This window comes from Cnephaeus nilssonii (genome assembly GCF_951640355.1).
Source record: "Cnephaeus nilssonii genome assembly, chromosome: 3".
In the NCBI taxonomy this organism is placed as follows: Eukaryota; Metazoa; Chordata; class Mammalia; order Chiroptera; family Vespertilionidae; genus Cnephaeus; species Cnephaeus nilssonii.
The window spans coordinates 57,524,929-57,630,213 of NC_137074.1; the positions used below are offsets into that span (position 1 = coordinate 57,524,929).

The window sequence follows — 105,285 nt, forward strand, 5'->3', positions numbered from 1 at the left end:
TTTAGCTTCACCTTACCCTAAATTATAATTAAATTTTGTCAAGGATTAATAGATTTTCAACAAAAATTTAAGGAATACGAGATAGAAAAGGCTTAGAGATATAATTAAAATCACAGAATTTATTATAAATCCATAGTTTTGACATTTCACAATTAGAGACAGCAATCTGGTAAAACAGAGCACTGAACTTGAACACTACAACACCTGATCTGCCACTTGTTAACTAATAATATGTGGGCAAGTTACTAACCTCTGAGTCTTTTTTTCTCATCTTTAAAACTTCAAAAAAGTGCCCAGCCGGGTGTGGCTCAGCGGTTGAGCATTGACCTAGGAACCAAGAGATCACCGGTTCGATTCCCGGTCAGGGCATATGCCTGGGTTGCAGGCTCAATCCCCAGTGTGGGTGTGCAGGAGGCAGCCAATCAATGATTCTCTCTCATCATTGATGTTTCTATCTCTCTCTCCCTCTCCCTTCCTCTCTGAAATCAATAAAAATATATTAAAAAAAAAAAGAACTGGACTTAAAAAGAAAATTCTTAAAAAAAAACTTCAAAAATGATGTTTTAAGATTAAATGAAAACACATGGAAATGCTGGTTCTCATATAAAAGGTTAAAAATGTAACATCAACTGAAAATTCTGAATCAAATTTAATTTCTTTTATCATTTAAAGTTAAAGTACATTTTCCTCAGTCTTAGGAATTTTTTTTCTTAGTATAAAATACATTATCACATGTCTTGTAAATTTTATATTTATAGCTGAATGTTTCTTCAGTCATCAGTATCACTTCCTGAATCACTCAGCTGCAAATCATTTCCTAAAATAAAAAAATAGCAAAACTGTAATAATGAAATATTTATATTTAAATATTTAATATACTTATTTTTATAACAAATATTATATAAAAAGTAATCCAAGTGGTCCTATTTAGGCAACGTTTTGTCATTAATAATCAGACTGTTGATCCTACAATTTATTCATATCATTAGTAATTTAAATAATTAATACTATCTGTAAAGAAAAAATACACCATCAATCTTTAGCATAGTTTTAGTATCGTCCGGTTTCTATATTAGTCTTCTTTCACATACCAACATCACACTTTTTTTATATCAGTGATTTAATTACATCAGGAAATTAGAGAAAATACAGTTTAGAAGATTGGACTATATCATTTGGAAGAGTGCAAAAATTATATAATTTTTTACCCAAAATGTCAAAATATTTACATAGTGTTTGTTAAGGGTAACTCATCATTGATTCCTTTTGTAATTCACCCATGTGATTACAGTCATGAAATGTACATTCCAGTGGAGGAAACAGTAAAAAAATAAATAAACAAATATCTATACTAATAAAAGAGAAAGATGCAAATTGACTGTACCTTCGTGATGCCCACCAGCCAATCAGGAGTGTGTATGCAAATTAACTCAACGAAGATGGTGGGTTAATTTGCATGCACAAGTGCCCAACGGCCAGGGGCGTTCCGCACCACTCCAGCAGCGTGGCCTTTGGGCAGCGTGGGAAGGCGGAAAGGTGGCTCTGGGCTGGAGCGAAGGCCCATTCTTGCACGAATCTTCATACATCGGGCCTCTAGTATAATATAATGCCAAGTAGGTATAAATACTATGAAAATATAAAGATGGGTATGGAGCCTGGCCAGCATGGCTCAGTGGTTGAATGTCGACTTCTGAACCAGGAGGTCACGGTTGGATTCCTGGTCAGGGCATATGCCTGGGTTGCTGGCTCTATCCCCAGTGTGGGGAATGCAAGAAGCAGCCAATCAATGATTCTCTCTCATCATTGGTATTTCTATCTCTCTCTCCCTCTCCCTTCCTCTCTGATATATATATGTACTAGAGGCCCAGGGTATGATTGAATCATGCACGTGTAGGGTCCCCTACACGCTTTCGCTTTCGATCACAGGGGAGCTGGGTGCCTGTCCGCTGGTGCACCAGGCCTTTCAGAAGCCTCCGGCGTGGCGGAGGCTTCTGAAAGGCCTGGTGCTTTTGCTTTCAATCGCAGGGGAGCTGGGTATCTGTCCGCTGGTGCACCAGGCTTTTCAGAAGCCTCCGGGGGTGAAGGCTTCTGAAAGGCCTGGTGCCTGAGCGGACAGGCACCCAGCTCCCACGCTTTTGCTTTTGATCGCTGGTGCACCAGGCCTTTCAGAAGCCTCCAGCGTGGCGGAGGCTTCTGAAAGGCCTGGTGCCTGAGTGGACAGGCACCCAGCTCCCACGCTTTTGCTTTCGATCGCGGGGGAGCTGGGTGCCTGTCCGCTGGTACACCAGGCCTTTCAGAAGCCTCCGCCCCGCCGGAGGCTTCTGAAAGGCCTGGTGCCTGAGCAGACAGGCACCCAGCTCCCCCGCTTTTGATGGTCCCCGGTGGGACGTGAGCTCGCTGCCCCAGAGGTCCCTTCTGTGCCGCAGCACAGCCATGGCGCAGATGCTGAGCTCGAGCCACCACTGGCGACGTGAGCTCAGCGTCCCGCCGGCCCAATCGACCACCCCGGCCACCCAGAGTCCCGCCCTCCCCCCCCGCGCCTCCTGGCCAATCACAGGCATAGCGAAGGTATGGTCAATTTGCATATTTGTCTATTATTAGGTAGGATATAATAAATAGAGTATGGAGAGAGAGAGATGAGAGGTGCTACTTTATATAGGGTAGTTGGGGAGACCTCCTTGAGAAGTGACATTTGACTAGAGATCAAAATTTAAAAATAAAGTCAGGAAAATATGGAGATGGGTAACTGCCCAGGCTCAGGGAACAGCACATACAAATGCCCCAAGGCAGAAGCATGTGTGTTGTGTTCTCTGACTATGAAAAGGTCACTGTGGCTGGAGTGAAATGAAAGAGGAGAATGATAAGAAATGAGGCCAAAAAGATGTCAGTTGTTTTTTAGGTCATGGTAAAAACTTTGAATTTTGTTTAAAATGGGAATTCATTGGAATAAAGATCTGGGAGTCACTGATTGCAGGGGTTTATCTGAAATTATGGGATTAGACAAAATCATTTAGGTAGTAAGTTAAAATGGTTAAAAATATTCTCATATTTTTAACTCCTCCACAATCAACAAAAGCTGGCATATTTTGAAGTTAATACACAGTTTAAGAGTAGATTTTATAAAGAGATTAAAAATGGCGGCAGAGTAGGAGGATGCTGCACAGACATGCTCCCAGGAGCAAGCTGGAATTACATCTGAAATATGGAAAGGCTTCCTGAATAATCAATGGAAAACTCACAGGAGAGAACCTGATACCCAAGGACCGAAGGTGGAGACGGCATAGAGACTGGGAGGAGAGGCGGAAGCGTGGAAGGGCTGACCGGGCACCCACAGATAGCAACTGAGTTCAGAGTAATGATGGTAATAATGTTCAACAGTATGAAAGAAAATATAGTAACTATGAAAAAAGAACAGTCTGAGATAAAGAATGACATAACACAAATAAAGAACACATTGGAAGGAATACATAGCAGATTAGGGGAAGCTGAGGATTGAATCAGTGAATTAGAAGACAGAGTTGAAAATACCATTCAATCAGGGAACCAAAAAGAAAAAACAATTAAAAAACAGGAGGACAGCTTAAGGGAGCTGTGAGACAATGTGAAAGGCAACAATATTAGAATAGCAGGTGTGCCAGAAGAGGCAGAAAGGGAGAAATATATAGAGAAGGTGTTTGAAGAAATAATGGTAGAAAACTTCCCTAATCTGGTAAAGGAAAAAGTCACACAAGTCCAGGAGGCACAGAGAACCCCAAACAAGAAGAACCCAAACAGACCCACGCCCAGACACTTCATAATGAATCTTAAAGGTAGCAAGAGAAAAGAAAACTGTTACCTACAAAGGAGTTCCCATAAGGCTGACCCCTGATTTCTCATCAGAAACTCTACAGGCCAGAAGGGAATGGCATGAAGTACTCAAGGTAATGGAAAGCAAGGATCTGAGGCCAAGATTACTATATCCAGCAAGGCTATCATTCAAAATAGACGGTCAAATAAAGAGCTTCCCAGACAAAAAAAAAAAAAGCCTAAAGGACTTCATCACCACCAAGCCAGCATTACAAGAAATGCTAAAGGGATAGCTGTAAGGGATTGCTGAGAAGAAGAAACAGAGAGAGAAACCTAGCCACAAAGAATTAAAATGGCTATAAATAAGTACCTCTCAATAATAACCCTAAATGTAAATGGATTAAATGTTCCAATAAAAAGGTGTAGGGTAGCTAAATGGATACAAAAACATGACCCAACTATATGCTGTCTACAAGAGACCCACCTCAAAACAAAAGACACACACAGGATGAAAGTTAAGGGATGGAAAAAAATTTCCCATGCAAATGGAAAAGAAAAAAAAAGCTGGAGTAGCAATACTCATATCCGACAAAACAGACTTTAAAAGCATCATGCTAAGCAAAATAAGCAAGTTGAAGAAAGATAAATATCATATGATCTCACTCATTTGTGTAATATAATGAACAACATCAACTGATGAACAAAAATAGAACCAGAGGGGGGAAATATTTTAGAATATAATAGAAGTAATCCTGTTATTTGAAGATTTTTAATATTTCCTACAACTTTTGTGATATCATACTATGTTAGTACTGTTTTGGTAATATTTTACTTAAAATCCTTTTATTCTTGAAATATTAATGTTTATTGCATGTAATATTATTATAGGTAAGATCATTTTCTTGAATAATTGGTGTTTATGGCATGTAACATTATCATATTTAAAATAGTTTTTCTTGAGATATTAATGTTTATTGCATGTAACATTATTAAAGATCAATTTTCTTGAAATATTAAGGTTTATTGCATGTAACGTTATTATATTTAAAATCATTTTTCTTGAAATAAAAAAAACTGAAAAAAAGTAGTTTTTATGCAATCTACAAGTTGTTGTAAGGCATCTCAGTCCATTATCTGAACTCCAGAACTGATTACATCATTTGATAAAGAAATCTGCTAAAGCTTTTTTGTGTATATGGTTCCCATGACCATTTTCTTATTTTCATTACTTAAACTTCCACTTATTGCCTTAGCTAGTTTGTCTCAGTGGATAGAGCATCAACCAATGGACCAAGGATCCTGGGTTTGATTCTGGTCAAGGGCATGTACCTCAGTTGCATGCTCAATCCCAAGCCCTGGTCAGAGCAAGTGGGGGAGGCAACCAATCAATGTCTCTCTCTCACCTCGATGTTTCTCTCTCTGTCTCTCCCTCTCCCTTCCACTCTGTCTAAAAAGCAGTGGAAAAATATCCTCGAGTGAGGATTAGCAGCAACAAAAAATTTTTCCACTAATTACACAACTATTGAATGGCATAAGAATGTTAAACTTGATGATACCTGTAACAGGAGTTTCTCAAGTGACACAAACCCAAACATCCTGAATTCTACTTTTCTTACTAGACTTCATGCTATAGAGGTTATGCTGTTAAAATGGTCAGTTTTGAAGATATAAGATTAGCCTTTGAATATGGGATATTTAGTACAGGCAATATTTTTAATCTAAATGGTAATTACGACTTGAGGAAAAAATAGTTTCCCATAGCAAATGCATTCAGACACCTAAACCAATGCTTTTTAATGAAACCAATACTGCCCCCTAGGAGATGTTACAGAAATTTGCATGAGGGGTTGCTTATGCAGGTGATTTGCAAATTGCTAGTGGCATTCAGTGGGAGAGTAATTTAGGGATGTTAAATGTTTTGCAATGCTGGGGCCAGTCTTGTACAATAAAGATCTCTTCCACATTCTGTAACACTTGAAAGTCCAGTGGGATATTCATGTACTAGAAAGAAATGTTTATCATTTTAAGGCCATAACCAAATTACATTTTTATAAACTAAAAGTATTCTTTTGCACAGATTTAAAATTCACTTATAAGGATGTAGCTCTCATGTAAAGTGAAAGAACACTTTATTTTTGTTTTTCTTAGAAGCATACAAAGATTTTTTTTTAATAAGTTGGGAAAACACATAAGTGATCTCAATGCTGCCCATTGTATTTGGGTGAGCAATACAGCACCTCAGTAGAAAAAATCTATAATAATAAAAGCGTAATATGCAAATCGACCAAACAACCAAACAGCAGGTGGGTGCGATGTGATTGGTCTGGGGGCCCCACCATTGCCCCGCAGGGGGAGGTCCAGGCCACCAGCTGGTGGGGTGATCAATTTGCGGGGGGGGGGGAGACTCTGCGATTGCCCCAAAGAGGGAGGCCCAGGCTACCCTCTGTGCAGGGATTGATTGCGGAGCCCCGGCCGGGTGGGCGGGGCCTCCCTCTGCTGGGCAATCGATCTGGGGGCCCCATGATATGGGGCCAACGACGCTGTGGCGGGTGTGCAGGGCCAGCCAGCGATCGTCCCACAGAGGGAGGCCCAGGCTAGACAAGCGATCTCACCCCACGCCTGTCGCCCGCAGAGGGAGGCGACCGGTTACATGGGGAGGGAGTGGGCAGAACCACACAGATGGCAAGCAGTGGCAGCAGTGGGGATGGGGCAAGCTGCCGGCAGCCGGGGGAGGAAAGCCCCGATATGTCCTGATCACCGGCCAGACCTAGGGACACTACTCAAGGGGTCCCGAATTGCAAGAGGGCGCAGACCGGGCTGAGGGACATTCCCTCCCCCCCTCCCCACTGCCATGTACAAATGTCATGCACTGGGCCTCTAGTTACATATATATATATATATATATATATATATATATATATATATATTTTTTTTTTTTTTTTGTAAATAATTCTTTATTGTTTAAAGTATTACATATGTCCATCCTATTTTTTCCCCCCAGTGACTCTCTCCAGCCTGCCCCTGCACCTCCCCAGGTTCTCACCACCCCACTGTCTGTGTCCATGGACCATGCATATATGCATACAAGGTCCTTGGTTGATTACCTCCCACCCACGCAGCCTCCCCCACCTTCCCTCCAAGATTCCGCACTCTGTTCCATGCTTCTGTGTCTCGGGACCCACTCCGTTCCTCAGTTTATTTTGTTACTTAGATTCCACATATGAGTGAGATCATATTTTACTTGTCTTTCTCTGATTGACTTATTTCACTTGGCATGATACTCTCCAGGTCCCTCCATGCTGTCTCAAAGGGTAAGAGATTCTTTTTTTTACTGCTACATAGTATTCCATAGTATAAATGTACCACAGCTTTTTTTGAGTGGATATATATTAATTTATATAAATTATTTTCATTTTGTCTTAATGTTATAATTAATTAATAATTTTAAGACAGTAAGGGGGATTAAAAAACATCTGTTATAAAAGAGGGTACTGGATTTGATAAGGTTGAAAAATGAGATGATTACAGTAAAAGTAGGGAGAGCTTATTTTCTCTTATTAGGAAACCTCCAGTTTGGATAAAATATATTGAGAAAAGAAATCCCAAGTGGTTACTACTGGTATAACAAATCACTACTGACTTTTGCATGTAATTTTTGTATTCACAATCTTTCCAATTCTTTTATTATTTCTATAGTTTGCTGATTCTCTTGGATTTTCTATGTAGATAATTATACTGTCTATAAATAAGGAGAATTTTATTTGTTTCCAATTATAACTTATTTCTTTTATTTTTTTATTGTATTTGCTAGAACTTTAAGTACAATGTTGAATAGAAATCATAATATTAGTCCTCCTTGTTTTCTCCTGACTTTAGTGAATGAGAATGCTTCTAGTTTTTATTACCATAACTAAAGGCCCAGCACATGAAAATTCGTGCATGGGGAAGGGGGGCGTCCCTCAGCCCGTTCTGCTCACTCTTACAGTCTGGCCTCCCTCTGCAGGAGGCAACTGGGCCAATCAGGGGAAGGCGGTGCCCCCATCACCATGCAGCTGCTGCTGCTGAAGGCCACAGTGGCTGCCTGCCCTCGGCCCTCACAGCTGTTGCGGCTTTGTCCGGAAGGATGTTCAGCTATCCGGTCTAATTAGCATACTATGCTCTTACTAGAGGCCCAGTGCATGAAATTCATGCACGGGAGGGGTCCCTCAGCCCAGCCTGCACCCTCTCCAATCCAGGACCCCTTGAGGGATGTCCGACTGCTGGCTCGGACATCCCTCTCGCAATCCGGGACCGCTGGCTCCTAACTGCTCACCTGCCTGCCTGCCTGATCGCCCCTAACCACTCTACCTGCCTACCTGATTGCTCCTAACCCCTCTGCCTGTCTGATCGCCCCTAACCACTCTCCCCTGCCAGCCTGATCGCTCCTAACCACTCTGCCTGCCTGCCTGATTGCCCCTAACCACCTCTGCCTCGGCCCCCGCCACTGTGGCTTTGTCCAGAAGGACATCTGGAAGACGTCCAGTCTATCCAGTCTAATTAGCATATTACCCTTTTATTAGTATTGAATATTATAGATGTTTAGTGGTTTTTTTTTTTAATAGTTCATTTTTATGAAATTAAAGAAATTCCTTTATATTCAACCTTTGGTAAAAGTTTTTAAATTTATAAATATTGAATTTTGTTAAATTCAAATTTGCTGAAATGATCATATGGCTTTACTCCTATAACCTGTTAATATGGTGAATTATATTGATACTATTTGATACTATTTCAGATACTGAATACTTCTTACATTTCTGTGATAACCTTCATTTGGTCATGATTTAGCTTTGCTTGTTTTAAGTAGTACATTGGTCATTCAGTTCGCTAATATCTTATTTAGTAATTTTGCATCCTTGTTAATAAGCGAAACTGATCCACATTTTTTGTCTGTACAGTTTTGATATTGAAATTATTCTAGAATTATAAAAAAATTGGATCACTTTTCCTACTTTTCCATACTCTGAAACAGTTTGTAAAAGAATTATTTGTGAAACTATCTTTAGTTTTCCAGTATCTTGAGAATTTGGAAATAGGGTGGAAGATAAAGACACATTAGTTTCTTCAGGCTTTCCATTTCTCTTTGAGTCAGATTTGGTAAATTATACTTTTTCTAGAAAACAATCTACTTCTATGCCAAATTTATTGGGACATATTTTTTATATAATTCTCATAACTCAGAAAATAAAAGCATAGTATAGCTATAATTTTAACCACTTTTTCATTACTAATATTGTTTATTTTGTGCCTTTTCTCTTTTTCTTCTTAAGCCCTTGTCAGAGGTTGGTCTTTTTTATTAGTTTTCAAATAAATTACTTCTGGTTTTGTTTATCCTCTGTTTCTTTTTTTTCCATTATACTACTTTAAAATCTAATCTACATTACTTTCTTCTGCTTTCTTTAAGATGTTATAATTTTCTAGTTCCTCAAAGTGAAACTTTTACTAATTTATTTCCAATTAAAAAAATTTTGTGAGGCTATACAACATTTCCTTATAAGTACCATGGCTGCATTCCAAAATTGCTGAGATATACTATTTTTGATTCTGCTTAATTACAAATATTTTATAATTTCATGTAGGTTCAATTTAACATGTAAGTTATTAGGCATGTGCTTTGAAGTTTCTAAGCATGTATTTAAAATGAATTTTTATTAATTATTTATGTTTTTATTGTAGTATAATCATACTACCTAATAAAGAGTAATATGCAAATTGACCACACCTTCGCTAGGCCCAAGCCACGCCCACCAGCCAATCAGGGCGAGTATGCAAATTAACCCAACCAAGATGGCGGTTAATTTGCATACCTAGGCGCCCTGAGCGGCGGATTGCAGGGTGCCGGAGCAGACCCCCTGTGATCAATTGCAGGGAGCTGGGTGTCCGCTTCGGCCTGGTGCCAGAGCAGACGCTCTGCAATCAATCACAGGGAGCTGGGGGTTGCTTCAGCCTGGTGCTTTAGACATTAGGCGTGAGAAGGGGCCAAGCCTACAATCAGAGGTGCCGGGGGAAACCCCTTCCCAAGCCTAAAGCCTGGGGCTGAGCCTGCAATAGGAGGTTCCGGGCGGGGGGTTGAGGTGACGACCCCTTCCCAAGCCTAAACCTGTGGCGGAGGCTTTAGGCTTGGGAAGGGGCCGAGCCTGCGATCAGAGATTCTGGGCGGGGGTTGAGGGGACGACCCCTTCCCAAGCCTAAACCTGGGGCGGAGGCTTTAGGCTTGGGAAGGGGCCGAGCCTGCGATCAGAGATTCTGGGCGGGGGTTGAGGGGACGACCCCTTCCCAAGCCTAAACCTGGGGCGGAGGCTTTAGGCTTAGGGAGGTGCTGGGGGAAACCCCTTCCCAAGCCTAAAGCCTGGGGCAGAGGCTTTAGGCTTAAGAAGGGGCCAAGCCTACGATCAGAGGTGCCGGGGGAAACCCCTTCCCAAACCTAAAGCCTGGGGCAGAGGCTTTAAGCTTGGGGAGGTGCTGAGCTTGTGAGAGGAGGTTCTGGGGGCGGGGGAGACCCCTTCCCAAGCCTAAAGCCTGGGACCGTGGCTTTAGGCTTAGGAAGGGGCCAAGCCTATGATCAGAGGTGCCAGGGGGGAACCCCTTCCCAAGCCTAAAGCCTGGGGTGGAGGCTTTTGGCTTGGGAAGGGGCTGAGCTTGGGATCAGAGGGAAGGGGGAAATATCAATGGAAACATATCCTTAGGTGAGGATAAAAAGAAAAAGAAAGAAAGAAATGTCATATCCTATGAAAGACAAATCTTGAAAATGCTTAAAGAAAGTTGTCATTTTTTCATGGTGAAGGGACTGGAGTCCGTGTTGATGAAAATACCTTGGCAGCTGTGGTGATTGGCAGTGGCTGCAGCAGTGGGGTGATGGGGCTGGCGCCTTCCCCTGATCAGCCCGGTTGCCTCAAGCAAAGGGAGGCCAGACTGAGGCTTAGGTCATCCATAGGACATCCCCTGAGGGCTCCCAGTATGTGAGAGGGGGCAGGCTGGGCTGAGGGACCCCTCCCCAGTGCACGAATTTCATGTACCGGGCCCCTAGTATAAAATAATCAATAAAATATGAATTCTTCAAAATGTGTTATTTCCCTAATCTAGTAGGAATTAGTTTCTATAAATGTTTTACATATATCTAAAACAAATCCCACTTCGCAGTTTTGGATTGTAGGATTCTATATTTACTATTAGAATAGGTATGGCAATTATGTTGTTGAAAGATTTTGTATGTCTTCACTAAATTTTGTCAGCTTGATTACAGATGCATTAATATTCTACTATGATAAAGACTTATCTATTTCTCCTACTTATGTCAATTTTTGTTATATATATATATATATATATATATATATATATATATATATACACACACACACACACACGTATATAACTACATATTTTAATATATATGAACATATGTGGTAAAGACATATTATTATGGTATACCAATTAATAATTGTTTATCCTCCTAGTGAATTAAACCCTTGTCATTATTTGACCATTCAAGAAATCAGATGCTCCAATTTTACCTCTCAAGTTAGAAGTAATAGCTTTAAAGACATAAATAACTAGAAGTTCGAAAGACCTTTCCTGGTCCCTAATTAACACATAGTCTTACTCTCTCCGCCACCCAATTTGGCTCTTTTCCTGTTTAATGCTGTTATTAGGCTAGAGCTAGTCAGTCTTTCCTAGATGCTTACTTTATCATTATTAATTTACACAGTGAGAGTAGTTTTAAAGAGAAGTCCCATTCTCCCCCAGAGAGTATCAACCTGCATGCCTTTCCCGGGCATCTACTATGTATCAGGTACTGTGCTAGGTGCTAGCATTCAATGATAAGCAAAAATAAAGAAGACTGATGTCCTCCTGGAGCTTATACTTTGGAATAGAGCAAATCACACAAATAAATATAAAATGATAAATGTGAAATCTGATATGAAAAAGCTATTACTCTGAAGGTCTATTAAAAGAGGGATCTGACCTTATCAGGAAGGTCAAGGAAGGCTTTCTTGATAAAGAAAACTTTGAATTTTAACCCAGAGGAGAAAAAGTTAACTACATGAAAAGCAAGAAGTATTTCTGGATGAATGGACAGCATTTAAAGGGTCCTGTTGTGGTCAAAGGGTTTAAGTATAATGACAAAAGAAGGCAAATGTTGCTATAACACAAAGAGAAAGATCATTATGTTAAAGTGTTTTGTTGCTATCCTAAAAGAATTACAAGCTATTAAAAAGTTTAAAGCAGAAGAGGTGATAAATCATTGTTTAATTATGAAAAGATCAATATAGCTGCAATGTACACAATAGATAAAAAATGGGTTTAAATAGATATGGGGTGAACCAATTAGAAAGTCATTGCATAGTTAAAGCAGGAAACAAAGGTGTATTTAACTAAAGTGATAGTGGCAGTGTAAGGACAAAAAGAGGTCGCTCCTTTTATTTGCTGCAGCCTTTCCTAATTTATGAGAAGCACCTAGTAATTAAACCCCAAGATTGGTGGCTCCTTTGATTCAAACAGCTCCTCTGTTCAAGCTGAGGGTCAAGATAAGCTACTCTCAAGGCTTCATTCTTGCACCCCCTCTCCTCCCTGCTGTTTTCATAACTCAGGGATAATTCGCATCAAGGAGTCTCTAGTTAGTAGAAAGTGCCTTTCCTCCTCCCTTTCAAACCCAAGCTTCCCCCTTTTGAACTTTTTGTAAATTTTGCTCTAAGCATGTTTTACAGGCTTGGTAAAAATATTGATAAGACACCTCCTTAGAACATTTGCCAGACTGTCTCCTGGAAAGCAAACAAACTACAACTTTTCAAGACAAACCCCCTGGTATCTGCTCAACTTCAACCCAAACCCTCTTCCTTCCTATGTTGGATCACTATGTTGGACACCATTTAAGATTAGCAACAGCCACTGCTTAAAAGAGCAAGCCACCCTTTCTTCCCTGCCTGTATTGACTAGCAATACTTGGCCTCTCTTGGAAAGTAAAATAAACTTCCTCTCTGCATCTCTTCTTTTAGGTGTGAATTTTTTCACAGCCCGTGTCACCAGCCAAACTCTAACAGGTAAAGATGCAGAGAAGTAAATGAATTTGAGAAATATTAAGGAGATAAAATAAACAGAACTTGATGAAGGACTGACTATACTGTAAAGAAAGAGAGGAATCAATTCCGGTCAAGGGCACATGCCCAGGTTGCAGGCTCGATCCCCAGTAGGGGATGTGCAGGAGGCAGCCAATCAATGATTCTCTCTACTCATTGATGTTTCTAGCTCTTTCTCCCTCTCCCTTCCTTTCTGAAATCAATAAAAATATATAGAAATAACAATAAAGTAAAATTGTTTTAAAAAAGAAAGAGAGGAAATCAAGCCTTGAATACAATCAGGCTTCTGGTACGCATAATTAGAGGAATCCTGTCTTTAATTTGGCTGAGCTTGTTTAGGAAACTAGCTCAGCTAAATATTATAAGTTGGTTTTGGACAAAGTGATGTTGGATTTAAGCATCTAGAGCTCAGAGGTCTGGGTCAGAGATGCAAATTTAGAAGTTATCCACTGACTGAAACACAAATATAGAGATTATGCAGGGAAAGAGTATAGAAGAAAAAGGAAGAAGGACCTAGGATTAAGTCTTGAAGAACTCCAGCTCTAATGACTGAGTAGAAAATTATAAACCAGCAAAGGAGAGAGAGAAAAGTATCTAGAAAGATAGGAGAAAAGCCAATAAGACATTATGTCACAGAGTCAAAAGAAAATGAGTAATTCAGTAAGAAGGTAATGATTAATAGCATCAACTGAATGAAATAGGAGTCTTTCTCCTTATACAAATTTTACATCATCATCGGTATGGCTTCACTGCGAATTTTTACTTTTCTAATTACTCATGCTTATGTATACTTACTTAAAGTGTTCATCAGAAGGCCACTGTTGTTATGATATCTATTATGACTGGCATCTACATCAGGAATCCTGCATTGTGGCATGGCAGACATGGTAGGATCTCCAGAGATATAATTCCCTGGATCAGACGGAGAGGATCTGTCCTCTTCATCTTCTGAGTCACTGGAACTACTCTCACTGCTTGAAGATGATGAACTTTTAGAATCTGATGAACTATCACAACTACTCATCTGGTCCATCAGACTAGCTTCTGCCTTCAGTTCTGAAAATGTAACAGAAGTAAATAGTTAGGTTAAGTAAATAATATTAAATATAAATATTAAATACATATAATAAATTTTGAATGAGTTAGTTTCTAAGAAAGTGTTAACAAGAAATAAGACTAAACATACATTTACAGCTTTTTACTTTAAAGGCTTCTTTACTAATACAAAATGAAAAGTAACATCCTTCTCCTAACCTTCTTTAAGTTCCTTTAAGGGTACCCCCCTACCAGGAAAAATCACTTTCTTGTGACCATATATGTTTTTAAATTCTGCTTGGAAACTGTTATTTTAGATTTTGACACCCAACTCACATATTGTTACAGCCTGAGTTTACTCTTTGTCACTACCCAACTAAGAGTTAAAGAAAAAGAAAGAAGCAATTCAAATTTTCCTGCAAAAGCTGCATCCATGGACCCAAACTTTTCCTTTCCGGCTCTTCTCTGTAGTACCTCTTTCTCTCATTTCTGGACAACATACATACAAAGTTCAAAAAATTCCCCAATTAAAAAAAAATCTTCTCTATCATCAAGCCAAGCCTTACTTCAATGTTGAAATTACAAAAATTAGAAGACATAGGCAGTGTCTAAATCTAAGAACTACACTTATTTATACTATTATACTGAAATATACATGTAATTCAAATAAAATATGTTAAAAATGTGAAAGATTAAAACTGTAAAAATTAAAACTTATTTAGGCAGAAACCATCCCCCAATTCTTTTTCTTATTTCCCTAGTACATATAATACAATGCAATACATACAGATGAATTCCTTTTTTTGTCAGCTCTATAGAGGTATAATTGACAAAATTAAAGTGTACAACCAGTTAGTTTCTGTCATGAAAGTATATTACATTTTTGTCAAATGCTTTTTTGTATCTATTGAGATGATCAAAAGTTTTAGTCTTCATTCTGTTAACGTGGTGTATTGTGTTTATTGATTTACATACATAAACATTCTTGCATCCCAGGCAAAAAAAAACCCACACACATTTTAATCATGGTATATAATTATTTTAATGGGCTAGGTTTTTTTTTTGTTGAGAATTTTTGCTATGTTCAATAGATATTGGCTTGTAATTTGCTTTTCTGATAGTGTCCTTGTCTGGCTCTGGTATGAGAGTATTGCTGGCCTCATAAAATGAATTTTAAAGTGTTCCCTTATCTTCAATTTTCTGAAATAGTTTGAGAATAATTGGCATTAATTCTTCTTTAAGAAGACATTTAATAGACTTCATCAGTAAGGCTGAAAAAAATTTTTTTAAATCAAGAATGATAGTTGAGCCCTAGCTGGTTTGGTTCGGTGGACAGAGTGTTGGCCTGCAGACGGAAGGGTCCCAGGTTTGATTCCGATCAAGGGCACATGCCCAGGTTTCCGGGCTCAATCCCAGTAGGGGGCATGCAGGAGGCAGCCGATCAATGATTTTCTCTCAACATTCTATTTCTATCTCCCTCTCCCTTCCTCTCTGAAAAAAATAAAAATATATTTTTTAAAAAAAGAATGATAGTTGAAGTCACAGGGATGTAAAGGACAGCACAGGGAATATAGTCAATAATATTGTAATAACTACATATGGTGTTAGATGATTACTAGACTCATCAGAATGATCATTTCAGAAGTTATATATAAACTAGGAGCCCGTTGCACGAAGTTTCGTGCAATGGACTTTTCCTTCACCTGGCTGCCGGCACCAGTTATCCGCCAGCAGCAGTTTTCCTCTGGCCACCCGCCGATCAGAGCGCCTCCCGCCAGCGCGATCGGCCACCCCGAGAGGAACTCCGATCGGGAGGCGCTCTGATAGGGCGGGTGGCCAGAGGAAAACTGCTGCTGGCGGAAAACTGCTGCCAGCAGCCACGCAATTGGCCACCCCGAGTTCCGCCACCAGCGTCTTCCGCCGCGCCGGCCGTTTAACCCGGTGGGAGGAGCGGGGGGGGTGGGGACTCGCGAGTCCCCGCCCCCCGCTCCTCCCGCCAGCCAATCGGCCACTCTGAGTCCCGCCCCCCGCGCCTCCAGCCGGCCCAATCGTGGGCGTAGCGGAGTGATGGTAATTTGCATATTACCATTTTATTAGGTATGATGCCTAAACACTATGTTGGAGACTGGAAACTAATATAATATTGCATGTTGACTGTAATTGAAAAAATATTAAAAAAAAAGAATGAACTGAAATGTGTCAAATGTTCTTTCTACTGTTTTTTTTTTTTCTTTCTTTTTTAAAATTTGTTTGTTATTGATTTCAGAGAGAGGAAGAGAGAGGGATAGAAACATCAATGATGAGAGAGAGAATCATTGATCAGCTGCCTCCTGCACACCCCACACTGGGGATTGATGTGCCCTGATTGGAATGGAACCATGATCTCCTAGTTCAGGGGTCGAAGCTCAATCACTGAGCCACACCCACTGGGCTTTTTCTACTGTTTGTTTTTGAGATGGCTTTTGTTTTTTATTTTTAAATCTGGTGAATATTGATTGACTTTCGAAAATGCATATTTCCGGGAAAACTCCACTTAGTCATGATGTACTGTCCTTTTAATATATTAGCATTTCTCCACCTCAGCAATATTGGCATTTGGGGTTATATAATTCTTTGTTGCTGTTCTGTGCACTGCAGCATGTTTAGCAGCATCCCTAGCTTCTATCCACTAGATGCCAGTAGCACTGCTGCTCACCAGCTGTGACAACCAAAAATGTCTGCAGACATTGCCAGATGTCCCCCTAGGGGACAAAAATCATACCTAGTTGAAAACCACTGTCATATAATTGTTAAATTCAATTTGCTAAAATTTTGTTTAAAAATTTTGCATCTATATTTATAAGATATCGGTTTGTAGTTTGTTTGTTTTTTCCTTGTACTGTCTTTGTTGGGTTTTGGCTATAATAATTCTGACCTCGAGGAATGAATTATAAAGTATTCCCTCCTTATTTAATGATTTATTTTAGATTTATTTATCTTTATTGTTGAGGGTATTACAAATGTCCCCCTTTTTTTTCCTATTGCTCCTCTTCACCCAATTCCTGCCCCACCCCAGGTCTTTACCACACTATTGTCTGTGTCCATGGATTATGCATATGTGCATGTAAGTTCTTTGATTATTCCTCGCTGGTCCCCATCTCCCCTTCCCTCTGAGATCCATCAGTCTGTGCCATGCTTCCATGCCTCTGGGCTTATTTAATTTGTTGGTTTATTTTGTTCATTAGATTCCACACATAAGTGAGATCATGCAATACTTGTTTTTCTCTGACTAGCTTATTTCACTTAGCATAATACAGAGTTTGTATCAAATTGCTATCATTTCTTCCTTAAATGACTAGTAAAATTCTCCAGTGAAGCCACCTGTGGCTGGAAATTTGTGTGTTTATGGGGGTAGGGTTTTATTTTATTTTATTTTATTTATTGTTTAAAGTATTACATGTAGTATTACATATGTTTCCTTTTCCCCCCATTAACCTACCCCCACCCCCCGGCATATGCCCTCACCCCCCTAGTGTCTGTGTCCATTGGTTATGCTTATAAATGCATGTATTTAAGTCCTTTGCTTGATCTCTTACTCCCCCAACCCTCAGGGGTAGGGCTTTAAATACAACTCAATATTTTTAGAGGATTTGGGAATATTCACGTTATCTGTTTCTTCTTGAGTCAATTTTGTACCCTTTAAGGAGCTGGTCCATTTCATCAAATTTATGGGTGCACACAGAGGGAATAAGAGTTTAAGTAACATTCCCTAGGCCACACAGCTGGTACATGATACAGCTGAGATTTCAGTGCAAGTAGTCTGACTCCAAAGATGACATTCTTAGTTACCACATATACTACGTCTAACAGAGACCAAAAGCTGGTTCTTTGAAAATTGAAATATATCAAATTCTAGCAATATTGATCAAGAAAATGAGAAAGACATGGCACAAATAATCAGTGTTAGGAATATAAAGGGCCGTAACTATGAATATTGTAGGGCTTTGTATGGATAAATTAAGCTGACCGTTTGAAAAATGTGAATTAAACTGACAAGTTTCAAGACAAAATTAAATAAAGAATAAAAAAAAAAAACCTGAGTAAACCTAAAGTCAGTAAAGAAATTTACCCACACTGTCAAGAATCAGAAAAACCTATTATATACAAACTGTTTCAATGAATAGAAAAGTATCTTGTATATAAATCCTTTAGAGTACATTCAGACATGTGCACAGATAGACAGGAAAAGGAGAAGAATGTGTTGGAAAGTAAAGACTCCTGTAATTGTTTTTAAAAAACCTAAAGCCAAAGTGGCAAAATGTTAAATCTAAGTTGTAGATGTATGATTTGTTATATTATTACCTGCATTTTCTGTATGTTTGAAATATTCACTAAGAAGTTTTAAAGGTTAGTTGAAATCATGTATGGGAAGACTTGGCACATAGTATTTACCTACAAAAATATAATGTAAAAATTTTACAGTATGGATAGAAATTGAAAGTTGCATTATGGTGGTGAGATTGAGTGATTTTATATTAACATTATTCTTCAACATTATATTATCTTCTAAATAAATAATAATTGTCTAAAAATTAACAAGTTCATTATAAAAATTCAAATAATTTGCACATAAAAAATGAAAGGTTCCTATAATCCAAACTCCTAAAGATAATGCTTACATTTTAGTATAATTCTTCCAAGTTCTTTCATGCATCTACAAACTTATACAAATTTTGTTTTAAAAAATTATTCATCCAACACATATATTACATGTAAAATTTTCTTTTTTCTTAATAAAATATCTGGATATCCTTCTTTGTTACTAAAAATGTGGTCTCTTTTTAAAAAATTGATGTGCAGTATTTGATGGGCACTTGGGATTTTTCCATTTTTTCCCTAATATGAAAAATGCTGCATGGAACATTCTTATGTGACTGATATAGATATATCTATGTGTATATCTAATATATCTATCTGCACAAGTTTTGCTTTAAGAGAAATTTCTAGGTAAGGGATATGCACTTTTTATCTTAATAGTTATTAGCAAATAAGGATGACGATAATAATAAATCCTCATATAGTACTTACTATGTACTAGACACTGTTCCAAGTGCTTTGCAGAAAAAAATTGCTCTATAAAAATTAATATGTGCCAATTTATAATTTCTTAAAAATGTATGAACTACTTGTTTCCCTTTATGTTCTTTCCACTACTGAATGTTGACAAATGTTTTAGCTACTTCCAATCTTATACATGAAAAATTATCTGTTAATCTTAAAATTTGCATTTTAAAAGCATTAGTGAGTTTCACCAATCTATCTATATAAAAGCCTTAGCAACCATTAGGACAGAATGACTGGAACGACTGGTCAACCAGTCGCTATGATGCGCACTGACCACCAGGGGGCAGGTGCTCAACACAGGAGCTGCCCCCTGGTGGTCAGTGTGCTCCCACAGAGGGAGCGCCACTCAGCCAGAAGCCGGGCTCACGGCTGGCGAGCGCAGCTGTGAGTCTCTCCCGATTCCACAGCAGCACTACTGAACGGTGAGCGACAGCAGCAGGCACAGTGGGCTGGGATGAGCGTGAGTGGCATGGTGCCGGTCCTGGTTCAGGCTCCTCCCTGGCCGCCTGCTGCTTGGTGCACTGCTACATCCCTCAGCAGTTGGACATCCCCCAAGGGGTCCTGGATTGCGAGTGACTATGTCATAGCTTATAAACTGCTATATCCCACACACAGTTTAACAAGGAAGGTGGCTTCTCTAGTATTTGAAAAAGAGATCTGCCGAAACCGGTTTGGCTTGGTGGATAGAGCGTCGGCCTGCGGACTCAAGGGTCCCGGGTTTGATTCCGGTCAAGGGCATGTACCTTGGTTGCGGGCACATCCCCAGTGGGGGGTGTGCAGGAGGCAACTGATCGATGTTTCTCTCTCATCGATGTTTCTGACTCTCTATCCCTCTCTCTTCCTCTCTGTAAAAAATCAATAAAATATAAAATAAAATAAAAGAAAAAAAAAGAAAAAGAGATCTGTGGCTGCTTAATCCTAATTCATCAGAAGACTCTCCAAACTGTCCACATCCTGTTTATTCTACATGGGGATGAACATGCATTCCTATATATTGGGAACAGTCTCTGAGATTTAAAAATTAAAACCTGGCAAGGCTACTCTAACACTGAAAAATCAGGATGATGCAGTGATGACATGCATGGACTCTGGCTTGCACATTTTGCAGTCAGCCCTGAGTCTGACACTTATAACTGTGTGACAAAGCCAATTACTTAACTTCTCTCTGCTTCAGTTTTTCCACCTGTACGATGGGGAAAATTGTACTACTGCCTCAGAAGGATCATGTTATGTACTACTTTTTATAATCAGGGCAAAAAAATGTAGCTGCCCATACACAGCAAAGTATGGTCACTGGTGCATGCAGCATCTTGGATTGCAAGAGGGATGTGTGACTAAGCCGGCCTAAGCTGGCAGGCGGACATCCCTTGAGGGGTTCCAGACTGCAAGAGGGCGCATGCCAGGCTGAAGGACCACCCCCCGCCCCAGGGATGTCGTGCACTGGGCCTCTAGTTAACAAATAATATTGACCACCACTAAACTCTGTTTTACATATAAATGTAAACCTACTTTTGCCCCACCCAGTATTTATTTAATAGCCAATGTATATTTTATGTTGTGAGACAGATTTAAGCCCATACAGAAATTTTGCATGTGATAAAAATGGCTCTACATATCAGCAAAAGAAATGATGGCTTATTCAATAAATGGATATTGATATATAATACTGTTTATCAATACAATATGTTGATTATCAATACTATTTATTGATACTGTTGGGGCAGAGGGAAATTTGGATTCTTATTTCTTAAACTAAAATTCCAGATAGCTCAAAGATGTCAATGTAAACATTAAACCATAGAAACACTAATACAAGTGCCAGGCATCTAGATATAAATCTGAAAACATGATTCAACTATCGCAGGAGGCACGGGCAGAGTAGGGTCAAGACAATATTTAAAAGAAGGCTGTCTGCCCTAGCTGGTCTGGCTCAGTGGATAGAGTGTCGGCCTGCGGACTGAAGGGTCCCGGGTTCAATTCGGGTCGAGGGCACATGCCCAGGTTGCGGGCTCAATCCCGGGAGGGGGTGTGCAGGAGGCAGCCAATCAATGATTCTCCTTCATCATTGATGTTTCTAGCTCTCTCTCCCTCTCCCTTCCTCTCTGAAATCAACAAAAATATGTTTAAAAAAAAAAAGACTTAGGAACAGGCTATACTAGTATATATATCTCAACATAAATTCTTATACAAAGTTAGATCTTATGCTTGGATCATGTTAACTTACTCTCTACTATACAAAGCTTCAATACAATGCTTTTATTAAGGTCTCTGCTACAAAAACTGACACACAGAGAGGAACTTCTTGTATTGTAAAATTATCATTGACGATACTATATCATTTAATACTCCCTAGAATGGGTTCCATATGATGAACTTCTTTTAGAATTTAGTAACAGGGAAGTCTAGTTCTTTAGAACCTGTCTCTTAGATAATCCAAAATATGCTATTGAGGTCTTTATTTTTGTTTTAGTGTCTAGGAAGCTCAGATCTAAATTTAATGTTTTATTTATTAACAAATTTGCTTCCTCTTCCCCTTTAATACCATGATTTTCTTTTCCAGTATTTTTCTGTATATATGTAGATTAATGACATCATGATTCGAATCCATTTTGGAAGCAGATATGATATAATAATAAAATTCAAAACCCCTTTTGCAAAAAAGGGCTCTGAGCTTATATCTTCTTTATTGTTAGTAAAGGGGCCACTAATATATTAGGGGACTAATACTATACTGGGCCTAGAAGAGGGCAAGTGGAATTGGATTGCTACATGTAAGTTACATAGGATAAGTGCAGAGGCAAATATACAGAAGCAAATATACTTTGGTGACCAGGGTCTTATTACTACCACAATTACTATAACACTAACACCAAAACTGCAGCTAGAAAAAGATGGAGATTTAAATGTTCTTACTTTCAAAAGGACTGTGCCTCCCTAGAAATTCTTTCTGCTCAGAAGTGAGCAGCAATTCAGAGGAACTTGCCTGCTGCTTCCGCTTACTATATCTCCTCACTTCACTACTGTTTTGGTGACATCTTAGACATCTATAGTCTGGCTATGCATAAAGAACTTCGACAGGAAGATGCTGTGAAGAACTGAATTTGAATCATCACAACTGTCAAAAAGAAGAAAACTCCAGTTACATATATCTAAACACTTTTTCCCCTGAATAATAAAAAAGATACATAATTACAGATACCCTAAATACCTTATATAGATACATAATTACAGAATACCTTAAATCTATACTCTTCCTCCCCCAAATCCATAATAATAAAATATATTATGCTCTCAATAAACCTTTACAGTTAATTCCCTTGTTAATTAAAAAGAAAAATTTCACTTATTCTTAATAATTGCTTGTAAAGGAACATTATATACGCTTAGATTTTACCTCTTTCAATATCATCCATTGGAGATGTTGGGGACATCTTGTCTTCGGATGGAAAATCTTTTATAAGATTGGGAGTCCTAGTTAAATTCCACATTTGTTGCTGCTGATGCTCTACACGAGACTGGATTTTACTGCTTCCTTCAACTCTGCAATTAAGAATATCTAAAGGTCAAAAAAGATATGATGGCAATATAACAACAATTTCAATTTACAAAGTTACTAACACTGACCAGTTATTCTTTTCCCTAGACATCTGTAAATGGTACTCAAGAATTAAAACATTAATTAAATTCATTATTTAACACATATTTCAGGATCCCTGATATATATGCAGGGCATATACACAGTTCCATTGAGGGATACAAGTGTGAATATAAACAAAACCACTGCTCAAAATTGAAGAGTTAAGATATACACAAATGCCTAAAATAAAATATACCTAAACTCTAAGAAGAGTTTATAACACAATTATATTTGACTTTTCTCTCCTTTTTCCAGTCACCAAATTCTGTCAGTTCTCCCTTGTATGCATTTTCCTGTTTCCCACATAGTTTCACTTTACTCAGTTTGTTTGGTGTATTAATGTTTCAAAACAAAACTATTTTTAATTAAAAAATTTAATCCTTAGTTTAAAAAATTTAATACATAATCACTGCCAATGGAGCCTTTAAGACGTCCTAATTTCATAGTTAATATTGAAGGTATTAACTTCAACCTACCTTTATGACCTTACTTTTAATACACTATCAACCTCACTCCTCACTTTCCAATACTTATTTATACGCAGGCACAGAGACAAATCTCTGCCTTATTCAAACAGGTCTTATTCATTGGCCCCAAATAAGTCAGATATATTCCTGCCTTCAAATATCCTCATGTTCTCTCTGATCAATTAAATCAGTCATTTTCAAACTTTCCTACCAATAAAAAATCACCTGGGAACTCATATATTTAATAAGCATGAAAGGTAATTCTTATCACCAAGTATGTTTAGGGTGGAAAAGCCCTAAATCTTAACCTCCTCTCAAATTATATCAATAAGGGCTCCCTGAATGCTCCAAGCAACCATAATCTTTCTCTTCCTTTAATTCCTAAAGCAATTTTTATCTATACTATTTGCATAGCTTTGAGAGCAAATCCCTTATATTATACTAGAGGCCCAGTGCACGAAATTCAAACACGGGGGGGGGGGGTCCCTCAGCCTGGCCAGCACCCTCTCACAATCTGGGACCCCCTCGGGGGATGTCTTACTGCAGGTTTAGGCCCTGTTCCCCTCAGGTCTAAACCTGCAGACGGACATCCCTTGGGCCTAAACCTGTAGTCGGACATCCCTCTCGCAATCCGGGACTGCTGGCTCTTAACCGCTTGCCTGCCTGCCTGCCTGATCGCCCCTAATCACTCTGCCTGCCTGCCTCATTGCCCCTAACCACTTGCCTACCTGCCTGATCGCTCCTAACCACTTGTCTGCTTGCCTCATTGCCCCTAACTGCTCACCTGCCTGCCTGATCGCCACTAACCTCCTCTGCCTGCCTGCCTAATTGCTCCTAACCACTCTGCCTGCCTGCCTGATGCCCCTAATTGCTCGCCTGCCTGCCTGATCACCTCTAACCCCTCTGCCTGCCTGATCGCCCCTAACCGCCTCTGCCTCCCTGCCTCCCTGCTTGATAGCCCCTAACCGCTCACCTGCTTGCCTAATCACCCCTAACTGCTCGCCTGCCTGCCTGATCACCCCTAACAACCTCTGCCTTCGCGGCTTCGTCCGGAAGGTCGTTTGGCTGTCCGGTCTAATTAGCATATTACGCTTTTATTATTATAGATAGCAATTAATGCACCTGCCTAATTCCAAAAAAAGATATGAGATGGCTATATTCTCTTATTGACTTTCCTAATAGAATTATATGTTAACCCAATTAAAATGCAGAAATTTCGAGGTTAGTACTTATATAGAAAACTTTCCTTCTCCAAGTGCCTTACATATTCTAGGTGTTCAAGACACTTTTACTAATGAAGATGAAATCATGTTGAAGAGTACATAATGGCTCCTTTCAGTCCAGTTCTATATAGAAGAAATTATATCTATACATGTAGAAAATATTCAGAAACAAAACAAGTTTTTATGTATCACAGAGAGAAATGGTACAAGCTTGTGGCTAAGGCTCTCCACCAAATTTAAACTTGAAAAAAGGTTAAAACATTTTTGTATCACATAGAAATAACCCTTATATAATAATGTGGCTTAATCAAATAGTTTTTTTCACTGACATTTCCTTAGCAATTATGTGCTGATAAAAGAATTTATTTTGTTAACCACATACCTTGTTTTTTTTACAGTGATGTTGCTGCTCAGTTTTTCTAGTCGACATTCTCCAGTATCATGGTTAATTATCAAAATGCACTCTTTTAAGTAAGGTTTCTTTGAACCTTTAAAAACAGTTACTGGTGAAGTTGATCCCTGTTTAAAAAGTTAATTATCAGTACTTGAAATTTATCATATAAATTCAGTTGGGAGGGACTTTGAGATCTTCTGTTTCTCAAGCTATACTTCAAGTCACCTACCTAAGTTTAGTAAAAGTCAAAGATGAAGAGAGGCTGAGATCTTAAAGTTGCTATCCTTGAGGAAAGGGAATAGAGAAAGTAATTTCCCTGAGTCAGTAAAGATTTGTTTCATTCGTCTACAACAGGTAATTGGGATTCAATTCTAATACAACCAATATATTTTACAGATAAGGGAACAGAAGCCCTGAATCATATTTTCTATCCCTTTTCTTCCTTTATAAGTTTAGTTTTAAAAATCTTGTATTTTCTTAAAATGGTGCTTTCCTATGCAGATTAAGGAAAATTAATGTATCAAGAAACACCTGTTAGAGTAAACCCACTGATTAAACTTAGCATTATGAAAGGTGGGACAACCAAACATTATATACTTCATGATGTGATATAAAAGAAAGTATGCAGCATCATCCAAAAACAAACAAAACAAAAACCCACAAATAATCTAACTCTCACCCAGTCTTTAAATACTATAATTACCAGTTTACAGGAAATATGAAGAATAAAGGAACAAGTTAATACCAGACAGAACTAATTTGAAACCCAGAACAAAGGTATATTCTCTACGACAAATAACCTGGTTTCTCTAACAAACTAATTGTACAAAAAGGGGAAGGGACATTTACAAAATAAAAGATACTTAAGAAACATAGTCAAAATATTATAGAAACTCTAATTTGGATTCCTAGGGGGAAAACTGTAAAAAGACATTTCTGAGAGCATCATGAAAATGTGACTATGGATCCAGTATTATAATTAATTCTGCTACATGTAACAACAGCATGTTACTTAGGTAAAAAAAGAAAAATCCTTGTCAGTTAGAGATGCATATATAAGCATTTATGAAATGGCATAATATCTGGGATTGCTTTAAAATATACCAGGAAAAAAAGTGGTAGAAGAATATATAAAAAATATTAGCGAAATGCTGATAATTATTGAAGCTCAGTGATGAGTACATGGGGGTTCATTATACTATACTATCTTCCATAATAAAAAGTTAAAGAAACCTAGATCAGTGGTCGGCAAACTCATTAGTCAACAGAGCCAAATATCAACAGTACAACGACTGAAATTTCTTTTTAGAGCCGAAAACCGACTTCTGCGCATGGGCCACGAAGTTTCAATTGCATTGTACGTGCGCGCCCGCACGTGGTATTTTGTGGAAGAGCCACACTAAAGGGGCCAAAGAGCCGCATGTGGCTTGCGAGCCACGGTTTGCTGACCACTGACCTAGATCATTGCTCACAACCAATGTGTTCTCACGACCTATGTGTTCCTCCTCCCTCCTTCATGTGCATCCCTCAGTCTTTAAGGAATTTTATGTTTATCATCTTTTAACTTTATTCCATACATATGTATCCTTAAACAATAAAGTGTTATATTTACTTGTTTTTTACTTTATAAAAATGCATTAAAATGTTAAAACATTCATTATAATAATTTTGTCAAACAAACAGTAATATTAGATCAGGTTAGAAAAGGGTGACTTCTGCCGAAACCGGTTTGGCTCAGTGGATAGAGCGTCGGCCTGCGGACTCAAGGGTCCCAGGTTCGATTCCGGTCAAGGGCATGTACCTTGGTTGCGGGCACATCCCCAGTAGGGGGTGTGCAAGAGGCAGCTGATCGATGTTTCTCTCTCATTGATGTTTCTAACTCTCTATCCCTCTCTCTTCCTCTTTGTAAAAAATCAATAAAATGTATTAAAAAAAAAGAATAAAAAAAGAAAAGGGTGACTTCTAAAAAGACTAAAGGGTATATCATATTTTAAAAGTTAACAATCATTAGAGATTTAACATGTAACACAAGAAGTAATATGAGATAAATTAGGTAAAGATACCATAAATGGGGGGTAGATTAGAGACTTCTGAAAGGCAGGGAGAGAAAATGATGAAACCAAAAGAAAAGAACAGGTTTTTCACCTCACATCTAAGACTTAAAAAAATCTATAGGAAATCAAGCATGCAAGGTACACAGACAAGAACGTCTGGAGTGGCCTTAGAAGAGTGAGATGTGGAGCACTGAGGTGAAGCACAGGTAATGTGACGAGCCAGAAACATGATCATGACAAAACAAATGGGGCTACTTGGCTGGTAAGTATATTTTTCAAATGTCCTGGCTGAAAACAAGTGACTATGATACCCCAAAATAGCAAGGACTCCAAATTACAGTTGATAGAGATTCATGCAATGTATTTTTATTAAAGATATTTGTATTATTACCTAGAATAGAATACATCTTAAAATTATAATACATTATTGTACTCTTGAGTTACTAAGGAATAAGGATTAGATCATAAATTTTTGAATTGCTCCTAGCAACTAAACTACGAAGCCCTTCACAGACACTCAATGAATGTTGAATACCAACAATATGAACATTTTTACTGTAATTAACAAGTTAAATAAGACTTTCATAGTCTCTATACCTGTCTTTCACACTTTGAACAAGTTTTAAAAAATTAAACTTTTTGTCCTCATGAAATTGAGCACCATTATTATTTTATTTATATTTTTGTAAGTCATTGATATATTTCATTATCTTGGGAAAATTAAAAAAGGGACTGAAATACAGTTGACTATATTTTGGTGGTAATAAAGATATAATTTTCATCTTACTATTTTATATGGAATTTATTGGTACAATATTGATTAATAAAATTATGTTTCAGGTATACAATTCTATAATACAACATCTGTATATTGTATTGTGCGTTTACCATCCCAAGTCAAGTCTCCTTCCAGCACCATTTATCCCTCCTTACCCTGTTCTATCTCTACCCATCCCCACTTCCCTCTGGTAATCACCATACTATTATCTGTGTCCATGAGTCTTTCTTTTTTTTTTCTCTCTCTTTGCTAATCCTTTCATACTTTTCACCTAGCCCTCAACCCTTCTCCTCTGACAGCTGTCAGCGTGTTCCCTGTATCCAAAGTCTATCTCTACTTTATTTTGTTCATTGATTCCATGCTGGAGGCTAATTCCAGCATGTCATAATAAATACAGTAAGTCCTCAAAAGGTTGATGGGCTTCTATATTCAGCAAGGCTGAATACATGTTATTGCCTACTGGAATGGCCAAAAGCATTTCCCCAAACCTGAAGATTGCATATATTATTGCCTGTTACCAGACAGCTGAGGGGATTTCAATTTACATGTTATTGCCTCCTGCTGGCCAAACAGCTGAACAGCCAAGGGCAGTGGTCAGCAAACTCATTAGTCAACAGAGCCAAATATCAACAGTACACCGATCGAAATTTCTTTTGAGAGCCAAATTTTTTAAACTTAAACTTCTTCTAACGCCACTTCTTCAAAATAGACTCACCCAGGCCGTAGTATTTTGTGGAAGAGCCACACTCAATGGGCCAAAGAGCCGCATGTGGCTCGCGAGCCACAGTTTGCCAACCACAGGCCAAGGGCATTTCCCCCAACCTGACAATGCCTACTGTATACTAAATCTTACCTTTGATATGTGTATCTGCTTTGCTATAGGGCAAAATCCTATCTAATAAAGAGGGAATATGCTAATTGACCATCACTCCATCACAAAGATGGCTGCACCCACAGCTGAAGCCAAGTTCCCATAAGGAGCCTTAACGAGCAATCAGCAGGGACCTGAGGCTACACCCTTCCCCGCCCCCGTAGGGCTTGACAGGGGACCTCAGGCCGCACCCCCCCCCAGGTGGGGCTTGACAGGAGATGTCAGGCCGCGCCCCCCACCTCGGCACCAGGCCGGGGAACCTCAGGCTGCCCCCCCGCCCCAGCGCCAGGCTGGGGGACCTCAGGCCGCACCCCCCACCAGATGGGGCTTGACACGGGACTTCAGGCCACGCCCCCAACCCCGGCACCAGACTGGGGAACCTCAGGCCGCACCCCCCGCCCCAGCACTGGGCCAGGGGACCTGAGGCTGCACCCCCCTGCCTGGCGGGGCTTGACAGGGGACCTCAGGCCGTGCTCACCACCCAGTGGGGCTTGATGGGGGACCTCAAGGTGCACCCCCAGTGCTGGGTCGAGGGAACTCAGGTCATGCCCCCCGCCCAGCAGGGCTTGACGGGGGACCTGAGACTACACCCCTCTGCCAGTGGGGCTTGATGGGGGACCTGAGGCTGTGCCCCCCTCCTGGTGCCGGGCCAGGCGACCTGAAGCTGCGACCCCCCGTCCCCCGCCTGGCGAGGCTTGACGGGGGACCTCAGGCCATGCCCCCCACCCAGCGGGGATTGACAGGGGATCTCAGGCCATGTTCCCCACCTGGCGGGGCTTAACGGGGGACCTCAAGGCATGCCCCCTGTCCCGGTCTGGGCTGGGGGACCTCAGGCCATGCCCCCTGTCCTGGCGCCGGGCCAGGGGACCTGAGGCTACGTCCCCTGCCCGGCAGGGCTTGACAAGGGTGGGACTGGCTGGGTCTGGATCTAGCCCAATGGGGGCGGGGGCCGGCCGGGTCTGGGTCTCACGTGATTTTGAGGCACATGTGGGTGGATGGGGACTTGACTCTGGGTCACGTGGTGTGCCCCAGACTCTGACAGGAGGAAGGTTTTCACATACATTTTACTAATTTTCTTTCATCTCTGACACTTCTATTATAGAGAAAGGGCAAATAGCAATATTAAATTATTTCCTCTAATTAATCCCCTTTTAATGTGCACGAATTTCGTGCACCGGGCCACTAGTGTGGGAATAAAAAGAGCCCTGGGTCCGGAGACTCAGAGAACTTAGCTACTACAGCTAAGCTTCCTCTGGCTCCCCCATGGATTACAAATTTATATTATATTTCTAGTCTCTTTATTAATTTACACGCAGCCTTTCTCCAGATTCCTGAACCCTTCTAGATGCTGGATATCACCCCAGCATTAATTCCACATATAAGTGAAATAGTATGGTACTTGGCTTATTTCACTTAGCATAACACTCTCCAGGTCCCTCCATGCTGTTGCAAAAGGTAAGATTTCCTTCTTTTTTATGACTCAGTAGTATTCCATTGCATAAATGTACCACAGCTTTTTTATCCACTCATCTACTGATGGGCACTTGGCCTACTTCCAAATGCTGGCTATTGTAAATAAAGCTACAATGAACCTAGAGGTATATATATTCTTTTGAATTAGTGTTTGGGATTTCTTTGGATATATTCCCAGAAGTGAAATTGCTGGGCCATAAGGTAGTTCCATTTCTAATTTTTTTGAGGTAATTCCATACTGCTTCCTGCATTCCCACAAACAGTGCACAAGGATTCTCTTTTCTCCACATCCTCGCCAAAACTTCCTGTTTGTCTATTTATAGATGATAGCCATTCTGACAGTTGTGAGGTGATATCTCATTGTGGTTTTAATTTGCTTTTCTCTGATGATTAGTGACATTAAGCATCCTTTCATATGTCTATTGGTATTTATTTATTTATTTATTTATTTATTTATTATTGAATTTACTGGGGTGACATAGGTTCACAAAACCATACAGGTTTCAAGTGTAACAACCCTTATTTTAAACTTTAATTATTCCCAGTATCTTATACCATACCCCAAGAAAGGGGTGTTAAAGTACCAAGAGACTCCTAAGTATATGAACCATCCTTGCCTCTAAATAATGTGTGTTTTTTAAATTGATCTGAGAGAGAAAAAGAGAGAGAAAGAGAAAGAAATCGGTTGCCTCCCAAACGTGTCTCGACTGGGGATGGAGCAGGCAACCTGGTTATGTGCCCTTACTGGGAATCAAACCTGCCACCTCTTGGTGTGTGGGATGATGCTCCAACCAAATAACCAACTGAGGCACACCAGCCAGGCAGGTCGCCTCTAAATAACTATTGAATACATCCTATCATCTCCTGCTGTTTACTGCTGTTACCCAACTCAGAACATTTTGGTGGTGTTTAAGATATAATTTTCATCGTACTATTTTTTATTTGATTTATTGGTACAATATTGATTAAAAAATTACTAAGTTTCAAGTATACAATCATCATCTCATCTAGATTACTGTTATTTTCCTCCATACTCTCCTTCCAGTTTTGTTTCTTATCTGCTGACAGGCAAATTGATCATGCCTGATTATAAATACCAGAAAAGGAAGTAATCAGTAATGAAATGGAAATGTACAATAGTATTCCTAAAGTAACATGAGGGGGGGAGGGAAGGGAGAAAAAGAAAGAAGAGATGCCTGAAACTAAATAAAGAACAAAAATGAAGAAATAAATCAAAATAACTAATAAACATACAAAATGATAATAAACATACAAAATGATAGAAGTAAAAATTAAGTATGTCAACTTTGAATTAAATGTGTATATAATTCTCTTAGTAAAAATAGAATGTGTCAAACTGGGTTTAAAAATGAAACAATATTCTGTTAACAAAAGATATACTTAAAACAAAATGTCAGCTAAATAAAAGGAAAAGAACTAAGATTCCATGAATATGCAAACAGAAAGCAAAGGTGGCAATATTAATATCAGATAAGGTAGCATTTAAGCTTAAAAATCACCAAAACAGGATAAAAAGGGTTGATTATGTAATGATAAAAGATATAATTAATTTAAAAATATAACTACAACAAGCTGTTAAAATAGGACTCTGGTATTAAATTAGGCTGAAATCTCCAGAATGTGGTGGGCTATTTTCCCATATGAGCTAAGTAAACTTAATGAAAGGAATCAGATTGGGTTCAATATATAGAATGGCATAATAGTCCACCAAACATACTAGTATAGAACTCTCATAAGTCCAAGGTTTGAGGGATAAAATCATAAGCAACCAGTAAAGATGCATTTCCTACATAATAGGAATTGTAGTTGGAAGTTTCCGGTGGGCTATTTCATTGAGGCCTACAAAAGTACCCCATAAGATAGTCAGCACTAAAAATATGCCAAACTTGGACTGCACCAATGACAAATTATAACAGTCTTTTCCTTTCAAAATTCAACATTTTGAAATTTTATAGCAGTCAACCATATAGAACTGTTTATAAAGAAAAGAGATTTGCAATGCCCAATATTAACCAACTATATTGTCTTTATTTTTTATTAGTTTCTTCTATTTAATATTATCAAAACAAACAAACACCTAGAGAAATGAGAATTAGAAAATCTACCCTACTGAAGAACCATCAGAACCTTCTTAAAAGTATCTATAATAATAAAAGCATAATATGGTAATTAGACCGGACATCCTTCCGGACGAAGCTGGGGCTGCAAGGGCTGAGCCCCTTGCACGAATTTCGTGCATCGGGCCTTTAGTAGTATAATAAAAGTTCTATTTTATGGGATGATTCCAAGCTTCTAAGTATTTTTACCAGAAATGAATTCATAAAGAAAATAGGAGAATCTAAATGCCTCAAACTAATAATCATTGCAGTTCCATAAAATACCTACAAAATTAAGAACTCTGAAGAGTAAACCTCCTACTTGTTTTTAAGAAGTTCTTTAATTAAAAAGGAAAAATTCACAAAGTTCAGTTGAAATTGTAATTTCTATTCTTATTCATAATTATTTAAGGACTGCAAGCAGAAAAATATTTGCTCTTCACAGGTGGTAATTTTAACAATTCTCTTTCATTCTAGCTGTCTAAAAGAGTTACAGGATAGGTTCAAACACTTATGCATTACACAAAGGTCCTTTACTACCTGATTATTAAATACCTTTCCAACTCTCAGTATGTCCCCAAATGCATCCCTTCTCACCTAGCCAAAGTAGCTTATATATAGTTCTTCAAATGTAACAGACTCTTCAGTTGCTTTGTCTTAGCCCATTATCTTTTTCTTTTCTTCACCTAGGCAACTTCAAAATAGTATATCCTCTTGTCTCATTTCCCTCTCCTGGCTGAGTTACCTCACTTTTGTACTCCCATAATACTCTGTATATAACCTTATGATAGTCCTTATGTTTCTATATTATAAACCATTATTTCCTGTCTTCCTCATTAAATAACATTTTTTTAGGACACTGACCGTGTCTAATATATCTCTGTATTCCCAATAGCTACCTAATGCATGAATTGTGTAATTATTTCATTTAAATTCAGTGGAAATCTTAAAAAATATCCCTTTAGTCTAAATATATAGAAATAGGTCAGCCGGTATGGCTCAGTGGATTGAGCGTCGTCCCCTGAATTACGAGGTTGCTGGTTGGATTCCCGATCAGGCATATGCCCGGGTTGTGGCCCCGATCCCCAGTAGGGGGCGTGCAGAAGGCAGCCCAATGATGTTTCTCTATCATGGATGTTTCTATTTTCTCTCCTTCTCCCTTCCCCTCTCTCTAAAAAATCAGTAAAAAAAAATAATAATAATAAGTAAAATAAATAAATATATAGAAACTAGAGGCCCGATGGACAAAATTCATGCAAGGCACTCAGCCCTCGCAGCTCCAGCAGCCCATACAGCCCCTCGCAGCTTCAGCTGGCCCTCGCACCACGGCTTCGTCCAGAAGGTTGTCCAGAAGGATGTCCAGAAGGTCTTTCAGCTGTTCTGTCTAATTAGCATATTAGCTCTTTATTACATAGGATACTGCCTGGCCAGCATGGCTCAGTGGTTGAGTGTCGATCTATGAACCAGGAGGTCACGGTTTGATTCCCAGTCAGGGCACATGGCAAATGCCTGGATTGTAGGCTCAATCCCCGGTGTGGGCCATGCAGGAGGCAGCTGATCAATGATTCTCTCACCATTGATGTTTCTGTCTCTCTCCCTCTCCCTTCCTCTCTGAAATCAATAAAAATATATTTTAAATAAATATATATATATACTCACTTCTATATTTGGCAGAGTTATTGTCACCTGTTCACCTTTGCCAACCTCAAGTTCTCCTTCACAAGAAGTGTCAACAGAAGCAGGTTTGAAGTCATCTAAAAATAGATACGGATACAGATTTTTATAAGATGAAACAATACCCTATTACTTAGATATGAGCATATGTCAGAGTGATAAAACATTTTTCAACAACCAGTAATTAAAATGGTTTAAAGGAGTCTTTATATTACAAATAAACAAACAAAATACAATCCAGTTTACTTCTGTATGTATAATAAGGAACCACAAAATTCAGCTAGAATAAAAAGATGAGAGGTTGGCCAACAACCTCTGACATTAGTTTCACTGATACCAACATCAATGGGGAAAGAAGACAACGGTATCTTCTTTTATAATATCTTTTGAGAGACATCTCCTTCCATTCTTGCCTCAAACTAGCTTCCAATCAACAAAAGGCTAAACTATCAAAGTACCTAGAGCTTGCCCTTCTTCTTTTCTCTGTGCTTTTGCTCTCTTAGAATTTGCATCCTATTTCAAAGTTCTCTCTTCTATGGAGGGGTCTCTGTGCTTAGCCCTTTCCTTACTCTCCAAAATCTCAACTCTTATCCATTTCTGTAGCATTTACCATCCTATATAATAAAGAGGTAATATGCAAATTGACCATCACTCCAACACACAAGAAGGCTGCCCCCATGTGTTCAAAGATGTCCACCACAAGATGGCCGGCAGGGGAGGGCAGTTGTGGGCAATCAGGCCAGCAGGGGAGGGCAATTGGGAAGGACCAGGCCTGCAAGGGAGGGCAGTTGGGGGTGATCAAGCCTGCAGGGGAGGGCAGTTAGGGGTGACCAAGCCAGCAGGGGAGGGCAGTTAGGGGCAATCAGGCAGGCAGGCAAGCAGTTGGGAGCCAGCAGTCCTGGATTGTGAGAGGGATCTCAGATTGGAGAGGGTGCAGGCTGGGCTGAGGGACACCCCCCCACCACCCGACCCCCATGCACAAATTTCGTGCACCGTGCCTCTAGTATCACTTGTGAAAATCTAACATATATTACCAGAAATTATTTAACTCTTTGTGTCCTATTGGACTGTAATATTTATTTAGTTATTTTTAATTTATTGGGTGACACTGTTAATAAAATTATACAGGTTTTAAGTGCACAATTCTATAACACATCATCTGTGCACTGTATTATGTGGTCACCACCTCAAATCAAGTCTCCGTAACATTTATTTATTTATTTATTTATTTATTTATTTATTTATATATTTTTTAATCCTCACCCGAGGATATTTTTCCTTGATTTTTAGAGAGGGAAAGAGAGAGGGAAAGACAGAGAGAAATTTCTATCGATGTAAGAGAAACACATCAATTGGTTGCCTCATGCTCTTGACTGGAATCCAAACTGTTTTTAAAAAATAATTCTTTACTGTTGAAAGTATTACATATGTCCCCTTTTTACCCCCACTGATCCCCCTCCAGCCTGCCCCTGTCCCCCAAGTCTCCATAACTTTTAAAGCACAATGCCTCATACTTGAATTCCTCCAGAACTGTGGCTCCTAGCACAATGTCTTTAATATAATGGGTTCCTAAGGGATATTCATAACTGACTCCGATTCATATTCCTTCTCTGAACCACCTCCAAACTTATTTTCAAAAAAATATTTTTATTGAATTTTAGAGAGAGAAGAAGAGAGAGGGGGGAATAGAAACATCAATGTGAGAGCAAAGCATCGATCAGCTGCCTCCTATATGCCCCCTATTGGGGGATCCAGCCCAGAACTCTTTTGATACATGAGTTGATGCCCAACCAACTGAACCACACCAAATATTTTATTGTGTTCATAGAGGAAGGGAGAGGGAGAAAGAGATAGAAACATCAATGGGCTGCCTCCTGCATACCCCCTACTGGGGATGGAGCCTGTAACCCATGTGCCCTTGACCAGATTTGAACCTGGGACCCTTCAGTCCTCAGGCCTACACCCTATCCACTGAGCCAAACCAGCTAGGGCACCAAATTTATTTTTAATTACCAGCTTATCTTAAAAAAAAAAATCAGAAGATAACCTGGCAATACCTAGCCCATATTCATTCCTTTTGGCAGTGGTTGGTTGGAGCCAAGTTGTAATTGTCCTCTTGAGATTGGGCTTAGTCATTCTCTGGGTCACTAGGGTTCCCACCGGTCAGGCAGGCAGAGGCAGTTAGGGGTGATCAGGCTAGCAGGGGAGACCAGTTAGGGGTGAGATCAGGCCGGCAGGGAACGGCAGTTAGGGGTGATCAGGCAGGCAGAGGCAGTTGGGGGCGAGATCAGGCCAGCAGGGGAGGGCAGTTAGGGGTGATCAGGCAGGCAGAGGCAGCTGGGGGCGAGATCAGGTCGGCAGGGGAGAGCAGTTGGGGGCGAGATCAGGCAAGCAGAGAAGGGCAGTTGGGGGCAAGATTAGGCCAGCAGGGGAGGGCAGTTAGGGGCAAGATCAGACCTGCAGGGGAGGGCCGTTGGGGGTGAGATCAGGCCAACAGGGGAGGGCAGTTAGGGGTGATCAGGCAGGCAGAGGCAGCTGGGGGGCGAGATCAGGTCGGCAGGGGAGAGCAGTTGGGGGCAACCAGGCCGGCAGGGGAAGGCAGTTGGGGATGAGATCAGGCCAGCAGGAAAGGGCAGTTAGGGGTGATCAGGCAGGCAGAGGCAGTTGGGGGCGTGATCAGGCAGGCAGGGGACGGCCATTGGGGGAGAGATCAGTCTGCAGGGGAGGGCAGTGGGGGCAACCAGGCTGGCAGGGGAGGGCAGTTAGGGGTGATCAGGCAGGCAGAGGCAGTTAGGGGTGATCAGGCCAGCAGGGGAAGGCCATTGGGGGCGAGATCAGGCCAGCAGGAGAGGGCAGTTGGGGGCGTGATCAGGCCGGCAGGGGAGGGCCATTGGGGGCGAGATCAGGCCAGCAGGGGAGGGCCGTTGGGGGCGAGATCAGGCCGGCAGGGGAGGGCCGTTGGGGGCGAGATCAGGCCGGCAGGGGAGGGCCGTTGGGGGCGAGATCAGGCCGGCAGGGGAGGGCCGTTGGGGGCGAGATCAGGCTGGCAGGGGAGGGCAGTTGGGGGCGAGATCAGGCCGGCAGGGGAGGGCCATTGGGGGCGAGATCAGGCCGGCAGGGGAGGGCCATTGGGGGCAAGATCAGGCCAGCAGGGGAGGGCAGTTAGTGGCGATCAAGCAGGCAGGCAGAGAGGTTAGGGGCGATCAGGCAGGCAGGCAGAGGGGTTAGGGGCAATCAGGCAGGCAGGCAGAGGCATTTAGGGGCAATCAGGCGGGCAGACAGGTGAGCGGTTAGGAGCCAGCGGTCCCAGGTTGCGAGAGAGATGTCCGACTACTGGTTTAGGCCCGATCCCACAGGGTGTCCCTCAGCCCAGCCCTCACCCTCTCCAATCTGGGACCGCTCTCACAATCAGGGACTGCTGGCTCCTAACCACTCGCCTGTCTGCCTGCCTGATTGCCCCTAACCACTCTGCCTGCCAGCCTGATAGCCCCCTAACTGCTCCCCTGGCGGCCTGATTGAAGTCTAACTGCTTCCCTGCTGGCATGATGATCTCCAACTGCCCTCCCCTGCCAGCCCGATCGCCCCCAACTGCCTTACCCTGCCAGCCTGATCGCCCCCAACTGCCTTCTCCTGCCGGCCTGATCACCCCCAATTGCCCTCCCCTGCTGGTCCAATTGCCCCCAACTGCCTTCTCCTGCTGACCTGATCACCCCCAACTGCCCTCCCCTGCTGGCCCGATCACCCCCAACTGCCTTCCCCTGCGGGGCTGAGGGAACTGGGGGACTCCGGCTGAATGAGGCAGGGCTAAGGGGACTGGGGGACTGAAGCTGGATGAGGCTGGATGCTGTGGCGACTGGGTGAGGCAGGGCTGAGGGGACTGGGGGACTCTGGCTGGATGAGGTGGGGCTGAGGCAACTGGGGTCTGGCCAATTGGGACTGAGCAAGACAGGTTGGACACGCCCTCCCATGTCCCTCCCTGGCCCCGATCGTGCACTGGTGTGGTCCCTCGGCCTGGCCTGAACCCTCTCACAATCCAGGATCCCACAGTGGATGTTGGAGAGCCGGTTTCAGCCTGATCCCACTCAACGCAGGAGCTGCCCCCTGGTGGTGAGTGCACTCCCAAAGGGGTAGCACCGGTCAGCCAGAAGCCAGGCTCACAGCTGGCAAGCGCAATGGCGGTGGCAGGAGCCTCTTCCGACTCCGTGGCAGCGTTAAGGATGTCCAACTAACGGCTAGGAGTGGGCCTAGGCCATCAGTCAGACATCCCTCAAGGGCTCCCGGACTGTGAGAGGGTGCAGGCCGGGCTGAGGCCCCCTGCCCCCCAGTGCACAAATTTTGTGCATTGGGCCTCTAGTTTACAAATAAAATAAAATAAGTAAGTCTATCAAAACTATTCTGAACCTATTTGCATTTCTATTATTCTATTAAGATAAATAAATTTCACTTTTTATGTTATTTAAGTAATGTCGTTTATTTACCTTCAAACAAAAAAGTGTTTTTTTTAAATGTTTGGGGTTTTTTTATCTTAGAGAGAGGGGGGGAAAAGAGAGAGAGGAAGGGAGAGGGAGAGAGAGAGAAAAGCATCCAAGAGAGAGAAAAATTGATCAGCTGCCTCCTCCTGCATGCCCCCTACTGGGGATGGAGTCAGCAACCAGGGTATAAGCCCTGACCAGGAAATCCAATCTGTGACCTTTTGGTGTATGGGACTAAGCTCAACCAACTGAGCCACACTGGCCAAGGCAAAACAAGTTTTTTTAAAAGTAGACAACTTTTCAGTTTCAAAGGGTTAAGTATATAGCTCTAGAATTTTAGAATTTGTTGAATAATCTAATCTTCATGCTTTCCATATGTTTCCAAATGTCAAATGCATTCTCTTGTAAATTGCTGATTCCAAACTAAATAGTTTATTTCTTTCGGTTCTCCTTGGTTTGGAAATTTCACCACCAATTTTACTGTTATTTCTTCCCTCTGGATTTCCTTCATCTATGTTATTTTCTTCAGCTTTACAATACAATTACTTATCCTATATAATAAAAGGCTAATATGTAAATCGACCAAACAGCGGAACGACTGGTCGCTATGATGTGCACTGACCACCAGGGGGCAGATGCTCAACGCAGGAGCTTCCCCTTGGTGGTCAGTGCGCTCCCACAGGAGGAGTGCCTCTCAGCCGGAAGCCAGGCTCATGCTGGCGAGCGCAGCAACACTGACAGGAGCCTCTCTTGCCTCCGCGGCAGCACTAAGGACCCCTCAGGGGATGTCCACCTGCTGGTTTAGGCCCGCTCCCCAAGAGGGCGCAGGCCGGCCTGAGGGACCCCACCCCCAGTGCACAAATGTTGTGCACCAGGCCTCTAATATTACATAAAGAATAGAAAAACATATCCTACTTTGTACTTAATACTTTTCTGTTAATGTTAATCACTTTTCTGACTATTTTGCCTGTAACATAATCTCAATATCTTCATAAAAGATTCCACAATTACTATTATAAATTTACTTCCTGGGATTTGAACTAATTCAACTAACTCCAAAACCCACACTCTTGCCAATATACCGCACTGATCAGAGAACATATCATTATAATTTTAATCTTCTTTTTCATTACTGTACTTTCTAATATTTTCTCACATAAAAGCTTAATAATTACTTCATTGGGAGTGGCTCCACTTGACACCTCAGACAATCTCCCTGTAGTCAATGCCCATGAGCTCTTCATTTTGTGACAACAAAAAAGTGATATCATTTACAAACTTAGAAATTTCAATGATTATTCCCTTATCTGAATATACATTGTAAAACTATTACTATCCCATATCCAAAATGTATTCTAGTGAGTCCTGTTAAACTCTTCTACCTAGTGAAACATCTGCTGCTAAGCATTTAGCTTATCATTTATAGAACATCCCATGTCTGCCCTACCACATGCCAGACTATCTTTTTGATAGTTTTATTGCCAAGCCCTGATAAATGCTTTTGAAAGTCTAAGTAAATTACATTCATTGGCATTCCTCATACACATAAATGTAACCCTTCAAGAAAAATGGTGACTACTATTTATTCTTTACTACGCACCAAATATTGTGCTAAGTTGTTTCTGCTATCTTATTATTCTTTAAAAATTCTACAATTTAGATATTATTACTGCCATTTTGCATAACATATATGTGCTGGAGGCCAAAATTCACATATAGATTTTCCAAAGCCTCAGCATATTGGACAGGCATAATTACTCCTTTACATAAAGAAAGTATGTTACTTTCTCCCAGACTATATTGACTTGAGTGTTTGTTATAAGTTAGGTTCACCTGCTCTGTATGAAAATCAGACCTATTCTGTAGTTTCCTTCCTTCACTATGAGTCCTTAGGAGTGAGGATCATAAGGAAAATGAATCTATCCTCAAGAATAATGACTGGTTTTCCTGTGGCTCAGTTGGTTGTCAGTTCAAACTATCAAAGCATAATATGCTAATGATATGCTAAGGCCACTCAACGGCTTGCTATGACATGCACTGACCACCAGGGGGCAGATGCTCAATGCAGGAGCTGCCCACTGGTGGTCAGTGCGCTCCCAGAGGGGGAGCACTGCTCAGCCAGAAGTGAGGCTCATGGTGACAAATTAGTGCTAAGGATGTCCGACTGACGGCTTAGACACCTCACACACACACAAACACACACACACACACACACACACACAAACACACACACACACACACACACACACACACACACACCTGCCAGTGCATGAATTTCATGCACCGGGCCTCAAGTATTTAAATAAATATAGAAATATTCTGCCTCCTTCAAAAACAAGAATAAAACCAAAGGGCTGAAAACCTTTCTAATGTCTTCCACAGGACTAAGAGTGTATTCACACATCTGGGTTTTTTGTGGTTGTTTTTTAGTTTATTTTCATTCTTGTAGGTGGATCATCTGACTCTCAGACTCTTATGACACAATTTCAGCATTTTGAGAACTTTTACAAATGAAAGGCTTTGAAATCCCTGCAAAGTGCTTTTCAAAGGCTATTTTTATTCACTTAATTTGGGGTTCACATCCTTAAAAAGAGAATATACACCCAAGTTATATGAAAATATATTCTTGAGCAAATTTTTATTATCGTAAATTCTGTAATTTGGAAAAATTAAACTGTATACCTGAGAAAGAAGAGGAAAGAAGAGAGGCAGTATTAGTTGAGAGAAAATCATGGGGAAACAAGGTAATAACTACAATACACTTTTGTAAAATGGGACTGAAGAAGGCAAGAAACTTGACAGCCAGCACTTACTGTCTCACTGTGGGGAGCTTAGGACAACAGAGTATGGAGAAGAACTCAAGGAACATTGTTTAAGAGCCTCTGTTTGCAAATATCTCCCCCATTTATTCCATCAATTGGATATTGATTTTCTTAACAAAACCCTTTATAAAATGTAAGTATATCCTTGGAAAATTAGAAGCCTATTGGTTCTTCATATCTTTACTATGAGTCAATATAATTAGATTGTCTAAAACTTACTAAACATTTGGGGAATGTAAGTTTTAATTCGGTGTTTCGGTTGAAGCATGGGTCACCTCAGAGTAAAAACCATAAAGATCTCTGGATGGTCTAGGAGCAGGAAGACTGAGAAAAATGTAAAACTGAGACGCTAGACACCAAGGAAGGGCAGAGCTGGGGAAAGGAAGTGAAAAAATACCTACTTTACAATTTTGGCACAGAAAAGTAAGAGGTTATGACTCAATGATCTCAGAGTTTCCTTTCCGCTCTATAATTTTATGAGGGCTATTATGCAAAGAATGAATGTTTTACATATCAAATCATAATATGCTATATTTTCCTTTCTGTAATCTGTATCATCCAACTATTAACGCAAAAGAGCTCCCTTTTCTACCTCCACATAAAAAATGATAATTTATTAAAACTAGTTCCAGAAGACAACCAAAAGGAAATCAAAAGGAGACATCACAGGGAGGTAAATATCTTTCCAATAAAGAATAACACACCCTCCAATACTTTTGATGATCAGTATTTGCTAATCAGGAATCCAAAAGAGATGCAGATTATTAGAATGGTGCAGAATCTCTCCCCAGGAACACACTAAATAAGAACTCTAATTAGCCAAACAGAAAAAGTGAAGGGGAAAAAAAAAAAGGATTATTTGTCCACCAGCCTCAAGGCATTCCCTTCCCTCTGTCTAAATTGGGTCCTTTGCTCCCTTCCATGGGTCACCTTACTGTTTTCCTTTCCACCTCTGTATCATCCAGCAGTCATGTCTGTCTCCAGTCACTGCTGCAGACCCTCTTCACCAAGTTTCCCTTGCGCCTGTTGGTTTTACTAAAATCTCTCTGTCCAGGGTTTATCCACACCTGCTGAACTCTGACTCCTTCCACCGACCCCCCACTAGGACTCCAAGCGGGGCGGGGGATCGCGCAGGGCACCCCGTTCTCCAGCAAAATAAGGGCGTCTGTGGGAACACAACTCGGAGACGTTTGCGCCTCCAAACCCCCGTCCCCAGAGCGCCCCCCTTTTCCCAGGACTGTCCTCACTCACAGCGCACAGTGTGAAAGGCGCATCGCGGCTGCTTCTCAAAACTATCGCCCAACTTGAGAATCCGCTCGCGACTGTCGATGTACCGGGGTCCATTCATTATTCTCCTTCGGCTCCGACTTCGCCTTCGCCGCGGGACGCGCCGCTAGACCGTCTGCCACCTCAGCCTGAGGAGCAGTATTCGCTGCCTCGGGAGCCGCCAGCCCAGACTCCGCCCCGCGCTCAACGCGCGCGCCTCCTGGGAGCATCTCGAGAGCTGATTGGCTGCCTGGCGAGAGGCACCCCGCCCCTTGGCTCCAGAATCCCGGTCCCGCCTCCAGGCCTTTTCCCGCGTTGCGACGCACGCCGCTCCGGGAACGCCGTGCCGCGGAGGTGCGCGGTCGGAGCGGGGTCCTTTGGTGGAGGGACGCGAAGCGGGATGAGGTAACGGGCCCGAGGTGGTGGCTGGGGAAGGGGAGGGCCCCGAGGTACCAGGAGGCCGGGGCTCCAGACTTCTGGAGCTAGTGACCCGGCATGTCGGAGCTCTTAACGGGAGAATGGGCCTGCTGCACGCCCTTTCTGTGGAGATGTAGCCTGGAAACTGAGGCCCGGGGAGGGGCGGACTCGGGGCCCAAGGCCTGGTGGCGCCCCAGTTGGATCTAGAATCAGGGGGAAAGGAGCCCGACGCCTCAGAGCCTCGGTCCTGGGACCTGACTGGGAGGCGACGCCGTTACCTAGGCAATCATTTTCTGACCTGTTCCAGAGGAAGTTCTCCGTGTGTACGATTAGGACTCACAGGATCAGGTCGCGTGAAGCTGGGGGGGGGGGGGGGGGGGGGGGGAGGAGATTCGGAGTTCGAAACTGCAGATGTTTAGGATCAATTGCAACTACATTGCACTGGGTTGTCTGATTTATTTCCTGAACAGGGATCCGTGGAGGCAGTAACCGCACAGCCAAGAAGACCAGATTCCTGAAAGATCAAGGCCAGAGCTTGTGCTCTGGCAACAGGGTAATAGCATTTATAATAGAAAACATTTTTTTTTTCTGTCAAAAAGTTCATGAGTTTAGTAGTGATAAAGATGAGAGGACAAATAGGTGATACCTTAGTCAATAAAGTAATTAAAAAATAATAATAAAATAAAATTTAAAAAAAGATGAGAGAAGTGTTGTATTAGAGGAGAAGCACTTGCAAAAAGGTTAATAATGTAATAAAACTCTACTCCCTTACCTAACTAATACCTTAGCCAGACTTGTCAATTTATTGTTCCAGACAGGTAGATGAATGCCTCCCATAATCTTACCTGCTTATCTAAATGCGACTCTTTTAAGGTGTACTGAGACTTTGTTGTGTGGTGAAGTCAAACCCAGAATCTTTGGGTTTGAACTTCATACTTGACAGTGTGACTTTGTCCAAAACAAAAAGTTAAGTGTGCTCATTGTAAAAATTGGGGGAAGAAATAATAGTTCTTACACCTTAGAGTTGTTGAGGGAATTAAATGAGTTAATGCATGAAAGCATTTAAAACTCAACATAATAAAAGCTCTCCAAGTGGTTATTATTATCGAGACTTTACTGTCATGCAACATTTTAGGGCCAACCTTGGTGACTGCCTTCTCTAATAAATCTTGAATTATTCTAGGAAGTAGGAGTTGCTGCTTTGGTTATTTTACAAATAAAAAAACTGGTTCAGGGAAGCCCAGTCCTTTGACTCTTATGATCTGTATTATCTTCTGTGTCATCTTTTTGGCACTTAACATTTTATATAATTATTTTATTTTACATATGTGAATTTGTGTGTGTGTGTGTGTGTGTGTGTGTATACTTTTCCTTCCCAATCAGCGCATTGGGAGGGAATATGTCCTAAATAAAATCTTTGTGACCCTTGCATCTAATAATAGTGTCCCCCTACGTGTTGGGTGATAATGATAATGTTTCAGTGATGTTTTATTATGTTAGCCAGAGAGCAAGAACAGTGTTATAAGCCTATTTTTACCTAAAAAGGCTTCCAACCAGAAATCTGAGGTTTCCATTTTGTAACAAGGAGAAAAGCATAGGGTCAAGAAATTGAGTTTTAGAATGCCCAAAGTTGGTGCCTTTATTTGTTCTCTCAAGATATATTCATTAAGTTTCTACCGTATGCCAAGCTCTAGTCTAGCCTCTTGGGAATATAGCAATGTACCAGAGAGAAGCAGGCAGCTATCAAGGGTGGTCTAAGTTTTGCCCTCATAAAGCTTACATTGTAGTGTGAATTTTCTCCAAATTATGTTGTACTAGCCTAGGAATGAGCAAATAGATTAATGAACTACATAGAATCCAAAAATACACTCAAGTGGAATTTCAGATCGCTTCTGTTATATCTGCCTATGACTAATTATCTCAGGAATTTGACAGCCATGTGCTTTTGTTCTTAGTTCACCAATCAGTAACCTCATCTAACTTTAAAAATGTAGTTAGATACCCATCTACACCATTCAGAAAAATAACTTACATATGTACTGGAGATATAAATAAATATTTAAGTTAAATGAAAATAAAATACAACAAAACCATAAAAACACTAGGGGAAAAAAAGGAGAATAGATATTTAGCTCTTAGGATAGGGAGCATGACACCAATGGCAGGAGCCATAGAGGGAAAGATTATTATACTTGACTACATAAAAATTGTAAAACTGATCAATCCAACTTCAAGGAAAATTCATCTTACAAAGTACCAGATGAGGGCATGAAGACATACATTGGTATTCATTACCGCATTACTTATTGTAGCATAACTCTGAATGACTTCCAATAGAGGAGACCTATAATAATAAAAGGGTAATATGCTAATTAGACCAGACATCTTCCGGGCGTCATTCCGGATGTCCTTCCTGACCTAGCTGGGGCCAGAGGGAAGCCAGCCAGGGTCCCGGGTGCTTGCGGGTGGAGGAAGCCAGTGCCGACAGCCAAGGGAAGGAAGGCCTACACTTACACAAATTTTCATGCATCGGGCCTCTAGTGTTTAAATACACAGCCCCCTTCTCACCCTCAATGAGGTGCACCTATAACCACAGGTGCACCAAACCATACATATACTATATTTTTTTCCTATGTACACATACTAATGATGAAGTTTATAAATTAGGCACAGTAAGAGATTACTAACAATAGCTAATCATAATATAGAGCAATTATAACATTAAACTAATAAAAGTTATGTGTATGTGGTCTCTCAAAATACTTTATTATATACTGTAATCACCTTTTTACTTAAAGGAAGAACTTTATAGCTCTCTTTGACATATCCAAATTGGCCAGCATTACTACTCTTGGCACTTTGGGGCCATTATTTAGTAAAATAAAGGTTACTTGAATACAAGCACTGCAATACCAGAACAGTCTTATGTCATCACCAAAAAGGCTGCTAAGTGACTAATTGGCAGAAAGAGTGCGGAGACACTGGACAAAGGGATGATTCACATCCAAGGCAGAAAGAAAAACCATGGATAAAGGGGGGACTGCTGTATTTTGATTCACTCTCATAGAGGAAGCATAGCTTAATGTTGCCATTGGAAAGAATGAGGTGTCTATACCCACATTCTTGGAAAGCTGTGTGCCTGCTATGTGCTGGAAGTTGTGCTGGACTTTCTTTAAAATAGTTCCTGAAAATTTGTTTGTTTTTTTTAAATGATTCATATTTTACCTAATAAGGAATGATTGGGATGCATGTATTATGGCCAACTCTTCAATATAAAGGATGGACAAGTATGGTGAAGAATAGTCAAAAAAGTGAGTTAGAATAGGTGATTTGGGTATGTTTTGTGTTTTTTACTGTTTTATATGGGAGGGAATATTATCCTATCTAATAAAGAAGGAATATGCTAATCAACCCTCATGCCGTTGCAAAGATGGCAGCACCCACAGCCAATAAGGAGGGAATATGCTAATTGACTGCCACGCCCTCAAAAATGGTGGCGCCCAGTCCCTTCAGCCCCGTGGGGCGGCAGGCGTGCAGCAAGGCCAGGCCTGCCTGCCTGCCTCCAGAGTCCCCTCAGCCCCTTAGTCCCCCAGGGCCAGCCCAAGGCACAGGAAAGCCTCAGATGTCGGCTGCCCAGCCACCCAGGGCCAGCCGAGGCTTGTAAACATTATAATTAAAACCATAGACTGGAGTCAGACTGATTTGGATTTGAATGCATGCTGGTGGAACCATGACAAGTTTCTTAAGTTCTTCAAGCTTTATTTTTCTTATCTGTAAAATGGAGATGATTATGGCTTATAGTCTTCTTATGAGGATTAAATAGGGTATGCATATAAAATATAGTACAAAGTACAAATTTCCAAAATTCCTCTCCCAGTAGAATAACATAGGACATTCTTAATTTCTCCCGCAATGAGTTGTGACAACATATTGAAGTGTTGTCTATCAGGGACGCTCACTAGAGATTCAGTGGCCAGAGTCTTTGTTGGAGGATGGTTGTGTAGACATTCTCTGTTACCATGTACCAGATTCCAAACTTCAGGAAAGAAAGTAGGCATTCAGCATAAATCACATGGTTTAGGCACAGTGAGCCATTCTTATTGGGGAATGGTAGAAACCTCCTGAAATCCAAGTTCCTAGACACCAGCCAAGGACTAGCCTTGTAAAGAGACCTTTGAAAAAATAGCTGTCTTGCCCTGGCCGGTTTGGCTCAGTGGATAGAGCGTTGGCCTGAGGACTGAAGGGTCCCGGGTTCGATTTCGGTCGGGGGCATGTACCTTGGTTGCGGGCACATCCCCAGTGGGAGGTGTGCAGGAGGCAGCTGATTGATGTTTCTCTCTCATCAATGTTTCTAACTCTCTATCCTTCTCCCTTCCTCTCTGTAAAAAATTAATAAAATGTATTTTTTAAAAAGTAAAAATAGCTATTTTAAGCCTATGTTAGCTCTTTTATGCATATGTGATTTTTCTTTTATGATAAAAGAAAATTCCTACCCTAGGATTGTTGTTCAGATTAGAAAAAGTGAATGTGAAGCCCCAGACACAGTTCCTGACTGTTAGTGAGTACACAATAAATACCTACTGTAGCTGTTACAGTAAAGTATAGGGGTCTCTAGCTCTTTTAGAGGTACACTAGTTAGAAAAAGCAGAGTTTTCTATAAGGGATAAATGAAAAACAAAACCTACCTTTTACTTCTTTAACAAAGCAGCAGCGTTAAGTTTTCATTTACATTGATACTATATTTTAAAATTTTAGGGAGTAAATATTTTAGAGTATTTGACCTTTCTTTTCCTGATTCTGTTAAAATACAGGTGATATGAGAAATGAAGCCAACAGGTACAGACCCAAGGATTTTATCTCTAGCTGCTGAAGTTGCAAAAAGTCCTGAGCAGAATGTCCCTGTTATACTGTTGAAGTTAAAAGGTAAGAAAATCTTTTTGTGATTGGCTAACACTGTTTAAGGAATAAAACAATTCCATCATGGGTACAATTTTAGCATTTGTTTCTACAGTAAAATCTCGCTATAATGGACTAATTCCAGCAAGGGGGTATCCGTTAAAGCCGAAAGTCTATTATATAGTAAAGTAGGTTTTCCGAATGCATATATTAAAAAATTGACAAATTAGTTTACCTGTTTAACTTATGTAGACACCTTTGTGTAATTGAGTATGTATGAAAAGTTTAATTTAATAGAAAAGTTTTCTGTATGTATTACTATAATTTTAAATTTATACTGAATAGGTCTAGTAAATGTTTGCATTCACCAGTCACCACGAGTAAACAAAATGCACACGACTGGGGTGTGGCTTAGCGCACATTGGAACATTGGCTGGCATCCCTTAAAACTGCTGCAGAAAGTCCATGCAACAACAGAACCAGTTACCACTAGCGATGGGGTGTGATCACATGCTAGTTATTCGAGGAACATTGTTTATGAGCGGTGGATCTTGGATTTAAATATGTAGACTATAGTTGTAATATTTATTTATGTCGGCAAAATTACTAGTATTTTTTCAATATATGGCCTATTTGTTAAAATTTATTAAAAATAACTGAGTTCATATCAAAAAATAACTTGTTAATTTAATTATAAGCAAATCTTGGTTAAAACCATTTTAAAATTAACAGGGTGTTAATTTTCACATATGACATAAGGACTGGAAATTTTGTCCATTAAATCCTAAGCCTGGCCCTACCCGGTCTGGCTCAGTGGATAGCATGTCAGCCTGCGGACTGAAGGGTCCCAGGTTTGATCCCAGTCAAGGGCATGGACCTCGATTGCAGGCTTGATCCCGGGCTGTGGTCGGGGCTCGTGTGGGAGGCAACCAGTTGATGTGTCTCTCTCACACTGATGTTTCTCTCACTGTGTCTCTCCCCCTCCCTTCTACTCTCTCTAAAAATCAGTGGAAAAATGTCCTCGGGTGAGGGTTAACAAAAAACAAACAAAAAATCCCAAGTCCGTTAAATCAAGATCCTCAAAATAAAGGGATCACTGTAATTTTTTTCAGAGAAACCTTAACATCAAGATAAAGCAGTGCTTTTTCTTTTTCTTTTCTTTTTTTAAATTTCTTTATTGATTAAGGTGTTACATATGTGTCCTTATTCCCCCATTACCCCCCTACCCCCCCCACTCATGCAGTGCTTTTTTTTAAAATTATTTTTAGTTACTAGTCAACCTATAAAAAATAGTTTTTGAATTTATTAAGTAAAAGTAAGTATATCTTATTTTCTTTTGCCTTAGAAATAATAAACAACACACCTTTAGGAAGCTCAGAGTTGAAGAAAATCAAACAGGATATATATTGTTATGACCTCATTCGATATTGCCTCTTGGTGCTCAGTCAAGATTGTTCTCGAATCCAGGGTGGTTGGACTACAATTTCCCAGCTTACACAGATATTAAGGTAAAATGAAGCAATAAGTCAGTGTGTTCTTGGGAGATATGTTGGTAGATTCTTATTTGCTCCTTTTTATTCATTTGCCTAACAAGCATTGACAACCTCCTGTCGTAGGTATGGTTGTACTTTTCTTTCTCACTATATGTTGTTTTTCATCATATATACATACGTGACTATTTCAGTGTCTACAATTTTGCTCTATAAGCTCTATGAAGATGGTGATCATGTCTTTTGCTCACCATTGAATTCCAAGTGCCAGTAGACTCTTTATTGACTAAGAATTATAGGAAGAAATGAAAATATTAAGGCACTGGCTCTATACTGGAAAAACTTACCATAGAGATGGGGTCACAGTCATGTGGATTTATTGTACAAGGCAGAATGAAACAGGTGCTGAAATGAAAGGAATAAGCAAAGGTAGTATAGGAGAACAGAAACTGTTCATTTCACTTTGTGTTGATGTAGCTATCTCAACTGTATATTGCATTAGGTAACTCCAATCCTGTCGATAAAATTTAGAAGCAGTATTTACTGATCTACTGCCATACTAGAAATTTAGAGAAAAGAGATCAAAATCTTTTATTTTGCAAGTTGATAAAATAAACCAGATGTTCTCGGTGTCTAAGCCACCTCCAAATTAACTAACAAAGTGTGCATTACTAAGTGGATTTAGCTTTTGAAACTGCTTACTCCTACTTTGTTATTAGGTGAAAGACAGATTCAAGGTATACTTTGAGAAAAAAAAACAGCAGTGTACTTAGTACTTTTTTTATACTATGATTTTCAAGATTATTTACTTAAGTAAATAAAGCTTTATGTCTTTGTTTTGAGTAGATGTGTAATCTCATGAAAATATTGGTTGATTTGGGCCAGTGGTCGGCAAACCGCGGCTCACGAGCCACAGGCGGCTCTTTGGCCCCTTGAGTGTGGCTCTTCCACAAAATACCACTGCCTGGGCGAGTCTATTTTGAAGAAGTGGCGTTAGAAGAAGTTTAAGTTTAAAAAATTTGGCTCTCAAAAGAAATTTCAATAGTTGTACTGTTGATATTTGGCTCTGTTGACTAATGGGTTTGCTGACCACTGATCTGGGCTCTCTTGAGTGGAATCCAATGTTAGTGAATATATAAAAAACATAATTTCATTTGTTAATGTTCTCAGTAAAAATAGGTACTCTTAAGTAATTTTAGGAGCCAAACAGAAACTGATACATATGAGCATTAGTCCATTAACTTTAGGACTTGATTTGCAAACCCAAAAACAAAACAAATACATTGAGCTAGCCAGTTACGTTTTTAGCATACTCTGCATATAGTCACTATTGCTCATCAGTGTCTGCACATTTTGTGGAAAAGCCTCAGATACCTGAGATGTATAGAGACCATGCTTGAGTTTTCCCTTCTGATGTAAGGAATATGCAGTCAGATATTTTGCAGCTTTTAGGAAATTAGATCTATTAGAAAGTTGAATTGGTATAAAATTAGAGTGTTTGATATTCTAATCTGTCCCTTGCAGACTAATCTCACCCTGGGTATTTTTTCAGCTCTTTGATGTCTAAAATGTATCCGTTAACACAAATGATATTAACGAATTAGACCAGGGGTCCTCAGACTTTTTAAACGGGGCCAGTTCACTGTCCCTCAGACCGTTGGAGGGCCGGACTATAGTTAAAAAAAAAACAACTATGAACAAATTCCTATGCACACTGCACATATCTTATTTTGAAGTAAAAAAACAAAATGGCAAAAACACCCACATGTGGCCCACGGGCCGTAGTTTGAGAACGCCTGAATTAGACTATCAAGGTATCCTATTACTTTTAGAGTGTTTGTAGTCCATTCCCTGAAAACTTACCTCATTTCTCTTTATTGTGAGTCAAGTGTATTTTGTTTCCTGAAGAGTTGACAAATAGGTTTTTAAGACACATGAGTCCTGGCTCTTAGTATAGGCAAAGTCCGCATGACTTTTCTAGAAAGTTGTTAAGTAATTTTCCAGAAAAAGTTCATTATTGGCTTGAGAAGTAAAGGAAGATACTAAAAATTCTTATTAAGGCACAGTGTCTATAGAAGCTTTAGCATTCATTTAAAATTTATAATTAACCCAACTTGAGTCACAAACTTGTGCTCTTATTTCAGCCATTGCTGTGTGGGCTTAGAGCCAGGAGAAGATGCAGAGGAATTTTACAATGAATTACTTCCATCAGCTGCAGAAAATTTTCTGATTTTGGGGAGGCAATTGCAAACATGTTTCATCAATGCAGCTAAGGTATATGTGTTTATTTAGTGCTTTGTGTTTTGTAGCCAAAACAGTTTAATTCTTGAGAAGATGTTCCACATTATTTTTCAAATGTATAATATTTGGCTGAAAGTACAATTAGAATAGTCAATTCAAATATTTTTAAAGTAACAACCAAAAAAATGTCTACATTAAAAATATTTTTAAGTGCTGGCTGAAGCATACTGTTTGACTTTTTGAAGGATCTGCCTTACTATGCAACTTTGAACAGCACCTGTAGACATTTATTTCCATAGCATTTTCCTAAAACATACCTTCTACTTAAATTAACAGTAGAGGAAAGTGTTCTTCTCTAGCCCCAAGGCTTTTCTCAATAACTCCAATGGTGAAGCAAAATAAAAGTGAACCTTCTATTAGATCTTTTAAATCTTCTCTAGTCAAAATATTTCAACCTCAACATAGGGTCATATCAATCCAACAAGTATTTCTTGGGTGAATTGTACTAGATACTATATGTACTTTTTTTCTGACTTATGGAATTAAGAATTTGGAATTAAGCCCTCGCTCATGTGGCCCAGTTGGTTGGAGCATTTTCCCGTACACCAAAAGGTCTTGGGTTCGATCCCCAGTCGGGGTACGTGCGGGAGGCAACTGTTAGATGATTCTCACATCAATGTTTCTGTCTCTCTCTAAAATCAATTTAAAAAAAGGATATCCTCGGGCAAGGATTAAAATAAAAATAATAAAAGAATTTAGAATTAATTTTAATAAATGTAGAAGTATATTGCTTAATTTCCAGATATTTGAGGATTTTCTTGATGTTTTATAACTGTTATCCATTTATTAATTCTGACATGGTCAAATAACACACTGTACATTTAAATCCTTTGAAATGTTTTCAGACGTATTTTATGGCCTCCATATGTTTTTATCTTGGTGAATATTCCTTTATAAGCAGTCCTTGCTTTGCACATTGCTATCTCAACTGAAACACACATATCAGAGCCATGTAAAAGTTTACAAGTTTCATTTAACATGATACCATGCAAAAGCAAGCACTCCCTGCATACTTGAATATGAATTCTGCAGTTGTTTGTGTAATGTTTCATTAATGTCAATTAGATCAATTTGGTTGTAGAATATATAAGGAATCATAGGTGTGTAACGCTGTAACTCCTTTATGTTGGAAGAGTTCTTCGTTATATGGACATTTGAGCCTACTGCTACATTAGAGATTGAGCAGATTCACAACTTTTGTGAATTATGAAGATAAGTCATCTTGAGATATTAAGTTTTATTTGAAATGCTTTGAGAATATAAGGAATAGATATAGTCTTGCACTTGAAAAAAACTCTCAGGCTAGTAAAATAGTCAAGCTTTTTAGATATTTCTTTTAGAAAACCTAAGACAAATATATTATTAATTTTAAAAACAAGAAATAAAAAGTTATATAAGTGAAATTGAATGATATGGACAACATATTGTGGTTTGAGTGTAAGACTCATTGTTGGATTAGAATTTAACTTAGTAGTGAAGTATATGCCTTCTATGTAATAGGTTACAAATTCCACTTGTAGAATTTCCACTGCCATTTTTGAGGGATGCTAGCACTAAATCAGAATTTGCAAATTTGCTAGATTTCATTTTATTCAGGTCAATTAAAGTGGCATGAACTGTGGAAATTTTGTTGGACTTGATTTCTTTTTCTGGCTATGCCACAGACTAATTCTGGGTTTTTATCACTTGATTTCACCGTACTGCAGTTTCTCCTTTGTAAAATGATTTCTATCTCATGAATAACTCGACTATTATGAAAACTTTGTCTTCTTCAATGCACTTTAATACTCACCCTTTAATAGTAATAATAATTATAGTCTTTTATATATATAGTCTATTAATACTTTTCATTATACTTTCATTTAATTTGTTATGGTATTTGTATAGAGATAAAAAAAATCCTAAACACTATTAGCTAAAGGACGTACAGATATTAATTAAAAACAAACAAACCTCCCTATCTGGTTTGGTTCAGTGGATAGAGCATCGGCCTTCGGACTAAAAGATCCTGGGTTCGATTCCAGTCAAGGGCACATGCCCAGGTTGCAGGCTCAATCTCCAATAGGGGGTGTTCAGGAAGCAGCCGATCAATGATTTTCTCTCATCTTTGATGTTTCTATCTCCCTCTCCCTTCCTCTCTGAAATCAGTGAAAATATATTTAAAAAAAAAACACACAAAACACTTACAAAACCACTAGAGTTCAAATAGAAAACATCAATGGGATGGATGATGTTTTGCCTGAACTAAATTGCTGATATTGGATTTAATAAATGTATTTGCATGTTTTATGCTAAAAATAAAGCCTAACATGTTGACATATGCAGTTTTTCAATGCATTCTATAAGCACACTTATAGATTTCAGAATAATTGTCTCAAGTGGTCCTATTATTAATGGTGGGAAAAGAATGGTGTATCTGAAGCTTATTTTAATACTAAAGTATTGGATTTTTTAAAAATAAAAAAACACATGATATTGTATGAGAGAAAAATTTATTTAGCACATATATCAAAGGGAGTAAACCAGCTATAACAAAAAAAGGATGATTTGACCACGGGGCAACATTAAGGAGGATTAAGCCCTAACTGGTTTGGCTCAGTGGATAGAGCGTTGGCCTGCAGACTCAAGGGTCCCAGGTTCGATTCCGGTCAAGGACATGTACCTTGGTTGAGGACCCTCCCCAATAGGGGTGTGCAGGAGGCAGCTGATTGATGTTTCTCTCTCATCGATGTTTCTAACTCTCTCTCCCTCTCCCTTCGTCTCTGTAAAAAATCAATAAAATATATATATATTTTTAAAAGGAGGATTCAAGGAAGTAATAAGAAAACAATTTTATTTATTAGTGCTATCTACCTAGGTTTTTCCTAATCAGACAGTAGATTACATGGCACGATATACACAGGATATTCTTTGTATATATAAGAATATAAATAATGTATATGATATATATGAATAGAAAAAACATATGGGAGAATTTTGAAGTGATTTAAGGGTAAATTGTGTTAACCAGTTTCAGAAGCCATAATTTTATGGGTGACATCTAATGGGTTTTTAAAGAAAGTAGGAAGTCTAGGAGCCCAGCACTATCATTTGTGATTGACAACAGTGAGGATTACCTGCTGTGTGTTTAGTGAAACTAACAAAGGCAGTTGATTAGACTAAAGAAATTTTTGATCTAATGTAGCATTTCTTTTTTAAATCTAATATTTAAGTTAGTGCATGTCTATTTAAGCACCTGTCTAACCCTGTGCTAGAATAATAGGAAGAAAATACGTAGTTTCATTATTATGAAGAATAAACATAGCAATCATAATGTTTTTGCTGTTGTCATCATTACATTAGTGCTGCAGTACAAGCATTCAGGACATGGCCAGTAAATGACAGAATTGTGAATGGAACTTATGTCTTATTTCCCATAGTGATACATAGTCTAATCTAAAATAATTTTCACCCTATATTCCAGAAAAGGAGAAGCTAGGAAAATTGTCATTTATCTATTGAGTAAATGTTGATTGAACATTTGCTAATTGTAAGAATTGTTTTTAGATATTGAGTGTATAGTTGAGAGCTAAATAACATGGTCTCTACCCTCATGGAGTCAAAGAATAGACGCTGCAACTGAAATACACTATTAACGCTTTACATGCTGACACCTACATTTGCATATTGTGATTTTCAGTGTTGGGTGTATAACCAAGTGATCCACCTAACTTTGTAAAAATATAATGTCCAGACTTTACCTTTGGAGATTCAGAATCACTATGTTTGCACCAATGCCTGTGCATGGTATATTTAAAAAGCTCCAGAGGTGTTGAGAAATTCTAGTGTGACCACTTCCAGTTTTTATACTACTTTCATTGTCTTATTTAATCTTGGGGTAACAACCATTTCTAGTAAGTAGAGTAGCCTATAAGCTACTCTTTTTTTATAAATTAAAAAAGTAAAGGCTTCAAGATCACATACTTCATAAATATCTATTAGATCCAGACACCAGGTCCCCTAACTCCTCAGAAGTCAATTCTCTCTCTCTCTCTCTCTCTAATAAAGCTATTACAGAAAAGTAACTTGGTTTTTTTGGTGTGTGTGTGTGTGTGTATTAAGGGTGAAGAAAAAGATGAATTACTACACTTTTTCCAAATTGTTACTGATTCTCTCTTCTGGCTTGTGGGAGGCCATGTTCAACTTATCCAAAATGGTAAGAGAAAAGATATTTAATGTAACTGATAGTCATTATAAAGTCATATGCTTACAGTTTGATCTTTTTTTTTCTAAAAATACATACTTCATTAACTATAAGCATAACCATGATTAAAGGAAACCATGTTGAAATAACCCCCCATACAAGAAAATAAAAGTCCATTTGAACATTCCAGCCTTAAAGAGCCAACATTGTCAATGTGAATATTATATTAAGGGAAAAATTGATAAAATATAACTTTCTCCTTAGCTTTTTCTATTTAGCAAATCCAAGATAAGAATTAATAATAATTTTAATAATTTAGTCTAGAGAGGAAACTTTTTTAAGTTTCAATGATTACAGCTGTATTTGAGATTTAGTATGAGAGAAATCCCTAGGTACATAAATAGACTATTTATGTAAGGGTAAGCTTTTCTATATAATGACATTTTATTGAACTTGGAAGTTATTTTATAGACTATTTCTACACTTACATTGAGAAATATAAATATATGTTAGTGTTATATTATGTTTTCTTCTGACTGAGAAAGTAATCCTTAATTATAATTATGGGAGCATTTCTATTTTGAAAGATAAATGGAACAATTTAAGAACATTGATTTATTTTAGAAATTAAAATTTGAAGTGAATTTTTATTTTTTCTCTTAGAATTATTAGGATATAATTTAAGGAGTCAAATAGTTCTATAAAGATTATTAAACAAAAAATACCTTCCCTGGTTCTCATGCTTCACTCCATGTCCCATTTTTCCAAGGCAACTACTGTCAGTTTATATAACTAACTAGAGGCCTGGTGCACGAAATTCATGCACAGAGTGGGGGTGGGGGTCCCTTAGCCCAGCCTGTGCCCTCTTGCAATCCGGGACCCATTCGGGTGGGGTCCCTATGGCCTATGGGGTCTTTCCTTCCCCTGGCTGTAGGCAGCTGGCCTCGCCCCCACCACTGCTTGCCATCTGTGCGGCGCTGCCCCCCACTCCCCTGCCACCGATCGCCTCCCTCTGCGGTTGACAGGCATGGGGTGTGATCACTTGGCTGGCCTGGGCCTCCCTCTGCAGGGCGATCGCTGGCCGGCCCCGCACACCCGCTGCAGTGCTGCCAGCTGGGTGGCCTAGTCTCCCTCTGCGGGGCGATCGTGGGGCAATGGCGGGGCCCCCAACCAATTAAATCACACCTGCCTTGGCTGGCAGCGTGGTCGTCCTGAAGATCATTTGGACGGTCGTTCTGCTGTTTGGTCATTCAGTTGATTTGCATATTATGCTTTTATTATTATAGATATTCTTGGTAGTTATATTTCTATAAAGCTAAGGAATATGCTGAGATACTTCCTTTTTTGAAAAAAAAAACACATTATTCATTTCCCATTATGGAACAAATACTATTATAAAGTTCCCAATTTAAAGAACTATTTTACAAAAAATATAAAGTACTTAGTTTCATTATAGTGGGATATAAAATACCTCATAAAAAGAGAGACAGCAAGAGAGAAAATACTTGCATAATTTAAAACATATGCCATATTTCCTTTAAAAATAATAACTATAACAAAAATGACAATATTCTTCAGATCATCTGTAAATTTAAAATAGCAATAGAGTAGATATTAAAACTAAATTAAGCAATTGTGAAATCTATATGTAAAAAATAAGTGGGTGCAAAATTGGAGTCTCCAATAACCTTTTCTCTCTAAAAAGAATCAGCTGCTTCGAGAAATGGCTGACTACAGGTCCAAAATAGAAAATATGCAAAGTAAACCTGAAATATCTGGAATACCAGATAGGAAAGATGCGATCAAAATGTATTTGGGATTCTGTGAAAAGGACTCAGAAGCCAACAATAAGGAGGCTTGTATTAGTCAAAAATAGTAAATTTGAATGGTAATCAGAATAACTACAGTAGATTGAAACAGCAAATACTATGAGACTGTTTTAAAAATTACCATTACAGTCCGCTAGGGAACCAGTTTGCTTTGGTAAATGGAGACTCCAGCATTTATCCTGCCTTTTCTTACATATTGATGATAAATTTTTCTCTGTAAAAGTATTCTCACCAATAAGTGAAAAAGAAATAATAGAATAGCGCTATTTTGCAACCGTTGGTGGATTAATAGATTTAGAAATTAATCATCCATCACTGTCAACATCTTAAAAGGAGAGATAATCATATACTGAGTGCCTCCTAATGGCTCATTATAACCTCCCATATGAAATATATATGCCAAAAATTCAAACCTGTATCATTTTGATCCTCTAGCTCCAACTGCTAATTTATAGAAGGTCAGAGAAACATTAAATTATACCCCAGGAATGCAGTTAGCAGAAATAGACTGTGGAAAGCTCATAGGACAATTGACAGTTTCATCAACAAATACATTTCAAGGGAAATAAAAAGGTAAAGGAGAAATCCATAGATTAAAAGAAATTGAAATATCAGTTATGGATCTTATTTAGATCTTAATTCAAACAAACTTAAAAATTCACAAAACAATTGTAAATTGGAGCTCTAAATGGATTTTGATGAAATTAAGAAATCATACCCTGGCCAGGTAGCTCAGTTGGTTAGAGAATCCTCCGGATACGCCAAGATTGCAGGTTTGATCCCCGGTCAGGGCAAATATAAGAATCAACAAATGAATGCATAACATAAATAAGAACAAGTTGAAGTTCCTCTTTCCCTCCCTCCCTATTTTCTTCCTTCCTTCCCTCTTTCCTTTCCTCCCCCTTCCCTCTCTTCTTCTCTCTCTCTAAAATCAATTTTTAAAAAGATCACTTAAAAATATCATGAATACTTAGGTTAGACAGTTGTGTTTTATTGTGTACTAATTCATATCTTTTGTGAATATATATTGAAATATTTGTAGATAAAATGAATCAATGTCTTGGATTTAATTCAAAATAAAATAGGATGTAGGAAGTGGATGGTAGGTGAAGCAAGTTTGGCCAATGAAACAAGATCATTGTTAAAATGGAATGACTGTAAATATAAGACCATTATACTGTTTTTTTCGACTCTTATGTATGTTTGAAACTTTTATTATAAAATTTTTAATTAAATAGCCCTGGCTCGTCTGGCTCAGTTTGTTGGAGCATCGTCCTGTGCATCAAAAGGTGACAGGTTCCATTCCCAGTCAGGGCACATACTCAGATTTCGGGTTCAATCCCCAGGTGAGGGGCAAAACCAATCAATGTTTTGTTCTCTCTCTCTCTCCCTCTCTCCTTTCATTAAAAAGAAAAAAGCAATATAATATTTTTTTAAGTTTAATTAAAATAAAGAAAAAGGCAAAAGTACTAGTTTTTGTTTGGGGGACTAAATAGTTACCATGAAAAATAGAATAGGGGCTTCATAATAATAGAAGATAAATAGTCTAAAAAATAAAATGGGCCCTGGCCAGGAGCGTCATCTGGACATCAGAAAGTTTCAGGTTCTATTCCTGGTCAGGACATATGCCTGGGTTGCAGGTTCAATTTCTGGTCAGTCTGGGCGCATGCTGCAGACTGATCTCTCTCTCTCTCCTCTCTCTGTGTCTCTCTCTCTCTCTGTTCCCCATCCCCCCTCTTCCTCCCTCCTTCCCTTTCTTCCTTTCTAAAATCAGTAAACATATCCTTGGGTGAGAATGAAAATAAATAAATAAATAAATAAATCCTATATAATAAAAGTGTAATACACAATTCAACTGAACAGCTGAACAGCAGAACGACCATCCAGACAACCACCCGGGACCACGCTATGACACCCACTGACACCAGGCCAGCCAAGATAGGTGTAATCAGGGGCCCAGCCATCACCCTATGATCACCCCTCAGAGGGAGGCCCAGGCCACCGACCAGGGGGATGCGGCAGGTGGGCAGGGCCTCCTTCTGTGAAGGAAGCCTGGGTCCTGAGTGCCAGCGGCCGGAGCCTGGGTGCCGGAGGGAAGCTGGTGCTGGCAGCCTGAGAAAGGAAGGCCTACTCTTGCACAAATTTCGTGCATCGGGCCTCTAGTAAGTAAGGAAGTAAGTAAATAAGTAAATAAATAAAATGGAATGACTAATTACTTTAGCATAATTTTTTCCAATATAGAAAAAAGATAAACTAATATACAAATATATACTACATGATTTTAGTGAATTCAAAGTTAATTAAAAAGTTAGTAGAACATCTTTACATAGGTAAAAATGGAATGTTATACTTATCCCAGCTACTTAGAAAAATATTTTTACTATGAAAGTAATGGAATATAAGAAGTCATAGAAATATTTTATAGTAGTGGACCTGTTTTTTGAAGTTGTTAAACATTTTAAAAATTGTTGTGTAGTGAAATACTGAAATATTAAACTATATAAATAGACATGAAGAATAGTAGTCAGCATGTGAAAGAAATCAAATATGTTCCTTCAGGAAATAGAGAAAAGGAGTAAGTTGTTTTGTAGAAACTAGGGGAGTGTTCACAGAACTTACTTGTCATATACCTGATCCCACTTTAGTTACAATTCTAATTAGTTAGCGGACAAGGTAATATAAATTAACGTTTACTCGGAAACCACCCTGTTCTCCAACATTCTACAGCAGCCTGTGAGACAGCTGTTAGAATTTCTAGTTTTATAGGTGAAGAAATGAATGTTCCAAGAGGTTAAACAATTTGCAGTAGGCATCCAATGCCAAGTCTTCATAACTGGCTGCTGAGAGCCTAAAAATTATCTACACTAATAAAAGGATAATATGCTAATTAGACCGGACATCTTCCAGACGTCCTTCCAGACAAAGCCACGGTGGCAGGGGCCAAGGCAGAGGCAGTTAGGGCCTATCAGACCGGCAGGGGAGGGCAGTTAGGGGCAATCAGGCCAGCAGGCAGGCGAGTGGTTTGGAGCCAGCGGTCCTGGATTGCAAGAGGGATGTCCGACTCGGGATTGGGCCTAAACCAGCAGTCGGACATCTCCCGAGGGGTCCCAGAATGGAGAGGGTGCAGGCCGGGCTGAGGGAAAACCCCCACCTGTGTACCAATATTGTGCACCAGGCCTCTAGTTAATCAATAAAAGCAAATATTGTTTTGTAGTTAATGATTTTTATTATTACTTAAAACAAAATGTTAGCAAACTTGAAACATTTTATAACAGAATTAAATTTTTTAAGGATGTGATTATAGTTGTCTGTGCCATTTCCATGTTCTCCCTTCATAAGAAATTTGATTTTATTTGCTGAAATTCACTATTAGAAAAGAGATTCAAATTTAGGATATATTTTATTTTTCATTTAAGGGGAGCTAAGAGATTCTTAGCTTGGTATTGATGGATGCTCTCTGACTATTTATAATTACTGTTCATAAAAATGGAATGACTTATTTATGGTTATTAAAGCTGCCTATGTTAAAATCTTCTTTATTTTTAGGTATAATAGACAGGAAGTTTGATTTGGTTTTGAAAGGACCAAATTGTATCATCATAGAATCTTTGTTTTAATTTTTCTTTTTCCCCTCTTACTTTAGTACTACAAAGTGAACATTTCTTGCACTTACTGCAAACTGATAATGTTCAAATAGGATCTACAGTCATGAATATGGTACAGAACATACTACAGATCAACAGGTGACTTGGTTTTACAAAATACTTATCATTTTTTATTTTTGATTAGCAGCATTACCAATTTTATTCCAATTTTACTGAAATCAATTGCAAATGGAGTGTACATGTCACTTATTACCATTGTCTTTCAGAAAAAAAAAGAATATAAAATACCTTAAGATACTGGATATTTATTATTGAATTGATATCTTATCTGAGAGCTTAAGATTTTATACTAAATCTCACACTTAGTGAAGAAGAATTACTGTCATTTCTGAAGAAAAGTTTTGGTATTATAATAAAAAATGCTTAATCATAGATTTGTTTAGCAAACTGCAAGCTCAGTATTGTGCCAGGTGCTATAGAAGGGCATAAAAGGAATAAGCCAGTCATAGAAAGACAAATACCATATGATGTCACTTATACAGAAGCTAATGAACCAAATAGAAACAGAGGCATGGATACATAGATCAGGCTAACAGCTGTCACAGGGAGAGGGGTTTGGGAGGTGATAGCCAGAAGGAAAGGGGAGGGGGCTGGGTGGAGGTGGACAAAGGTAGGGGGAAATGGTGATGGAAAAAGACTTTGCTTGGGACATTGGGCACAGGATGCATTGTGCAGATGATAATTTATTGAAACCTGTATTTAAAAAAAGAAGTAATAGACAATTTCTCCAAGTTAAAATGGTTAAAAGCAGAATATACATAGTTGAAATAATTTATTTTTTAAGTTCAATATGGATTTATTAAGCATCTACTATGTGCCCAGTATGTGTCTGTTGTTGGGTTTACAGAATTGATTAATATATAAACCTTGTCTTCAAATAGCTTACAATATAGTGGAAAAGAATGATACATGAACATAATTATATTATAGTATATTAAGTTGCTATGTTAAAGAGGAGATCCTAACCCAGATTGAGGGAGGATGCTTCCTGGAGAAGTTAACACCTGAGATGAAACATTAAGAAGGAGAAATTAGCCAGGGAGGAAGAAGAGAAAGCAGTATTTCTAGGCAGAGGTAACACCATAAGCAAATGCACAACATGCTGAGGGTGAAGATTAGGTACAGTTCATTGTTGCTGGCATTTAAAGTTTGGTATGTGGAGGCTAGTAAGTTCTGCAGAGACTTAAGTCATGAAGAGCTTATATGCTATGTTAAGGAAACTTAGTGTTATTCTATAGGAAATGGAACCATTGACTGATTTTTAAAGTGGATAAAATAATTGGATTACATTTCACTTATGTCACCCTGGTGGTCACTGGAGGAAAATTTTAAGGGGCGATAAAACTCTAGACAAAGACACAGTAAGAGGAAGAAACCATAGTAATCTAAGTGAAAGTAATAAAATTTTGGCTTTGGGCACTGGTACCATGGGAATGGAATTTAAAAACTAATGAATAAAAATCATGAGGACTTCACTTCCACTTGGGATCAAGATGGAATAATAGATATGGATTTACCCTACCACCTAAAAAAAAGCAAAAACAAAACACCAAGCAAAATAAGAAACAACTTCAGTCAATGAAAGGAAGTGAGCCCTGAGAAAAAGAAATGAACAAGGTGAACAATGTTCCTAACTTACAGCTGTGATGCACAGATGTATCCCAGTCAGGCTGAGTTGAAGAGATAGAGCTGAGAGTCTGGGGAAAACAAAACTGCTAGAGTTCATAAGAGAGCCACATAGAGACAATACTAGACTTCTGCAGAGAGTTCCCTTCAGATATTCAGTAGAGTACTGATCATATGTGCTAGGAAACTTCCTAATGTCAGGGAAAACAGTAATCCAAAAGGATTAAAAGGAAGGAGCATTATCAGAAGGTCACACAGAGCCAAAAATATTGCTTGATTCTAACAGCCAAACTGAAAAATGGAACATTGTGTAGAATACTCAGGAAGTTTTCACCTCATTAATGGGGGATAATTCATACTAGGTTGAGCACTATTCTGGATCATTCAAACAAAATAAAAGCAGGACCCAAAGGATCAAATTATTTTCAAGAAATTTAACTGCATCTGGTTATTGAAATTGCCTACTTCTTAAAAATCTTCATTGTAAAGTAAGTACACAAGGGCAGGAAATTTAGCAGAAATGGTTATGCTTTGATTTGACTTTGAAAAAATAAGAAAGTCCCACTGTGCCATCCTAGAATCTTTGCTTTGACCTTTTTTCTCTTTAGTAATACAAAGTGATCAATTCTTGCAGTCACTACAAACTGATGATGTATAAATAGAATCTGCAGTTATAACTATGCTATAAAAACAGTACAGATCAGCAAGTGACTTGGTCTTATAAAATGTTACTAATTTTTTTTTCATCAGAAGCATTAGCAATTTTGCTAAATGATTTGTTGCATATGATTTTTACATGGCTTTTGAAAATCTCTAACCAAAAGAAAACATGAAAATATTTTTAGGAAAACAAAAATATCTAGCACCCAACAAGGTAAAATTCATACAAGTACCAGGCATGCAAACAAACAGGAAAATAGAACCCATAATGAGGAGAATCAGTTGTTAGAATTAATAGACAAGGACACCAGACCATTTATATTATATTATAGCTATGTTCCTTATGTTCAAGATGTTAGAGATATATATGACCCAAACTTAACTTCTAGACATGAAAACTACAATGTCTGAGATGAAAATACACTGGATTGGATTAGTAGCAGATTAACATTGCAAACAGTTTTATATGGTACTAGAGGCACAGTGTACAAAATTCGTGAGCGGGGGCGGGGGCGGGGGCGGGGGGCCTCAGCCAAGCCTGCACCCTTTCATAGACCGGGAGCCCTCAGGGAATGTCCAACTACATTTTTAAAAAATCATCCTGTACTTAATTTTCTTACTACTCCTTTTAAACTCTGCTCACTCTCACATTCTGTTTCTTCTTTTTATTTAACTATTTTCCTGGCCACACCTCATTTTAGCATCCTTCTCTTTTCTGCTTTCTTTCCCTCCCTTCCTTTGAACCTCCCGTGGCCCCTCTCTCTACCTCTCTCCTCCCTTCTCTCCCTTCATTCCCCATGTCTATCTCCTTCTTACTCCTCTCCCCTACCCCCATTCACCTTTCCCTTGCGAGCCTGAACCCTGCCTCCCTCCTTCCTTCCCTATTATTACCGCCCCCCCACCCCCCATGTTCACTGGTTTCTCTTTTAAACCTTTCCCTTTCCTTTCTGGGACCTGTTTCCAGCCCTGCCTGAGCACACTTTGATATTAAAGCTTCCATTTGGGGGGCATTAAACCCCCAGCCCAGGGCCCAGCCCTGGCCAGGCCTTTGCCACCCCCCTTCCTTAGCCTCCCCACCGCCATCCTCCCATTCCCTGTCTAGGACGCCCCAACTTATAGTCAACAAAGTACACTTAACGCGCAACCAACCTAACCCTGGCCAGTGTCTTTGGGGTCCAGCCTTCGGGGACGAAAGCAGTACACTCCTTAGTGTCCGACTCCACCCCAGCTAAGCTGTGTCTCCCCTCCCAACGCAGGGCACCCTACCCAGCAAGGGTGGCCGAGGCCTGCGGCCCAGGCGCTGCTGCCGTGGAGCAGGAGCACTTCCGCCTGGAAGGCCTCTGACTGTCCACCCTCCGTCCCAATGGCCCACGCCAGGGACCACCGCCCTCTTCCCACGTCTGGGCGGGGCTCCCCACTCTGTGCCACCTGTGCCCCGCCCCTCACCAGGCGCAGCTGCTCCGCCTCCCCCACTGTCGCCACCTCCTCCCCTGTGCAGCTCCGCATTTCTTTCCCTTTTCCATTCCTGCGTCTTGTTCCCTTTCTGTATTTCTGTTTCTCCTCTTGACCTGTCTGCATGCAGGCCTGCCTTCCTCTCCCTCTCCTTTCTTATCCCCTCCTATCGTATCCTATCCTACCTACCCCGGGTCTCGCAGCTGCCTGAGCAGGGGGTGGGGACGCAGCCTGCTGAACAGTCGTTACGTGATGGTGTCCCAGACAATTTGCATATTCCTCTATTATTAGTATAGATAATTAGAGTACCTAAAGGAGGTAGTAGAATCAGAAGAAATAGTTGCTGAAATTTTTCCAAATTTGATGAAAACCATCCTCTTGCACACTGAAAAATCTCATCAAACCCCAAGGACAAATAATATAAGAAAAACACCAAGGCACATTGTAACCAAAGTGCTTAAACCAGTGATAAAGAGAAAATATTAAAAGTAGCCAGAGGGAATAAGTATCATATAGGAATGAAGATGAGGATGACAGCAACTTTCTTATCAGAAACAATGCAAGCAAAAAGATAGCAACATTTTCATCTTTTTAAAAAATTTTTTATTATGGTTGTGCAATCTCATTAATTTCAGGTGTACAACATACTGATTGGACACATGTACCTTACGATGTGGTCACCATGATCAGTCTAGTAATCATCTGTCATTGTGCAAAGTTAGTATATATTATCGACATATTCCCTGTATTGTACACTACATCCCTATGGCTTATTATACCTGAAAGTTTGTAGAACAACATTTTTAAAATACTGAAAGAAAACAGTGTTGCCCCAGCTGGTTTGGCTCAGTGGATAGAGTGCCGGCCTCCCAGGTTCGATTCCGATTATAGGCACATACCTCAGTTTCAGGTTCCATCCCAGGCCCTACTCAGGTCATGTGTGAGAGGCAACCAATCAATGTGTCTCTCTCACATCCATGTTTCTCTGTCTCTGACCCTCCCTTCTACTCTCTCTGAAAAAAAAAAAATTAATGGAAAAGTATCCTCAGGTGAGTATTAACAACAAAAAAGAAGACAGTTCAAACTAAAATTTTATACTCAGTGAAAATATGTTTTAAATAAAAGGCGAAATATTTCTTCAGAAATCGCCAGCAGATCCACACTCTGAGAAGTGTTTAGGAAGTCCTTCAGCCAGAAGGAAAACAGATTTATACAAAATGAAGAATATAAAAAAATGGTAATTATAGTAACTGGTTAAGAATATTTCTCTTTTATGATAACATAATATAACATTTTTGCTCATAAAAGATAACAGTATATTTGGGGAGTTATAACAATTATTAGTAAAATGTATACAACAATAGCATAAATGCTGGGAAGAGAGGAATAGAAGCATATAGTTGACTGTATACTTAAAAGTAAAAGGATGAAAAAAGATATACTATGCTAACATTAGTCAAAAGACAGCTGAATGCTTACATTAATATCAGAAAAGGTAAGTTTAAGAGTAAAGAATATAAGTGATAATGTTATTTCATAATAATAAGTCAATTTATAAAAAAAACATTGATCAATACACAGAAAAAATTGATAGAAATGCAAAGAGAAATAGACAAATATGCAATTAAAATGAAAGATGTCAGATACTCCTTTTGATAGTTAGTAGAATAAATAGATAAAAAATTACTATGACTACAGAAGATTTAAAGAATATTGATTAACTTGACCTGATTGACACTTTTTAATCCTCACCTGAGGATATGTTTTTATTGATTTTTACAGAGAAAGGAAGAAAGAGAGAGTTAGAAAGAGAGAGAGAAACATTGATGTGAGAAAGAAACATTGATTGCCTCTGGTATGCACTCTGACCAGAGATTGAACCTGCAAGCTAAGTATGTGTCCTGACCAGGAATCGAGCTCTCAACCTTTTAGAATATGGGAGGATGCTCCCAAGCCACCTGGCAAGGCTGATTGACATTTTTATAAACTACCAAAGAACAGCAAAATGCCCATACTTTTTAAATAGAAATAAACATTTACAAAGATAGACAATTTTGGAGGCCATGGAACAAGTCTCAATAAACATAAAAAGATTTACTAGTAATTCCTACAAAGTATGTCCTCTGCCCTAATTAGAATTAAATTGGAAATTAATATCAAGGATATCTTTGAAAAAAGTCCTGGAATAGTATGTGGGAAATAATGCAAATAACCCAAAGGACAAAGAAGGGAAAAAATTAAGTCAGAAATTATTTTTAAATGAAAACACAACATACCCAAATTTGGGGGATGCATCTAAATTAAAGCAGTACTTTATTCCAGGAATTTAATGCTACTGTGATTGTCTGAAGTCAGTGGAAAGATTTGAATCACTAAATGCCTCTGTTGGAAAAGAAGAAAGTCTCAAATCATTGACCTCAGCTTTTACTTTAGTAAACTAAGAAAAGAGGGAGTTAAACTCAAAGTAAGCAGAAGAAAGAAAATGATAAAAATAAAGGCAGAAACAAAATGGTAAACAAAAACAATGGAAAAAAATCAATGAAACCATAAGGTGGTTCTTTGAGAGGATCTATGAAATTAATAAACCTGTAACAGGACTGATCAGGGGGTAAAAAAGAATACAAATTGCCAATAGGAATTCGAGAGAAGACAAGACAATAGAGTCTATAGATATTAAAAGTATAAGGGAATAATGTGAATAACTTTATGGGTGTCTATTTAAAATGGACAAGTTATTTGAAAACATCAACTACCAAAACTTAAGAAGCAATAGATAACCTGAATGTCCCTATAACTGTAAAAAAAAAATTGAATTTGTACCTGAAACACTTCCAACAAAGAAAACTCCAGGACTAGACAGTTTCTTCATTGATAAATTCTACTAGACATTTAAGGAAGAAATAATCTTAAACAAAATCTTAGAGAAAATTGAAGAAGAGGAAATACTTCCCAACACATATATAAGGTCAGCATTCCCTTGATACCAAAACCAGGCAAAGAAATAAAACTACTCATCAATATATTCATGAACAGAGATGCAAAAAATTCTAAACAAAAATTTAGCAGGTTGAATCCAACAATATTTTTAAAAATTAGTACATCTTGAATAAGTTGCGTTCATCCCAGAAATTCAGGCTAGTGTAATATTCTAAAGTAAATCAATATAATTCATATTAACAAAAAAGACATATCATATTACTAGATGCAGGAAAAATTTGATAAAATGCAACATCTATTGATGATTTTTTTAAAAAAGAAAAGCTTTGTAGAACCAGCTCTTGGTTTCATTGATCTTTTGTATTGTTTTTTTTAGACTATTTTATTTATTTCTGCTCTTATTTTTATTTCCTTTTTTTCTACTAACTTGGGGATTTGTTTGTTGTTCTTTTTCCAGTTCCTTTGAGTGTAAAGTTAGATTATTTGAGATTTTTCTTTTTTCTTGGGATAGGCCTGTAATGCTATGAATTTCCCTCCTAGGACTGATTTCATTATGTCCTGTTGATTTTTGGTTGTTGTTTTCTCATTTTCATTGGTTTCAAGGTATCTTGATTGCTTCCTTAATCTCATTGTTAACTATACATTGTTTAGTAAGATGCTCTTTAGCCTCCACTTGTGCATTTCCCAGGCTTTTTTTAATGTGTGATTGATTTCTAGTTTCATACAATTATGATCAGAGAAGATGCTTATTATGATTTTAACCTTCTTCAATTTACTGAGACTTGTTTGGTTCTCTGATATGGTGCCTATCCTAGAAAATGTTCTATGTGCACTTGAAAAGAATGTACAGTATATTCTGCTGCTTTGGAGATACCAATTAAATCCATCTAATCTAGTGTGTCATTTAACGCCTCTGTTTCCATGTGATTTTCTGTTTGGAAGATTTATCCATTGAGGTCGGTGGAGTGTTAAAATTCCCTACTATAGCCCTGGCTGGTATTGTTCAGTATTTAGAAATCAGCCTGCTCACTGAAGGGTTGTGGGTTCAATTCCCCTGTCAAGGGCACATACCTGGGTTGCAGGTTCCATCCCTAGACCCATTTGGGACACGTACGGGAGAAAACCAATCCACGTGTCTTTCTCACATTGATGTTTCTCCCTCTTTCTCTCCCTCCCTCCTTTCTACTCTCTAAAAATCAGTGGGAAAAATATCCTTGGATGAGTATTAACAAAAATTCCATACTATGACTGTATTACTGTCAAAGATTGGCAAACCTCTCACCAGACTCATAAAAAAAAAAAAGGAAAGGAAAGGACCCAAATAAAAAAAATTAGCAATGAAAGAGCAGAAGTAATAACTGATATCCAAGAAATACAAAGGATTGTAAGAAAATATTATGAACAACTGTATGCCAACAAATTGGACAATCTGGACGAAATGGATACATTCTTAGAAACATACAATCTTCCAATCTTCCAAAACTGAATTAGGAGGAATTAGAAAATCTGAATTGACAGTTTACAACTAATGAAATTGAAGCAGTAGTAAAAAAAAAAAAAAAAAACTACCAACAAACAAAAGTCTTGGACCAGATGACTTCACAGGTGAATTTTGCCAAACATTTGAAGAACAACTAACACCTATGCTTCTCAAAATATTCCAAGCAATTCAAGAGGAGGGAAGACTCCCAAGCTCATTTTATAAGGTCAGCATTATCCTAATTCCAAAACCAGATAAAAGCACTACAAAGAAAGAAAACTGTAGGCTAATATCCCTCATAAATGCTAAAATCCTCAACAAAATATTAGGAACCTGGATCCATTAAAAAGATCATATACCATAATCAAGTGGGATTTATTCCAGAGATGCAAAATTGGTACAATATCCACAAATCAATCAATGTGATACACTGCATAAACAAAATGAAGGATAAAAAAAATACAAATATATCATTGGAACAGTAGAACCAAGAAATGGAATCATTTGATTTTCAAAGGAAGTATGTATAGAGGTCATTCAGTGGGGAAAGCACAGTCTTTTTAAGGGTGATGAGACAATTTGCTATCAATGTGTAAAGAAAAGAATGTTGATCTATACCTCTTGTCATATACAAAAATTAGTTCAAAATGGATAATAGGGATGTGAGGGCAATCTGGCTGCAACACTTATCACCCCATTGACCGAAGACCAGGGTTGATTCAGCTGATCTGGCTGGCTAGGCTGGTGTCCCCGCTTCCCTCACCAGTCCATCTGCGTCCCTCCCAAAGCTCGGTCAAAAACGATGACCTTCCCCACAGGGGAGAGGACTGGTCTTCGGTCAATGGTATGTGAATAGCTGCACTCGCCTGCTAGAACCTCCAAACAAGCTCTCAAAATAGGTAATAAACCTAAATATAAACCTTAAACTATAAAACTTAATGTGTAAAACTAGTAGAAAACTATTATGACCTTGGGTTACACAAAATTTCTTTTTATACCAAAAGTAGAATTTATAAAAGAAGAAATTGATAAATTAGACTTCAAAATTTTAAGTATGCTCTTCAACAGACGTTGCTTAACAAAATGAAAAAGACAAGAAGACTGGCAGAAAATAATTGCAAACCTTCTATCTTAAGTACTTGTATCCAGAATATATAAAGAATTCTCAAATTTAATTATAAAAATAGTTTGAAAATGGGCAAAAGATTGAACAGATACTTCATCAGAAAAGATATACCAGTATATGTATGACTATATATGGCGAATGAGCATGTGAAAAGATGGTTAGCAACATTAGTAATTAGGAAGATGCCACTACACACTTGTTAAGTGACTAAAATTTAAAACATTGACTTACCTAAGTGTTAAAGATATGGAAGAACTCATTCACTGTTGGTCAGAGTGGTAAAATATACATTCACTTTGGAAAATGGTATGGCAGTTCTTTTTAACAAACATATGCATCCATACTATCTATTCACTGCCTAAGAAAAATGAAGCATATGTCCATACAAAGATTTGTACACAAATATTCATAGCAGTTTTATCTGTAATAGCCAAAGACTAGAAACATCCGAAATGTCCACTACAGGTGAATAAACGTGTATCCATACAATTGATTACTATTCAGCAATAAACAAATGAACTTTTCATGCACATGGTAACACAGATGAATATCAAAATAATTGTGCTCAGCGATAAAAACCAGGCCAAAATACATTCTGTATGTTTTCAGTTGTATACAATTCTAGAAAATGTAAACTAAGTTTTAGTGACAAATTACATCAGTGATTGCACACCCCTAGAAAATCACATACTCCTGAATGAGGTGAGTATAAAGACACGCAGTAATCCCCTTTGTGACTATTTCTAAGTTTCAGATAATTTTCATGACATCTGTAAGATAAGGTTGTTAGTGTAATGAAGGAAATACCAAAGGATAGGTAAAGTTCCTTTTGTATTAAGTATGTGATAATTGAATTCCTATAGCATTTTTGTCTTCATGTCCAGGGAGGGTAAAGAGAAGGACTACAGTGGAACATAGGGAAACTTTGGGGGGAGAGTTGATATGTTCATTAGATAGATTGATAGATTGATTTTTTTTTTAATCCTTATTAGAGGATATTTTTCCATTGATTTTAGAAGGAGTGGAAGGAAGAGGGGAGGGTGAGAGAGGAGAGAGAGAGCCACATTGATTGGTTGCCTCTGGCATATGCCCCAACCAGGGTGGGGAACCTGCTACCCAGGTATGTGCCCTTGACCAAAATCGGACCCACGACCTTTCAATTCGCAGGCTGATGCTTTAACCACTGAGCCATGCCAGCCAGGGCCATGTTCATTATCTTTTATTATTATTATTGATTTTTTATAGAGAGGAAGGGTTAGGGATAGAGAGCTAGAAACATCGATGAGAGAGAAACATCGATCAGCTGCCTCCTGCACCCCTTCCACTGGGGATGTGCCCACAACCAAGGCACATGCCCTTGACCCGAATCGAACCTGGGACCCCTCAGTCCGCAGGCCGACACTCCATTAACTGAGCCAAACCGGTCAGGGCCCATGTTTATTATCTTGATTATTGTGGTGGTGAAACAAGTCAAAATTTATCAAATTATACACTTTAAATATTTGCAGTTTGTTTATATCAATTAAACTTTAGTGAAGCTGTAAAACCACCAGGATTAGTTGATGTTTTGATATGGGACACAATAAAAGATGCATTCAGGTATGACACCAAAGTTTTGGTGTCATATTGGGTAATTAGACAATGGAATAATCTAAACAAAGAATATAAGGAGTTGGTGTGGGGAGACTGATGACAGATTCAGTATGGGTTATGTTAAACACAAGATAGATGTATTCATCAGGCAGTGAAATGAGAGTCCATGTAAAGACTTGTACACAAAGTGTGTTTGTTTTTTTCAAGATGTTTATTTTCTGTTAATTTTTTATTTGAATAAAGAATTTTCATTTATTCCTCGAGTTTATAAAAGTCAGAGAAGAGTACTACATACTAATAAAACCATGTCTTTCTTTTAGCTATCATTGTATTTAAATATTGTATTCTAAGTACAAGATTCCAATATCATGTTATAATAACTAGCATAGACTCAATTATTCTTAACTTATTCAGATTTCTTTTCCATTTAGTGGCGTTTCATGTAATCAGGGTGGCAAACTTGTTTTTCAGGGTTGTTTTTTCAATTACAGTTTACATTCAATATTATTCTGTATTAGTTTCAGATGTATAGCATAGTGGTTAGATAATAATGTACTTTACAGAGTGGTTCGCCCAATATTTCAAATACCTACTGGGCCCCATAGTTATTATGATATTATTATTTTTTAATATATTTTATTGATTTTTTACAGAGAGGAAGAGAGAGGGATAGAGAGTTAGAAACATCGATGAGAGAGAAACATTGATCAGCTGCCTCTTGCACACCCCCTACTGGGGATGTGCCCGCAACCAAGGTACATGCACTTGACCGGAATCGAACCCAGGACCCTTGAGTCTGCAGGCGGACGCTCTATCCACTGAGCCAAACCAGTTAGGGCTATTATGATATTACTAGAGGCCCGGTGCACGAAATTCGTGCACAGAGGGGGGTTGTCCCTCAGCCCAGCCTGTACCCTCTCCAATCTGGGACCCCTTGAGGGATGTCCGACTGCCCGTTTAGGCCCGATCCCACAATCCAGGACTGCTGGCTCCCAACTGCTTGCCTGCCTGCCTTCCTGATTGCCCCTAACCGCTTCTGCCTGCCAGCCTGATCACCCCCTAATCACTCTGCTGCCAGCCTGTTTGCCCCCAACTTCCCTCCTCTGCCGGACTGGTCACCGCTAACTGCCCTCTCCTGCAGGGTTGATCGCCTCCAACTGCCCTCCCTTGCAGGCCTGGTCCTTCTCAACTGCCCTCCCTTGCAGGCCGGGTGCCTCCCAACTGCCCTCTCCTGCTGGCCATCTTGTGGTGGCCATCTTGTGTCCACATGGGGGCAGGATCTTTGACCACATGGGGGCAGCTATATTGTGTGTTGCAGTGATGATCAATCTGCATATTACTCTTTTATTAGATAGGATAGAGGCCTGGTACAGGGGTGGGGGCCAGCTGGTTTGCCCTGAAGGGTGTCCCTGATCAGGGTGGGGTTCCCTTGGGGTGTGGGGCGGCCTGAGCGAGGGGCCTGTGGTGGTTTGCAGGCTGGCCACGCCCCCTGGCAAACCAAGTGGAGGCCCTGGTATCTGGAATTTATTTTCCTTCTACAATTGAAACTTTGTAGCCTGGAGCGGAGCCAAGCCATTTGTGTTGGGGTTATAATTGAAACTTTCTTGCCTTACTCGGGTGGGCCCGGCCAGGGTGTGCGGAAAGCTTTGCTTCCCCTGTTGCCAGCGGCAACCCTGGCCTGCTCTCTCAAGCTCCATTCTGCTGCCATTTGTTTGAATTTGTTTACCTTCTATAATTGAAACTTTGTAGCTTGAGTGGAGGCTTAGGCCTGGCAAGGGCAGGCGGAAAGCTTGGCTTCCTCTGTTACCTAGGAAACCTTGCTCTCTGTGGCTGTAGCCATCTTGGTTTGGGTTAATTTGCATACTCGCTCTGATTGGATGGTGGGCATGGCTTGTGGGTGTGTCTGAGGTATGGTCAATTTGCATATTTGTCTATTATACAGGATTGACTATATTTCCTATGTTGTACTTTATATCTCTGTGACTGTTTTGTAACTGCCAATTTGTACTTCTTAATTCCTTCACCTTTTTCTCCCAGCCCCCCAGGCCTCCTCCCCTTTATCAACCATCAGTCTGTTCTCTGTGTCTATGAGTCTGTTTCAGTTTTCTTTATTATTTTGTTCTTTAGAGTCCACATATAAGCAAAAGCATATGATATTTGTCTTTATCTTGCTTGTTTCACTTAGTATAATACCTTCTAGTTTCATCCATGCTCTCGTAAAAGGTAGAATTTCATTCTTTTTTTGGGCCAAGTAGTATTCCATTGTGTACCCAAATGTTTATAGCAGCTTTATTTGTAATGGCCAAAAACAAGATGACTCAAATGTCCATTGACAGGTAAATAGATAAACTGTGACCTCTGGAAGAGATATGGTACATTTAGGAGTAATCAGCCTACAAATGACGTTAACAGCATGAGAAAAGATAAATAAGCTCAGTGGGAAATATGAATAGAGTGAGAAAGGAAATTGGCTGAAAAAAAAATCCTGGGGAATAACCTTTATACTGGGGAAGGAGGTCCAATAAAGAAGACAGAAAGAATGGTCAGAAATCTCTGGGTGGAGCATGGATGGGGAACCAGAAGAAAATTGTATCACAGAAGTTGAACCGGTAGAGAGTACCAGGTACAACCTTCACTTTTTCTACTGCACAGAAGTCATTAATGGTATTGTTGAATAAGAATCTTTTGCTCTCAGGTAAGCGTCATTGCCATTATTTTCTACAAAGCAACTTCTACTTTTAAGAATTACAAAGTATCCTAATCAATAGTGCATAGATAGAAAATAATATACTCCTTAGTGAGGTGAGTAAAAGGATCCCCAGTAATCCCTTTATACTATTTCTAAGTTTCAGATAATTTTTCATGACATCAGTACTGCAAGATTAGGTTGTTAGTGTAATGAAATACCAAAAGAACAATGAAGTTATTTCTATAGAAAGTGATAATTGAATTCATAAAGCATTTTTTTCTTCATGCAGCACTAAGCTGCTTTCTCTTATTGTAGCCTTGAAGTTTTTGAATCATCTGTTTAATATATTGTGCATTTATCTTTACTACACAAGTTGATTATATGTTTTTCTGAGGAGGGGTCTTTGGCTACTTTGTATTACCTATTTTTACATAGCATGGTGCCTTATACACAGTATGAATTCAATAAATATTAATTGATTTATTGTGCTGCATTCTTGGGACTAAGGTACACATTTTTTTAATATACTTTTTTGTTTAAATGGTTACCCTCTGCTCGGCCGGCATGGCTCAGTGGTTGAGCATCGACCTATGAACCAAGAGGTCACAGTTCGTTTCCCGGTCAGGGCACATGCCTGGATTGTAGGAGTCAGCAGATCAGTGATTCTCTCTCATCATTGATATTTCTGTCTCTCTCTCTCCCTCTCTCTTTTTCTCTGAAATCAATAAAAATATATATATTTTTTTAAATGGTTACTTTCTTGGATTAGGCCACAGCCAGGCATCAAGTTGCTGAATATTTTATGTTTAATTTGTTGTGATATCTATGTATCAATTAGTAATGGTACATTTTTATTTTTCATTTGTTCTATTAGTGGTGATTTACTCAGAATAGAAGCAAAAACCCTGCATTCAATTTTAGATGAAGTTATTTTCAAGCTTTTATCAACTCCTAGTCCAGTCCTAAGAAGTACTGCTACAAAGCTCCTACTGTTGATGGCAGAATCCCATCAGGAAATTTTGATTTTATTAAGACTAAGTGCCTGCTACAAAGGTAATATGTTCTTTCTTTTCTTGAGTTTTGAAAAAATAACATTGATGGTTTATGGAAAACAATTCCTGTGTTTTGAAAAAGTCTATAATTGAAATGTGCAGATAAAACACTATCACAACAGGTAACCAGTTCAGGAAAAAGTCTTTATATAATCAAGCTATCTTCATGTCTTAACAGACAGCATATGGTACATTGTTGATGAGTTTACAATGAATATTTACTCCCTTCTGACAAAAAGGTTGTATATACAATATACCATATAGTGATAAAAAATTATAACCAAAAAGATGGGTGACCTTTTACTAACTTTACTGGAGAAAGTAAATCTATGCCTGAGAGATTAACAGCCCTTTTGATATTTATGTCAATTAATAATTACACTTCAACTCCCTCACTGTCTTTCCTCAAAAACAAAACATCTCCCTCCCTTTTAATCAAATGTATATGTGAATAAAAAGTCAGAAAAATTAAGGCGGAAAGGGCTCAGTATATTACCCTTCCCGGATAGTAGCTTTCATTTAATTGAACATTTACTCTGTGTCAGATACTACTCTACATTATATGCTTTAAAATATTTAATTCTCATAACAGCCCTCTGAGATATTGACTCTTATCCTTATTTTATAGCAATGGGAATAGAGACATGGAAAAATTCGGTAATTTATTTAAGATCACACAGTGTTGTTTTTTTCAATTGCCAAATGAAATTATATGTTAGTTTTGTTTTATTTCTTTGCTAGCCAGAGCCATTAATTTATTACAATATATTTTTCTTATTTAACATGGTAAGGAAATGGGTTCTAGTTTATTAAATATACCTGTTTGTACAGGGTCATATTATGTGGAAATTTAAAAATGTTAGAATACAATGTGATGGATTTAATACCAAAACTATTACAATGGCCTTTTATAATTCTTGATGGCACTTTAGTAACTTGTCTTGCACCAGTCATTACTGTGAACATTGTAATTATTTTGTGTTAAAGGGACAGAGAGGGAAAGAAATTGCCAGTAATAAAACCTTCTAGTTGATATTATGCCAGGTGTGTGTACATTTTTAAAATCTGTAATTAGATTTCTTCTATAGAAATGTGACTGTTACAACAGTTCATTATAAAGGAATTTCACCTTTACAATCCTTCTCTCTTTCTTTTCTCAATAGTAGAACTTATCCAGTTTCTTCAAAATATTTTACAATTATTAATATTGCTGACAATATCACTCTTAAAGAGAATATAAATCATGAAAAGATCCATATAGTGGCTTCCCCAATTTTGCACTCTAAAGCCATTGTAGCTTAGTTATTTATTTTTAATACATACGTTATAATACATCATCTCAACATGCCTTGGAAATTATACTTCCTATGTACCTCATACTACTACTCTGTTTTATTTTGAATGAAAATGCAGTATTATACTGTTACAGTACTTCTATAATATTTTCTCAGGAAGCTATTGATTTTCCCCAAGTTATTTGTATTACTGTGTACTGTATTACTTAGTAATAACTTTAATAATGACAAATAGGTCAGCCAGCATGGCTCAGTGATTGAGTGTCGACCCATGAACCAGGAGGTCACGGTTCGATTCCTGGTCAGGGCACTTGCCCAGTTGCAGGCTCAATCCCCGGTAGGGCGCATGCAGGAGGCAGCCAATCAATGATTCTCTCTCATCATTGATGTTTCTATCTGTCTCTCCCTCTCCTTTCCTCTCTGAAATTAATAAAAATATATATACAGATATGTATTTTTAAATAGGTAAAAAATAATAATGAAAAATAGCCTGCTTAAGTGTTTCCACTGGGTAGGTATTACAAAGTATGTATTCATTATCTTTTTAAAAATGTTTTAGTCTAAGGCAGTGGTTGGCAAACTCATTAGTCAACAGAGCCAAATATCAACAGTACAACGATTGAAATTTCTTTTTTTTTAAAACATATTTTATTGATTTTTTACAGAGAGGAAGAGAGAGGGATAGAGAGTTAGAAACATCGATGAGAGAAACACACTGATCAGCTGCCTCTTGCACACCCCCTACTGGGGATGTGCCCGCAACCAAAATACATGCCCTTGACCGGAATCGAACCTGGGACCCTTGAGTCCGCAGGCCGACGCTCTATCCACTGAGCCAAACCGGTTCCGACTGAAATTTCTTTTGAGAGCAGAAAACTGACTTCTGCGCATGGGCCACGAAGTTTCAATTGCACTGTACGTTTCAATCGCACAGATATTTTGTGGAAGAGCTACACTCAAGGGGCCTACGAGCCGCAGGTGGCTCGCGAGCTGCAGTTTGCCGACCACTGGTCTAAGGTATTTATGTTAAAACAGAAAATAAATTGTGTATCATTACTCTTTGACTTACCACAATGATTCCAGTCCCCCTTTTTGATTAAAGAAATTGACTAGACAGATTTTGGATCAGGTCGGACAAGAACTCTTAGGACACAGAGCACATAACTCTTAGGACAGACAAAAATCCTAAATATCTCAATCTAGAAGTCTTTGAGAGAAGGAAAAAGAAAAATCATGTGATTAATCTTGTGTTCATTTGTTTATAAATTAGCCTTTTTAACCTTAAATTAATGCTGATTAGATAACAAAATCATATCTTATTATTAATAGTTGTATCTTTGTTATTCCATTTCAGGACTAAGAAGTCTACTAAATAAACAAAAGCCTGGGACAGAGTTTCGTCATGAATTTAGACAGCTCATTAGCCTTTTAAGCCCGAAGTTCTATCAGGAAGTAGAAGAGCAGGTATTAAATTATAAAAATAATGTGCAATTATAAAAATTATTTGCTAACATTTCAATAAACACTTTAGTTTCAAAATATTGGAGTGATAACCTTTTAAATCTTTGCTCTCTCTCTCTCCCCCATTTTAAAGTTATTTCCCTCTAAGATCCAGAGCAGCCATAGTTTGATGGGAAAAGGGGTTATTTATGGGTTGATTTTAGTACCTTGAATCTTTGAATAAGTTGTCAAGCAAAGAGGTTAAAGCAGTTAAATAAGCAGAACTATGAAATACTTGAAGTTCATCAGACTATATCTTGAATACATTCTAGATATTGCCTAAGTGAGCCTAACATACCTCCTTTGGGAGGTCAGGTTTAATATTCTTAGGTCTTCCCTGCCATGGGCCTATGAAAATGTTGTCTCCTGCCCAATTTATTAGAGATGGGATTAATACTTCCCCAGGCCTGATAATTCTCTAAAAAAGTCTTTTTTAGAGATGTCTCTAAATTAATTCTGGCATTTAATTTCAGAAACTACATCAAGCAGCATGCTTGATTCAAGCTTATTGGAAGGGTTTCCAAACTAGAAAGAGATTAAAGAAGCTTCCGTCTGCTGTGATTACTTTGCAGAGGAATTTCAGGTAAAAATTTTTGGTGAGAGGAATGGTGACCTGAGAAGGCTACATATATTAGAGAATAGCTAAGTGAAAACAGGAATTTTGGGTTTTGGGATTTCAATTTTCTAATCTGTTTCTTTTATTCTTACTTTTCATTATTCTGTAAATTTCTGACTTACAGCACTCCATTAACCAGATGTGCTTTCAAAGCAAAGGGCATAAAGTAAGACAAGAATATAATGTAAAAGATACACAGCCTTACTTACTTAAGAAGTGTTTTTGGGCCAAGTCTACAGAAGGAGCCAGTGATAGTCATTTACCTTTTCAAACCCTTAAAACCAAAAATTGCTGTAATTGTTTATATGTAATTATGATTAAAACATGTATGTGTATTTTAAGTGTGTTAACCTGATCTTCCTAAGTAAAGAGGGCATCGATAGACATGGTTATTGCTTATGACATAGTCTGTCATTTATCTTTATTTCAAGTGGACTAAAAATGAAATACTGAAGACATAGCCCAGTTTTTGATGTGACTAACCCATCCAGATTCTTAGAGGCAATGAAAAGAGCACAAACACACAAATTACTTAGCTCCCAGGTCATTTATGATACAGTCAAGCCTTCTCAGAGTGATTTCTCAGACAGCCTAACTTAAAGCTAAGTTTTAGTTTACTAAAGTGAAACTTGCATGTTCCAGAAGTCAATGTGTTTTTTAAAAAAAACACACAAAAAAAACCTGAAACTATTCTTTGAATAACTGCAGCTGCATTTCTCAGTTTTAAAAATATTTTAAAATAGTGATCTAAAATTTAGCTTTAAGTTAGACTGCATGACAAACACATTCTTTATCATAAATAACTTTTTCATAAGATGATCTAAGGCTAATGTGTGCACAAGTGTGCACACTTTTCATTTCCTGTAACAATCTGGATGACTTAGTGGCAGGTATTGAAGCTATTGTGGCTAACTGTATCTTTTAGTAGACATTCTTTTTATTGATGAAAGTTTCCTTCAAAGAAAAGTTGAAGATAGGATATTAATATTGGGCATGAGTTTTGTTGGTAGAAAAAAAAAGCATTAATTCTTTAAACATATTTAAATTGCCACATATATGCCAGAGGCTGTACTAGATATTGGAGAGCTAACCAGACTTGAGTTTGAATTTCACCTCAGCAACTTATGGGCTGAAGACCTTAGACAAATTGCCTCACTTCTCTCAGCCTGAAATTTCCCATCTATGAAATGGGGATAATTATCTGTGTACCTCACATGATTAATATAAAGTGTTGTGTTTTTTTTAGTATAGTACCTGACATTTAGAAAATGATAGGGATAATACATATGGCACATTTTTTTGCCCTTGAGGATTTGCAAATCTAGTTAATTAAATAGTCCTCATGAGAGGCAAGCATAATCCATTCGAGGATTGCTCAAAGTTTATTGTCTATCCTAAAAGTTCCTTTCGAATTTTTAAAAAGGATTTCTTTGGTCATATAAATTAGGGAAATGATGAATGTTTCGAGAGACACAGTATATATTCTTCTGTTCAGGAGCTGAGATGTCTTAGTATAGCCTTCCTCCTGTAGTATATTCATTACTTACGGATTCTACCTGCTATTAACCTCAGCTATTATCCCCTTATATTTAAAGGTGCTCTAGCACTGACTGGTTTGGCTCAGTGGATAAAGCGTCAGCCTGCGGACTGAAGGGTTGCAGGTTCAATTCCAGTCAAGGGCACATGCCCGGGTTGCGGGCTCAGTCCAACATGCAGGAAGCAGCCAATCAATGATTCCCTCTCATCATTGATATTTCTGTCTCTCTCTTCCTCTCCCTTCCTCTCTGAAATCAATAAAAATATATTAAAAATAAATAAATAAAGGTACTCTATACATGGATTCAGATATTTAATGTTTACTCTCACAGTAGTTGCCAAATATGCCAGATTACTTTCTCTTGCATTATTAAAGAACAGAAGTATGTCTATGGAATCTAATTCATAATACATTATTTTAAAATAGAAATTCTGTTGCTTTATGTAGCCAAACCAGATTGGTTATAAATATTTTCATTAAAAGAATTTAGTTTTTAAACCAAAATGATTTAAATCTCACATTATAATGAATTTGTTTCCAGTATTTTGGATTTGAAGTTTTAGGATGGACTGTGATATAGTTTTAGCCTTTAGGTTCTATTTAATTTTTTAATTTCAAGTTTGCTTCAGGCTTCAGCAGCTTTCCTCCTTTTTTAGTTGTAACAGTTTATGCAAACTTCTCTTGCTTCCTTTATATCTGGGCTTTCTGCAAAGGTTATTTCTGTCTCTTTGTGGTTAGGTCATTATCTCATATTCATTTCCCGCTTTCATGTTTTTTGGGGGAGGGATTGCCCACCACTCACAGTTATGGAATTATGGGCCCTGATGCATCAGATCTCTCTAGATTCAGCAAGAAGCACTTTTTGTTAGTCATCCTTGCTAAAGCACTTTCTTGGAGGATTTTTTGTTGTTGTTTTTATTTAATGATTTTTGAAAGAGAGAGAAACATTGATTTGTTGTTCCACTTATTTATGCATTCATTGGTTGATTCTTGTATGTGCTCTAACTGGGGATCAAATCCACAACCGTGGTGTATCAGGCAGATGCTCCAACCAACTGAACTGCCCAGCCAGGGCTGTTCGTTTTATTTAATCATTTTTCATGGTCAAAACTTTATTTTCTGTTAATTACTCTTTTCCTCAGCATTGTTTTCTATAGCAGCCAATAGCTGCTCCAGTTAACTTCATGAAACTTCACAATTTACCTACTTCTATTATGGAGTTGCTGATATTTATGTGTTTTAATTATGTATCTTTGCCTTTGTAGGAAAAGAAAATTTTTTCCTCTATCCATCTTAGGTTCATTGGCTGGGGCCCTGAAAATTAGACTAACAGAAAAAAAACAAAGCACATTATCAGGAGAAAAGAGTTTATTTACTGGGGCAGTGCATATCACACAGAAGAAACCTCACATGATAAATAACTCAAAGGGTTGGTTAGAAGTTGGGCTAATATACATTCTAACAAAGATTAGTAAATTTTGAGAAAAATGGTGGGTGCAAAGAAAGGAGATTTAGGCTTCTAAGGGCAGCAGACTGTTGGAAGGTAACCCTATTGGGGAACTGAATGGAAGATGGGGTTATTTGTGCAGGTCCATCTTATTCAGGGCCATAAAACTTCTTTGGGATAGAGGGATTTGTGGCACTCTTCATTTCTCAGACCTTTTTGCTTTTAGTTGGGTAAGGAAAGCTCTGGGAAGTCTTTTTTGCATTTGTTGATTCTCATTTGTTTCCAACTCAATCTTCATACCAAAGTGGCATATTCTGCTACCTTTTTTTTTTTTTATTGTTGACACTATTACAAATGTTCCCCATTTCCTCCCTTCTTTGTCCACCTCCACCCAGGTACCCCCTGTCCCCACCTCCTCTGGCCTTCATTACACTCGTGTCTATGTCCATGGGCTATGCATATATGTTCTTTGGCTAATCTCGTCACCTTCTTTTATCCAGCATCTCCCATTCCACTGCCCACTAACATATTCTGCTACCTTTTAACTAACCCTTGAAACTGAGCTCCTTAAGGGAATAATTGTTTCTCTTCTCTGTTAGGATAGTAGTACCAAGCAGATAGCAATTACTCAGAAAAAAATGTTTGTTGAGTAAAGGAAGAGGGCCCATCAACTGCTTTGCCCATTAATTCACATGGTACTCCTCAGGTTCATACTATTTCACAACAAAGGGATTCCTAGAGAATTTCTGATGTCTTGTCAGCTGGTAGTTTGGTTAATTCCCTTTTCAGGGTAAAGATTCATGTTCGTTAAATATACATCATGGAATGCATTTACATAAATTAATTAGAGAATATGATATCTAATCAGTCATTTCATTTTCAGAAGTGCTATCCAAATGCCAGATGGTCATATGCCTACTAAACCAGTTAATAATGTTTTAATATTTGAGTGATAAGTGATTATAGACACTCTTACCCACTAAAATGTTACTAAGGGGGGGAAACATTCAAAATCCTAATAAATATTTTTAACCCTTTGCACTCGCTTGTTTTTTTCTCGAGTCCTTTATTCTAATGCTAACCGTGTCAAGTCACACTCGACATCCGAGTGCAAAAGGTTAAATATGAAATTAAACGATATGAATCCAGAAACATATTTACAATCTGTACTCACTATTTCAATCACCAAACCTCACTTTTCTACTGTCTTTCTGGTTTATATTTTACTTTCACTTGCATGCTTCATAGTCTTCCAGGTTTGCCATATTTCGTAGCCTATATGCCTAAGCTGTATTTTTGACATATCAAATGTCCTGGTGATGCAGTTTTAATTATTACTATGTTTAGTATATTAAAGATAATAGTAATGCATACTATGTGTTTATAATCAGTTCAATTAGAAACAAGTGGTTTTTTGTTTTGTTCATCAATTTGAAAGGAGATGCTGTATAGAGCCTGTTCTCTTTTATCCTCTATAAGCAGGTAAGGCGGAAACACCCTTATCTACATGTTGTACAAGGCACACCTTTTGGAGGGGGGGGGTCCATAGGAGAGGCATGCTTCCATCAGCTAGTGGGAAGGAAAGGGAAAGGTTTTTACTTGATCTGAGTATCAGGAGGAGGAAAAGATATGTACTTAGAACTATTCAGTTCACCCTACAACCTCTCTAGAACACCTTCTCTCTTTTTTTTTTTTTAAATATATTTTATTGATTTTTTACAGAGAGGAAGGGAGAGGAATAGAGAGTTAAACATCGATGAGAGAGAAACACCGATCAGCTGCCTCCTGCACACCTCCCACTGGGGATGTGCCCGCAACCAAGGTACATGCCCTTGACCGGAATCAAACCTGGGACCTTTCAGTCCGCAGGCCAACGCTCTATCCACTGAGCCAAACCAGTCAGGCGACCACCTTCTCTTTTGGCACACATGTACTTGAGATCTTTTCTACCTTTGATAATAAGGATAAGAAAGACTTTATGGTTTGTTTCTTAATTTTTTAAAAAATTCTTTATTGTTGAAGTATTACATATGTCTCCTTTCTTCCCCATGTACCTCTCCCAGCCCTCTCCCACCTCCCAGCACAGTCCTCACCCCTCTATTGTCTGCGTCCATTGGTTATGCTTATATGCATGCATACAAGTCTTTTGGTTGATCTCTTACCCTCTCCCACCCTTCTTTGCCTTCCCTCATGAATTTATTGGGATGCCATTGGTTAATAAAATTATAGGTTTCAAGTGTACAATTCTATAATACATCATCTGTGTATTGTATTGTGTGTTCACCACCCAAACTCAAGTCTTCTTTTATCACCATTTATTCCCTCTTTACCCTCTTTTATCTCCCTTCACCCCCACCCACCCTTTCCCTCTGGTTACACAGTACTGTTGTCTGTGTCTGTGAGTTTTTGTTTCCTTTTATTTTGTTTATTTGTCTTAATTATTTCACCTTTTTCACCCAGCCCCCCAACCAGCTCCCCTCTGACAGCTGTTTGTTCTCTGTATCTATGAGTCTCTTTCTGTATTGTTAGTTTATTTTGCTCATTTGATTCCACATATAAGTGAAATCATATGGTACTTGTCTTTCTCTGACTGGCTTACTTCACCAAGCATATACTCTCCAGGTCCATCCATGCTGTAGCAAAAGGTAAAATTTTATTCTTTTTTTATAGCCTAGAAGTAGTCCATTGTGTAAGTGTACCACAGTTTTTTTATTCACTCATCTACTAATGGGGACTTCGGCTGCTTCCAAATCTTGGCTATTGTAAATGAACATAGAGGTGTATATATTCTTTCAAATCAGTGTTTTGTGTTTCTTTGGATATATTCCCAGAAATGGAATTGCTGACTCATTAAGTAGTTCTATTTTTAATTTTTTTAGTTACTGCCACAGTGCATTCCACAGTGGCTGCACCAATCTGCATTCCCACCAACAATTAAATCTATCTGGTCTAGTGTGTCACTTAAGCTACTGTTCTTGTTTTTTTGCCTGGAATTTCTATTAATTGATGTCAGTGGGGTGTTAAAATCTCCTACTATGACTGTGTTTTTGTCAGTCTCTTTATGTCCATCAAGATTTGCTTTATATATTTAGGCGCTTCTATATTTGGTGCATATATGTTTACAAGTGTTACATTCTCTTATTGAATGGATCTCTTTAGTATTATTTAATGTCCACTTTGTCTCTTGTTATACCCTTTGTTTTGAAGTCTGTTTTATCTGATATAAGTATTGCTACCCCAGCTTTTCTTTTGTTTCCATTTGCATGAAATATCTATTTCCATCTTTTTACTTTCATTCTGTGAGTTTGAGGTACCATACTCTTCAGGGGGGACTTTTGCAACTAAGATATTCTGAACCGCTGCACATGGGCATGGGGGCCAGCACTTTTCCATGCCTCTGCTCATCTTACTGGTTTCTACGTGGCTTCTGTAAATCCTTGGTTATAATACTTACGTTCAGCTAATCTTCAGTTGGATATTCAGATTGATTGTTCTATAATTTAGCTGTAAATCTGGTTTGGTGTAGGGAGGATGTGATTGTAGCTTCCAACTACTCTGCAGGAATCTTGGAATTATAAGAAAGACATTTTGAAACAAATTCTAAACTTTGGCCTAAGTGTAAAACCAAAGAGAACAAATTGTAATAAGTAGCAGTTAACCCTTTGTACGCCATAACAATCTATAGACGCAGTGGGGATGGTTTCCGTTTTAGACTTGTGGCAGTTAACTGGTTAAGAAGAAACTGATCAGTGATTCTCTCTCATCATTGATGTTTCTGTCTCTCTGTCCCTCTCCCTTCTTCTCTGAAATCAATAAAAATATATATTAAAAAAGAAATAAATGGAAAGAAAACAAAACAACATGCATGAAATGTTATCAAAATTATTTCCTGAGTTTTTCTTCTCTGGTTTAAAATACTTTCTTTTAAAGTTGTCTTACACTTTGTTTTTGCTTTTTCACAAGAAATTGAGTTAAAAATCGTAACTGTCTCTATAGCATTATGAATCTGCCTTTTTTTAAAAATATATATATTTTATTGATTTTTTACAGAGAGTAAGGGAGAGGGATAGAGAGTTAGAAATGTCGATGAGAGAGAGACACCAATCAGCTGCCTCCTGCACACCTCCCACCGGGGATGTGCCCTCAACCAAGGTACATGCCCTTGACCGGAATCAAACCTGGGACCTTTCAGTCCGCAGGCCAACGCTCTATCCACCGAGCAAAACCGATTTCGGCTGAATCTGCCTTTTAACCTTTTGCACTCAGATGTTGAGTGTGACTCGACACGGTTAGCATTAAATCCCGAGTAGAATAAAGGAATCGAGAAAAAAGCAAGCAAGTGCAAAGGGTTAATACTACTGAGCTATGGCCAAGTTAACTACATTTGTTGGCAATTTAATTGTAAGAATACTAGAGGTCTGGTGCATGAATTTGTGCACAGGTGGGGTACAGCCGGCCTGCCCCGATCAGGGCTGATAGAGCCAGATCAAGTCGGGCTGGCCAGGGGGAATGGGAAGAGGGGACGAGGAGGTTGACTAGCCAGCCCCATGGGCTATCGGCGGGCCAGCCCTGCCCCCTGGTTGAACTCCTGGTCAGTCGAATTATTGCATATTAGCCTTTTATTATATACGATAAGAGAAAGAAAATGCTCTTGAGTGAGATACATGCAAATTCAGTCTATAGAGATAAAATAATGAATTCTGCTTCTCTTTTTATCTTTGGTTTCTTTATCATTATCTGAAGGAATTTTGAGTATAGTATATTTACTAGAGACTGACACATGTGATCTCCTTACATAATAATTTAGGAAGCATTCAAAACTGGCTAGAAATGGCTAAGGAGAAATTTTGTTGAGTAAAAGCAGATAATACAAAAATCCTAATTAAATAAAATTTTGTGGCCATGTATTATAAAAATAATATTAATAATTGAGAAATATGTAAACATCTAAAGAAAATTAAAGTCATCCATAATCACACCATGAATGTGTTGAAAGTTTTGTTTTTAATCATTTGTTTTTCTATATAAGTAAATACACACACATCCTATCTAATAAAGAGGGAATATGCTAACTGACTGCCCCACCCTCAAAGATGGTGGCGCCCGCAGCCAATAAGGAGGGAATATGCTAATTGACTGTCCTGCCCTCAAAGATGGTGGCGCCCAGTCCCCTCAGCCCTGCTGGGGTGGCAGGTGGGCCTGGCTGCTCCGCGTGCCTGCCTCCAGAGTCCCCCAGTCCCCTCAGCCCCCCAGCTGCCCAGGGCCAGCCCAAGGCTCAGGTAGGTAACCAGGGCCGGCTGAGGCTTGCACTACTGGCAGTAGCAGCAGCAGAGGTGTGATGGTGGTGTCACCTTCCCCTGATCACCGGGTCGCCCCCCGCCCCTGAGGGCTCCCGGACTGTGAGAGGGGGGCAGGCCAGGCTGCGGGACCCCCTCCCCCTCCAGTGCATGAATTTTCATGCACTGGGTCTCTAGTATATATATTTAAACAACTTGGATCTCTTCTCTATCCTGATTTTATTTTCACTTGACTTAGATTGTTAGTGTCTTCCCATGTTACTTAATATTCTTTGAAAGAAAAATTTTTTATAATACCCATCCATTGAATGAACCAGTATTTATCCAACTCACTATTGTGAGCATATTTTTTGCTTAAACTTGTTACTATTGTAATGCTATGGAGAATAATATATAACACATTTTTCCTTAAGAAAATTATTAGAAATGTAATTAATTGGTTAACATTTTTTAAGGCTTTTGATATATATTTTTTCTTTTACTAATTTTAGAGAAAAGAAGGGGGAGAGAAAGACACACACATTGACTGTTGTTCCACTTACTTATTCATTTGTTGGCTGTTTCTTGTGTGTGCACTAACCAGAGACCTTGGCACATTGGGATGATGCTCCAAGCAACTGAGCTACCCAGCCAGGGCGATATGTATTTTAAATATTTTTCCAGAAGGTTGTATAGCAGCAGCACATGAAAATTTACTTCATCATTCTCTAATACTAGGAATTATGTTTTAAAATTTTTAACTATATGATTACTAATGAGTTTAAGCATTTTTTCATATACTTCTGAGTGGACATACGATTTATGAAAATTGTACATACGGTATTTAATGTTTCCATCACAGATCCAAAAGAGCAAAGATATTACTAAAACTAAAAAGGCAGAAGGAAGAAGAGGACAACAGATTACAACTGCAACTTGAAAGGCAGAGAGCTATGAGACTTTCCCGAGAAATACGGCTGAATATGCTTGAAATTGTTCATCCAGGTGGGTGGCAGTATCAATTTTATAAATGTAAGAATGTTTAGGATATCATTTAATAAACCAAATTTTCTAGCTGCTGATGATTTCTTTTTTTAAATTTGTACCTTTTCTTTGTTTCTCCATTTTCGGATAAATCTCATTAAATCTCTTGACTTGAAAGAAAAGTTACTATTTTTCTGATTAAGGCCTCTTAGTTAATGATGAGCTATCTCTCCACTAATTTTTTTTTATTCTTATTGTTCAGATAAATTAGTGAAATAGGTAAACATATTCTTAAAAATAGTTGTCAGTGAATTGAAGTAAGGAGTTAGAATATGACCATTCTACCACCAGAACTTTACTCATGCCTCAATACAAATTTTATGACACCTTGCCATCTTTGACACACTAACCTGAAATTTTTTTAATTTAATTTTTTCCATCACTATTTATCCCCTCTATGCCCTCTTCCACTCCCCTCCCTACTATCCCCCAAAAATCTACACACTGTTGTCCATGTCCATGAGTTCTCTCTCTCTTTTTTCTTTTTTGCTCAATCCTTCCACCCTTTAACAACCACCACACTCCTCCACCAGAGCTATCTGCCTGCTATCTATGAGTCTGTTTCTGTTTTGCTTGGAAGTTCAGTTTATTCATTAAAATCTACACTTGAGTGAAATCATATGGAATTTATCCTTTCCTGACTGGCTTATTTCACTTAGCATAATGTTCTCCAGGTCCATTCATGGTGTTGCAAAGGGTAAAATTTTCTTCCTTTTTACAGCAGAGTAGTATTCCATTGTGTAAAATGTATCACAGTTTTTTTTATCCCCTTCCCTGCTGATGGACACTCGGGCTGCTTCCAAATGTTGACTATCCTATATAATAAAAGCCTAATATGCTAAGTGTCCGGTCGTCCGTTCAACCAATCAAAGCGTAACATGCTACTGATATTGCTTAGGCTGCTCAACCACTCACTGTGACATGGGCAGACAGTCGACCGGTTGCTATGATGTGCACTGACCACCAGGGGGCAGACACTCCAACCGGTAGGTTAGCTTGCTGCTGGGGTCCGGCCGATTGAGACTGAGCGATGTGGGCCGGACATGTCCTGGAGCCCTCCCGCAGTCTCTCCCCGGCTGGCGAACCTCCCGCAACTCTCCCCAGCCCCGATCGTGCACCGATGGTGTCCCTCGGCCTGGCCTGTGCCCTCTCACAATCCGGGATCTCGGGGATATCAGAGAGCTGGTTTTAGAATCATTATAAAATAATGGAATTTGGAAAATAAGTAAAGTGTTAAAAAAACAAAACTGCAGAATTTTTGTTACTATCGATGTCCTGTTTCCAGAATTTGAGAAAGCATAGAAATGAGTAGGTTGTAATCGTGTCTGTCCTCCTTTTAGGTCGGGTGGAAAAACATAATCGGGAAATAGAAGAGAAATCAGCACTGATTATCCAGAAACATTGGAGAGGGTATAGGGAAAGGAAAAATTTTCACCAACAGAAGCCATCTCTCGTGGAGTATAAAGCAGCTGTCACACTTCAGAGAGCAGTGAGTCTGATGTAGTAAAAGGAGTACTAGATTAGAAGGCAAAAACATGGGTTCAAATGTAACTTTGCTATTTACCTGCTGTAAATCTTGGTCTAATCATTTAACTCTCCTGAGCCTTAGTTTCTCTTCTATAAAGTAAGAACCTTCTTACAACTTACCAACTAATTCAGTCCTTAGTACTTTCTTAGATCATTATACACATTTACCATACAGCAGTGTTTATTTGTTAAATTTTTTCTTACTTGAGTTATGAACATCTCAAGGATAAGGACCTAAGTGTTAATTTATTGTTGTCAGCTTTCAGCACATGTCTGATGTTTAAAAGGATGTCTACCCTACCATTTTCATTTAGGTTTTATTTGAGTCAGATGACCTAATTTATGGGAAAGTGTTTTGTAAAACTCAAAGTTCTATGCAAGTGCAGTATGTCATATTTGATGTTTTTAATGCACAGATAATGTATTAAATATAATTTGATCATTATAATTTTTGAGTTACAGAAAGGTGTTCTTAAATTTATTTTCCTGTGGTTTATCTGGAACATAGTAATATATACATATATATTACTTCCCAGAGAAAGGCTAGAACTGTTGTTTACTTCCTGTTTTTCCCTTACCTGGCAAAAGCAGAGTCATTGTTTTTTAGGTAGCTAAAAATTGAGAAAGTCCTATGTAAAGTTGATAATATATCCTACCTAATGAAAGAGTAATATGCTAATTGACCGTACCTTCACTACGCCCACAGCCAATCAGGGCGCTATGCAAATTAACCCAGCAAAGATGGCGGCCCCCACGCGCTGCCCCACCCCCGGGGCGGCGGCGCTGTGGGGCGGGGCAAGCGCCCACCCCACGCCGCCACCACCCGGGTCCCTCACTCAGCGATGGCGATCGGAGCAGTGGCACCCCGGTCCCTCACTCAGCGATGGTGATCAGAGTGGCGGCGCCGCGGGGTGGGGCAAGCGCCCATCCCGCGCCCCCGCCGCCCCGGTCCCTCACTCAGCGATCACAATCGGAGCGGTGGAGGCTGGGTCACTCCTATCACTGAGGAACCCGGGCAGTGGCGGCGCCCCGATCACAGATGGCGGCGCGGGGCCGGTCAGCACCCGCCCCACACCGCCGCTGCCGGGGTCCAAGCCCTGAACCTGAAAGAAGGCCGAAGGTGGTGGCCAGAGCCAAGGCCTGGGTCCCCAGTGCTGGAGGAAAACTGGTGCTGGCAGTCAGGTGAAGGAAGGTCTATTGCATGAATCTTTGTGCAACGGGCCTCTAATATATATATGGATGCCTTGGAAAAATACCGCACAAGAGTATTTATTTCATTTAATTACCAGTTTTCCTAATACCTGGTTAACTTTTATACTAGTATTAGTACTAGAGGTCCAGTGCACAAAATTCGTGCATGGGGGACGTGGAGGGGTCCCTCAGCCCGGCCTGCACCCTCTCCAATCCAGAATCCCTCTCATAATCTGGGACCACTGGCTCTTAACTGCTTTCCTGCCTGATTGCCCTAACTGCTCTCCCCTGCCAGCCTGACCACCCTAACTGCTCTCTCCTGCTGGCCTGATCGCCCCTAACCGCCTCTGCCTCGGCCCCACCACTGTGGCTTTGTCCGGAAGGATGTCTGGTCTAATTAACATATTACCCTTTTATTAGTATAGATTTCAGGTCCTATAGCATTTTACAATCCCTTATTGTTGAATGTTAGGTCAGTTTGTTTTTTCCCAGTGATAGGTTTTGAAAATTCTTCTGAATTCTCTGATTAACCTTTTACAAAGTTTTTTTAAACCATTAAAAAAAATAATAGAGTAAGTGCTGGGAAAATAGGAAGAGGTCTCTGCCATCTCCTTCCTCAGGCTCTTAATCTTAGGCTATATCTGCATCAGATAGTCCTGTACTACCCCTGGATCACATCCACACCTGATAGCTCTGCTAAATAAGATCATTAAGGATTAACTCACGGATGTCAGTGTTGGAGACATTTTCTTTAGAGGAACCATGGGTCCTTTCTAATATTTTTACCTCCTGGCAACCTCCTTGTTAAAACTCTTCCTGTCAAAGAATCAACTGGGTCTTTATTGAGTTGATTCGCTACCTTACCTGTAGATACGCCCAATACATTGTAAAAGGGTCCTCTACCCTAAAGTGAGATATCCCCAATTTGTCCACCATTCCTTTGACAGAAAAGCAGGGGTCATTATAGGAGAATATATGAGGACAATGAAGGCCGAGTTATTTGGTTTTTACACTTTCTTTTGGCATAAGAGATCTGCCTTATGTCTTAACCACCCACAAAGAGGAATATTGGTTCCATTGAAGTAAGATCAAAAGGGATTTTTTATGAAAAAAATCATTTTTATAGTCTTTGCAGGTCACTACTAAACCTAACAGTTAAGCTCTGGCTGGTATGGCTCAGTTGGTTGGAGTGTTGCCCCATACATCAAAAGGTGGCGGGTTTAATTCCGGTTAAGGGCACATACCCAGGTTGTGTGTTCAGTCCCTTTTTGGGTCTTGTGCAGGAGGCAATCAGTTGATGTTTCTCTCTCACAGCAGTGTTTCTCTTTCTCTCTCTCTCTTCCTCTCTTTAAAAAAACAAAATAAAATAACAGTGAAACCAAAGAAAAGCTAGTCAAATATAGAAAAGTAAAGAAGAGGATTACTTTCAAAGAGGGAAAGGAGAAAGAAAAATGGAGGTACAGACAGGGAAGAAAAAGAAAAGTAATAGAGAAAAATCAGAACAGGGCAATGGTTAGTAAAAGATATACTTGCCACATTTTTGAAGCATCTGTTTCTAAGACATACACTTAATTGGACTTGTATTGCTCAATATAGTAGCCACTAACCACATGTGGCTATTGAGTATTTACAAGTAGTTAGTCTAAGTTGACACGTGTTGTAAGTGTAATATACCCACCAGATTTTGAAGACTTACTATGGAATAAAAAAAGTGTAAAATATCTCATTAATAATTTTTATATTGATTTTATGTTGAAATGCTAGTATTTTACATGTATGTGCAAAATGTTAACTTTACATGTTTTTTTTACTTTTTTAATATATCTACTAGATAATTTAAAATTTCATGTGTAACTTGCATTATACAGGGTGAATCAAAAAGTGGGTTTACAGTTCAAATGGAAAAATAATACAATAATTAATAAATAATAATACAAGAGTAAACTGTGTACTCACAACTGTAAACCTACCTTTGCCCCACCCAGTATTTCTGTTGCCACTCTAGTTGACCTTGGTAAGAAAGAAAATCATTCATCAGTTTCACAGATAAATATAGGGTTTATCATTTCATTGAATTCATCCCTCAGGGAACTGTTTATTAGTGTCCTTCACAGAGAAAGGCTAGAACTGTTGTTTACTTTCTGTTCCTTCCTCACCTGGCAAAAGCAGAGTCATTGTTTTTTGGGTAGCTAAAAATTAAGAAAGTCCTATGTAAAGTTGATCATTTCAAATTATAAATCCTCACTTGCATAGATAAGTTGAAATTTTCTGTAGTGGTATAGTGGTGGAATTCAATTTTTTTTTTTTTTTGGTATTTTTTTTAATTGATTTTGAGAGAGAGGAAAGGAGAGAGAGAGAAAAACATCAATCTGAAAGAGAAACATTGATTGCCTCCCCTTCCCAAGCCCCAACCAGGATTAAACCCACCACCTTTTGGTGTATGGGCTGATGCTCCAACCAATCGAGCTACACCGGCCAGGTTGGAATTCAGCTTGAAGTTAGCTACATTTTTCTTTTGATGCTGCAGATTTTTTTTTTTTTTTTTTTTTTTGCCTTCTCATCTCTTAGGAAGTTTAGAAGGAAGGTGATGGTTGCTGTTCCTTGATTCTAGAGCCAGAATGATGGCTAATTCTTGCTACTTGATTATAGCAGAAAAATACTATAGTGCCATTACACATGTCCATCACAGACCAACCACAAAAGCACTTAGTGAAACAAACCATTGGAAGTTGAGAAAATAAATAATAATTGGGGAGTAAATACAATTTCAGGAAGTCCTGAAATGACATAGAATGAGGAAAAGAGACAGAAAAGTCAAGGTGGGGCCCTAGCCGGTTTTGCTCAGTGGATAGACCATCGGCCTGCAGACTGAAAGGTCCCAGGTTCGATTTCTGTCAAGGGCACATGCCCAGGTTGTGGGCTCGATTTCCAGTAGGGGGTGTGCAGGAGGCAGCCGATCAGTGGTTTTCTCTCATCATTGATGTTTCTCTCTCTCTCTCCCTCTCCCTTCTTCTCTAAAATCAATAAAGAAAATAAGAATAAAAAGGTAAGGTGGGCTTTTTCTAATCTAAGGGCAGAGATTCCTGTGTTGGAACATTTACTTTGAAGTTCCCAGCATAGCATCGTAAGCCTAGGATGGTACTGAAAGCCAGAGGTGGAGGAAAGATAGGAGAAGCAAGGAAGAAAAAAATCAAGGGAGGAATAGAAGGAAAGGAGAGGATCTCTCAAAAGGAGGGTACCAAGTACAGTTTAAGGCTTGGTTTCTATACTGAAAACAAAGGAGTATTAGGGAAATTATATATACTGAATGTGAAGTCCTCCAGTCCTTTTCCTCATCTCAGCTCTCAGGGTGCTATCAGTCAGGTTTATATCCTACACACAGTAGATTGAATGTGTTTTCTTTGGGAAATCTGATTTGCCCAAGGGAGAATTCATAAGTATACTCACAATGAGGTAACTCAATGAAACCACCCAGTTCAGTAGCCCTATATTGAAGTATATAGTAGATACACCCTACCCACCTACTGCTCAGAATTTCTAAACAACTCATAAATATCAGCTGAAAGTATCACAGGACATCTGAAGAAAACTAAAGTTGAATAAAACTATTTGGTAAAAATAGAGATATTACAAGGGTAAGAAAACTTTTTAAAAATCTATTATTTCCTCAGACAGTAAAATAAAATAATACATGAAACAAAACCAGGATGCTTATAAGGAGAAAAAATAGATTAAAATTTAATAGGAAAAGAAAAGACATAATAAAAGTGCTAGGAAAACAGGTTTGGGAAATCTAGAAAGCAGGGCAAAAAGAAAAGATAACCAGTTCAAGAAGTCAAACACCACAACATTTGAATCAAACAACAACCAAAAAAACCTGAGGAGTGGAAATAAAATAATTTAAGATTTCCCAGAACTGAATGTCATGAGTTTTAGATTAAGAGCTCTGACTCGTGCCCCAGCTGGTTTGGCTCAGTGGATAGAGCGTTGGCCTGCGGACTGAAGGGTCCCAGGTTCTATACCAGTCAAGGGCACATGCCTGGGTTGCGGGCTTGATCCCCAGTAGGGGGCGTGCAGAAGGCAGCCAATCAATGATTCTCTCATCATTGATGTTTCTATCTCTCTCTTCCTCTCCCTTCCTCTCTGAAATCAATAAAAATATATATTTTTTAAAAAAATAAAAATAAAAAGAGCTCTGACTCGTGTAATATAATGACAGAAACACCTACATTTATTTCACATTACTGTGAAATACACTGGGAACAAAACTACTTCTCAACAGCATCATTAGAAGCAAAAAGGTATTGGAGAAAGACTGTGACATGCCTAAGCAAAAATTATTTCCAACTAGAATTCTATACCCAACTAAACCATCTGTTGAAGGTAAACATAGACTAAAGACATTTTTATGCATCACAAAGTCTCTAAAAGGAATAACCCAAGAAAGAAAACAACATAGAATCCAGCAAACACAAAGGAAAGATGAAAAGAGTCCCCAAGATAATAGTGAATGAGAGCTCAGGATGATAGCTATGCATCAGTCACATAGAACAATCTATCCAAATTGGAGCATGTGAGAACACTCCAGAAAATGTGTATCCAACAAAATGAATTTGATAAAATGCCTGATGTGTTTTAATGTATTGAAAATTAGGGCAGCAAGCTAAACTTGGCCTGAGGGCCATAATTTGCCAGCCTTTGCCTTAAACAAGCGATTTCAACCATTGTTCCATCACACACTGGTGTGCTGCAGGAATTTTAAAACATGCAGTATCTGACTATTTCGACAGGGGCACTGACCTCTTTTCCCTTAGATTGTCAAATAAAAAAAATGACAACAGCCAGCACAATAGCTATCTGGTATAAATGGATCAAAATTATACCTATTTTTTGTCAGATCGGCAAAAAATACATTTTTTGGTGTGCCACAGAATTTTAGCAATTTGTTTATGTGTGTCATGAGATGAAAATCATTGCCTTAAACAATGTGAACGTCAATAGAAAAAAAAAAAAACTGCAAAGAAGGGAGACGAGTGAAAAAAATTAGGCAGAATAATTTCAAATTTGTCTCCAAATCTTGCATTTTAACAAGATTTCCTGTTTTACCAGAATTCCATTCTAAAGGAAATGAAGAACATTCATTTACAAAGCTTTTACTTATAGATTGTCTCTTTAATCTTTATAATCCTGTAGGCTAAGTAGAATTAGGGTCACTGTTTCTGTCCTATAGAGATAAGGGACTAGAATTGAAATTAGAACTCAGTGCTTATTTACTGTTTTTCCTCTTTATTGCTTATGCACAAGTAATACATGAATATATCCTTGTAAAATATTAAAATACTACAGAATAATGTAATTAAAAAGTAATTATTTTCTCTCGTCCCTGTCACAGCCCCATCCCTCTCCTCATACACACTCAGAGTTAACAGCTATTGCAGTATTGTTGCTTTCATATTTTGTTGTAGGAAGAAATTAGTTCTATTAGGGAAGAAAAATCATAAATCTTTTTTTTTTCCAGACTCTTAAATTCCTAGCAAAGTGCCGAATGAAAAAGAAACGATTTGCTCCTTGGCAAGGACTCAGAGAACTCACTGATGCACAGAGAGTTGAACTGAAGCAACATGTTGATGACTATGTTAGAAGACATCCAGTATGTAGCCTTCTATACTATATCAGTGTTTCATTATTTTAGTACATGATATTTACCAAAAAAGGGGTGTCTCAGACGGATATGTACATATATTGATGGTATAAGGCCAAGCAGTTGCTTTACCATAGAGTTAATTTGGAGTCTTCTGTATAATTTTATGGACCAGAGATGTATAGTCAGTAGTACAGGAGGAGACTTTGCTTCCAGTCAGTTATTTTCCATACTGCATTAGCAAGACTGTCTCCACATTCACACCAACATTTGTTATTTTTACATCCTAATGGGTGAAGTGGTATTGTAATTTGGATTTGCCTTTCCCTAATGATTAGTGATTTTAAGCATCTTTTCATGTTTTTATTGGCCATTTTTTTATCTTTTTGGAGAAATGTCTATGTTCTTTGTCTATGTTATAATTAGGTTGTTTTGTTGTTGAATTTTAGGAGTTCTCTATATATTTTGGATATTAATCCCTTATCAGACATTGTTTGCAAATATTTTCTCCCATTCATTGGGCTTCCTTTTTAATCTATTGATAGTATAAAACTTTGATTGCACAAAAGTTTTAATTTTGGTCAAGACTAGTTTGTCTATTTTTTCTTTTGTAGTCTGTGCCTTCAGTTTCATATCCAAGAAATCTTTGCAAAATCCAATGTCATGAAGTTTTTCCTCCATTTTTTCCTAAAGATCTAAATGTAAGTTTTAGTTCTTACATTTAGATCTTTAATGTCCTTTTTTTTTTTAATGTACTATGTGTGATTCTAATGCATACGCCTGTTTAAAAAATAAGCCCTAGCTGGTTTGGCTCAGTGGATAGAGCATTGCCCTGTGGACTGAAGGGTCCCAGGTTCAATTCCGGGCAAGGGCACATGCCTTGGTTTTGGGCTTGATCCCCAGTGGGGGGGGCGGGGCGGTATGCGGGAGGCAGCTGATAAATGATTCTCTATCATCATTGATGTTTCTATCTCACTCTCCCTTTCCCTTCCTCCCTGAAATCAATAAAATTATTTTTTTTTTAAAGTTCTGCTTTAGCCATATTGTAATGCACCTGTTTAAAATTCCATGGCTGAAAAGTGAGATGTTAACTGGAACAGAACTATATCCAAGATCCAGGAATTGGAATTTTTGTGGTGTTGGAAGCTTTATCAGCTTTAAAGTTAAATTTAAAGTTAAAGTTAAATTTCATTCTTCTCCAAACTAATTAGTTAAGTTCCCTTTAAAGTTATTCATTTTAAAGATAATAAGACCAGCTGAAGCCAAAAGAACATGATCCTTTAGCTGATTTTGTCCCTTGTTCTATGAAATCAGAAGCAGTTATAACATGGCTTAGATAAGTTTGGGAATCGTAATATAACTAAGATATCTTATCAGATGGGGTCTAGAACAGAAGGGTTGGCCTTCTCTTCCAGCCCATGTCTTCACCAAACCATTTATAATTTTCACTATAATTTCTAGGTCTTCTCTCTTCTCCCAGAATACCACACTGTGTGAGGAAGTGAGGCATAGGAACATACCAAAAAGAAACTTCCCCACCTGTATTTTCACCTAAAGCTTCTTTTAAGAGTCTATTTAAATGCTTGCACAAGAGTAGAAGGTAGACATCAGTCATAACAATCTATAATAATAAAAGCGTAATATGCTAATTAACTGGACGTCATTCCGGATGAAGCCGGGGCCAAAGGGAAGCCTTCGTCCTGGGTGCCAGAAGGAAGCCGGTACCAGCAGCCAGGGGGAGGAAGGCCTACTCTTGCACGAATTTCGTGCATTGGGCTCTAGTCAATTGATAAGATGAGAGACAAGCATTTTAGAACCTCTGCTAAGTGGTTGAGTGAAACATACTTTGGTATATATGTCCTTGTGATAATAATAATAATTTTTTATGTCCTCTGTTTCAAGAGCTCTCAGATGTCAGATGTGGCCAGCAGAGAGCTCCATTCCCAAGCACAAGAACGACTACAACACTACTTCATGGGCAGAGCCCTAGAAGATCGAGCCCAACAGCACAGAGAGGCTCTGAAGGCGCAGATCAGTACCAACATTGAGCAGTTAATGAGTATGTGTTCATTCCATTTTTATTTTCTAAAAGGAACCTTTACAAGATTTTGTGACATTCAAGATCTTCAGAAGGAAAACACCAATTAGTGGTCTTTTAGTCCATCTCCTATCATTAGAAATTTCTGCTTTTAGGTCATACCAACACCCAATGTTTCCAAATGATGCAGATCCCATAACCTCCTTCTTGAGTACTTCCTCCAGCCTTTCTATCATTCATGTGCATCAACTCAGACAAAGTTATTCATTTTAATGATACTAAGACCAGCTGAAGCTGGTTTGACTCAGTAGATAAAGCCTGTGGACTGAAGGGTCCCAGTTTTGATTGCGGCCAGGGCACGTGTCCAGGTTACAGGCTTGATCCTCGATCCCCCGGTGTGTGTGTGTGTGTGTGTGTGTTGAGGAGGGGAGGGGACTGTACAGGAGGCAGCCAATAAATGATTCTCTCTCGTCGATGTTTCTCTCCCTCTCCCTTCTTCTTTGAAATCAATTTTTTAAAAAGGATACTAAGACCTACTAGCCAGATTCTGTTATGTAGTCTCAAAAGCTCTTGATCATATTTTAGAAGTAGATGACACCAGTGGTTACAGTGCCATTTTATAATTTTTAATGAAGGGCTTTCACAAAGTTGAATTCATCTAGTCATAACTGGTGCATTTAATGAGATATCCCATCCATGAAGCCATAGTGTTTCAGTCAGCCTCTAAAACATTTGAAGTATATGTGGAGCAGCGGGGGCTGGGGTCCTCTATTTAATGACATTACTTGAAAATTTTGTATTTTTGAATGGATAGGGGGCTGTAACAGGCTCTCATCTGTAGGATAGAGTTCTGCTATTTTAAATATTCCTGCTTATAAATAAATCTGCATCTTATTTTATTCTTTTAAACATAGAATGAGGGAGTGGGTGCAGTTCCTGCCAGCCACAGCTACAACTTGTGAATAGTTACATGCCATCTAGACCTAGCAATGATGATAGATTCAGAGTTGGAACCCTGTCCCTGCCTGCTATTGCAGAATTCTGACTCTGTAGTTTCCAAATTCCTACTGTTTGTACAGAACTCTTCCACTTACCTGTTTATTTTCTGTTTACTACAGAGGCACCAAGTCTGAAGGAGGCAGAAGGGAAAGAACCTGAGCTCTTCCTAAGTAGATCCAGACCTGTGGCGGCCAAGGCCAAGCAGGCCCACCTCACCACTCTGAAGCATCTACAAGCGCCCTGGTGGAAAAAGCTCGGGGAAGAAGCAGGAGATGAGATTGATGTCCCAAAGGATGAGCTTAGTATAGAATTAGGAACTTTATTCATTGGTGGAACCAAACCCCCTTAAGGAGTTACCCTGAGAAATGATATAAATTCTGCATTTCAGGAGATTATATTGGTCTGCCTCTGGCATGCTTTGACAAAACTTATGGTTTTTCAGAGGTTCTAAGCAAAGAGTTACCTTCTACCTCTATCTCAATTCTGTTTGTTTGTTTTCCACTCCTCCACCCTGGCCACACACACAAATTGGTGTGGCTTTTATTGTGGAATTAAACTCAGCATGTTATTCTACTGCTTTTATAAAATGTGATTATTTCTCTTTTTGTTTCTGCTGTTTTCCAACTAAAGGTGTTTTCAAAATAAATATCTTCAACAGTTCTGAAAAACTTGTCAGGATTACTTCAACTTTTCACATTTATTATTAAAATTCCTATTCTATTAATATAGGAAGTATACTCTTGGCCTTTATTGAGGTAAGGGAAAGGCCAACTGATAGACATTTAATTATTTTCTACAAAATACTGTTTGAACACAGTTTCTATCTTGTTATTTCTAGAAGGAACTACATTTAAAAAATCCTAGGATTCAATGCAAGAAAAAATGTCTCCATATAAACATTGCATTCTTTCTATAAGAAATATAAAGCCCACCATTTCCTTATTTGTCTCATCTCCTAGGAAGCTCAGAGCTAAATATAATGCTTAGTTTCTGTTATGTTCCTAGGTACTTATATGATTATTTTGTTCCAACCTAATAATTTCTGATAATCCCTATTTATCTTTGTGTTTTAATAGCAGAAGCCACCACTATTTATGTTTGTTAACAATATGGAATTTAAGTTCAAATCAATTAGCAAATCATGGACTCCATATAAGGAACCTGGAGTGTGTGTTTTGTATAAATGAATGGTAATATCAGTATTTCTGGATGGGCAGACCAAATAGGATAATGTCCATTCCCAAAGTTGAGTTTAGTAAAATTCTAGTCAAAATCCTAAAATAATTTTTATTAATAATTGGAAAATAAATGTATAAAAATTCATCTGTGAATAAGCAAATGAGAGTTCTGGTTTTACTTAGAATGTAGAAAGCTACATGAGAATGTTGTTCCTACCTTAAAAGAAATGCCAAGTAATCTATAAAAATAACTTTTTTTTAGCCTATCAGTTAGTAAAGCCTCAAGAAAACTAAATTGAGATAGGCTCAGTATCTGTAAAATGAACTATTTCATAATTAGTAGAGCATTGGAGACAAAGGTGACAGGATAAGAAATTACAGTAACTAAAATTCTAGCAAATTCTTAAAGGCCAAGTATGGGGTAGCATGTCAATTAGAATATCAGGAGTTTCAGACAGAAGGGTAATTTAGACCTCTACTAAATACAAAAATCTGGGAGCAGGTAGGAGGCCTGAAGAGATGCCCTTAGTGGTGCAGGCAAACATGAAGGAATAGGCTGCTACTTACTGATTGATTGACATGCCCAAAGCATCACCCACTTTCCCAAACCCTTGCCTTAAAGCTTCAATCACAGGGGCAGCAAGCTCTCTAACCTCCAAGGCTCAGACAAAATTCCATTGCACGTAAGGAAGGAATAGAAATAAAATCTGTCTCTGGGGGCAGGATAGGAAACACGAGACCCAGACACAAGTAGAAATCCAGGGATAGAAACAAAACCCTCCGCTCCTGGGAGGGGCAGGAAATCGTCTTGGGCTCAGAAATCCTACACCAATAGAAACCAGAGGTCTGCTAATACTGGGGAGGAAACTCTTGCTAAAGACCAGCCACAGCAATTTGCCATGGGGTAGAATAGTAGGAACCCTGAGGAATCCCCACCCCAACCCCAGGAAGAAGAGACCTGGCCTAAAATTTAGGCTGGATCAGGACAACAGACCACCCATGTCTCAAAGACTAGCCTAGCACCAAGTAATAGGCAGTAGTTACTGCTAGGATAGGGAAAAGGTATATGGAGAGAGACCCCCTCTGTGGCAAAAGCATACAGGGATGACTAAAAGTAGAGGGTGGAGCAGAAACACTGAAAACAGCTTTCAAGACCCTACTCTAAGCACAAGGTAACAGCAACTAAAAAATAAAACAACTTGAAGCTGGTGCATTGAAGATAAAGCTGATTAGTTTAACTCAAACCCCCCTACAATATTGAAATACAATCTTTACTTTTAATTTTGACAATGCTGTCATACTTTCTGACTGATAATGCTATTATGTTTACTACTAGAGGCCCTGTGCATGAAATTTGTGCACGGGGGTGGGGGGTGGGGGTGTTGTCCCTCAGCCCAGCCTGCACCCTCTCCAATCTGGGACCCCTCAAGGGATGTCCGACTGCCCGTTTAGGCCCAATCCCACCGGATAGGGCCTAAACGGGCAGTCGGACATCCCTCTCACAATCAAGGACTGCTGGCTCCCAACTGCTCAACTGCCTGCCTTCCTGATTGCCCCTAACTGCTTCTGCCTGCCAGCCTGATTGATGCCTAACTGCTCCCCTGCCAGCCTGATTGCCCCTAACTGCCCTCCCCTGTAGGCCTGGTCAACCCTAACTGCCCTTCCCTGCAGGCCTGGTCCCCCCCAACTGCTCTCACCTGCAGACCTGAGTCCCCCCAACTGCCCTTCCCTGCAGGCCCAGTCGCCCCCAAATTCCCTCCTCTGCCGCCCTGGTCACCCCTAACTGCCCTCCCCTGCAGGCTTGATCGCCCCCAACTGCCCTCCCTTGCAGGCCTGGTCCCTCCCAACTGCCCTCCCCTGCTGGCCATCTTGTGGTGGCCATCTTGTGTCCACATGGGGACAGCCATCTTTGACCACATGGGGACAGCCATCTTTGACCTCATGGGGGCAGCCATCTTGTGTGTTGGAATGGTGGTCAATTTGCATATTACTCTTTTATTACATAGGATAGAGGACTGGTACATGGGTGGGGGGCAGATGGTTTGCCCTGAAGGGTGTCCTGGATCAGGGTGGGGGTTCCCTTGGGGCATGGGGCAGCCTGGGCAAGGGGCCTGTGGTGGTTTGCAGGCCAGTCATGCCCCCTGGCGACCCAAGCAGAGGCCCTGGTATCTGGGATTTATTTATCTTCTATAATTGAAGCTTTGTAGCCTTGAGCAGAGGTCTGGGCTGGCCAGGGTGTGCAGGAAGCTTGGCTTCCTCCATTGCCGGAGAAATCCAAGTCTGCTCGCTCCATGGCCGCAGCCATTTTTATTGGGATTTATTTATCTTCTATAATTGAAATTTTGTAGCCTTGAGTGGAGTCTAGGGCCTGCCAGGGTGTGCAGGAAGCTTGGCTTCCTCCATTGCCAGGGAAACCCAAGCCTCCTGTTCGCTCTGTGGCCACAGCCATCTTGGTTGGGTTAATTTGCATACTCGCTCCTGATTGACCGGTGGGTGTGGCTTGTGGGTGTAGCAGAGGTATGGCCAATTTGCATATTACTCTTTTATTAGATAGGATATTAAGTAACAAAATCATTCTGCATTACTCAGATAAGAGTGAAAAAATCTAAGACACATGGAAAAGTGATTTTATCAATAATTCTTTAATCAGCAATTAGAATTTAATTTTGTTGGATTACTTGATCACATCAGAACTCACTATATAGAAGAAAGTGTATTTATATGTACTTTTAAATACAAATAATATATGAAACATATATATAAGTATGAAAAATACAAATTCTAAACATTTTTAAATAAATTTTAGAGAGGAAGGAAGAGGGAGAGAGACAGAGAAACATCCATTGGCTGCCTCCTGCACTCCCCATACTGGGAATCAAGCCTGCAACCCCGGGAATGTGTCCTGACCAGGAATTGACCCTCTCTGTACATGGGATCCTGCTCAACTAAGTCACACCGGCCAGTGCTTCCTTCTCTCTCTCTCTCTCTCTCTCTCTCTCTCTCTCTCTCTCTCTCTCTCTCTCTCTTAAAACATTTAGGAACCTATAGAGTACCTAAAAATAGAAGTAGAAAATTCTGTAGTTAATACAAATTCTGTAGAAAAGCCACTCTGCATCATGTTCTTCATTTCAGTAATATCCATATCTATTGAGGTCAATTTCATATCATGACAAAAGGGAATCCAAGTGCATGATTGGTGAACTGAACTTTAATGATTAAATTTTGAAGACTCACCCCAGATTTATTGAGGTATAATTGATAATACTGTATATATTTAAAGTAATATGATTGTTTCATATATGTATGCAATGTGAAATGATTAGCACAATTTGGTTAATACATCTATCATATAGTTACCTCTTTTGTGTGTGTGGTGAGAATGCATAGGATCTATTCTTACCAAATTTCAAACATATAATGAGGTATTATTAACTGTTTTCACCATGCTGTATACTGTATTAAATCCCCAGAACTTAATCTTATAACTGAAAGTTTGTATTCTTTAACCAGTATCTCCTGATTACCTCCACCTCCCAGCCCCTGGTAACCACCATCACCATTCTACTCCCTGTTTCTATGAATTTGACTTTTTTTTTTTAGATTTCACATATGAGTGAGATCATACAGTGGTTTTCTGTCTGGCTTATTTCACTCAGCATGATGTCCTCTAGGTTCATCCACATTGTCACAAATGGCAGAATTTCCTTCTTTCTTGTGGCTGAATAATATTCTATTATGTATTTCATGTTCTGCAGATATATACCCAGAAGGAGAAATTGCTGGGTCATATGGCAATTTGATTTTTAATTTTTTGAGGAGCTCCATACTGTTTTCCATAATGGCTGTGTCAATTTACATTCCCACCAACAGTGTACAAGGGTCCCCTTTTCTCCACCTCCTCATCAACACTTGCTTTCTCTTGTCTTTTTTATAAAAGTTTAAGAACTGCTGATCTAAGATGATAATTTCAGCATTAGTCTTTAACAGTTGGTTCCTTACCTAGTCTAGTTGAGAATTTAAGGAAATGGTATTTATAGACCCTTCATCAAATCATCCCACCTTACTCCAGGAACCTAATGATACTTCCTACTACTACTACTGCTACTAAGTAATAGTTAACATTTATTGTGTGATAAGTGCTTGTCTCTGCTAATTATTTTATGGTCATTATTTTACTTAATCCTTATAACAACCCTATAGGATAGGAACATTTATAATTTCTATTTTGCAAATGTGAAAACAACATAGGAGACATTGACTAACTTGCCCAAGTTTAAATTCAGGTCTATATAACTAAAAAATGAACCACTTACTC

At 38.9% G+C, this 105,285-nt stretch overlaps 2 protein-coding genes across 3 annotated transcripts; one reads left to right on the forward strand and one right to left on the reverse strand.

Moving 5' to 3' along the window:
* Positions 1–224: 224 nt before the first annotated feature.
* On the reverse strand, positions 225–42,466 carry EAF2 (ELL associated factor 2). 2 transcript variants are annotated; one of them, XM_079767122.1, is made up of 6 exons: positions 42,271–42,466; positions 33,711–33,805; positions 24,747–24,883; positions 22,432–22,577; positions 13,695–13,955; positions 225–817 (listed from the first exon to the last, which is right to left on the reverse strand). In XM_079767122.1, exons 1-6 carry the CDS (start codon positions 42,365–42,367, stop codon positions 771–773), a joined length of 783 nt encoding a protein of 260 aa, XP_079623248.1. In that variant the 5' UTR covers positions 42,368–42,466; the 3' UTR covers positions 225–770. The 2 variants fall into 2 exon arrangements, with proteins under 2 accessions (XP_079623248.1, XP_079623249.1); XM_079767123.1 differs by lacking the exons at positions 24,747–24,883; positions 42,271–42,466 and having other exon boundaries at positions 33,711–33,785.
* A 130-nt stretch (positions 42,467–42,596) lies between these two features.
* On the forward strand, positions 42,597–100,454 carry IQCB1 (IQ motif containing B1). The gene is made up of 15 exons (XM_079766359.1): positions 42,597–42,690; positions 43,173–43,255; positions 47,514–47,625; positions 48,944–49,106; positions 51,233–51,362; positions 55,491–55,584; positions 61,045–61,144; positions 75,504–75,682; positions 78,331–78,440; positions 78,950–79,059; positions 88,215–88,357; positions 89,737–89,885; positions 96,633–96,764; positions 98,658–98,814; positions 99,912–100,454. Exons 3-15 carry the CDS (start codon positions 47,526–47,528, stop codon positions 100,139–100,141), a joined length of 1,797 nt encoding a protein of 598 aa, XP_079622485.1. The 5' UTR covers positions 42,597–42,690; positions 43,173–43,255; positions 47,514–47,525; the 3' UTR covers positions 100,142–100,454.
* Positions 100,455–105,285: the final 4,831 nt, after the last annotated feature.

Coding starts and splice junctions, on each gene's coding strand:
- IQCB1 (XM_079766359.1), top strand. CDS start 47,526: ATGAAGCCAACAGGTACAGACCCAAGGATTTTATCTCTAGCTGCTGAA. Junction 61,145..75,503: donor AACATACTACAGATCAACAG/GTGACTTGGTTT, acceptor TTGTTCTATTAG/TGGTGATTTACTCAGAATAG. Junction 78,441..78,949: donor ATCAGGAAGTAGAAGAGCAG/GTATTAAATTAT, acceptor ATTTAATTTCAG/AAACTACATCAAGCAGCATG.
- EAF2 (XM_079767122.1), bottom strand. CDS start 42,367: ATGAATGGACCCCGGTACATCGACAGTCGCGAGCGGATTCTCAAGTTG. Junction 24,884..33,710: donor TAACTCTGCCAAATATAGAA/GTGAGTATATAT, acceptor CTTTTTAAACAG/GGATCAACTTCACCAGTAAC. Junction 818..13,694: donor CCTTCTGATGAACACTTTAA/GTAAGTATACAT, acceptor TTTTTATTTTAG/GAAATGATTTGCAGCTGAGT.